Source organism: Coloeus monedula (assembly GCF_965178545.1).
Source record: "Coloeus monedula genome assembly, chromosome: 7".
Lineage (NCBI taxonomy): Eukaryota > Metazoa > Chordata > Aves > Passeriformes > Corvidae > Coloeus > Coloeus monedula.
In genome coordinates this window covers 13,545,790-13,668,305 of record NC_138787.1, presented here as the reverse complement: position 1 = coordinate 13,668,305, position 122,516 = coordinate 13,545,790, and the positions used below count along the sequence as shown (strand labels likewise).

General features: G+C 39.4%; 5 protein-coding genes across 11 annotated transcripts; 2 read left to right on the top strand and 3 right to left on the bottom strand.

Annotated features, from left to right (window-relative positions):
* Nucleotides 1-1,851: 1,851 nt before the first annotated feature.
* On the bottom strand, nt 1,852-48,021 carry INO80D (INO80 complex subunit D). 5 transcript variants are annotated; one of them, XM_082285160.1, is made up of 13 exons: nt 47,411-48,021; nt 46,030-46,099; nt 38,206-38,301; nt 37,852-38,098; nt 31,562-32,310; nt 28,343-28,451; nt 22,236-22,460; nt 20,195-20,304; nt 18,177-18,310; nt 16,503-16,720; nt 15,944-16,101; nt 13,773-14,965; nt 1,852-13,341 (listed from the first exon to the last, which is right to left on the bottom strand). In XM_082285160.1, the coding sequence occupies exons 4-12, from the start codon at nt 38,067-38,069 to the stop codon at nt 13,797-13,799; spliced, it is 3,090 nt and encodes a 1,029-aa protein (XP_082141286.1). In that variant the 5' UTR covers nt 38,070-38,098; nt 38,206-38,301; nt 46,030-46,099; nt 47,411-48,021; the 3' UTR covers nt 1,852-13,341; nt 13,773-13,796. The 5 variants fall into 5 exon arrangements, with proteins under 5 accessions (XP_082141286.1, XP_082141288.1, XP_082141290.1 ...); XM_082285162.1 differs by having other exon boundaries at nt 1,852-4,001; XM_082285164.1 differs by having other exon boundaries at nt 1,852-3,049.
* Nucleotides 48,022-57,416: 9,395 nt separating this feature from the next.
* Nucleotides 57,417-72,732, bottom strand: NDUFS1 (NADH:ubiquinone oxidoreductase core subunit S1). Of its 3 annotated transcripts, none has more exons than XM_082285332.1 (19): nt 72,303-72,732; nt 71,741-71,808; nt 71,420-71,511; nt 69,866-69,973; nt 68,700-68,776; nt 68,526-68,607; nt 68,286-68,416; nt 67,400-67,585; nt 65,616-65,750; nt 65,128-65,242; nt 63,996-64,141; nt 63,390-63,518; nt 62,272-62,401; nt 61,623-61,783; nt 59,913-60,067; nt 59,178-59,353; nt 58,314-58,448; nt 58,052-58,124; nt 57,417-57,770 (listed from the first exon to the last, which is right to left on the bottom strand). In XM_082285332.1, exons 2-19 carry the CDS (start codon nt 71,802-71,804, stop codon nt 57,679-57,681), a joined length of 2,187 nt encoding a protein of 728 aa, XP_082141458.1. In that variant the 5' UTR covers nt 71,805-71,808; nt 72,303-72,732; the 3' UTR covers nt 57,417-57,678. The 3 variants fall into 3 exon arrangements, with proteins under 3 accessions (XP_082141458.1, XP_082141459.1, XP_082141457.1); XM_082285333.1 differs by lacking the exon at nt 72,303-72,732 and adding an exon at nt 72,072-72,145; XM_082285331.1 differs by lacking the exon at nt 72,303-72,732 and adding an exon at nt 71,924-72,065.
* Nucleotides 72,733-72,878: 146 nt separating this feature from the next.
* Nucleotides 72,879-76,509, top strand: EEF1B2 (eukaryotic translation elongation factor 1 beta 2). The gene is made up of 6 exons (XM_082285087.1): nt 72,879-73,010; nt 73,201-73,323; nt 74,425-74,548; nt 74,922-74,988; nt 75,690-75,815; nt 76,318-76,509. The coding sequence occupies exons 1-6, from the start codon at nt 72,931-72,933 to the stop codon at nt 76,470-76,472; spliced, it is 675 nt and encodes a 224-aa protein (XP_082141213.1). The 5' UTR covers nt 72,879-72,930; the 3' UTR covers nt 76,473-76,509.
* Nucleotides 76,510-80,226: 3,717 nt separating this feature from the next.
* Nucleotides 80,227-93,134, bottom strand: CMKLR2 (chemerin chemokine-like receptor 2). The gene is made up of 2 exons (XM_082284966.1): nt 93,016-93,134; nt 80,227-82,101 (listed from the first exon to the last, which is right to left on the bottom strand). The coding sequence occupies exon 2, from the start codon at nt 82,083-82,085 to the stop codon at nt 81,039-81,041; it is 1,047 nt and encodes a 348-aa protein (XP_082141092.1). The 5' UTR covers nt 82,086-82,101; nt 93,016-93,134; the 3' UTR covers nt 80,227-81,038.
* Nucleotides 93,135-104,807: 11,673 nt separating this feature from the next.
* Nucleotides 104,808-120,755, top strand: ZDBF2 (zinc finger DBF-type containing 2). Its single transcript, XM_082285220.1, has 8 exons — nt 104,808-104,932; nt 107,356-107,462; nt 108,062-108,113; nt 108,691-108,742; nt 109,309-109,414; nt 110,277-110,404; nt 113,545-116,351; nt 119,913-120,755. Exons 2-8 carry the CDS (start codon nt 107,361-107,363, stop codon nt 119,933-119,935), a joined length of 3,270 nt encoding a protein of 1,089 aa, XP_082141346.1. The 5' UTR covers nt 104,808-104,932; nt 107,356-107,360; the 3' UTR covers nt 119,936-120,755.
* The last annotated feature ends 1,761 nt before the right edge of the window (nt 120,756-122,516 follow it).

Genomic DNA, 122,516 nt, shown 5'->3' with positions numbered 1-122,516 from the left:
GAGGAGTCTCAACCCATCTCTCATCAAGTCCACGCTGGGGAATGTCCAGCTCAGGACCAGAGTGGACATTTCTGCTTCTGCCAGGGAGTCAACTTACTGTTGCAGTTTTATTAACAGTAAGTTAACAGATTTTAAACAATTATTTTCTCCATAAGAATCAATTCCTCCTCTGGCCATTTTGAGTGCTTCATGAGATGGAGCACTTTGAAGGATCAGCTTTTTAATACCCACATGCACAGCCAGAATTGCATCAGTAACAGCCCAGAACTGTCTCATCACTATTACCCTAGTGTCCAATTGCCTCAGGCCCATAACCTTGAGAATTTCCTAGAAAGGACAAGTTTAGGATAGATTTTCCCAAGCCATATTGCGCTGAACTTACACTGCTGCACTCTCCTTTTGACTTTAAGCATCTGTTCTGTCATCGCTCTGTCTTGATAAAGGTCTGGATGCGACACTTTCAGTGTACTCCCATCTCCCAGGAACACAAGGTATTAAAGCACAATTTCATCTTGGCCACAAAACCTTTGCAGCACATGTTGGCATGAAAGACTACACCACTCACTGACACTACTAACCCCTCGGCCTGAATTACAGCCCGATACTGTGAAATGCTGCCCTAATTACACTGTCTAGAATAGCTGGGCCACTGTTCATTAAAAGAGAAGTCAAGTTACTGAATCTCTCTCTCATCAATCTCTGCTGGTTGTTATTCCAATGACCAGCTCAGCATTGAGACTGCTAATGAAAAACAGAACCTGGGAGATGGTCTCACCAAGGACACAACGGCTCCCTCGCAAGTCACAACCTCAGACACACCAGAGATGGAGACAAGCAAAGCAAACATCAGTGGAAGCACAAAACCCTCATGTCAGAAAGCAGAGGCGAAAGACTTCCCAAAACAAATGGTGAGAGGGAGATGCAGCAGCCATCTACTTACTTTGAAGTGTCTAAGGCGTAGTTCTGTCTAAGGAGAGGACATCCTTCAAGCTACTGTGGAAAAGCCATGCTGGGAGCCGAACCCTGGCACTGGAAGGGCAGGGCCAGCCAAGGCAGTCCTGTTGGCACCAGCTGCAGCAGGGTGGCACAAACAGCAGCTGCGTCCAAACCAGGCAGTGGTGATTCTCAGTGTCTGACCAATGTAGGTCACATCCATGCCTTGGCCTGGCAAGCCTGACCCAAGAGCTGACCAGAGCCACATAGCACCTAAGCAACCATCATTTCTCATCCACGTGCTACTGATCAAAATAACGCCAAACTCCAACTTAACCAGTTTTGTTGATGAAGCAGGTATATATTTTTTAAATCTCAGAAAACATAACAACATACATGAGAAAATTCTATTCTATACCCCTTAAATGATACTTCCTCAAACCAGAAAACAGGATGAAGAGGATCTGGTCTCCAGACCAGTGATCCAGAGCTAGAAAGCACTATAATTAGAATCAGGACTGAGACTGAAGACCCTGGGGTTGTTTGCAAAACTAATTAGCTAATGTCATTAGAAAGCAACAGAGAATAAGCAAGAGCCAACTCAGACTCTACAGCAATCTAAGCTAAGGACAGTTTAATAACTGTACTTACGATATGTTTTAAATGAAAAAAAAAATCACTTTATGGAGTAGATTTCATCCTGGGCAATATCCATACATCTTGAACTTGGCAAAATGGCTTGCAGAAGAGGGTTTCATCATAATAAACACAGCTACTTCACAGCAAGATTTATTAATACATCCAAAAGAAAGAAAGAAAATCATTTTGTCACACTATATACAGATAATACATACAGTGTTTTATACACATATTACATCAGTTTTTACACAAGAAAAATATACATAAAAATGTAAACTTTTGTATACAAAAACCCTTAAACAAATTAAACAAGGACCAGATAACAAAAGGAGACCAATCTATTATCATTTAATTGATTTTTTTTTAAAATGGTAATACAGTACATTCATTGAGAAGTATGAGGAACATGTCAGCCAACCTTTCCTATTTAAAGGGAAAGTACAAACACAAGCTTTCCTCCCCGCCCCTGGAATGCTGTCCGTGAGCCTCCAGCACTAGAAGCAGTGGTGCGAGTTGCCATTGCTGCCAGGGACCCTGAAGGAAGGGACCCTTCTTCTTGGGCACCTCCATGCACCACTCTCCAAAAGTGACACGTCCACAGAAGCAACCTGGGCTGGGCTGTTTGTGCGTATTAGCCAGTCTTCCAGCTAATACCATGAGACGGGACGCGGCAGTGCCCGTTTGTATGTTCCCTTTAAGCAGTCATTAAGTGGATTAGCGTTGCTGGAGGAAGTTGCTTATTTTCCCAATGTATGGTATGCTGAACACATGTGTCAGGGATGAGAGGGAGGAAGGAAGGGGTGTAAGAGACTGCTAATCCTTGCTACCATGCAGTTACTTCAAAATCAGGTACGTTTGCAAGCTACAATTCACTGGTTCAAAATACACTGCCTCACCTTTGCTTTCCCACTGCAACTTGTTTACATTTTAAACTCTAGTGACCGAACAACTGTATGAGGCTCTTTGTTACAAGGCTGTTTCTGATATCAAAGCATGATCAAGCTACCTTTAAAATGACACCAAACACAAACTTCTCGGAGACAGCCTTAAAAAGAGAGAGCATTCCCTCTAAGCACTTCAGATTGTCCATTTGCCACCTTCTTTTATTAAGTCTAGGATAAATATATTTACCCTTAACTGCAAAAAGGATATTGGTTGAGCTTCTGACATCTGTTTTGCTCCACTTGCACATAAACATTTTTGGGAATTGGAGGGAAAAAAGCCCAAAAAACAAATCCACAACAATAAACCTGAATTTTAAAACCTCAGGCATAAAATAAGAAGGGAATTATTTAACATGTTGGTGAAAAAACAATTGCAGAAACTTGAACTTGTTGGAAACAAACAGACGATAGATTCCAATGAAGGCTCCTCACATTAAATAAGTTAGACGGGTTACAGACATCTTCAATAAAAACATCCATCCTCCACAAAGTATGTTAAAATGAAACACAATAGTGATGCACTGGTATTTCTCCTAAAAAGGACAGAAGGACATGAAATCTCCTTAGTGATATCAGTACTATTGAATGTAGGAGGTGAACAATGATTTACGAAAGTAATGAGGGGAAAAAGAAAATCATGAATCATTAATTATAATTGGACAAAAGGGGATGGGGCAGAATGCAATTACTGTATGCCTCAGAAACACCTGAAGGAAATAAATACTTAGAAACTTGTGTTTCCATTTCTTTCACCTAAACAATGGTGGAAATAAGGGCTTGTCTGCTTGCTTTTGTTTTATTGTTTCCTTTTGTTTCTTTTCTTTTTTAAAATAACAACCCTTCTAGTAAAAATTCAAAAGACAATCACAAATGGCTTTAGATAATTAAAAGTCTCCTTTTTAAAATAAAACTTTGATAACACATTTCTCCATTTCTTCTATATAATGCAGCTTCAGTGAAAATAAGTAGTAAGGGACAGCAATTTGCAAAAAAAAGTGTGGAAAAAAATTGCCAACCAAGGTTCGTAACATATACATATGTATATGCAGGACATCTACACTCTATATACATATTTAATATATGTATGCATGAGTATATATCAGGAGATAACCAACAGGTACATTCTCCACATACATAAACTGAAACAGCATAATAGGTGTGTGCATATCAATCTATATGACACACAGGCAGTACACAGACATACCCATACACACGCCCCAACACATGTATCATAGAAATCGTGTGTGATTGCATGAAAGCGCCGATGGAACGGTACACCAGTTACCTTTTTCTAACAGAAATGCAAGGAAGACAAAATTCCATGGCTGAATTGTGGCCAAGAAAAGTTGTGTCATAGCCATATTGAAAACATGGAATCCAGTATGGCTCAATGACAGAACTGGAGCAGCATTCTCCTCTGAAACTGAAGCCTAAGTTACACAGCACTTCAGTGTGACTGAGCAGGTTGCTGACAGCTGCTTTCTGCTAAAAGGATATAGAAGCTCAATTTAGCCAGAAAATAGAAAATAAAACACTTAAGCCCACAATTTACTTGCATAAGCAAGATCACCCAATACACAATTAGATGCAAAGTGCTAGCATGTTAATGATCAATTCTGCACTCCATTTTAAAATCTGTTTTATGGTAAAGTGTAACAAACTGTGTTTCTTTTGATATGTTTGATGACAACCCCATTGCTCAGAACAGAGCACAGGGCTGCGTTCTGCTTACTGCCTGTGTTACGGGAAACACAAACCAAACTTCTTCTCTGTCCCTAGGGTTGAAAATTGGAAGGTAATATTTGGTGGGTGCAATTTTCTCATTTTGACCACTTAAATATGATGCTGGGTTAACCTTTTAATATGCTAGGAAGCTTTGCATCAGGTTCCATGAAAAGTTTGTATTCATCTGCAAATCAGTCACAGTCCTACTGAATCACAATTGAAGCTGGGGAAGTTTGCATAAATTCAAGCAGGTGCTCAGGGCCCAATTCAGCTACCACTCCAGTCACTGAGAGAATTTCCCTAATGCATAAGCAGAGCTGGATTGGGCCATTAAAGCTGATTGCTGCTAGCAAGAGAAACTGCAGAGATGCAGGGACAAGGAGGAGCTGGAATGGAGGCAATGGAGCAGAGAAGCACAAGAAGTTGGCATTGAAAGAGGCCTCAATGAGACTAAATATAAAACAAAAGCAGAGACATAGCAACGAAACTCCACTGTGAGGGCTGAGGTAACAAACCAATGGTGATCAAGCTCAGATCAGTCTCCGAGTCATCCAGACCCCTCAGAAGAATTTAAAACAACTTGTCTGGCACAAGTGCTTACCTGTTACACATATGTTATGTGGACAGTCCCTCTCTAGCTCACACACTTACTCATGTTACAGCTAATGTACAGGTGTGTGATACAAGGTATATTCCATCTATAAATCTGTATGCATGTATATATAGATTTAGATTGATTGTATTCACACATATTTATTGTACATCATGAGGGCAAGTCCACATTCAGCAAAATGCTACCATTATCTCATATACAGATATATCTCTCTGTACAAGTATACATAAAAATGGGTCTATTCTCCTCCATAAAGCCATAAAGATTTATGCTCCTAATTCCCATTACCACCAAATAAGCAGAAGAAAAGGCCTCTGACAACTTCTACCTCCCTACCCTTTTGCCTGTATGCATATGTGCCAGAAACAAATTGTGGAGAGAAGGAAAGGGGGGGGATGCCTGGGGGGAGTATCAACATAATGACATGGAGGGGAATTTAAAAAAAAAAATTGTAAAATAATTTCAAATTTCTGTTCAATACTGGAAGCTCTGTTTTTCTAAAAAGGTTTTTAAAGTCACAAGGATCATCATACTTAAAAGTGATACTGTATGAATAAATAACGATTAGGTTACTTTCTCCAGCCTAAACAGAACAGTCTGAAGAGTGAGCCAATCCACAAGAATGTTTCTGACTTCTCACAATTTCAAGTGAGAGCTCCTGTAAAGAAATCTTCTTTCTCCAATTATGAAAAAAAGGTAAGTGGTCACAATCAAATTCAGAATTTCACAGCCTACGTGAAACTCCCTTGACTGAATGCGTGTTTTGTTCTGCAATCCCACAACAGCAATTTTGCGGCAAAATTGATACACACAAAGATCCTCAGAAAAGAAAAAAAATCTACTTTGAAGACAAGATCCCTTTATGGAATGGAGACCACTCCACAAACAGTACCCCTTACAATCTAATTGGAAAACCCAAGTACACAGATTGACAACATTTTCCAAGTCAGACCATAGGAGATTAGGGTATTAATCTGCAAAGATACAGCAATTCTCATGCCTCTCCATCCCACTGAATGCAAACCCCCCATTCAGTTTCTCCTGAAAAACTCATTTCTTCCATCGCTCCTCCTCCCCGATTTGTTTTATTTAAAGGCTGTCTTTGGGAGCTTGGTATTTTCATGGCATTTTAAACAGGGCTCAAAGCAACTTATTTGAAAAACAGTAAAATTGACATGATATCAGAGTTAGCCTTATAACAGAAGATTATATAGTAGAGAGTTTCAGTTATTTATACAACAGTGAGGACATAACAACCCCCTACTAAATAATCACATTTCTACAATACATTCCATCACCTCTTGACTACTTTTCTCTTTACAAAACTATGACCTACATACAATATACACATTCGTATCACACATACATCCCCCCCCAATGCATATTTTTTGTGTGTATATATAATACATACATGCACACAAGCAGTCTAATTCTATTTATAAGTCACAGTGGGAATTCCTTTGTGAGGAAAGGAGGGGAAAATTCCTGAATAAGACACTGCAGATTCCTAATGTTCCAACTTTTCAAATTCCAACTCACAGAGCTAACTGGAAATAAATACATTTAAAAAAAGAAAAGGTCTTACAAACTTGGTTCACAACTCCCAGCTACAGTAGTTGGATTTTTAAATTTGATCTATTTACCCTGTAACTAAATTTCTAATCATAGGTACAAACCACGGATAAATTATTGCAGAATGTAACACTCAAAATTTAAAAAGAGTTATAGGAACAGTAATATAAGGGTTAAAAAGAGTTCTATACTTGTTGATACAGGATACCATTTTATTTTATTTATATATATATATCTATATATAGATATAGATATCTGCAAGGTAGCAAAGAATAGCTGTACACCTTGACACGGCAAAGATCCAGTGTAAAAAGGTGCTTCACTAGTTTGTTTTTCCAAAAAAGCTTGTATATAATTTTATAGCTATTAAAAACACATATGCAACATAATTCATTACACTCAATACAGCTTTAGTATAAAACTTATAATTTATGAGGTGATGTTAATAGCATAAATTAATATACCATTTCTCTTAAAATCTACAATAAGTATTCTGAAAGCTCATTGGGGAAGGGTATCTTTAAATAAAAAGTTTAAAGCTGAGCGTGATGAAAAAGATTCTGTATGTTGAACTTGAGATGAGAGCCCCGAGAAGAGAAAGAGTCCGTAAGCCAGACACCGTTGACTATAAAACTGAACAAAGATTTCTCCTTCTTGCACTCTCACTTGGGTGACGCTCTACCTTAAATTATTATTTACTTTTAAAACTATTTACTTTTTTCTCTTTTTTTCCTGGTTTTTTTTTCTTTTTTTTTTCTTTTTTTTTCTTTTTTTTTTTTTTGTTAACTGCCCTTATTTCCACAAGGAATCCCTGAGACATACCCAAAACTGTACAGTGAAGTTCATCACTGTTCAGAGAAACTGGTTCAACCCCTTCTGGTAGGATGTAGCTATTTTGCATGAGAATCAAAATGTCCATCACTTCAGAATGAATCTATTTGCACCAGAACCAACTACACTGTTTAAGATGCAGGTTAGAGAGTCATTTCAGGGTAAATCAGTCCACTCCAAGGTAGAAGCCAATGCCATCGCAGTTAGCTACATCAGAGCAATCTGCACCAAAGTTAAAGTTTTCCAGAGGATATCTGGGAACATTACCTATCCAGAGTTCATCTCCGTGGGCACCAGCTGACAACAACAGAAAGCAGGTTAAACATTAGCATTACTGGACCAAGTTCAACATGCCTACGTGCTCGACACACTGGTAACTCTGGACATCTCACTGTGTGTGTGTTTGGGGGACTAGCAAGAGGAAGAGTAGGTAGAATGCATTTTTCTACAGCAAGTTAAGTACAGTTTTATGGGCAAAAGCTGAAGTTTCATCCTACTCACTTCCAGACCAAATTCTATAACCTAGAGTAGACTGAAAAGGTGCCAACACTTACTTCAAGGAAACAGATAAAGAAAGCCTTCTCCAACTACTGCTCTCAACTTACAGCCATGCCCACTTTGTCCTTTCATGCTTCCACTACATCACCTCATTCCACAGTAGCTAGAGAAGGAGCAGAGTAAAACAGGAAAGCAAAGAACCACCTTAAGAAGTACCAGCACAGCAAAGGGAAAATAGTCACTAATTTTTGGGGTTTTTTTTAAAAATAGGCTGAAGTCACGAGTGAGAAAATTGTTTTAAGACGCATCTTTTCTAACTCCTCCTCCCCCAAACTTTTCTTTCCCAACAGTAGTGTTTTTGTCTCGTTTTAAAGACAAGACTGAAACCTTAACTGATTAGTTAACTGATCTCTTATGACCAGACCTCTCCTTAAGTCCCAAGTTTAGTGACCACTAATACAGATTTTTGTCACCAACCCTCCTTACTTTTATTTGGGCTTGAGCATATTAAGAAAGAGTAATTTAGATACTAATTTGTGACTTTCTACTGATACACATCTCAAAAGAAGAGGAACTTCTGAGAAGGTAAATTCTTGCTAAAAATGCCTGTATATTCATTGCTAGCGTGTGCACTCCTGTGATCAATGTTGTACCCTCAGCATCTAGTTCATGACATATTAGCATGCTGTGAAACATCTCCCTACTCACTGATCTGAGAAATACTTTGATCTATTGCACTGTCATTCTAGCATCCAAACTGTATGTTTTGAATTGCAGGAATCTCTCCTCCTTTTCATTTTGCAGTCACATTCGCTCAGAACCACAGAAGACTTACCAGCTGGCATAATTTACATTGGAGAAGTGTCTGAGAATGGGAAAATAGAAGCAAGAAAGATGAAGAATGTAGAGTGGAAGGAAATAAAGGAGGTACAAGATGTAGCCCACAAATCCCCATCATTAAATGTTACCCAAAACATCAGAAAGACCTTGTGACCAGAAGGTGAAAAAGACTTAAAGATCTGGCCAGCGCACTAGCCCCAAACTATTCCTTCAGTTACTATTTCTACCACCACTGGACCTTGCAAGAAGTCTGCCCAGGAGACTCCTTCACATGTAAAAATACAAAAGAAAAAATACACCAGTTCCACCAGGGAAGCTGTCCGGACAGTCACACAAATGTCGCACTGCCGAAGATCACTGCAGGTAACTCTTCTATTGTTTGTCAGCTGAAAGCACCTCCTGCCACCATCCTGCGCCCCGCAACTCTTGAAAGGTTAACTGCAGGTAGATGACTCTTCTAAAATTTTTTCCCTCCTCTCTGCCCAAAGGCTCATACTGTTGGAGAATTCATGAGTGGATTTAGCTCACTGCAGCACAAAGACGGGGAGACCAAATTCTATAACCTAGAGTAGACTGAAAAGGTGCCAACACTTACTTCAAGGAAACAGATAAAGAAAGCCTTCTCCAACTATTGCTCTCAACTTACAGCCATGCCCACTTTGTCCTTTCATGCTTCCACTACATCACCTCATTCCACAGTAGCTAGAGAAGGAGCAGAGTAAGAGGCCCTTGGAGGCCCAACAATGCCTACAGGGAAATGCAGCAGCAAGGAGGCTGCATGAGCTCAGGGAGCAGCCGGAGCTCAGAAGCAGCCTAAGTAGCCACCAAGGCCAGCTTCTCAGGGAAGAAAACTGCCAACCAAGAGGTTTATTGTACACCTCTGAGGGACTCTCCCGGCAAGTAGATTCAATCCCAGACTGTATTTAGATGTGGTTACAGCAAAACAAAGCTTCAAACTGAATTTGGCTACTGGCTTGCAGGTTCAATCCTAGGTCTTTCGTCTTGGCCATGCCCTAAAGCCAGCAGCAGCTCACAACAGAATATCCTAATTTTTCAATACTCATCTTCCTTTTTTAAAAATAATAAAATAAAAAGCCACTTCCCTTGGCTTCTCTTTGCTATTAGGTACAATTCCCCTTTGACAATTTATTTTCTCTGATTTTTGCCTAGCAGGCAATAAGCTTCTCAGGGCTTTCAGTGCTTTCAAAACGAGAACTGCAAATCCCCATTTTCAGTTAGAAATCTAGCTGTTGCCATTTTCTCCACAGTGCCTGAGGCAGACCTGCAACTGTGCTACCTCTCAGCATTACCAATTTAAAGCCTTTATGCTCAACCATAGAGAGAAGCATGCTACTAATGAGAAGGGATCTAAGCAAGAACCTGGAGGAACTGGAAAGCAGGAGGAGACAAAATGATGCGTCTTTTCCTGTATCATGATTATGAAGCCAAAGAACAAATCAACTTTGAGGTATCTAAGTGCATATGGTTCCCCTCAAAGCTGGTGTAAAGTCTTCCTAGGTGAAACGAAACGTCAAAGTGTGTCTTAAAGAATGCCTTACACACCAGGAGAGCATGAAGCTATTCCTGATAAGCCTCTACACTATCAAAATTTATCTTGTGTTAAGTACTTTTGTACAGAGACTGAGGTGCTATTATTGCCAAAATTATGTAGATGATATTCTATTCGATGTCTAATTTTTTTCATTCTTTAAAACTCCAATCTTATGTAAAGAAATTAACTTTTAGGTTCAACTAGCCTTATTCCATTTCTCAACACATAATGGGCACAACAGGTATTGAGCATCTGAAATTGCTACACTGGCTCTTTGGTGAAGGGCTGGTGAAGAGTGCTAATTGCTGTAAGAGCTGATACTCAAAAACATTTGTGAGGGAGCATGGATTCTACTCAGGAACCACATAAATAACAGCCTCAAGGACTACCTTAACCAGGCCAGCAGTATTTCCCAGAGGAAGAGGTGTGATGTTTCTCTGACTACACCCACCTCTCAACTGGATCTCTCGCATCCAGCAGTAAGACACTGATGCACTGAAGTCAACAGGTTGTGTGGGTGTAGAAACCCACCTGGAATGATCTACCTTGTAAAGCTAAGATCAAGACCCGTAACTGCTTGGTAGCCATGTAACCATGAAATTGGTGGCAGTGAAAAAATGAGAGGTGAACCAGGAAAAGGCAAGAGTGGTGGCCCGTTTTAGAACACTGTGGCAGACAGGACAGAGGGATTCCTATTTCAGCTGTATACAAACTGAAGTTTATTTTTGAAAGTGCAGCTTTATTGCAAACTTAGTTTGCTCATTGAAAAATGTTACGCAGTCACTTTTCAGGGAAGAGTCGTCAAGCGATACAAAAATTGCAACCTAGGTGGGGGAAGGGACTTGATATCCTAAGCTACTTCAAAGGAACGCAGGTACATAAAGGCCATTGATTTCAAATGGGAATCATGGACCTGCATAGCTCTGACAGCTTTTGAAATTCCCTGTCTAAATCAATGCACAGATTAGGAGCTGGATTCTGTTCTGAGTTAGACCAGTACAAACTCACCGTGACCTTAGACCGGAAAGCTCCTCTGTAATTTATACCAACGCAACCAAGCAGAACTTGGCTCTCAGTTCCTATCCTCTCTTCCCCCCCAGCATTTGCCAAGAAAGAGAAATATGATGTGGGGCAAATATACTCTGCACTAGCTGCAGCTTCATTAGAAGTTTGATGGGCACAAGAAGCATTTCAAGACCAAAGCCCTGAAACCAATACACAGAAATTAACACCCTCTAAAATTACATGAATACACAAGCAGATTAAAGAATTAACCATTTGGTATACTAGTTCTCCACTCTTTTTCAGTCAGACATCCCAGCACATCGAAGAAGGTATATGAACACAATGAAAATCATCTGCAAATCAAACAGTTGTCTCCTCAACAAAGTATGGGTAACATAATACAAAAATAAATAAAAGCCTTGTCAGATTTGCCTCATTCACAATATCACTGGGCATTCCTCAATCAGCAGGACAATCACAAGCAGGATTTCATAGGCTTCAATTAAACTTTTTATGTGATTTAAAAACATTTAAGTGTTACAAACATATTTAAATCACCACTTAAAAATATTCGGCTTATATTATTAAGATCTATTTTACCATGTATGAAATAATGACTTCATAACAACAGAAGCATGAAAATAATTTTTGTTTCTTCCACCCACATACACTTGCAATTTCAGAAAAGGACATATGCATTATCCATACTCCTTTATATTTAAAGAGGACAGATCAGTCAAGAAAAGAGGAATAGTGTGATTGCTACAATAGTAAAAAGACACAAGACCTATCCCATTTAAACTCTGTTTCTTAGGAAGATGGAAGGAGAGGATTGGTGTGTGCCTGACTGCTAACGAAATGAATTTCTATAGCAACTAAATTCCATTCAGTGATCCTTTGCTCATAAAGTTTATTAGGCCTCCCTATTACATGTGCTTGGTTCTCTTAAATTCCTGAAATAGACCAGAATACACGCAGGTAGGACTTTTTACTGTAAGGTAGAATAAAATCCATCATCTACAGTACAAGACTGAAATGTAGAATTTTCTATTTTCTCTCATCTGCATCTCTGAAACAAACCAAGAAGAGTAGAGACTTATATTAAACAGGAGCTACTTTTACAGTCAAAGTCAGAGTACAGTAGCAAGTGTGAGCCCTATAGAGTCATAAGCAAATTCCTTCTTGATAAGGAGATGCAAGTAGACACCTCAGAATTTCTGCTGCTATAACCTCTTGGTTTAAAAAACAAATTATTAAAAAGTAATAATTATTTTTAAAAATCTAAAACCTAGCTGACTCCTTTCTTTAGGAACTGGAATTACTACCAAAGAGTGAATACTATCGTTAGCAGGTGATCAGTACAAACAAAACCATCCTGCAGACAGAAGGAATTCTCACCCATTTTGCTTTAGTGATTTCTCTTTTGGCTAGCCATGACTGCTGATAGGTACCTGCTAGTTCCTTACATACATTCCACTTCCCAAACAGAGCATCAAACCCTACAAGTGTTGAAAAAACTATATGGCTCCCAGGGAATTAAAAACTATCCAAGAAAGTCTCATTAGTTAAACATATTGTGAGAAATGCATCCATTTGAAACTTACAATGGATCTGACCTAGACTTGTGTGGATGGGCAGAAAACCAACCTAATTCTTCCTGTTTCAGCTGGGAAATTCCTGTCAGTCTGTCAGGCAAAGAGTTCTGGACAAAGACACACTTGAAAAGGCAAATCATCAATGCTACAAGGCCACAGTAATTCAGCAAGGAAGGGAATTTCTCACAGGAATCTTCACTAATCCATGATCTATATTTCAATCCTTCTGTTTATCTTTCTTTTTTTTTTTTCCTGGGCTAACTTCATATCAGTCTTCAAATCTATGGGCAACCAGACAACTGATCCCTTTGCTACTCAATGAATTAAAAATCATGATAATAAAAAAACCCAAAAATCAGCATGCAGTAAGAACAGTGACCAGTTCTGGAAGGGGACAACTCCCACTTCTTCACCAAAAGAAGAAAAGGAATTGCTGCTCCCTGCACCCCAAACGGACACACGCACACAGAGGAGGTCAAGAGACTATTTCAAGAAACTGCCAAACTCATCCTTGAATCATGATCTTGATTTAGGACTTCAGTGCACCATTCTCAAATCAATGTGTGCAGCCAAGTTTTCCATGCCAGATGCTACCTTTGGAAAAAGAGTAAATTAAAAAAAAAAAAAATAATAAATCAAGAGACTTCTGCCCACTGGAAAACTTTCTACCAGATGCTAATGGGATGGCAAGCACTGATCCAAACCCTAGGGAACAGTAACATGCATCAATGATCTGAGGTATCTTCCCATTTCTAGGTCTTACTGCTAAGATCAATTACATCCAGTAACTGTGCTGTATCCTTAAGGAATTATTGGGGAACAGTGAACCTGCCTGCAATAAATGAGCACCGGTGCGTAACAAGCACATGTGAATGCTACAGCAAGGTTCACAGAGGGCTAACCCTGGTCAGTACTGAAGCGGGGGTTTTCTTCTCAACCCCCTCTTAAAAAAAAGGGAAGAGAAGACAGACAAAATAAAGAGAAAGGAAAAAAGGAAAGATAGAAAACACAGGTCCCCCATCTACCTGCAGGGAGCCAGGCAGACAAGCTCAGTTGGAGGTGGTGAAGGGCGCGGATGCGTTATTGGTACTGGTAGCGGTGGCACCGGTCACTGCGAAGCCCGTGGGAGGAGCTATGGAGCTGTGGCTGGGCTGCAGGTCCTTGGGAATGCCACTGTGAGAGCTCAGCTGGTGCCCAAAGGCTGCGCTGAACTGAGGGAGCTGTTGTTTAGGGGAGGTGGAGCCCATGAGTTCAGCGGAGGCAGGACCCATGCCACTGAAACTGGTCTGCGGTAACCCCGGAAGCACACTGGAGCTGTTGGGGGTCACAGTGGCGAAGGCAGGCTGTGTGGTCTCTGAGTGCGAGGTGGTAGGTGGTGTGGACAGGGAGGTGGACAGGAGGTGTCCATCTGCACCAAGAAGGTTGCTAAACGGAGAGGGGTCCCCAAGATTGACAGGAAGATTTCCCCAGTGAGTTCTGGGGTTGACCACCCCGCTAAGTGGCACATCCAGCTGAGTTGGGAGCAAGTGCTGTGCCATCATGGGCATCTCTGCTGAGAAGGTAGCTGCCAGGTTATCACCAGAAAAGGATGTGGTGTGAGGGGATGTGATATGGTCACTGTAGGGAGACGGCACATGCTCACTATCATAATGGCTTCCATGGGGTGAGGAGTGTGAATGGTCACTGCTGTATTGCTGTCGTGAGGTGATCAGGTCATCTGCCTTGCTCAGCAGCTGGGCAGGGTGGGGCCTCTGGGAGGCATGGCTGCCATCATGAAGTCCATGAAACTGTCCCGGGAAGGCTCTCTCCCCAAGGCCACTCTGGCTTATCAGAGTGGCAGAAGTAAGGCCAACGTTGGCTGGGGCTGAGAACTGCCCCTGGATCTGCCCTGCCAGGGGCGTAGGTGGGTTGGACAAGGTAGCAGAACGGAGCAAGTTCTCATCCAGCTCCAGACCGGAGAAATTATCATGTACTATACGCCCATTCAACAGCTCCCCCAGATCCGTGTTAACCTCTCGACTCAAGGACTGCATTCCCGGAGCTCCAGCACCTGTAGAGAACACCCCTATCGCTCTATCTGACAGCTCCTGAACTGGCACACCATCTGTCTGTGTAAGTACTCCAATGGTACTCAGGCACTCAAGAGAAGTTACAGCCTGTAGGGCCCGTTCCAGTTCTTCAGCCTCTTCTGTGGTCGGAAGAAGATCTCCATTTTTACCTGCAGAAACAGGGACACCAGCAGTTAGTGCGCTGCTCTCAGGTGAGCCTGGCCCCAGCACTCAAAGGTTGCAGATGTACAAACAGTTCAGTACAGAGCTGCATTGTATGGTAGCCTTCCAGCACGGCTTGCAGTACACAGAATATCATTCATCAGTGTTTACTAGGTACACAAGGTAAGAAAACTGTGAAATTACACCTTCTTCTTCAATGGAAATCCCCCTCTCCCCCTTCTCTTCCACATACTACAATAGGAGATGCCTCTTAAACTTCCTAGAATTAAAGTAAAAATGCTTATGCAAGATCTTCTTCAATACTGCAATAATAAATAGTTTCACAACCCCTCTTTCTACTTACCACATTACAGCCTGGACCTAAAATTTCCACAGACAGTATAATTTAGGTTAATTTCAATTCAAACACAGTCCAATGTCATGTTATATCAGAAAATGACCAAAGAAATCACGTACCCAGCTCCAGGCTGTTCTAATTTCTTTGTTATATGTGATAGGTACTGAGCTTTAGAATGCAGAAATTCAAGTACATTTCTCACCAAAAGGTAGTTTCAAAAATGTATTTAAAGATATTATTTTCACTGTCTTCTCTTTTTATCAACGGCCAACATTGACTGTGATTCCAGCCCCACTCGATGGCAGAAAGATGCCATTACTGAGAATACTCTTGATTAAATTGTAACACTGACAGGCAGTAAAAATGTAAAATGAATTATTAAAATACTAAACCAATTATGATTTTCAGAGCAGTAATTATATGAGCAAACAGAAAACTATGCACACAGCCATCATAAAGCCTGCTTTACTTCAGAGCTCGCAAACAATAGAGCAAATGCACACTTCCTTCTCTAGAATTTATTACCTCTGTAGGAAAGCAAGCAAGCAATTCCACAAAATGCAGTTTAGAAACACTCACTTCTTCAGTTCACCGGTTGTGTTCATGCTAGCATAAAATAAAATGGTACCTTCAAAGAAATCAAAATCTTGCAAGTCATCGGGCAGCCGCGGCAGGACATCAGAGAAGTCCTCCTGATTCAATTCCAAGTCATGTGGAATGTCTGTGATTTCATTGGCGATATCATCAGGCAGCTCATCGGCACTGAGCTCGGGTGTGGAGGGGCTCCTGAACAGAAAGGAACATTAGTCCCTGGTGTTCAATTCTGCTTCTTCCAAAGGACAACTATCAGTGCATAGCCATCTACAATGGATGCTTCCCCACACATTTTTTCCCCCATTATCTAGGAAGAAAATGCTTTTAGGAAGTTTCTTTAGGAAGCTTACACTTTGGCTACTCATTAATTATGTCAGAGGCAACATCAGGAGCCAGATATTATACCCATCAAACCCAATCATTGCTCAAATCCAAAATGACCCACCCAAAAGGTTTTTTTCAACAGTCACATGGAGATGCGATTTTTAGCCCTGCTCCAGATACTGCTTGGCACAAGAAAGTCACGGCTTTGTACAGTGGTCATTGGCAACGCTCAGGCCAGCAGTGGGAAACTGGGCAGGAACAGCACTGACCGTATGTGGGGTATCTCTACTGGCAGTGAGACACTGGCAGGCATGGTGAGGTTCCCTTGGGGCACTGCAGGAGGAATGGGTTTCTGGGGCCGGCGTGGGCCTCGCCTTCTCTTCTTCTTGTGTTTTTTGGTAAGTGCAGGCGGCTTTGTTTTTTTCCTGGGTTTCCTCTGCTGCTGGTGCTGAACTTTACGGGAGCTGTCCCCTCTCAAGAAATTATCCTTTGGGAGTGAAACAATACCAATGGGAGCATATTAAGAACAAGTATTACTTTCCTTGCTTTTTTCACCCTGGCCATTCCACAGACACATGGAATGGAATGTAAGAGGGATTGTTAACTTACACCCAGGCACAGTTTCAAAAACTGAGCTGTTTCCTTCCTCATTGACCCCCATGGCAAAAATAACACAGACCAAATTATGAGGTATGGTAAATAGGAGATTGTGCAGTGTCACCTTAAAAACGATCATAGCAAGCCCTAACTGAACAGTGCAAAACTGTAATCTTTAGCAGCACTCCTGTAAGTATTAAAGACAAAACGCCATTGTGAGGTGCTGTTAATCTGGATAATGTGCAGCAGCTGAAGCCAGAATCCTCAAGTGCCCATTGACACAACAGAGGGACAGCAGTGAGGAGGCAAAATTAATACTGCTCGACTAGGGTAAGGATGTGGGTAAAGAATTATGGCCTCATTGCTTCTGAACAGTAGTCACTGACCCATTAAAAAATAAATCAAACCATCATCAGTCTTCAGTTGCCATCACACTGGGAATGGCAGAGGATTGTATTTGCTACAGAAGTAAACCTTGAGAGACATACTGAAAATTGCCTAGAAGAGAGGGAAACCCCATACAGATGTGTAGCACGAACCCTCACATTTTAATCCAAAAAACTCCAAAATACACAATTATTGGAGAGGCTGGACAAAAAGAGTAACAAAAAACTTTCAGTAACCCAACAAAACAAAACAGGCAGTTTTACACCCAATTGAAGGTAGGACAAGAAGCATTGAAAGAGGGGCAGGACAGAAGTGGGTTTGTGAATTATCCTAAAGGTTTTGTTCTGGAAGATTGGTGTCATAAAAGGAGAGCAGAGGACATCAACTTCATTTCTCCATTCTCTCAACTTGAGGTAGGCTACTGCTTTTTCTCTGGGATCCACAGATCCCTGAAGGAGGTTAAAGATAAATTCTAATAGTTACTAAAAGATAAATAAAGTAGCAAAACCATTACTTGCATCATTGTATCTACATTTCCTTTAGAAAATACTTTGGGCCCTGTATACTGAGACTCCTTAAGATGCAGTGCTCTAATACCACACTCATATTATATTCAGATCCAAGGACCAGGAGTGAGCCCAAATAAAATGACCGCAGGATCCCCCACAATGATCTTCTATTTCCCAATTCAAGACAATAATCAAATTTCCTCCAGTGAATAATATTCTCATGTACAGTTTTTTATATCCTCAAAACTGTGTAAAAGATTTTCACAACATACTTTATACTAATTGGGAATGTTTGGCAAATTTTACCCTTTTAAGAATAATAATAGCAAAAAACAAGCTCTTGTGTTCATAAACTTGCTAGTTGTCAAGGAAGAGTTCATAGGAAGACTGGGGTTAAAACTCCTGATCATCTCAATACACAAATCAATACAATTACGGCTTTGTACTTACCATTTTTTTGGCATGTTCTTCGCACAGAGGTGTCTGATGTGTAATGTCAAAAACTGGCACAGAGCACTGTTGACCATCTGCAAACTTGGCTGTGCAACTCGAGAAGAGCTGCTGAGAACGGTTCAATAAGATATCTGTGTGTTTCTGCATCAGGAATAACACCAGACAACGGTGGAGGAACGCCCTTTGATTTATCAATCTGATAAAGATCAGAGCCTTCAACTATATCTGTCCATAGACACTATTTTTAATGAGTACCTTAAGATTGCTATTCAAGTTCAAAGCTAGGTAAGGCTCAAACCCAACTTTCAAAGTGAAAAAACTGCATTCATGCAGAATCTCTAATGATTTTATTATATACTGAGATAGTTTTATAAAAGCAGCCATTTCACTAATGAGTTCTTAGCAAAAAGAAGCCTTTTCCTGGAGTCTAAATCAATAGATCAATAGTAGCAGTTGGAACAGTGTAGTCAACAGGACTATTTCCTTACAGACTAATGACAATCCATACTGAAACATTAAAGAAAGAGTATTTCTTAATTCAATCTTTTAAGGTACATTCCTGGCATTTATCTTTAGAGCACAGACAAAGAAGTTTCAAGATCCTTCCTGCTCCTCTGAAAAAAAGATGTGAAAGCAGACAGAAAGGTCAAGTAAATCCAAATGTAAGCTTGCTGAATTTCCTTCAGAAAAATCCCTAGCAGGAGAAAAATGTTTCCAGACTTACAGCAAATCAAACAGATATTTCATTGTGTCTTTTTTCAAGCAACATTAGAAGCACTCCTTCCATCTTGAACAGTTGTCAGACCTCAACATCACTATGTATGTTCATAAAATGTTAAAACAAAACAAAACAAAAGGACAAAGAAAATGAAAAACCTGCAGAACAATCCAGATAGCAGGATAGCAGACTTGGATGGATGGGTCAGAATCAAGAACCTGTTCATTTTAGAGAAGAAAATGCAGAAAGAAAAAATGGGCATACATGCAAAATCACTACTCTAGACTACCCTGCTCTACACACACCAACAAACAAGACCACTTAAAATTTAAAAAACACCCCAACAAAAAAATCAGAATCATGAGGCAAATCCCAAACACAGCTGCACACCACGGTGCTCTCTCATAGAGGTTTTGAACTGCTCTGCAAACTGCTTTTAAGTGGCCTGCAAAAAATCAACCAACAAAAACAAGGCATCTGCAAAACAAAAAGATTGAAAAGGTGCTGCAGCCTGGTAGTAGCTGAACATATCAGCACTAGTCACTTTTAATATCAAAACCAAAAGCTCCAGCAAAAGGAGTCACCCCAACAAAGGTACCAACAATTCTTCAGGTAAAAACAAAAAAGACAAAGTCTGTAGAATTTTTAAGTATTACAGGTCATAAGTCTGCCTTTTTACAGCCTTCAGAACCAAAACTCACATCTAATGTGCTCTCTCCTTTCTGCGATCTTCGGCCATTGACTTTTAACATCCTTTCCAGGCTTTGCTTGAAATTCCAAGCACAGAGAACCCTTTCACATCAAGACTATGAGGTTCTGTGACTCCTTCTATTCTGCTTCTTTGAACAACACAAAATATGATTTCCATCTTTCTAGTCAGTGTAAGCCATCTTTTTATACTATGTATAAAAACCTTTTTCCATAAAACTGTCAGCGGAAGGTGGTCTAGTGGAACCTACAAATAGCTGCATGAAAGCCAAGAGGCTGAAAGCCACATGGTTTGTACCAAGTCATTGTGAAGGATGATCATTTTGTAAAGGTTTCTTGCACACACTAAATACAGCTTACAAAGTAAAATGATGTTCCTATTACAGATACCAGTAGCAAACTACTTATCTTCACTGTCTACAGACCCAAATCACACAGCCAAATTAAAAGCAAATTGACAACACACTAACAATAGGTATTTCTGTGTAAAAACTTATTTGTCAATGCAAAAATCTAACAAACAAAAAACCCCCAAAACAGAACAGCTTCCACGCCTGAATGCAACTCCCTAACAGAGTTAAGAGGATACGCTGAAAACAGTGCCTGGTGAATGGAAGGGCCTTGTTAGTGCACTGCTCTCCCTTCGAAGTTCCACTGCAGATTGTTGGTTCTGCATCTCTCTGCCTTGCTTGGCTTGTGCTGAAAAGAAAGCATAAAAGAGTTTAGAGACAAACCCCCAGTCTTGGGTGGTTACTTAACATAATTATTATACTGAATGTGGCGCAGTAGGATGAAAAATTGTAACACACGTGTGTGTGTCATGATCCAGATGGGTGCACACTACTACCAGGCTCTACACAGGGACACAGAATAGATGTCAATGACAGGTGAAGGTGTGACTGTAGTAACAAGATTATTGCTTATTTCACAGGGCCTTGATTGTAATGAGAGGTGCTATGTGCTACTACCATGTAAATATTACAACACCTTGCAACAGAGCCAAGGGCAGCAGTACGTGAGTGTCAACACAGGTGACCCTCAAAATGAGGTCGATCTTTAGAATTCAATGTATTGGGTATGCCTAGATGGGAGTCAAGTGCACTTCCAAGCCTGTTCATAAATCAAAAACATGCCGAGCATCCCCAGAGCTTACATGCAAGCATGTGCTCAGACAAACTTAGACTGAGCTCTGGAGTGGCAGAGCCTGAGCGTGCTCAACATGGATAAAAGCTCTCCTTCATCAAGGTGCTACAGCCCAATCCACCAGCAGGTGCCCGGAGCTGGGCGTTTCCCCAGCACAACCTCTATGCTTTGAGCCTGAGCTGCAAGCAGGCGACCAGACAGCAGTGTGGACGAGCACTCAAGCATTACACAGCTCGCTTGGGGTTAGCCTGCTCTCCAGGCATGTGTCACCTTCATGGAGATAAAGCTGGCGATTCCAGGGCTGACTTGCACCTCTGTACACGTTGTTTTCTAGGTTGACAAAAAGCTGTCTGTAGCCTGACTGTTTTCCTTCAGCCATTTCTGTCATCAACTGCATTTTGACTGAGCAAAGTTAGCAGTATTATTCCTGTGAAAAATTTTGTATCTGAAAAGACTCTGTGGTTACTTAAATTGACCAGAGCAGTGATGACAGGCATACCTGGCTTTGCTGGTCTACCCAAAACAATGGAAACTTTTTTTGCTTAATAAAGGGCAAAAAAATAGGGAAAAAACCAGCAAGAGCTTGTCAGTTCAGGTGAAGTTTTGCTGTAGTTTAAGTTTGGAGAAATTTATACACAACTTTGTAAACCAGTAATGGACTTCTATGTTACACCTCAGAGCAGCTCTTCAGCATCAGTCCACCTCCCCAACAACAAACCCTCCAACTCTCATGAACCACATCCCACTGTCAAGGAACAAAAACATCCCATTAAAAAGAATATACTCTCCGTACCTAGCTCCAATCTGCATCTCATCTATCCACTACACCCCACAGTCACACATCCTGTAAAGCAAAACCACAACAGCAAAAGGATGCTTCTGATACCCCAAATGTAACATCAGGGTTCAGACTTAGTCTATTCCTGCACGAATATGAATCAACCAACTCTCCATATGCTGAGAGCTGGAGGGATATTGACATTATCTAGAAAGAATTCCCACAGAAGGTAACCTTCAAAGTTGTTAGAAGTTATGTATTTTGTTGCCAAGTTTTATTTAATGTTAGATTGAGTTAAATCTAACAAAAAGCATGAGCTTAAATTTGTCTGCTGGGAAGATAATTAAGAGGAGATACAGACTTTTCAAAAAAAGCTGTCTGAAAAATGAAATCTGAATTTAAGCAGTGAACTGCAGACCAGACTACACACCTTCTACTGGCATAGTAAAGTACCAGATATTTGGGCCCAGGTACTGCTGAACAAACTATCCACATTTTAAAACATAAAGCTGGAGAAGGCCTGTCTTCATGGAAAACTCTGTATGCCCCATTTATTTCACTCCACTGACAGGCATTTATGTGTCATGGATTTTCTGCCTTGTGCATGACTACCAGTTTCAGAGCTCATCATTTCAGCTGCTGGATGCTCAGCCCATCTCCACCCTGGCCCAGCCCCAGGTTCCTGCAGTCACAGTCCTGCAAGTCTAACCTGGTACAAGCACATGTAGCTCTCCGGAGTTCTTGCATGAGCTGCCCTGCGCGCTCCGGCTCTCTGCTGGCCGCCTGCAGCAAGGCTTTCCGGAGCGTGTGCCGGCATTTCTTCTGGCGAGATTCTGCCCGCTCCAGGCGGCAGAGGTGCTTGTATTTCTGCTGAAAGTAAGTGCAAAGTCTGGTCACCCTGGAACTCCTGTCATCTGCATTGTCATCATCAGACCTGAGGAAGGGAAAATAAAAACAAATATGCTTTAAGATACTGCTGGGTTTTTTTCCCACTAAGCTAATTTATCATTTTAATAGAATTGTTAAGTTGGCATCCATCTTCTAGCCACGCAAACATCCAAACACTGAAATCAGGCAGGGATGCTTGAGAAATAGTAAGAGGAGGATCCCTTTTAAATTCTAAAGGTATTTGCCTTTCTTAGTATGTCATTATTAGAGGTTACATTAATTTATCATCAAGTCTGACACATGTAAATGTCTAGAGCCTGCTGTTCAAAAAGAAATCTATACTGTTAACCTTTATTTACTGTAAATGTCTCAGCAAATGAGACCAATGCTTAAATCAAAGTGCAATTAATGGAGAGGACAAGGGTGGGGAGTTGTGTAGCAGGAATTTATCGAGGAAAGATCATGCTGGAGAAGATGGTCAAATTCTAACAAGTACCAAAACTGCTGACTTTTTCCAATTCCTTTTTTTCTGCCAGGTGGTGTATTAATTTTTAAACCAAAACACAGATTAACACAGCTAACAGCTGATACTGATTTCCCTGTGTTGCAGAGTTGCAGCTGAGTTACAGTACAATAAGCAGAGAAGAAATTCACATTTAACTCCAAAGATACTGAGGGAAAGATCAGACCAGGGCTAAGCAATGACCAGATCAAGGACTAATCCAACTCTTTGTTTGCTTAAGAAAGCCCTTCTCCATTTATCTTGGCTCTCTGAATGTCCAGGCACATATCAACAAGACCATCAAATCACATCAACACGTTCAGTCAAATGAAGTAAAAGGCATGAAACCGAAAATCATCACTGGAACTTGTTAAAACAACAAGGTCCATGAAGCTACCCAGAAGTTCTCCACAACAAACACTAGTTTGCAGAATGAGGTTTTTGTTCATGGAGTGACAAAATACACATGCTGAATCTAAGCACACTCTTTGTTCAGTTTTTCCTTTAAGTTTTTTCTTTAAGAACAGAGAAACTTTTTGCCAACTTTCCTATCTGTAACACAAAGAAAGGGCAGAGGAAAGAAGAGAAATCCAAGCAAATGAAGCAAATGAAAAGCTCGCAATGTTCAGAGCCCGTGGGACTGCATGAGCTGACACCCAAACCTGTGCAGAGCAAAGGAGGCCACCACTGAGATGCAAGAGATGTGGAATACCAGGCATGATATTTACTAAATAAAGTAAGATCCAGAAATGCAGACAGCAGATCTGTCCCCAAAAGGCAATATACTGAAGACCTACTTCATCTCCTGGAAACTCTGACTCTATTTACACAAACGCCAAATGGAAGAGACTGCAGCCATCTCCACTACGGCTTTCCTCGAAAACTCCACAGCAGCAAACACTGCCTCTGGCACAAATGCACGTTTTTATGAAGTTTTATGTAAAGTCAACCATACTGTGTATTTTGTCTGTTAAAATAGATTACAGCTTATTTTCAAGAAGCATAAATTAAAAGTAATTAACCTCTGCAATTACATGCTTAGCAGCAGATATAACCTGTTAAAAATATTTAACATATGTAATGTTTAGAATATTTTTACATTGAAAATTAAAAGAAAATACACTTTTAAGATCTCTTAGGAAAGAATGCTTACTGGGGAAAACTACCTGTTTATAAAAAATTAACTGTGGGCTATTCAATTTAGATTTTCCTTTTTCCAATGTATTAATAAAAGAGGAATACATGGATATTTATAGGTAGGTTTAAAATGTTAGGTATTTCATTACTGCTCTAGGCCAAGACTTAAAAACAAAGCTACTGATTTAATTTTAGATATGGTTAAAAATTAATAGTAACAGGAGTATTCCTTAGGGGAAATAAGTTTCTTTTGGGTGGAAAGTGTTTTTTAATGTACATTTCTCTATATTTGAGACTTTTTACTTCTCTCACATTGAAAGAGCCAGAAAAAATGTCATTTTTTGCTAAAATATTTTTGATCTTCAGTTTATGAGATCTTTTTTAGAAAGTGGATGAAGACATATATCAAAGGTATAGAAAGAAATCATGCCTGCAGTGGGCAAGGGCTTATTTTGAGCCAAACAGTTTCTAAAAGCCTGTTCAGAACTTTGTTCCCAGGCCAGTAAGATTAGCCAAAACATTTATATGTTCAAAGAAACATAAAAATATCAAAATAAAACCTCCCTTTTTTTTTCAATAGGCAAGTCATGAAAATGAAAGATACTTTTATTGTTGTTCTTTCATAAACAAGTTTGCCAAATTCTATTTATTCTCCTAAGCTGCATAAGGAACTTCTGAAGTTCAACTTAATGTGTGGCATTTCATTTTTACAAAGATTTCTGAAAGTGCACACGAGCCATTTGATAATCCAAAATGTTTTTTCCCAACCCTTCCCTTTCAGACTGTCATGTGGAAACATCAGGGGGATTATTGCTGAGTGTTCATGAAGAAAACAAAGACAGCACGAAGCAGCAGAAAGGAAGAGCAAAAGGGTAGCACAAGCAGCCAGGCACCACCAGGGAACAAGGAGAACATGCTCTCTATTCTGAGACACCCCAGTAACTACACTTTAAATCCCTCCTTACAGAGCGTTTTGAAGAACCTTCCCTTCTTTCTTTTAGTTATTCTACTTATTGGGAGTTATTAAATCCAACTTTTGACAACACAGCGTTGGTATTTGATCCTTTGAGCGTGCTGGTATGAGGAGGGACTCGCACTCCCTTTTCAAACTTGCTACTTAAAATGTTTGCTTTATCTATATTTCAGTGTAGGAAGTGAAAAAACACTTTGTTAAAAAGTAATTTGTTTTCCAGTACTTTCTAAGATACCAGACTCAGTAATCAAATAATCTAGGGGGAAGCTTCAGTATTCTGCAGCAGGGAACAGCCCCTGCTTTCTCTCCAAATTGCTGCTCCCACAAGGGATTCCTCCCACCCCAGCAACCTTCTCTGCCAGCACCCAGCCTGCACTGTGCCCACTGCCAACTCCTATGATATTTGAACTCAAACATTTGTGCCTGCCTCGAAGCACTGCATCCCGAAATCCTGGGAGCATAGGAACACAATTTTTCAAAATTAAAGCACAGAATAATAAAAGCAAACATTTGGCCTGCGTTTCCACAGATGATTGCAACAATGTGAATTTTGCAGATTAAAAGGCCAGAAGGCAAGTGAACCAAAAAATATATTACTGTAGTCATGGTTTAACCCCATCCAGCAACTAAGTACCACAGTGCTGCATGCTCCCTCTCCCAGCATGCCCACTTCTCCCTGTTCCCACCAATGGGATGGGGAGGGGAATCAGAAAAAAAACACCTCATGGCTTGAGCTAAGAACAGCTTATTAGTGAAAACAAAGGAAAATATAATACTACTATGTACTGTAATGAAAAAAAAAAAACAAACCAAGAAACACAAGTGATGCGACTGATGTTCAGCCTGACCACTGAGTAGTGATTGGCCTCTCCCAGCCAGCTCCCCCCAGTTTATGTACCGGCCATGCTGTTCTAGGCTGTGGAGTATCCCCTTGGCCAGCTGGGGTCAGCTGTCCCAGCTGTGCTCCCTCATGGCTTCTGGTGCACCCCCTCTCTGGCAGAGCACAGGGAACTGAAGTGTCCTTGACTTAGGGTAAGCACTACTTAGCAACAACCAAACCATCAGAGCGTTATAACATTGTTCTTGTACTGAACCCAAAACACAGCACTGTGCCAGCTACTAAGAAGAAAATGAGCACTATCCCAGCCAAAACCAGGACACTGTTAAGACATTAATTTTAAACAAATCTGGTGAATTTTTGAGAGTTTAAGAGCAGCTAGAGTATCACACGAGAAGTTCAATAGAGGTTTCCCCCACAATCACACAAGCAGAAATGCTGAGAACCTGCTGTCCAGTAAAGCAGAAATTAACTGTTCACTTTCTTTCAATAGTCTATTCTGAGAAGCATTCCTTCCACTGTCTTCCATGGAGTCAAAAGGAAAAGGACAGAATGGAGTTAGCTGGTGGGGACCACAAGCTCAGACACAAATGAACAGAGAAAAAAGAGCTTTAATTTTACTATGAAAACCAGCAATTAAATCCCGTAAGTTTAAGTATGTGACTTTAGGAGTCACCAGTCTGCACTGCCAGATCAGCAAGACAGAGTCACTTTGACAAATCAAATCTCCCCAGAAACAGCCTGAACTAATTCATCTTCAGCAGCAGACACACCACACTGCAGAAGTGTCAAAGTGAAACATTTCAGGTAATAAAAACCTCTACAGAAGTTTTCAGAATAGGAGCTAAAGTTTTAGAAGGCTGACATTAAGTGAATGCTTATCGATAATCAAAATTAGTACAAGTTGTTGAAGAGCTAACACTGGGCAGGCTGATGGAAGTCCAAAAGCAGCCAATTGCATACAAAAATGTATCTATCATGCATAGTTAAGATAGTATTTAACTGAGGCATACAAAGTGCTAGAATGGAACAGAAAATGTCAAGACAAGGTATTATTTTCTCTCAGTATGTGAAAAGAGTAGGAAGAATCCAGAGGAAGTTAAGACAAACAGAAGACAAAACACACAGAGACGACCTTTATAAGTTGACAAAAAAAATAGGGATCTATGGAAGAATCAAATCAAATGTCAAAGAAAGAAGAACGCAAGGAAAGTTATTTAATAGATATATCTGCTGTGAAAAATTATGTTTGATATAAAAGTCTGAAAGTCTGTTCATGTTTTCCCAAAACACTTTATTTAAAAGTTGCCTTTTAAGTTAAAAGTAATGTTTGTGAGAGCTCACTCTGTAACTGCTGATGCCCTAAAAAATGACGGTCACTCATAACAAAAGAAGACCCTTTTATTTTAAAAAAAGTGGACTCTACACACTCCTTAATAGCTTTGATGCGCTGAAGATTCTCAAGATTTAGCATCCTGGTGTGTGTCCTGACAACAGAGATACAGCTTTGTTGTTCACCTTGAGGACAATCTTCAGAGATGTCAGGAAATTCTAGTAAGTTTCAGAATTTGTAACAACATCATAACAACAAAATAAGGTTTCATTAACATCATTATTCTAAGTGTTAGTGGTAGTTAAAAATTTAAAATATAGGGAAAAGTAGTAGTATCAAAAAGCCCAGTTGCATAGCGAATGAGAGTCATGTTACAGAAACAAATTCTACTGAGACTCCCATTTCTTTGTTAACAACATATGACAGTTTTGTTATAATACTATACTTGGGATGCTTTAACTGTGCACCTTTAAATTTACATTAATAGACATATATTATCATATCCTGTTGTAAGTTTAGATTTGTGACATAGCAGTATATGGAGAACATCAAAGGCCTTTCTGCACCAGCAGCTAATTCCTGCTTCTGCTTATCCTTTTGATCCCATAACTTCCTTTCAATGCTCACAAGTATTGACAGAGGTTTATTCAACACTTAATTACGAAAAGAAATACCACGGCCTTTAAAAAAGCACATTAAAACAATAGCCTACATAATTATCATAAGAATTACTGAGTAAAATGTAGCAAGTTTGCTAACAAAGTTATTCACAAACAGTAGGAAAGACAAGAAACCAACAGCAACCCCATTTGATTCTAATTCAGGACCTCCAATCATCAAGGCACACAAGTTCATGAATAAATCCCACTAAACTCAATTAAATTTAGGCTAACAAGCTTAAATCCTTTCCTGATGCATCCTTCTGATAGCAGACTGCACAAAGGTCTCTAAGTTAGCTGGAAACTGGGACAGAAGGTGACAAGCTGTTCCATAGCTCTTACAAACAAATGAGTTCAAACAATCCTTTGTTTCAGCAAAACACTTGAACAAGTGCTTAGGTTCCACTGACTCCACTTGAAGTGAAACTCACATTTACATGATTTATTCCATCAAGGCCAGCATGAATACTAAAGAATCATACTCACTCAGGTCTCTCATAGCCGAGGCTTTCTCGGATAGACCACGCAACCTGGTACGGGGAGGTTTGCTCTGAATCCTCCAACTCTTCTCCACTGTCTTCAGACCAATCCAGCCCTAAGGGAATTGAAAACATGGAAGTTGGATGAAAAGAGCATCTCCCTTATATAAGCCTCTGAGCAACCTAAGGCACAAAAGATGAATGTATAGCATAGTTGCAAGCATAATTACGTTTGATTAAATCATGCAGTATTCTCAATTACACAGGAAAAGCTACAGTAACAGCTCTGTTCTAAGTGTGGTAGTGTGCAAACAGCATGCACTGATTTTTGTCATAACTGAGTTTTCTTTTTAAAATCCTTACTGGCTTCTTTATCCATAAACAGTGGAAGAAAAATCACCAGCTTTCTTACCCACAGAGAAATACTGCAGTCTTCATAAAAGTATGAGGTAAGAGAGAAGTCCCTGTCATGAAGAACTGACTACTTGGTAAATTTTAATACTATATGATCTAAATAGGCCAATTTCATTTCTGTTTATATTCTGCCCCCTTCTCTGTGCCCCTTCTTCTTCATAGAAGAATATGAAAACTGTAAGACACAGCAGAACAGACAGAGATAGATACACAGCTACCCAGGATGTTCCTCTGCTCAGTCTCTGTAATTGCCTGCCAAATGCACATATTAGCATGAAGAAAGAGATAAAGGGAGAGATACAAACACTCTTGCACTTTCACCAAGCAGCATGTTTTCACTTAATGATGATGCAGTATGATCAACTTAAGGTGTGCTCCAGCAGCCTCAGTTAGTCAATCTACACACAGCTGTTGAACAGGACAGCCAGAAAGAGGCCAGTAAGTTCTCAGGTGGAACATTTTATCTGGAACTTCATCTTTTGTAGCTTTTCCTACTCTCTCTCCCACATCCAGTGACATTCTTGCCACTTTCTTGCAGCAGATGGGATAAAATCCCATTGCTGCATTTACAAGCCAGCATTTTTCTTTTCCATTTTCTTGTGTGCTCCTTGAAAATGGACAGAGTTAAGGAGCATTTCATTTTTGCTAAAACTAAACAACTATATCTGAGATGATTCTGAAGCCAGATGCTTTGAATTTGGGAAATGCATCAATCAGTACTTGGTCACATACTTTTGGAGTTAGACACACACACACATATGCTTGGAATACATCTTCATCATATAGAACCAGCACTTAAACATGAACCACACATACAAGAAACCCAAATTTTCAGGAACTTCAGCATCCTACCAAATTTATTTTTTGCGCTTATTTTTAAGACATACATTTGAACTAAATTAAGATACCTTAAGATACTTGATAAAATGTCAGAATTATACTTTCAACTTGAATGTTTCTTTTTCCTGTTGTCCCTTCCATATGGGAATGAAAAAACAATTTAATCATTCCATAAAGATGTCCCCAATTGACAACCACACAACAAATTGTTTACCCAAAGTTTAAAAACAAAATCAGAAATTGTGTTGTTTTGCTTCTCCTGGGCACTGCAGAAAGCAAGGAATAAAATCTAATCCAGATTCGGCTATACTGACACTGAAGACTGCAGTTACATTAATATCCAGTTACATGGCTCTGATGTTGGTACACATAAAACTGGCTTAATCTTTTGAAAGATTCTGTGCAGTCATCTCTAGTACTGCTCAAATATAGAGAAGAAATCCTGAAATTCCCTGAACCAGCATGACTAGTTTTTAATATTAAGGCTTATAATGAAGAAATAACAAATAAATTTTCCACTCTCACGTAATTAATATGTAAATTCCTTTACTTTGCCAAATATAAACTGTTCTAAATGCATCCATGTACTGTTATGCACCTGCCTAACTGTATGTGTATAGGTCTAACTGTTTCTTATTTTTACTGTGCCTCGTTTTTAGGAAAACGTATTCTCCTCACAACTTGAGAATGTAAAACATTAAGCACAGAAAGGGATCTTTCTACAGTCTTTTGAAATACAGGTCATTTTCTAAGCTATTGAGGTCTGTGACACTCAGAAATGCCTCTGGAGTTGCCATTCCTCTAAAGATCTGCACTGTATATAGGACCATCAAAGCTGTCTTCTGAAGAACAATTTCCTTTGGAGACATTCTATGGGATGCTAATTATCTTCTGAACAAACAGTCAAACTATCCCATGAGTGCTAAAGGGCAGATTTTAACAGCAAATTAAGAAAAAGTTAATTGAAATAGCAAAAATTACCGATGCTTGCAATTAAATAAGACATTATCTAGGGAATGTCCAGATTTATTTGAAGTCTTTTTTTATTTTAAACATCATAAATGGTGTTCCTCCTTATATCACACAGACTCCTATTTACTTTTCCCTGCCAGTATTTTACTTGTTAGAAATGTACAATCTAAAACTAAGCAGAAAAGTAACTTTGGAGGGTGAGGAAGATAAAAAGGACAGATAGGTGTGCCTAGGTCTATATTCACAATCAGACAAATCAGCCACAAGGTCAGTGGCCTTTTCAAAGTTTTCTAGAGCACTACTACCATAACACCAATTTGGTTATATTTGCTTACATTTTCACAAGCAGCTATTGATTATGATATGTAAGGGGAAGACTATTTCTGCACTGGTATGCAGACAAGACTGCATTCTTCCAACCACCTTCTGTAGCAGTGCTGCTCCCCTGCAGTGGTCTTTTCCTTTTGTTCATCTATATTCTATACATAAATAGGGCCCAGTCAAGAAAAATTCTCATGTGTTCCTATTTTCCAGTCAAGTCAACTGGAAATTTGAATTTGCAGAGACTGATGGGCCAAATCGCCAAACTTTTCCTTATGTTCATTTTGTCACATGGACTTGTCACACACCTAACGTTCAATCTAACTTTGTCCACTCATGTAGGTACCACCAGTGTCACCTTTACTACTTGAGCTGCAAACCTTCTATACGAGGTCTCTATAATCCAAACGATGTTTTCTACACCTCAGTTTGATTTCTCAAATGGTTAACAGAATATTAAGAAGGATAAACAACTAAAATGCCATAAACCTCCTGTGATGGGTCCAGGCATTCCCTTCATAGACAACAGAGCTAAAGAAAATGCCAAGAGATTACGTAGCTCAGAGTTATTTTGTAAGGGCCACACAGGAATGCCAGACAGGGCTAGGAAGACATTCCCCTTTAGTCTTTCGGTTTCAGGTTAAAAAATAGAGCTGCAGTGCATCTATTACCTACTCACCTAAATGAGGAAACAGATCAGTGTCCAGCTGCTGTTTTCGAGTGCACAGTTTCACCAGTCTCTGTAGCCGGCTCATGCAGGACGAGTGCGGAGAGAAGGCTGTGGCTTTCATGAGGACCCGGTCAGTCCTTGGCGGGTCCGTGACAGGAGCCCTGGCGGGTGGCAGGAGAGGCAGAGGTCTCTTGTTAGACAACTGCCGCGCTTGTGCTATAGTGTGTGTGGTGGGTGCCACTCCCTGCATTGGTAGGCTGGTGTTCAGAGGTTGAGGTGACTTGCAGACTATGCCCTGCGGTAGCCCTGTCGGCTTTAACGAAGCTGATGAAGGTGGCAGATGGGAGTGCTGCTGCTGCAGAGGCTGCTGCTGCAAAGGTGCAGGAATGGGGCTAAAGTGCTCTTGGCGAACTTTTAAAATCTCTGTCTCTCTCTGGCGCTGCCGGTTTTGAGCCAACTTGCTCTGCAACTTTTTCTTCACTGTTGCCCCTTTCTTTAGGTCATCATCCTCCTCATTGAAAGCAAAGGGGTCTTCTAATTCTGCCTCCAGGTAGTGGAGAGGAAGCCTTGCCCCTGGAGGGGAGAGGGACATCCCATCCAGTCCATTGGGCATCTTCAAGGCCAGGGTGGGCACTGTCAGACTGAAGGCCATAGCATCCATCTGATGCCTGACCTTTACCTCCTCTATGGGATCATTCTTTTTCTTCCTCTCCTTTTTCGGTATAAAGCCAAGTACCTGCAGGTGGCTGTTGCAGTACCTTTCAAAAATAAAAGCAGTCAATTATTAACTAAACTCCCATAAGTAAAATCTGAAGACAAGACATCATTTAACAGAAACCCACACACACATCTCAAGCAAACATAAATTGAAACACAAGAGGTTTTATAAGAAGTGTACATAACTGCTTCTAATACAACGGGTAACTGTGGTTCTCCCAAACCAGCAGAAAAAAAACTTATAAGAGTGACTATTTCTAATCTTAAGATGTAAGATTCTTCATTCACTATTCATAGGAGAATCACCCATGATCATTCAAAATCTTAACTCTCTAATAGGGTAAATAGTCAAAAACCAAAGTGAACAAAACAAATGGACAGTCTGATACATAAAGCAGCAAGAACGCAAGCCATTAACTGATGATTTCAAAAGCTCCTAAGAAAAAGTACATTGAAGACTACTTCCTTTCATTTGCCTGTTCTTTCAGTGGAAGTAGTTAACATTTTCATCAATGCACACATCATTATTATTATGAATTCCACTGTAGTAGGGAGCAGTTTCTGATAAGGACAATCTCAATAGATATCTGCTGTGAAGGATCACTATTTCCACTTACTGAACAAGTAGCATAAATACTTAAATTCTGTTTTAGTAGTTTAATATGAAGAATTTTGATGCCAGAGGATTAGCCGAATGTTCTTCAAATAAAAATCTAGTTTAAAACAAATTCTCTGCTGCCAGAAAGCATTTACACAATGCCAGGAATACGTATACATACAATCCACAAACACGGATTTTAAGTTCCTCTAATATGAAAAACTTTCAAAGTCATTATATTAAAAAAAAAAGAAAAGCAAAAAAGTCTTTGAAAATTTGTCATGAAAGCTAAAATAATTATAATTTATGCCACACATAACATACTAAAAAGTAAGCAATTCAATTTTGTCTGATTGGAACCAGCATGTGACAGAAATTCAGGAACCATGATGTGATCCTTTTCCTGTATGCCACAGGCAGGCACTCCTGCCTCTGTAGAACCCACCAGCAATCAGATCAGAACTTGCCTTTGAAGAATCCCATCTATAACTTACAGCTTATAGATGACCAAAGATACAAGGAAAGAGTGATGTCTGCATCCAGGTAATTACGGACGAGATAGTAAAATACCCATGAAGGTATTCATTAAAATCTGATCAGTATGAATCTGAGAACTGTAAGTTTTGTTGAACAAATAGGTTAAAATTATATTATTTCTGGTCTTCATGGAGAAAAAAAATTGGCAGAAAAGCCCAAAACAACCCCCCAAAAAAGGTTTTAGCACTTTCATTTAGTCACTTTCAACTTGTCGACCCATTTCTAAAGAAACAATGTGTGAACAGCTTTAAAGGGTCCTTAAAAGGGAAAAAAGAGAAAGCAACTTCATATATGCTCTTTAATGGTCTCCATATATGTAGCTTCTTGAGAGACCCACATTCCTAAGGTTTCACAAATCAGAAAAGGCTGAAAATTACTGCTATTTATTATTGCCTAAATAATTTCTTCATTACATTATGTTTTAAGTAATAAATAAACCTAGATGAGGCAAGCTAAAAGCCAACAACTTGTGCAGTCCTTATTAGAACACACTGCAATACTGTAAATTCATACTGAGAGATGCACTTCTAAAAATAAAATTATATAATGAGGGCTCAATAAAGCTTCCCTTAAAGTCAACAAGCACTGTTTCCATATTTAAAATTAAGCCCTTTTAAAATATTTTGTTTGAACAGTTACAACAGCACTTTTAGCATGACAGAAGAAAAAAAAACAATAAACAGACAAAACAAACACAACGGAATTCTTTTCCCTCTTATGCCAATATAAAGTGTGTTTTGCTCAATGGCAATGCTTCCCTTATATTGTTCAGAATTTAAATTACTGTCATCCTGTGCTTGTGCTGATGTGAGGAGGTAGAACTGGATAGTCTGTTTTCATTACAAAAACAGTAAGAAAAAAAAATAAAAAAGGTGAATAAGTCTATGGAAAGGTAATAAGCTTGCTAAAATTCTCAGAGTTTTAGGCTGTTAAGGGTTTGGCTTGTTCATTTAACTCTAACAGAATCATTTTTATACAGCAGAGGATAAAGCTTTGGCTCTTAGAGCTGACCATACTGCATCACTAAGAGCCAACTGGCTCCTCTGGACACAAACCCACGGATGCCAGGCTACAACATTCAGACTCCAGTACACCCTGACTTGGCTCTGTGCTTTAGGCTCTGTCAACTCCCCATCTTCCAGAATAACCAAGGCTGTTACACACTTGGACTAAGAGGAGTAAGAAGTAACCAGGAAGAGTTCAGTCTTCTCTGGGTAAAGAAGACTGCACACAAGCAGTTTTGGCCAGGCGTAGCTCCCACTAGCACCAACTCAGCCTTAACCCCGTCAGGCTCTCGCTAGCCCTGCGCACAGCCAGGGGGGCATGCACACACATTTCCCCATCCTGCACGTTCCAGGATGGCTTTTTAGTTGGCCCTGGCCTAAACTGGCTCTGACTTCACACAGTGCTGCAGAGTCTGCATTAGTAGTTCAAGCTCCATGGAAGTCAGATTACTGGGAAGACAGGAATAGAACCCACAAGTAGCACACGGCTTTTCATATAGCTCTAAGCATGCAACCCATTAGGGTCAAGCTGGCCCTACAAGAGCCATTCCTGATGTCCCTGACTTAGAGGCTCAGCTTGTCACTTCTATAACCTGTCTGTGAGTTATGCTCAGCTGACAGTATCACAGTAAGTATCTAATACAGTTTATTTTCCCCTTCCTCATTCAATGCCAAAGGCACTTATTCTGTGCAGGTAAGGTCAAATTAAGTCCACACATATGGTGGGTTGATAACCATTAAAATTATCATAACATGAGGCACACAAAATGTGATGGGCTCTGAAGGCTTCAGCTGGACAGTTTCCCACATCCACTGGGAAGGCAAGAATTCAGACAGAGGTTTTTTACCTACAACTGTATACTGCTTCTTAGTACACCCCAGTTTGGTATCAAAATTTCTAACACTTACTTAAAAGACGATTCAAATAAACTGGGGAGCAGCTTGTATATTAACAAATTATTTAAAGATTCTCTTGAGTGAGGAGAATTAGAGACAAAACAGTGTTTAACCCAAGTAAATTGTAGTAACCCTATATTTAAAAATCAAGTTGTATTTCATTATCTTTGTGTGTATCTGGCTAAGAAAGAAGTAGGAGATGTATTCAGAGAAAACAGAGATATAAAACCCATGTGTGTATCATCCCACATATATATATATTCTTTAAAAAAACAAGATAATAGAAAAATCGGACTTTAAATGAGGCAATGAAGTCACGCACTATTAATAGATTTAATTTGTAGAACTTCAATGGTTAATAAGAAATCTAATAATATGGCACCATATTAACCATCTTTGTGGCTGGTAGCATCTCATTTGTTTGGGGTCAAGTGGTAATTCTTTTCAATTATCTGTGGACAGACTATGAAGCTATTGGCATATAATGTATGCATCTTCTTGAAACACTTTTTTTTAACAATCTCTGAAAGTATAAAAGAAGATAGCTGTCAGAGCATCATACAGCCTGCTTCTGATCATGTACAGTTACATGTCTAAAACTGACAGAATGACCATCTGACAGTAATTCTGTATACAGAAAATGAAAAGCTATGAGTGAAGAACTCAGACACTGCAAACATCTTTATATTGAACAGAGTGTGAAAAAAGTCTCCTAAGAAACAGATACAGGTTTGCTTGCCAAAAAAAAAGAAGTTTAGAACAGCCACAGTCTTATCACTAGCATTCATTAAATGTTATTGTTAAAATTAAACTCTGCCCCAAGAAACAGTCTTTTAAAATATTCTTTCAAACTATCACATCCTCTCATTTGAAATTAAAAGTTTATTTTCTCTTTCAGACACCTGCTGTCCTCTTCAAGTACTATAATGTGACACTCGACATGCAATTGAATTATTCTAATATAACATACACCAGATGTCATGACCACACTTCAATTTAAGTTGAGAAAAATCAAAAAGAACAAAGTGTGAACTCAATTCAAGGTGTAAAGAAAAATCACAAATTCCATGGGAACATATGAGACGTAAAAAAGTGTCATTGAGTACTATTACTTCTATTGTTTTTCAGTATGACCCCTGGTAAACAGGAACTCTGGCTCAGTCAGCTCTTGCATCTGAAATTACAGTGTACCATTTGTGCTAACAATTTCTATGACCATTTCTGTGAGCTTATTTCCAAAGAGCCTCAATTGTACAGTAGCAAAGAAACACTCACCGACTGTCAAATTACAGCTTAAAGTTATTCATCTTGTGCCATTTGAGCATTTGCCCTACAGCTTTTGACAAACATTCATGTTTTTTTCTCACTTCATCAGTCTCCTCAGCTGAAATGGCAGGTGAAGTGCAAGTTAATTTAGAGCACAGTCCAACTGTTGTTTCAGACAAGAGAGGGAGCTGTGAGCTGAGAAGGAAGTTATATGTAGGGCACAGTGGGAACACTGCTAATAACGCAAAAGGTTAGTGAATGGCAGCTAATAATGTGAAAGGTCAGTGAATAGTGGTTTGATTTTTTTTGGCATATTTTGTTCATATTTCATGTTTAAAAAAGCATTTCTATGAGAACGAGCCTCAGATAGTTAACACACACATTAATTAAACACTGTGTTACTGGCAAAACCTGCAGTGACAGCTCTGAAAAATAAAGTCATATATCGACAGCAGACAAGATTAGACAAATTCTGCTATTTCAGCCCAAGCAGCACCAATGAGACTGGTGTTCAGGAAGTCTTAAAGAGCAAGGAAGAATGCCCTTGTGGTTACAGTATGGGCTGTAGTTAAGGAAATCTGCTTTTAATTCCCAGCTCTCAACAATTTCAAGGACTATCTTTTGCAAGGAATTTAATACCTGGGCACTCTGGGCATCTTCATTTGGGCAGGGAGGGGGACAAAAATAAGGGAAGCAAAGAAGAAAGGGAGCATGTGGCACCTCCCTGGCTGGCTCATCCATTATCAAGTAATATTTATTTTATTTCAGTAAAACAACACTACAGATCAGTACCAAATCACCAACAATTAATTGTAATTCTGGATTTGTCCCTATGTGTCACTGCTCCCCGTATCCAGAAGATAAGCATCTTCAACTGCTTGTCCTGAAAAAAGCAGATGGAAGTGTGCTTTTGGCACTGCTGGCTAAACAAGAAGGCCTTTCTAAGAGCATGGACTGTGAGTGACAAAGCAAATGAGTTAGAACAGCTGATATTGTGTAGCAGGTTTGATCCACAGTTTATAGTGAATTTGAGAAAAGAAGTGAACTCTCCCATAAACTTCCTTGGGATTAAGTTACTGCCCTCTCTCCGAGTACTTGACTCCCACAGAAAATAAAATAAAGTTTACTGGTCTTAAAACAAAATCCTCAAAGGAACATCCTGGAATACAATTCACACAAGCCAGTTCCTCCCTCATCCTGAAACCAGGCAGCAACTTAAATAAAGCTCAAGCCTCTGTCCCAGCCACTTCCCCCTTTGCAGATAGGAAACCACAACTCACCTACGGTCCTCAGACTTGGGGATGGGGTTGGTGCAGCGTTGGCTGTTATACTTGGCCACATATTCACATTGCTTGAAGGGGGCAGTCTTGTCCTCCAGAACGTGTCTGATACAGAAGGCGTAGCCGTTAAGTCGCCTCTGCTTGCACAGTTTGGGGCTATATGAGCACAAGGGCTTATTGTCAACCTCAGAGAAGTGTATGTGTTTGCCTTCATACATCACGTGACTCTATTCCTTGTGAACATCAGCTGAAAGAACCAAAATATTGAGACAAATCACAGAAGGGAAGAAAAACTGCATTCAGTTCTAGATTGTGTGTTTCATTTTAGCCGGAAAGAAGGACCCAAAACAATACCTGATTTTAAATCTTCTGTACCATGTCAATGTTAAGAGAGAGCCCCAAGGACACCACTATCCTGGAATGATGATGAACCAAGATGAAGCAGATTGTCTAAGGAAAATACCAAAAGGGTCAATGTCAGTCAGAATAAAACAGATATTACTACAGTAAGTAAACAGGCACATGTAGTCACCGAGCCTGTGGTTCAGCTAGCATCCAATAAAACAAATCCATAGCACAACAGTTTTCAATCAGTAGTCATGGATCTTTGGAAAACGTGAAAGAAATTACTGGGGGAAGGAAAATTCTACTGCCACCACACTTAAATCACTTAAACATAACTTCACTCATCTACCAGAAGGTGATTAGAAGCTACAAGTTGAAAAAGGTTAAGTGTCAGATTAGATCACTTGCTTTCAGAAATCAAGCTGAAAGATGATTAACTCGTTTGATTGCAGAGGGTTTACTTCAAATATTTTTGCTTACAAAACCACCAGAGACTGTCTTTGCTCTGCAAAATTATTTTGTCAGTCAGTGCAACAAAGCTTTTTTTTTTAAGAAAAGCTTTCTTTACCACACCTGATGAACAGTCTTCAGATCTTATAGCGGCTTACAATTTCTGCAAGCATCCATATGCAGTCCTTCCTGAGGTCATCATGGTTCATCTCCATTTATCCTACCTCATTGTACTTATTTTAGCGAAATGCAGGCATTAATATACGTCAAATTAATCCCATCAATGCCAGGAGGGCTGAAATGTCAATTCAGCAAGAGGCTGGTGAGTTTTCCCCCTAAAGTAGATTCCTACAATGCAAATCCATGCAGCTATAAGGTACTTTTTCAGTTCCCAACATTATGAAGGTCTTTGGCAATCATCTTTTTAAAAAAACAAACAAAACCCCCAAACCATCCCAAAGTAGTTTCAAATAATATTAACGGTACATACATTCTGCAGCTACTCTGATGCACTAAACTTAACCTGCAAAAGGTAACTTTTATTCAGAAACGTCATCCTGAAGCACTGCAATGAACTCTTTTAAACACTGTGTATTCATTCAGTACTTAGTTCAGTTTCATATGTTTTATACAGCAAGGAAAGGAATGTTCACAGAGGTGATAATCAGAAAATATGTAATAAATTAGAGGCATGTAACAATTGTACAGATTACCACCTCAATGAACTTACTTGTTCCCAAGGCCCAAAATGGCAAGAGTAGAATTGCAAGGAAGAAGCCTATACAGACTTTGCAGGAAAGATGCACTTTCCTCACATAAAGGTAAAAGCCTCCACTTTCTGCTGTAAAAGAGTACCATGAGAAAATGACAAAGCACTATGGCACTAGGGGATCTAGAAAAGCAATTTTAAGTCACTAGGGAAAAACAAACCACCCTATCCCACAGAGTAAACGGCATAAATCTGGCCTTCATTAGCATATATCTAGCAGTAGAAGCAGAAAGACAGAAGGGTACTAAAAAATTTTAAAACACACTTAAAATTCTTGGAACAGCTTCACGTGCACATGTACAGCATACAGAGCATATAGAACGGAGACAGGTGCTACAGAATGTAACTACTGCAAGCGACCTGAACAGTCATTTGACAATAATGATAACTTTGTATTTCTTCTTGATACACATTTTCCCCTTCCATGCACACATGCAAGCAGGCACCCCCAGAGGCAGGGGCCTTGCTCTTTGCTTACACCAGACAGTCACAACATAAGCACAGACGCCTAGTCCAGTTCCAATAGCTTTCCCAACTTTTCTCAAGGCATAGAAGCACATACACTATATATATATTTGAAACCAATCACTGGAGTATGACTTTCCACATCACATCAGTCTTAGAAAGTTCATTGTTGACTGTGCCCTTCAAAAACACAGAATAGGAAGAGGGAACAATCTCTTCTTTAGCATGTTAAGGACCAAATAATCCTTTCAGCCACCTTGGCTCAGGCAGATACTGACATACCCTTCAGTATTATTGAGCAACAATATGAATGAAAAACATAAATCCCATGGGAACATGACCCATACAGGAGTTGTGGTCAGTGCTTCCATCCCACACGTTTGAGAGACGGACTCATCTATTACTATGGCAGCAAAAGTAATCAAGTGGGTCTTTACTTGCATCTCACACACACAATGCTGACAGAAAGCCTTTTGCTGAGGAGTCTGCTTCTCTCAATAGGTTATCAAAGCTTGTATTAGGTGGCATACTGGACCAGACATAAAACTTGAAAGACCAAGTGTATCTTGCAACTGGGGTGACCTACATTTTGCTCTCTATTTTCTTCTGGTTTATCACCTTCTTTGAAACTTCTACTATCATGCTCTGCAGAGTTTCTGATGTATCACTAACCTTCTCCTCTTTTGTACAACTCAGCTGTTATTTCTTTTCTGAAGGTTATCAAGCAACAGACCGAAGGGAAAGAGTTCCTCAAGATGGTTCCCAAGTAAACAGTGAGAAATGCATAGCTTGTGTGCCTCCATTAAGCTTCTGTAAAGAAACTGCTCCACAATTCCCAGCCACTATAATCCTAGACTTATTCTTGTGGTCACAGTTTTATTTTTGGATTTAACTCATAATTAAGTCTTATTTTTTCATTTAACTTGACTGTGTCAAGGCAGGCATAGTATTTCACTTCTCACTTGTCTGAGAGATACGGGGCACAAGTACAATGCTATATGAAACATTCACACAAAAATACTGACAATAATCCCCAGGGAAACCAGTGAGCATGAACATGAATTTTTGGGTCTATATATACACTAAGAGAAGCTCATGCAAATATAACCATGTTAAAAATCCTGACAGGAATCAATTAGTGTAACTACAGTGCAAGGAACAAGAAAGCTAATAAACATAGTAGCCAACCAATAGTACATCAAAAAAAAAAAACCAACACAGCAATTTTCTCAAACTTGCAATTATATCTTTATTGATAGATTCTTAAACAGACTCCCCAAAAGACATGAAGACATGTCACTATGTGGATACACTGCCAGGATCAGAGACTGAAGCTGGACTTAATCTAAAAAGAGCTTTTTCTTTTTACTTCCATAGCATACCACATAAGAGTTCATATGTGTGTGTGTGTGTATAAATATATATATAAAAGTAACAAAGACACTTAAATAGCTTCATTCTGATTTCATCTGATGCAGTGTTTTATTTTTAACAATTTACAGGAGTTCTTAACAGAGCTTTTTGCTGCTACGTAAAAAGTAGCACAAGCATGGAATAGGCACGTGTCACTTAACTGAAGAGAACTGAAACTACACTTAGCTAAATAGTGGGTGGGGGAGAAATTATTTTTGTCCCACAGGATTCAGTAAGAGATGACGGAAACATGGACTTCCCCTGGAAAAAGCAAATGCTTAAGCAGATGTACTTCACTATAAAAATATCAGAATACAAAACTTTCTGGAAGCTGTTTTCGGTTTTGCATTTACACTCTGCATTGAAGATGTAGAAGGTTCAACAGAAAAAAAAAATGTATGCCTGCACGTGCTCAAACGAACTTTAGCCACAACCTGTGAATGAGAAACCAGAAGCTGCTTCTTGAGGAACCCAGATTTTCCTTACACAACTGCTTCTAAATAAAAGATTTTGAGCTAGTCAGAAACAACAGGGCAAAGAACAGAAGGGAATCCAAAAATGCGTGCCCTTGCCAAATGATGTAAAACATGACTGAGGTTTAAAAAATCATGGTAGGAAACAAGGTAAATACAGAGCAGTCATATACCAGATCACACAATATAAGAACTAGGAGTACCTGATGAAGCTAGTAAGAGATTGACTCAAAACATATCAAAGAAGTATTTCTTTGCTTTTACTACTCACAGGTAGCGAACTGCTGGAACTTGCTGTCACATGAGACCCATGGAAGCAGACAGTATTATCAGGTTCAAAAAAGCAATAGAGAAGTTTACAGACAATGGGGACATAAGCGATGTACCCGCCACCATGACCAATTCAACAAACATGGGTGATGGAGGAGTAAGAGAAGAAAACACAAAAAAAGTGTCTGGGCTTTCATGCTCTTCCTAAATAGCATCACTTTTTCCTACTGCCCAATTCAGAACATTAGGTTGGATCCAAGCTGATCTGACCCGGCAGGGTACTTTTCACGTTCTTATGAGGTTACCACTAATATTTGTAACTTCATAACACATTAATTTCTCCCCTTGTCCCATTTTTTATTCTTGAACAGCTGACTGGAAAAAGATCTTCTCCCTCTGGCTAAAGTCCTATCTGGACATGTGAAGAAGAGTAACAAACCTAGCACCCCAGCAAGGCTTTATAGCAAGGACAGGCAGGAGACAGAGCAAAGTCACACTCTGAGACATCAGCACTTAAGAGCAGAGCAATTTGTCCTGCTGAGTGCAGCCACTGGAGTCTGTAAGACAACTGAAGGTGGTTTGCACAATGACTGCAAAAAGAGAAATGAAAGATTTCAATACACACAGGAATACACCTGTCCAATTGCCAGTACCTGCTATCACCCTCTGGAAGCAGCCAGCTCCCAACTGCTTTTGGTACCGGCTTTTCAGTACCGGCATTATCAGCTCCCTTGCAGAGCACATCAGCTCTAAAGACAACAAAGGTGTAGCACTGCACTCCACACACCCTCCTCCAAAAGAGTTAAACAGCCCTTCAGAGAGGCTGGAAAACAGTGTAGCAGCAAACTTTGGAAGACAATCTTCACTCTAACCACACCCAAGTACAAGCATTATGCTACACAGAGACCTGGTACCTGACATAATCTGCAGTCTACAGGAAAGTTAATGGCTTACTCACTAATAGAAAGCCCAAAGCGCTATAGCCTCAAAATTCAGATCGGCAATTTTGAGCAAATGCTGCGCTGAAAATATTAGAGTGTTTTAAATCATGTGGGTTGGTACATTCTTAAACATATGCTCAGAACTTGACATTCAATGTACGTAAGACCCTTTTAGGCAATGGAATCCCCAAATGCATTGTAAATTGCAAGGCAATTATATGCTGGTGGTTAAAAGATGTATAATTAAGAGGACTGAGCTCAGAGCATCACACACTGCATCCAAACAAAATCCACAACTACAGACGTCTTTACTGTGTTGTTTTGCATTTGCTAATAGTAGCCCAAATTTCCTGTTAAATTGCTTGGTGTGTTCATGACATCTCACAGACAAGGTATGACATCTCCATATGTTTCCAAAACCATCAGCTTGGGGCCAGAAGTAGAACACTGACCTGCAAGAACCTCAGCTTCTCCACAAACACAAATAACATAAATAGTAGTTTTGTCAATTCCTCTGCACCAGGAAAGAACAAGTACCTGCCACTGTCAGATCCATTTCCTGGAACTAAGCAAACACACAGAGTGCGAGATGTTTGGCAACATGGAATTTCATCCACTCCAAAATGAACAGAAGCCATAAAATTCATGACAAAAAGACATGTGTTTAAAGCTACTTTATAGCAAACTTTTCAAACAGTATTAGTAAAAAGCATACTTTTAAGGAGAAAACATTCATTTTTTATATTTCATAGTAAAAAATACCTCTCTTTTAAATGTTATGTTCTATCAAGAGAAGCTGTACCAAATCTAATTGCGATCAACATCAACAGCACAAGTTATAACTTCTGTCCCTATTGTGTGATCTAACCAAAAGTTTGGCTTAGTTCTAGTCTTTTAACAGCTCAATTCTCTACTACACTCAGCTACCAAACCAAGAATGCTGTAATTGTGGAAACAAGAGTCTTTTTGTCAGTAAAAGCATTCAAACTGAGACAGAGAACACTGGGAAGCAACCAAAGTCAACTATGAGAGTTCCTGTACAGAACACTTTTATTAACTAGAGTGCAGTCCTTGCTCAGGAAGGCCTCTGAAGTGTGGGTACTGCAACACACATGCAAGCACCCTGACAGATCAAGGCATTCAACATGTTAAGATTTTACAAGATATTTTTAGTTACTACCTGGAATAGTATTTTGGACTACTTTTTTCATATGTTAAGATCTACCTAGGAAGAAAGAAGCAATATTGCCCTCATTCTGCCTTTTTAGAAAGCTTATTACTTCAGCTCTAGAAAAAGGCAGTTTATGTTGCATAAGGATGTCCAATATATTAACAGGAAAGCACCAGAATATTGTAGGCAACACCAGTAAAACAGATTATGTTTTAGAATATAACACAATAAATACAGAATTAAACTTAAGCATTATTCCTAATAATAGTAACAGCTAGAGAACTCACAGGACTTGTAACTAATTACAATCAAGAGCAGAAAACATAACTATGATGAGGGAAAAAACCTCTTTGCTCACAAACTGAACAGGTTTTTTTTGTTTTCTTAGACCAAATGAACTTAAGCGAGAATTTTTATTTCAGCTGATTCACTCATCTGTACCTCAAAGTACCTTAGAGAAAACCTGACAAAGATACCTCAAACCCTAAAAAACAACAAACATTTAAGACTAAGAATTTTAGAAACTTCAGAGGATTTCTAAAGAAAAAAGATCTAAGATACAAAAATTCATAACTACTGCCAAGAGTACATTCCTATAGATTTCAAAAAAGTAACTTCCTAAACATGGCTATTCCTGACCTAAGGTTCAAGATGGGCTCTGTATCTTGAAAGTCTTTTGAAGAAGGATTTCTCTATTTGAGCAGGTCTCAGGCCCCAGTCCTGCTACCACATCCTCACAGGGAGGTTCTCATGCATGCTTATTTCAATGTAGTTATAAACAGGCCTGGGTTTTGCCAGAATGAGCAGGGCTGCAGAGAGGTAGCCTTCAGATATAGCAACAAATGGACCCTTTAGGACATTGAACATAGCAGAAATGTACTTTAAAAACATTATCTCAAAATACTGAAATCACGATCCTGAGATAAAGTAGAGATTAAACATACCACAACACACCTTGCATCTGTAATTGGGGGGGGGGGGGGGAGGGAGAAAGTCCAAGTCTTTTATTTATTCAAATAACAGATAACCTGCCCTTCCATATGAGGTTAAACAAAATACCTTTGTCTCATTTTTAGTCCCAATACTACAAAGACAAATAAGCTTACTTTCACACAATACAATATCATTCTTGCTTCAGTAGGAATACTCAATAAATAAACCAATAGAGCTCCTCACAGAGGAGCCTTTCAGCAGGTATAAGCTATTGGAGTTTCGGTGTGGTCTTAAATTAAATTTGTACCTCCTGATCATTTACATGGTATATGCAGTTCTGTAGGACCAGGCCCTACACAGAAATTCATTCACTCATCACAAAAATACTGAACATGAAAATAACCCCCAGTACGTAAAGTATGGCTTGCTTTCTGTAGATAATTTAGCTTTACATTTAATAAAACTTGTGTGATCTTTGTATATATTACAAACAGTTCATGCAAAAGGCTGAATGTCACCAGGCTGTAAGTGACAGCTTCATACAAAACACAAGTGCTCCAGTTCAGCCATCAGCAGTGGTACCTGGTGGGTATGGCCTGAGCATGAAACACTGCCAGTACAGGTGAGCCCATACCGGAGGGCACCTGTCTAGAACAATGCATTGCCCTAATTTTGTCAATTTTATATTTAAGTCTCCCAATCCTCAAAAACTGAAAGGCCTTAAAATAAACCTGCATTGCATGTTGTTGAGTAAGAAAGTCAGAACTAACTCTATGTATTTTAATCAGATGGTATAATATAAGGCTTTAAGGTGAGCATCACTGTCACTTCCAAAATTCATTTGAGGTTACTTGTAGAAAGCCATTATAATTTTGACCTAAAAGACACATTAAGGAATATTTGGCCAAAACGCGCCACCTCCCGCATTAGAAACCGGAGCTATTTCACCTGTGCGGGGTGAAGCGCGTTGGTGGGTCTTCCAGTGCACTCACTTCACAACTACCAGACGTTCTTTTCCCTGAAAAAAACGATCCTTTCATTTTCAGTCCTGGGGGGCAGCAGCACCTCACACAGACCCCCAACCACAGCGGGACCCCAGCCCACAGGGACAGTTAGGGTGTCCAGTGGGGACAGGAGAGGGGCCAGACATAGCCCTTGCTCTGTAGGGGCTACTGAGGCGATCCCTTCCCTGGCTGAGGTGCCAGTGGGCTGCTGCTCCTGTCCCGCTAACGGGTCCTGGGACAGTGGGGCGGCTGAGGGACCCCAGCCCGGCCCCGGCAGGGTTCAGGCAGCCGCCGGCCCCGGCATGTGCCGGGGAGCGAAGGTGCAGCCAGGGCAGCCCCTCGCCCCTGCCCCTCGTTCCCTGCTCCTGGGACCGGCCCGGGGCCCCACGTGCCGGCAGTTTAGGGGGCGGGGGGGGGCACTCCGAGGGCCTCCTCGCACCCCCAAAAACACCCTCCACTCCCTCCCAAAAAGTTGTGCGGGGAATCCACCCGCCGCCGGCCCGGCCGAAGGGGGTCACCGACGGGGGGAAAAGGGGGGACGGGACGGGCGGGGGGCGAACCTGCGGCCGCATTCCGGGGTCCCCCCGCCCCGCCGGCACCGTCCCCACGGCCGCGGGCGGGGGGTGGGTGGCGGCGGCGGTAGGGGAGTAAAGCACCCCAAAAACGCCGCGAAACTTTCCAGGCCGCGGCCGGCGCAGCCCCGCGGGACCGGCACCGCCTCCGCCGCGGCGGCCCCGCACCGGGCTGGGGGAGGGGGCGCCCCCCCCCCACCCCACCCCCGCTCATTAAAAGTCATTTCGGCAAATTAATGCCGCCCCCGTCCCCCCGTCCCGTGGCCCCTTCGCCCCGCGCGGGGAGCGGGGGGTTGGGGGGGGGGGGGAAGAGCGGCCACGGCCACGGTGCCCCCACGGCCTCCCCCCAGCCGCCCGGCCCCGGTGGCTGCGGGGCTCGGCCCGCTCTGGGCCCGGGGCCCGGCGCGGGGGGCCCGGCGGGGCGGGGAGCGGAACGGAACGGCCGGGCCGCGCCGCGCCGAGGCCTAGCGCCCCCCCGCCCCCGTTCTCCCCCGCCGCCCTTCACCTCCCGGGCAAAGGCGCCGCGCCCCGACCCTCCCGCTGGGCCCCGGCGGCCGTCTCACCCGCCTCCGGCGCTCTTCCCGGCGCTCGAAAGCTTCAAAAACCCCCCTGGCTCCCCGCACCCCCTACTGCGGCCTACGCCGCCCCGGCCGATCCCCGGCCTCGCGTAGCCCGCCTCCCCGCCCGCCCTGCACCCTCCGCACCGCCTGCCGCGCTACGCGAGCCCGGGGATGCAGGCCGGGCCTGGCTTACCTTTCCAGCTGCTTTTTTTTCCCTCCTCTCTCTCCTCTCCCCCCTTTCCCTCTGTTGGGCTGACAGATCAGAGTTTCCTCCCCAGCAGAGGGACTGGGAATGTGCTCGGGCTCTGTGCTGAGGAGCTGCTGCCCCCCTGTCTCTGAGAAGATCCTGCTTTTTGTGGGGAGGAAGCTTTGGGGGCTCTTTTATTATTTTAAAACTACAAAGTGCTCAGAGGGTAGGTGATTATTAAGGGGAATCCCTGAATATATTCTCCAGCAAAGAAGGCAGGGCTGCTGGGGCTGCTCAAGAAGAGAGCCAGCAGCCTCCTATAGCACCACTACAGGCACCGAGAGGACATAACATCAGAGAGCGGCTCCTCTGCCCTCCAAAACAACAACTTTCCTACCATCTTGGAGGTAGTAGAGAGGGAGAGAGGGAGGGGGAAAAAAAGTACAGAAGGTTTTTATAAAGTGTCAATTTGGAGGAGGGAGCCAAATGGCCAAAACAAAATATTTTAACATTTGTGTGACTTTTTATTTTAAATAAAAATAAAATACAAAGGCTTGTGGCTGAAGAAATATTTTTTTTAATAACCTGTAAAGATCAACTCTCGGGAAAAAAATTTAAAGGAGGTATGGTAAAATATATATTTTTTGTAACTTTGTTGTTCTTAAAACCATGTAATTTTTTTCTGTATTTATAAAGTTGATAACTTTTTTGTCATTGTGTGATGGTTCTAAAAATTAGTGTGTAATTGTGAAAGTTGGTGTAACTTTTTTTTTTGGTATTCGTAATCTTAGTAAACAGCTGAGATTTATGTCGGATAGTTTGGTGTAACTCTACCATAACGTCTTTATTTCTCTCAAGGCATTGTAAATAAAATTGAATGTACAGATAGGGGAAAAAAAACCCTTTTTTTTTTTTTTTTTACTTTTTTATTTCTTTCTAGAGTAGGCTATTTAGAGAAACTATGGGGGATTTAATGTGAGAGGAACCTGTGATAGATATCTGAGAAATTGTGCTGTCATAAATTTAGCATTGTCTACCGTTCAGGATGGGATGTGAAAAAAACAGAACTCATAGCAAGAAATTTGGGGGCAATAGTTGAGTTTTGGTTTTAATGTTTTCAAAACACTTTGCAGCCTTCTAAAAATCTGTTTTGGTTCTTTTAATGTTTTGATTTGGGGACTTTGTTCTTGATATTTATGAATATTATCCCTGACTTACTTACAGAGTTGAGAAATGCTATAAATTTATACTACAGTGTCTTGTAATATAAATTAATAGTATTTTTCTTTGTTGCAGATTCTTTTATTAGATTGTAAAAGATATATTAAATGCTGTCAAAACAATGTGAGATGCTGTGGTGTATCTATAGGTGAAGATACTGATCACTGTATTCAGCAGATCTGTGGTAATGTTTCTTGAGGTAGTATTATGTACAGCCCTATTCAGAGATGAGCTGCAAAGATGCCTTTTTATTTGTCCCGAAGGAAGAGGAAATAATTAGGAAACTAATGAGCTATACGTTATGTTTTTTCCATTGTAAAAATTGTTCAGGTGGTATAAAGTAATTCAACTGCAGTCAGACTAAGGTCATATGGATGAAGGTACTGAATTGCTTAGTATGTTATCAACCTCTTCCTCTCCCCTCCCAAATCTGAAATATATTGGTTTAGTTGAGTTCTTGTAATCTTAAAAAAAAAAAAAAAAATCCTGTCCTTTAGGTACATCCACATTTCAGAACGTACTTTGAGTTTGCCCAGCCTGCATGGTGAGCGTAGTTCGTGTGTTCATAGTGGGTTTTTCATTTAGATAAATAGATTTTAGTTAAAGTATGATTAAAAGTCAGCTGGTCTTTGTGTCAAACTGTTTATTTTTTGTTTAGCAGGGTTTTTTTTAGATTATGGTTAGTCTACCTAGCTCATTTTAGTAATCCAGAGTGTTGCATTCAATGGAATTACTGCATGGGAGGTGTTTTTCTGTTATTCAATTTTTTTTTTTTCTGTTTTTCAGTTATTAATCCATTAAATGCATAATTCTGCTAATTTTAGAAAACAACAAAAAAATCCCAAATATGTTGCTCCTCTATTGTATTTCAAAAGAGTTTGTGCTTTGTATAGAAGTAATGCAATAATTAGGGTCCTTCATAATTTTATCATTCGTTATTGTGTGCTCTGGAGCATGAAATGTGATGATTATTTTTGTAAGCTATTTCAACAAAAACTACTTTTATATCCTATACCTAAAATTCATTACAGGAATGACAGGGATTACAAATGTTGGTCAGGTATGGGATGACTGAAAAACCGCAAGCCCTTTGAAATATTGCAAATAAATTATCTCAATTGATTTAGTAATTCAACAAATGTGGCATAAACTAGCATTTATTTTTCTTTTATTCTAAATAGATAGATAAAGGGACAAATTCTCAGACCCCAGTTTTGCAAATGCCTGCAGACCTTGCTAGCACTTACTAATTCAAGTGTTTGAAGGATCACTCTATAATTCCTTGCATAAAACTCTTACCAAGTCAGTAGGATTTTGCTGGAGTACCAAATTGAAGTTTCTGTACAAAGTGATTTCTTGTATCAACCATTGTGTTAAACAAGAGAATTGCTGCTTTCAACTGTAATTCAATAGTTCAGTATAATTCAACTACAGTTCAAGTTCTCTTCATTGGGCTATTAAGATGTGGTTTGTGTTTTAGGAAGAGAGGCACACCATGAACAACTAATCTATGCTGCATCTCTCTGTGGTACTCTTGAGAATATCTGTACAGCACACTTAGTATCTTGGAATTGTATTTTTTTAATGGGATGCAGATGATACAACATTTTAGAGAAATGGCTCTCAATGCACTTGAGAACCTGTGCACTGAACCATTATTAAACCTTTTCTTTGGCTTATGTGTTTGACTTTGCAGATGCTGACTTTAATCGGATTACTTGCATGCCTAAATTTAAACATGCATCATAGTAGCATTACACATTTTGGTGACATTCTGAGATCTATTTGATGTGTGTTAATTGTGAAGCCAGAAGCTTAATGCCAAGCAAAAGGAGAAACATTTTGAATCTAGTTTGGAATAGGAAAAGTTGAAATGGGATACTTTTAGTATCTTGTACAAAAAAAAAAATAAAATTCAATCTTTTTAAGGAGGAGAAAGTAAAGACGAAAAATTTGCCAGATCTTAGTTACGTGGACTGTTGTGTAATCATTCAACAGAGAAATTAAAATTTGTACTTTATGGATAGAGAAATTTATTTAACAAAACTGTATTTACCTGAGAACAATTTGTTTTTCACTAAGTTATTAAGAGATGCAGGTATTATTTTGATTGTTTTGCTGAAAATAAAATGTTACATGGTAACAACCTAAAGGAGCAATCTGCTAGCTTTAGTAATGTAGAATGAAATGATTTTTTAAAAAAAGATTTGCTTATCTTTATGGACAAGACTCTTAAGTTGGGACATACATTATTTTGATGGGTAGAGCAGTACTCTGAAATTACACTGGAGAACAAATTGGACTCTGAAACTTCTGTACAAGGACAACATGTAAACCCGAAGCATAAAAGGTCCCCTGTACAACATTCAGAATTGTATTCTGAAGCTACCGTTTCTTCAGAATGGGTCTGTCTGCCTCGATTTAAATCGGCCTCATCCCTGAACCAACAGCTCCATCCAGTAAACTTATTGTACACTTGAGCACGGAGTGGTCAGCGAACGTTAATGTTCTGTAAATCACAGGTTTGTGGCTAATGAGGCATTCTGTGCTGATGTGTCTCACTTGCATTAGTAGTGAGACAGAGGGCAGTGACGCAGTGAATAAGCTTTGTGAGTCTAATAAAGCAATGAAATAGGTGCTTTAGGTTGTACACCAGTTACTGGAGGAGGCTGCATCAAGAAATGAACCTTGACTCTCTCCCAAGGTCGTACGTACCCCGAGTGCAGACCTCGAGAATTTCTGAAGCATGACTTAGACTCTGTGCATGTGATGAAGAGTCTCAGGTTCTCCGCAAAATAGTGTTATAATGTCAGCATCTTGGTATTATTTCTTGAAAGACACACACTGAGGAAACAGTTCCAATGTCTTCAAATGCTTTTGAAAGGGATTAGCAATTTATCTAAAATGCAGGTAAATGTTGTGAAGGGGAGGAACAATTCTTAATGTATAGATGTTAATTCGAGATATTCATATCCGAAGAGCCGTGTTTGTATAGAGGATCTTGTCTTTAGGCGTTTGAAGACTGAAAAAGGTGAGAAATCAAATAAAACCCAAAGTTATGAGACATTCTTCAAAGCAATATCTTGAGCAGCTGTTATGTGGTGTTAGTTTATTTAATAGTGACAAGTTCAGGGGTAAAGCTAACCATTAAATCCCAGAATATTAGTATTATGGGAAAATGCTTAGTCTTATTTTTCAACAATTCTTTAACACGGAAATTTTATAGCAATGGTTGTCTCGCATATCTGGGTTTCAGTTACTCTGTCTGCTGCAGTTGTGTGTATTTGCATGCTTTTTGCCCCTTTTCCAAACCGCAGAGTCCTTATGTTAAAAACACTGTCTGCACTCTGAGGATTCTTCTCTAGGAAATACACCCAAGTTATGGCATAAATTGAGCTTCTTAATTCATCTGCTAAACTCCTTCACACCCGTGCTCCTGTATGGCAGATAGCACAGCTGAAAGTATAGGAGGAGCCATATGTGCAACAGAGTAACTTTGCTTTACTTCGTTTAAAGCCCTGAATGCTAGCAAAGCAACACGAAGTACAGATGACTAGTCTTGTTTTCCTGAGTCTTAGGGGCTTCATTAAAGCTTTTTTCAGCAATGGGAATTTTGCTGCAGGTTTCAGTAGGAGTATAGCTGCAGAAGTATTTAACCAATTGGGAGCAGATGTATGCTAGCTATTACATGATAATATAATTAATTGAGAGTGAACTGTACTGAAAATAGTAATTAACTAAGACTTCACTAATCTGTTCTTCATTATCAATGTGTATTTTAATCTACATTAAATAAATGGTATTGTCTTCCTAAAGCTCAGCAAAGACAAAACAGTAAGACTGTTAATTGTGGGAAGGTTGTCCAGAGTACATTGGGTATCTGTGGAGACCTCTTTAAATAGAGGACAGATGAATGGAATAAGCTGTCCCAGCAGAATGCTCTAATACCATCCCATTTTACTGGGAAGGCCTCTGTTAATTCAAAGTATACTATCGTATTTTTACTATCTGCTTCTGTCTATTGATATTTCATTAACTGTAATTGTAGTGTTTAAGAAGCTATACACTTTAGTCCTTGTCTCTGCTATTAGTCCAGTTACTCATTTACATTTGGGTTGCAGAGGGTCTTGGTCACCACTGCAAGTTGGAAAGATGTGAATTCCCACTCTGGGCCAAATCAACAGTCTCTTAAATCTTCTGAGAGTAGCTTCCAACAAAGGTGTGGAATATCCTGTGATGGATAATTGAGAAATAAAAAGCATCAAGGACAGGATTTTTCAAAAACAGTTGGAGCTGAACTAACATCAAAGCATAAGGCTTAATTAGTGTCTAGGGTCATGGGATTCCAGTGGCTTTTGAAAGTTATTTGTTACACATGAAGTTTTTTGCTCTTAGTATGTTTTTTTTTGATACATGGTTCTCATCTCTGATCCATTTCAAACATAAACACAGGTGTACAGATGACAAAAAGAAAACAATTTCTTTGAAATATTAGTTAATTATATTCAAAATTCAGTATTGGCTGAGTGAGGAGATGTCTCTACTCCCTCTTATGCCTCTAAATCTCAATAGGCTTCTCAGCATTAGGCACTGTGAATAGATGTGTACATGTAGGTGGAGGAAAACATAATAATTATTAAGTGTTTAGCATAGCAGGCTTTGCTGATCATGGAATCACTCATTTTGTTTCAATCACAAAGCTTTATATGTGTTATTTATGTCTCTGCCATTTTTCTGTGGTGCTGAGCTATGGAGAGTTGGAGTAATCTGGGTACTTGGGGACACTGCTGACATCATTCCATCAACTAATACGTGTTACTGTAAAGTGTCTTTTGGATAAAACATTACACAACAGAAAGGACCATGACTTGTGTAAGTCCACACACACAGTGAAGGATTTGGTGTTCATTTCTGAACTACGTTTTCCTTGTGACTCTCTGTGAACTTAAGTGTTTTGTTCGCAAAGGTTCTTGTGCCCATTTGGCATTTTATGAATAATAATCATCTGTTAACATCTATTAAGAAATTGAAAATGGTGTGTTGTGTTTGGCTTTGTTTTGTATTTTGTTGTTTTTAAATAGGAAGTTAAAAACTTCTTGAGCCATGCAACTTCTCAATTCTGGGAGAACTTAGGCATTTTAATGTTTTGTGGGGTTCTCGTACTCCGTCTAAAAAGCTTACTGCAGTTGTCAGTCAAGTCCTTAACTTTGAGCTGTTCTCCAGAATTCCCCGTTTATTTAGTACTTTTTTTCCATGTTGGTAGTCAGCATGAAGTCCTCTTCTATCTGTTTGCTTCTCAGCACTTTCTCTGTTTGTCCTGTCAGTGCCTTGAAAGAGTCATCTTCCAACCCTTCATCACTAAAGGTGATTTCATCTTACTGCATGTTCGAAGGACAACAAATCATTATTAGGAGACTGTCTTGTTTTGGGAGAGGATGTTTTGGCTTAGCCATTGTTTGGAGTATTTTATGAGGAGCAGGGGTGTGGGGACAGAGATGAAGTTATATTACCTTTCCCCTTTGGATTAAGGCTGATGCCAGTCTGCCACTCTGCTTTTCCTTTAGAGCTATGAGCCTTTTCCTTTAGACCTGCTTTTTTGTTGGTTTCAACATTAAAATACAGCACATCCCCCAATCAAGCATGTAGCAGACAGTCTTGCAAAAATTTTATCAGCCTCAGAAGAGGCACTGATCCAACATCTTGTACTTCTTGGGGAAATGCTACAGACGCTCTCTTTTCTGCCTTGAGCTATGCTTCAAAATACATTAAAAAATAAGTCAGTTGCAACTATTTTTATGAATGGCCTAATTATGCTGGACATTTCAGAGTCTTGCTGAGGACATACCTGTTTGACTTGAATTCCGTTATGTTTTTTTTTACCGAAGCAGCTCACTACACTGCCCAGGGTTTTAAGCACTCGCCCTTTGGAACTACAGGGATGCACCCATGAGATGCTGCTGCTTTCAGTAAGGTGGCTATTGAACAGGGTTTGGGGTCTTTGTTTTGGTTTTGTTTAGTTGGTTTGGGGTTTTTTTGTTTGATTTTTTTGTTGTTATTTGGTTTGAAACCACAGTTTTAGACTTAGATGCTTAAATCTGCCTGCAGATATAGTTGCTCTTTAATCTGAAGTTTCTCTTTAATCTGACTGCACCTGGCCTATACTTGCTTGAAAATGTAACTGCATAGTATGGTTTTACCTTGAATTAACACACCCTTTGCCTTCTCTACTCCCCACAACCACCTGCTGAAGATAAGGCTACAAAAAGGCAAGGTTTAATCTTAGTCATGTTCGGGGTTAATAGTTTGCACACAAGAGCCGTGTTTACACAGGGCTGTGTTCAGAGAGAAGGATACTTAATGACTAACCCCATCCATCTCTCCCCAGACACATTCCTGTTCCTTGGCAGGCTGTACAGGCAGGAGGGCACAGGAGCAGGCGAGATGAAGGTTACTGCACCTGAAGGTAACTGGCGGTGCACCCGCTGAGAAGTTCTGCCAGTTGGCCACCAGGTGGAACCAGGGCTGCACTCGGGGATTTGCAGGAATTGCATCTCCTCCGGGGCTGGGCTCAGCTCCAAAACAAAGCCTGACAAAGCCCCTGCCCACTCCAGCACAGATAAAGGCACCCACCGGCCTTACACGTGGAGTGAGCTGCATCAGCACACTGACGGCTCAGGCAGCGTGATCACCTGACTGGTCAGCCCTTACCTTAACCACCAAGAACAATACTCAGAGCGTGTTTATCTCCCACCATCCCAGCTCTTCATGCTGCTTTTTCATAATTCTCTAATCTGAGGTTGCAGCTTCAGAACAGGCAAATAGGAGCACTAACTGTAAACTTTTTCTCTTAAATAAACAGAAGTAAGTTGCGTGAATAGCACTGGTTTTGGAATTTTTGTTCCAATATTTTGCCCAACCTATGCCACTTCCCTGCCTTTGCAGACCCCTATTATCCTTTTGTCTCTAGCTGGGTGAAAGCCTTCATGTGTACCAGCTGTCCAGCCACCAGAGCAAACAGAAGAGATAAGGGAAGGGCTACACTCTAAACTCAGTGGATAAGAATGCTAATTTAGATTTCTCTTTACTATCTAGTTTCCAACTGTCAAATTTATAGAGCCTTGTTGCTATTACCAAGTTTGGCTGAGTAAGTCTGTACTTGGTGACTAGTTAGGTGGGAAATAGAGTAGAAACAGGACAGAGCACCACATGTACTTCTTTCTCTTCTTGCCTTTCTTGCTAAAGGCTGGACAGTTTTTGAATAGAAACAAGAATCTACTATATATACTAATTGAAGGACATAGAGCTTTCACAAAAACCAAAAAGCATTCCAAAGCTCCCAGAGGAATGCTACAATATTTAAGGGGAAAAAAAATCTAAAGCTTTTGAACCATTAAAAGTTCTGAAGTGATAACTGACTTGTTGCACAGCTGAAGTTACTCCTCTATGTTTGTACACCATGGGGACAAAGGGGTTGAAAAATGGTTTTCATCTTAGGAGCCTGAGAACCAAATGTTTTTCTGAATACAGGATTCAGCTACACCCTTTCTTCTTAAACATTCTGGCATATGTCATACACATTTTTCTTCTGCTATGTGCCAATAAACCCGTTCCTCCTAAAGAAGTAACATTCCACAAGGACAGTTGGAAGGTTTCATGCTGTACTTGGTCCTGTGAACTGCCCCATTAAAACCAGACTGCAGTCTCTCTTGCTGCCTCACTAACATGCATGGCAGTATCTGAAGAAAATGAACAGTTGCCCTTTTCTGTACCACCACGAGAACTGACCCCATCCCTGTTGGTAACTGGAGTTGGAAGGCTGAGTAAAGCCATGCCCAACGTTTAAGACCTAGCTCATATAAGGACACCGTCATACACCAGGATAACCAGGAAGAGTTTTCTTCCTGGGCCAAAGGAAAACAATTTTTTAAAAAGTTACTTGTTTGTCACTGAAAAATTCTAAGCATGGAAGAAAAAAGGAATTTTATAAAACTAAGACTTCTACAGCAGCACCCCCATGCATTCAGTATTACTCTATGGTAAAAAGTGTAGATTGTCCTCATGAAAAATTAACACCTTTTTTTTTTTTTTTTTATAATAGAATTGGAAGTGATGGCTTTATGATACTGTTCTCATTTTCACAACTCTTGGAAGAATTACACTGAACTTTAGTAGCCAGTTGAAGAGGAAGTTATCCTTCTTCCAAACTTATATTAACCAGCATAACACAGAGGGAGAAAGTCACTGGTCTGAAGTTACTCTAAGGCATAAAAAAACCCCCCAACCACCCAATCAAAAAGTACCACACACAACCCCTTCCCCCACTTTGTTATATAAAGATCAATGCACAAAGAAACTGAGATTTTTTTTCTGTATTTGAACTGGTATAAAGGCTTTTTGTCTTTCTGCTAATTTTTAAAGCAGTTCAGTATGAGGAAGCTGTGTGAAGACTGCTTTTTTTCCCCACAACATCAAAATTATTTGTATTTCCTCCAAGAGTCTCAATTGAAAGTAAATGAAGAAACATACAAATATCCAGAGCAGAGATAGGCCTGAACATTGGCATAAACCAGGTATGAGGGACAACTTCCTTTGAAAGTGCATTACAAAAATAGCACGTTCACATTCTGACCAGGGTTTAAAATTAAGATACCTGGATACCCTAGAAGAAAGTTACTATCTAGTATTTTTGTCATGTACACTCCTTCCTAGAAAACCAAGATTTACTGAGTCTGAGTTGCTTACTGAATTCTTTTCATGGAAGAAGCACAAGCTACATGAATTACACAGGTAATAGGTGGCTTTGTATTATAATTTATTTGTATACAATCATAATGTACCCTGCCTCTGGGTACAGTAAGTTGAGTGCTGCATGTTCCCTCAGACACAGAAATAGTCCTGTAGTATGATGGGGCTATTTGAAGTGATGAAAATGTGAATGAAGGAAGGAAAAAAAATACAACAGCCTGTCAAATAGATTTTGAAAAAAAAGTATCAGTCACAGCAGTTAACTGCAACAAAAACTTAGATGGAGGTGGTGGCAGTCTGATTAGTCTCTAGCAGATGGAGGGCTCTTCTACTGCATGAGCACCTTCAACAACAGCTTTCACACACTTGGCCATTGTCTGTGATGCTCTACTGATGGAATCTGTAAAAAAAGAAATCCAAACATGTCAGTGCACAGACACAATACAAAATAAATTTAGTACAAGACTGGATACAAAGAGGATAAATAAAATCACTTAGTTGAAAATACAGTCTGTGCTTTATGTAAATTCCAAATAATTTTACTGAAAAATTTTGTTTCTTCCAAAGACTCAAATCCTGTGTATCTTAGCAGAAAGCTTTAAATTAATCGTAAGAACCTTACTGTAAAGCTAAGTAAAATGTTCTGCTGATTTCAGAAAGGAAAGCCCACACTATACATACCTGTCATATAAAAGTCTTTTATTGTGAGCTGAGGTGGAACAAGAGGATCAGCAAGAAGCTGTTGCTTTGCTAACTGTGGTAAGAAAGGAAAAGAAAGTCACCTTTATGATAGGAACTTGTTACCAAAGCATTTGTTTAGTGAATTCTGCATTCAGTGTGTGTCAAAAATGCTTCTCATACTACATATGAAGATTTTTTTAAAAAAGCATTATGCTATATATAACAGCACTAAATCATGCCAAGATGCTTCAGTTTTGCTTACCTTTGCCAATTCATTTGCCTGGATGAAGTAGTTAGCTTCTTCCACATCATCATATCGAACCAGATTGGGTGATACTTCTTCCAAACGCTTCCGTATTTGATCAAGGTTCTCATAAGGCAAGGTCAAACCAGCCAACTAAGAGATTCACAGAAAGAAATGCCATCAAGTCTAGGGATTTAATTTACAGTGGTTTAGATTACCAATCCATTAACATCCCTAAGGTAAAGTGAGGAAAAGTCTACACTCCTGAAAACACAGGCAGTTAGAATGCACAAACTGAAGCAAAGTCACAGTGTTCTGTTGCACTTCTGATGCCTACATAGTCAACACTTCCCCATGTTAAAAACCAGGCTGTCCTGTTTGCTATACACAGGATAAAAAGAAAAGAAGTACTTTTCTCCTTCCATACTTGCATTTTCCTTAGTTTACCACCAAAGGTGATAAAAGTTGATGCAATTATCAATGCATCTTGTTCCCTGTGAGTAGTGAGCACGTATCTGACCTCATCTAATGACACCAGATCCTGGCCTCAAGAGTCTATGCTGTTTTCTTTCTAAAAAACAAGAAACTGCATGCTCCCACCAGCTTCCTCTAAAGCATTTCACAAAGACCTGCAAAATTTGCAGAGCTTTCCCATTATGCATTCCAACAACATACAGCAGCCACAATAATAGAGCAATCCTCAAAAGGGAAACAATATGATTTAACTCACAGAATTAACACAGGATTCAATACAAAACATTACTTCTTAAAACTGTGTTTCCCTGAAAATCTACCTTTTTTTTACATTGGAAAGTGTTTAGCAAAAGGAACTTAACCTCTCAGTGTATTTTTATTAGAAGCAACTTAAAACAGCAACAGTACCTCAGAGACAGCCCTAATAATTTTCCAGTCTTCCCTCGCCATCCCGGGAGGTGTTACTGCTACTCTGGTCTGCTGGGCCCGACCTTCAGTATTTACATATGTGGCTGCCTTCTCTGTGTATGCTGCTCCCGGGAGAATAACATCAGCCATGGGAGCTCCCACATCCCCATGGTGCCCTAAATACATGGGAAGAAGAAACAGTACACAACCACATGAGACGTAAGTAAGTCAAAATAAAAAGAAATGCTTTACTAACACAGAATTTCCGTGTTCCCAGAAAAAAAGGATTTTCTAAGTTTTGCTCAGCCAGTAATCTGAAGACTGTTAGGCTGACTGCTCTGAGGTCTTACTTGCCTAACACATTGGGGAGAATGAATGGACTACAAGGAGGAGTAAATGGTACTTCAGTCTCTATAGTCACTCAGATTTGGGAGGTTCTTGGAACAAGTATTGTTAGATTAAGGTCATGTTTTGGTATGATAGAACAGCTGGAAACTAAAGCTGTTTTGTCTGCCAGGTCTGAAGCTATGTTTCTGAAGACCTATACTGGTTTATATTCCCTTATTACTCATCAACTGTCTCCCATCTTTACCTAAGAAATAGGTAACCAGTATCTCAGTTATGTGTTAGAAGTTCCGCTTCTTGGCGGAAAACAAAGGCTGAAATTCCTCAAAGGGTTTTATGCCACTGTTTATGCTTTTCTCCAACACTTCTTAATTTACATGTACTAATTACCTTGATAGATGATAAAACAGTCCTTTGGCAAGTCTTGACGTGTTATACAACCCGAATCTGCTCCCAAGAGATACAATACTTTGGGAGGATTTTTCCTAATTGCCTCAACTCCTGGTTTGAAACCCAGGTCCAAAGCAGCTACTTGACTTGCAACCCTGTAGGAACAAATACATCATGACTTAAGTTATGTCAGAATTCTCCCTCTCCCATCAGAACAGACCTAACTTCTTTTTCTGACTAAATATTTTGAAGGGATGTAAAGAGGTTCCTAGCAGTAACAAGACAAACATGAAGCTTAAAGGCAGCTGAAATTTTTGACAGAGTATCAAGTTAGTTCTGCATTTTGACAACCTGACACCATTTAAAGTTTTCACAGGCAATGTCACCTATTTAAGATGGGAGAGCAAGAATAAAGGTGCACATTGAAAGTCAGGACCTAGCAGCAGGCAGCTTACTGGTGAAGCTTGATGCTCCAGATGACATTTGAGCTATGAATGGAACTCATCAGGCCTTTAATTCAGGGCACTCACATGGAAGATGAAAGACCAACCCTTGGGCCATCACTACTCAAAATCATCAAAGACTTAAGACCACTATTTCATCACTATTCATTTATTCACACATAAAAATACTTTTAAAAGAATGAAATAATCATTCTCATTTTCTGGCAGTCTTCCTTTTCCAAAGCAACAGTTTTGCATAATCGTCCATAATCAGGTGCCAGTCTTATTTAAAAGAAAAAAGATTCTCTCTAGAGTACAGTCTTCCAATGTAACTCATTTTGTCTGACACAGACACAGGTTTCAATAAGTTAAGTTGCTTTTTACACTTAAGGTAGAACGGATGGTGCACCATAAGTACAGAAGTCAATATGAAAGACTGCCAAACCACACTCGTATCATGAGTGTTCTTTAACTCATCAGTGTTTTGGTACTAAATATTTCAGTTTCAGCAGCAGAATGTTATATTTAAGTTTCCTTCAGAGGACCAAGCCCTGCTCTAACTATACTAGTTTTACATCAATGAAGCCACTTTTGGCAGAAGAAATTTGTTGAGTCTCCGGAACCGAGTGCCATTACATTTGTTGAAATAATTTTTCCTTTACAGAGATGGTCAATTTGACAGTCAGAATTTTAGAAAGGGAGTGGTGGAGGATTGTCCAAGAGACGCTTGTCTATTTAAAGGAGTAATAACCTGATAAACTGAATAGCTAAGATTAAAAACCCTCAGATGAAAATCTTTGAAGCTTTTCTATTAACTATTCAGTTGAGAAGCTGTACAGTAAAAGGAATGTTAAAAAAACAAACAAACCATATTATTTAAATATGCTTGCCATTTTGTTTTTCTTCCTCTAGATAAAATGCAGTCATTTAGCAAGTGACACTGGTCTGCTGTGCATCCTACTGAGCACTGTGGTAGATGTTTTTAAACTCTCTTGTAATCTATGCCTAAATCGAAACCTTAAATTCTACATTTGAATATAATAAATTAACAAAATCTCATGGAGAGCCTGAAAAGTTTGCCAGGTCAAGGAATCCATTTCTATTAAGAAGATTTTGCTAGCTTGTACTTCAGGTTTGTATATTCCCTACAGGTTTTAACCCAATAAGTTGCTTGTGTGTATACAAAGCAATCTGTACACATACATTGTGGTAACCCGTGCAGTCCAACGTGCAAGCAAGCTACTCCCAAAAAAATTTTAAAGCAAACCTGTGTAGGATGTTCATGACTTTCCAATCAGCATCAGCACCACTCTTGGCCCTGGCATTCTGTGCAATGGTGGAAACAGCAGCATGGATGGCAGCTCCGTCACTGCGCTGCAGGGCTGCGCTTCCCACCACCACCATCGGCTTTTTGGCATGGTCGAGGACCTATGCAAGTCAAGAACCAGAAATTCATTCCACAGCTATGAAGACAATTCTTGATACAGAAAATGTAATAAATCCCAAAATTTCTCCATAACTCTTCCATGCAAATCTACAGTTCCAAAATGGTCATTGTTTCATTTAGAGATAAAGCCAAGAGAAACTGCTGTAAAGCAGAAAACTACCTTGTAAACACAGAACTGTGCACTCGATAACCACACATTTAAGTGGAAACAGCAAGGCCTGAAACAGCCTGTTTTATGTCAAGAACTATTCCAGGAGTTTCCTGCACTGCACAGTTTTGCACACCTGAATATATTACACAGTTTATACATATTTGGTGCACACTAATCATTACCTCATCTCTGCATTTGATTAAAAGCACATAACCTCATCTACAACATGGTACTTTTCTTCAAATCTGTCTCTGGGGAATTCAGATTATTACTCAATATCTGTGGAATTTAACAGTCACATTCTTAAGTTCTGTGTACCTTGGAGAAGGCATGTTTGCCAGAAGCAATGTCCTGAAGTATCTGTGGGGAGTCTCCTAGATGTTCATAAGTGTAGGTCAAATTCACAGGAGAGCCGACAAGGGCCACTTGCAAGTCATTGTGAAGCCAGCTGAAAAGACAGCAAACATTTTATAAAAATTTTAAAAATACAGAGTTTTACCCAACCAAAGCCACTAATTATAACTTCAGCAGTAACTTAAAATAGGATTGCAAAGGAATTTAAATGGCATTCACTGTTTTCTTAACATGCAGTTTAGCTTTATTCTGACTTAAGCAAACCTAAAGGTTTTTTAGGATTATTTCTCTAGATATGTTCCAGAAACAGCACAGCAACACACCTTACAACAACTTCACAACTCAATTCCCTCCTCCCCTCAAACTTCTGCCAATTCAGTTTTAGAAATCCACTTATTTCTTAGATAAACACAGAAAAATTTAGCTAGCTGATTAGCCATTTTTTCTTTTCTGCAGCTTCTCATGGCACAGACTTATAAAAATACATGAAACATATACATTCAAAAGCCTCACTGCATTTTCTCCTCTCAAAATTTCAACATCATTACTGTTTAAAATTACATTATCCTAGCATGAAGAAGGACAGGGCTTTTACAGACCTCACTTGCCTCATACTGACATATGTTATTAAAATTGAATTAGCTATGTTCAAAAGTTTGGGAAAGCCACACTACTTGGCAAAGAAAATGTTAAACTTGAATGACTGCTTCTAAACTCAGCACATCTGATTTGTTACAATACAAGAAGCAGTAAACCAATGCTGAAAATAAATCTGCAAGGAATATGCTTCAACAGACTTCTATAAAACAGAGAATCTGAGGTGTCTGTGTAATGTAACAAAGGAATAATGTCTGAGTAGATGAACTTAATGTAAAATGTCAAAGTGAGAATGAACTAGCTCTACACTATAGGGTACTACCCTTTTTCCACACATAAATAACCATTCCCATTACTAAAAGGTGAACTAAATCCAATGATCCCATCTGAATGAATGCTCTCAAGTTACTGCCTGCAGCTCCAACCAAGCATTCTATCAAATCCAGATGGATTCACATGCTTATTTGCCACCAAGGAATACAAACCTCTTTCGAATTCTAGCATTAAAAAGCGGTGCCTCAAAGCGTGGATTGGTGCCAACCAGAAGGAGGACATCTGCCTCCTCCACCCCAGCAATCTTAGTATTCAGCAGGTAGTTAGAGCGTAAATCCGTGCTATAACAAAAAGACGTAAGAAAGAGGATGAAAATTCAGTAGAGGGAAGGAATGGTAAAGATTGTAGATGCTCAAAATACTTTTTCATCTTGGGGAAAGAAAGAGAAAGAAGAGATTTCTCAATCCAAATTACTAATCATAACTGTACTAAAGTTTTCACACCACAAATAGAAATAGACCAACTTATCCAGCTCACAAGAGAGTAACTGGCTTTCAGTAACTCACTGGTAAACTGCAGCAGCCATACATACAGTACAACATGGGGGTAAAGCATGCAACCCTTGCTGGAGTAGAGATCAACTATGCATCAACTTACAATCCATAAATACTCTCTATATGTGAGTATTGTAAATTCAAATAAACACTGCATCAGCAATTGTTATCCCTGCTAATTTCAGAATATTGCCTTGAGATGATCTGCAGACTGGAAAGTTTATTAACATACTAATTACAGACAGACACTGCCTGTCCTCTTACCCAGCTCCAGCAGTAGGGAAGATCTCTTCAGTGCAGAGTGTATCACAATTCACTCTATTCAGTAGGTCTTTCAGAGCTATTAGTGCTTCTGCATCCACCAGCCCTCCTACAACTGCTGCTACTTCCTTACCGTCAACTGCCTGGAGCTGGAGAGAAAGGAAGCATAAACACAAACAAAAGAAACCACTGAAATAAATTCTCATTTGGCCCAGGTAAATACTTGTCATATTAAGGTGTGCCAAAGCCAGCAGTGCAACCACTGGCCTGGAGTAGCACAAATGGATCAGTGGTGTCTGATTCCTGCCAGGCAGCAACTCCAGCCCCTTCAGAACTCACGATAAGGAAAGAAGAGCTCTCTGTATTCTATGCAGGTCTCTCCTACTTAAGTCATCACTCAGATGTAGCTAATTCTCATTTGGTATGGTGAGAGAGGAAGGTTGGTGAATGCTTTTATTTTAACAAAGCCACAGTGCAGACAGAATACAAACTTCCCTAACACAAGCTCTGGTAGTAAACTTAAGTCAAAGGCATTATCTGAGAAGCAAGAGTTTTTGTAACAAACCCTGCTACTGTAGTATGGGCAAAAACATCCTTGAGGAAAGTTCAATTACAGTTATTCAATTCTACTTCACCCACATAAAATTTTTAATCAAAATCCAGAGCAGTCATGCAGCACTTCATTTGAGCTGCAGAATCAATCACCACACAGAGAAAGCACTGAGGAAAGCACAATTCAGATATAAGTAATACAGATTTAATGTCTTTGATGGCAAAAGTGGTGATAGCACAGTTTAAATAAATTTAAAGATGTCTTCAGATAGATCAGAGTATTCGGGAAAATTGCTTCCTCCTAAATTTCTGAAGAAACAGTTTACTCTCCTATTTAAATAAAAGTAATTTCTCTCCCAATGCTCCAAATGAAAGCAAAGGTTCTTTAAAAGGTCCAATCCATGAAACAGGAAGTATTAGTAAAAATGAGAGATTTATGAGGAAACACAATGGATTAGCAAATGTTCCCCTCTAACCTTAAAGAGAAAAGCTTTTTTGATATAACCCATTTGATATTAATATTCGTAATACATCCAGCTTTAGAAATTAATTTTAGACTACTTCTATTGAAAACCGTTCTTACCACACCAGCAACACGAGCTAAAACATCCTCCCATGAGGCATAAACAAACACTCCTTTCTCATTTTTGATCATTGGCTGAGTAAGTCTCTGACGCTTCAGACCATCATAAGCAAACCTAAATGAACAACAAGAATATTATAAAAGAACAAAGATAAAGATAACTGTGTATAATTCAGTGAGTTTTCTAATTGCAAGCTTTTAGAAAAGAGAAATATTTCCCCTGAAAGTTTTTCTTCTCAAAAACACACAAAGCAACCAGTAATACAAATAAGTTACTGTGAAAATAAGGTACAAAAATCAGAACATTAGAAAACTCAGCAACTTCAATTATAGAATTAAAAAACACTTTACCAATTATTTTTTTTCACTGTAGCTTTACAATACTAAGAGTTGAATCCCAAAGTCAGTGCTACTGTGCACATTTCTCGTTCTGCAAAGTGTGCCTTTAATGCATGTATAAAGACGTGGGTACAACCACATCCACACACCTTGTTTTGTCAGATATCCATTCCTCATTGATATCTTCATGCAGCCTTGGCAAAATTCTCATCACTTCTCCAGTTCTTGTGCTCACTACGATGTTGCTTCCAACTGCATCAAGCACATCAATTGACTCTACCTTCCTGTTTAGAAGAACAAATGAACCATTTGCAGTCTTTCATATCTAAGTAGCAACAGTGTCTTATTTTTGGCCTGAATAGAGTTAATTTTCTTCCTAGTAACTGGTATAGTGCTGTATTTTGGATTTAGGGTGAGAATAGTGTGATAACACAGGGATGTTCTAGTTGTTGCTAAGCAACATTTACACCACATTAAGGACTTCTCAGCTTCTCACCCAGTCCCACCAGCAAGGAGGCTGGGGGGCACAAGAATCTGGGGGAACACAGGCAGGACAGCTGACCCCAACGGGCCAAAGGGATGTTCTGCAGCACACAGCAGCAAGCTCAGCATATGAATGAGGGGGAAAGCTGGCTGGGGGCTGCTGCTCCAGGACTGGCTGGGCAGTTGCAGTGTGCATCACTTGCTTTGCATATACTAATTCTTTTATCATTATTATAATTTTCTTTTTCTGTCTACTAAACTGTGTTTATTTCAGCCCACAGATTTTATCTTTTTCCTCCCCAATTTTCTCTCCCATTCTCCAGGGGGACTGAAGTGAGCAAGTGGCTATGTGGTGTTTAGCTGCCTGCTGAATTAAATCACAACGATTTAAGCAGTCCTTTTAAGCACCCAGTGGGGGCATGAAGAGTTGAGATAACAACAGATCTGACCAGAGTGTGTGAAAACGACTTTGTTACAAGTATTCATTGTATTAGTTTAACGGGCGGTAGTCTCGGAGTTGCTGCACACGTTCTCAGAGCTGTGTTATGTAACAGCTTGCTGGCTGGATACATTCCCTGTTTGCTGTTTACCATCTCTGGAAGGTGGGTTAAGGATGTCATTCTGTCATAGTGTGCTACACTGGTTTATGACAGGACAGAACTGCTGGTCCAGAGTCTGATCCGGTGCTTGCGCTCAGCATCGCTGCCGGCTCCGAGCTTCGGGAGCCCTCCAGCGGACACTGTTGGTAATTACACCCTCCACCTTCTCGGAGAGCCGATCTGTGGGGAGACACCTTCCTCCCTCCGCCTTCCCCTGCTCCTTCAGACTCATTGCAATAGCTTCTGAGGATTTGGAATGTCCTTGGGATGCTCAAACCAGCATGCCCCTATGTTCGAGGCCAGGCTGGATAAAGTCGTGAGCAACCTGGTCTAGTGGGAGGTGTCCCTGTGCATGGCAGGGGTAGTTGGGACTCCGTAATTTTCAAGGTCCATTCCAACCCTTAACATTCTGTGATTCTGTCTCCTGAATGTGTTTCAGGTCTTGTTTAGGGTTAAACAGCTACTTAAGAAAATTGCACGGAGATCTGCTCTGAGGCTGGACAGCTTAGTTTCACAAGATAGTTTAAATAGTATCTTCAACAATTACTCAGTTAATGAATTTGTATTTTCCTTTATACACATCTTTTACTAAGCCATCAGCACAACCTACAAGTCAAAAAACATTTAAGGGTAAAAATAAGGGAAGAGCAGTCTAGAAGCTATAACATTCTTCCTTTTCTTAAGCTGTAAGTAACAGAACTTGTGTTAGATTCAGTCTATGGAAAAGTCTACCACAAAAATGCAGAAAACAAAAATCAGAGAAAACCCTTGGTATCACAGATGGACATATTTTAAGATAAGGTGTAAGACACAGAGAAAGCTGTGTCTTCAGTATGAGTTAAGACACCTACCTTGTCTCCCATGGGCGTGCAGTAAAAGCATATGGCTTGGAGGTAAGAGCACCAACTGGGCAGATGTCAATAATATTTCCTGATAACTCAGACATAAACATTTTTTCAACGTAAGTACCAACTTGCATATCATTTCCTCTTCCGGTTGTTCCCAAGTCATCTACCCCTGCAACCTCACTGGCAAACCTGGTAGATGCACAAAGAAGGAGAAACATTGGAATGTACAACTGCAACACAGAACATTTTTCAGCCCTCATCTCATTTTCTTAAGATAAAACATTAGTTCATACACCTGAAAGAAGAAAACAATTGTTTAGATGCATTAGTCAGTGCCATCACATGCAGGAGCATCTGCAGAATTTCATTCAGAAAGGGCTACAAAAACTAGGGGGAGTTATATCAAAAAACAGAACAGTTCCGTACTCACTGTATAACACAAACTGAGTCCAAGATTAGTCCTAACTAACAAGTTCTTTCTAGAACTAGTTGGGCACATTGTATTCTTTTCCATCTGGCTCAAGTTGGCTGCTACTGCATCTCAGGACTACAGAACAGCACAAATATAGCTACCAGAGGCTATCAAAAATAAACAGATCTTACAACTGTGGCTGAGGAAGTCACATATCCATTCTGGCACCAACACCATGGGACCAGTTCTGCCCTGCAGAACTCTGATTTCACTTTCATGTATTGGCCATCTCTCTATTTCCTGTCTGGTAGCTCCAGGAAACCAGCTATCAGTCACTAACAGAAATAAAAATTTTAAGTACAATCAGAAAAGAAAGTTTTTAAAAACTGACTACCCCTCATGGGGTTGCTTTCACTAGTAACAAACTGACACAAATATGCCTGCTCAGTACTCTCCTCAGTGAAAAGTAAACGTTACCTGATGCATCGAGTGCACTGTATACACCGAGTCATGATGGTTTTGACTAACGGGCCAATGTTCTTGTCCTCCACAGCACGTTTGCCCTCTCTAAATCTGCTCCTGTCACTGCCAAACATCATTGATTGGTCCTAGAACAGACAACAGAACACACACATATCCAGGCTGCTGGATATGCACAATTTCATCTAAGACAAAAGTATTATACATAAGTCTACACAATTTAATTGGATGTTGTACCTGTAGATCACATTCTCCACCCTGATCACAGATAGGACAGTCCAATGGGTGATTTGCCAGCAGAAACTCCATTACACCCTCTCTGTTAGGTTGAGAGAATGAAGTTAATGTCAACTTAACACCATTTAGCAGATAGTACAACTAATCAGCCAAAGGAGGCTAAAAGAAAGGTACCTTGCTTTCCTGGACTTCTCAGAGTTTGTCAGTATATTCCAGCCTTTCATAACTGGCATGGCACAAGCAGCAACTGGCTGCAATCACCATAAAAAGCAAGCATGAATACAATATATTTCTTCTCAGCATGGGCACAAACCCCCACTCCCTCCCCCATAATTCTAACGTAGGTATCCGTTATAAATAAATAGAAATAAAGAGGTCTGCAAGGGAAAAAAATATCTAACTGATAAAGTCTCTAGAAGCCATATTTAGTAATAATCTGCTATATAAAAAGGTTAAATTAGTTATGATTTATTTAACGTTAAAAATTCTACCATTTCCGGTCCCAATTCAAGCAGTTACAGCATTAAGAATGTCAGTTGTAACAGGTACAAGGCAAATCAAAGAGCTTCAGCAGACATCTGGAAAACCTCTAGAGCTGAAGTTCAGAGTGTGAATAATTTACAAGACATTTATTTGCACAAAGCCTGTATAAAGTCTTGGAATAAAATTCTTTTCGAGATTACTGCAAGATGAACAAGAATGCCTGCTCAGTAAGCAAATCCCTCTTACTTTTCAATCCCATTGTGACTTCCACCTTTAGTGATAACCCAACATTTCCAGAGACCCAAAGCTCAAACTATGGAATTGAAGTTGGGGTGACCTAAAGAATTTTAGGTGTGAGTATAAACGTGTAATCCAAGACTGAACTTCAAAAGAAAGTGCATAGATTTCTTAGTACTGTTGAAGACAGTATTCACTCCTGAAATCAACTATTTCCCAAGAGATATCAATGCATTAAAATAGAAACTACTAACTGCAATCTTTACTTAGAACGCAGATGGTTATCCTACAGCTGAATTCATACAGTATCTGAAGTTTATTATTTATGTAGTATCAGCTGAAAATGCATGGCTGAAGCTTGAACTACAAAGCATAAAATGCATCTAACTGCAAACACACAGCTATCAAATGCTCATATCCAACAGCAAGATAATCCATAATAACCTGAGAACTGACTCTGACCCATAGGCAATCCCTGCTGTCCAGCAGGGAGATGAGAAAAAAAATGCTTTGAGCAGCTAAATGACAACAATTATTTACAATATTTAAACTAGGACCAAGCACAGAAAAAAATTCCTACTGAATTCCATATTGCAGTTCCTACGAAACACAAACAATACCTTTGGAGCTTTCTCTATTTCCACAAGACACATCCTACAGTTCCCAGCAACAGAGAGACGATCATGGTAACAAAAACGAGGTATCTGAACTCCAGCCTTTTCACAGGCCTATAAAAAAATAAGAAACAAAGGAGAATTAAATCTTAGTTAGACTTTCCAGCTCCACCTCAGAAAACACTAAGCAGCTTTTCAAAGAATAATACTGTCAGTGCTCAAGAATAGAGTGCATTGACCTTTCATCTTAAGAAGTGACCATAAATAAAAAATTGTGACAAAGCAAAAAAATGCCAAGATATCAATTACAAATACCGTTTCTCTAACCTTTGTAAATGATTGAGGAAATGAGAACTGACCCCTCTTTCATTCTTTCCTCCAATAATAGAGACAGTTCTCTGTAACAGGGCACTAACAATATAAATAACTTTTTTAAGAACACAAACACTCTTTAAAGAAAAGTGCATCAAAGCAAAAACTGAAAAACATAAAGAGAGCAACAACAGGCATAATGATTTCAGATAATTCAGCAACACCAACACTCTGTATAAAGGTACTCCAGCACAGTCGATCTTCAACTTCAGCAGACCCCAAACTCAATGACAACATGACAGAAGAGGAGACAGGAGGACAGAGCCAACAAACTTGCAGAGAACAGATGAAGACAGCCTTTCCTGCATAAAACCCCCACAGCTGATGGGGCTTTACAGGATCTATGCTACAGCATAACAGCTATGCCTGCCAGAAGAAATACCACCAAATTTAATTAAAAAAACCCTCTAACAAGATCTAATTTTTCTGACAACTTCTACCAAAAGCAAAAAGAACCATGTCAGCAAACCTGAAAAGCTAATTTGAAAAAATAGCACTTAAGAAAAATTTATACTAGGTTCCTGCTGGGGGCATTCTAATGCCTAAATAAATTAGGAACTTGTATCCAAAGAACAAAGGCTACATATTGAAATAAATTATGTACTTTAATATTCTAACTCACTATACACATCCCCATTTAATGGCTCCTTAAAAAGAAGCTTTACTTGACACTTAAGCCTGAAAGGCAACAATGCTCAGTACAGGCTGGGAGATCCAGATTCCCTTTCTTCCCACACTAAGAATAATAAAAGCAACTAAGGATGAGCACTCTGAATTGTAACAGCTAATAACTAAAAGGAGACAATCCCTCATTTAACCAAGACACGCTGTAACAAGACTTTACAAAATTTACGGGTTCTGAAAGACTACGAGGTCACTTATTGTTCAGAGACAGAAGTTCAACCAGAATTTATCAAAGTCTGTTATTGCATTGCATAAATTTTTGTAGCTGGGATTGATGCTGCATGCATCTTCTTTCAGGCAACCATAGTGTATTTTTCTTTTTCATACACTGAATTCCTCCACGGATTTCTGTCACATGAAGTTGCATCACAGTCAGTTAAAACAGCCCTAAAGAATTGCAAGAAACAATGTAAAGGTGGGTAGGTTTCTGCTGTGTGGAATAGAACATGCTGCCAAGAAGTGAGATGGGAAGTCCCAGAAAATTCAGAATGCCATTCCCCACACCTGCAGTACTGTGGTTCCCGGGTTCACCAATACAGGATGGCCATCCACAAACACCTCTATTTGGTTGCTGGCTGCTGTTGCAGTTGTACGTCCTGAAGGACACGGAAAAAGAAAACAAAACCAACTTGCACTTACTGCTAGATGCAAACCATCAGACCCCACACTCCTGATTTTAGTTATACAGTGCTGATAGAACCCCAGTTCTACAAACAGTGCAACACAGAATCCCTTAGCCTGCAAACCAAGCATGCACACGTGCCCTTCAATAAATAAACTGCACCTAAGTTTATCACCACAGACCCAGGTATAAACTACACTTACCACATACTCTGGAGGACTGGGTGACCCCAGCTAAGGTCCTGGGGACAGCAAGCAGTCGAAGCATGGTGCTTTAGTAAAGAGAGAAAACGGCACTGTTGTTATTAGTTTGAATGTCTGCTGACAAGTTTTAAACAGGCAGAGTAAAAACTTCTACAGCAGTTGGAAAGGAGCACGTATATACACCTGTATGTACGCTTATGGGAGACTGAGTTACCGCCTTCAGACGCCAAGATATGATTCTTTAGCAATTTATACACACGCATAGGAACGTCACCGAGCGGCCTCTCCGCCTGCAGCGGAGCGCCGGCCCCTACCCCGCTCCCTCACGGACCCGACGGCGCAGCTCGGCGGCGGCGGGCCCGGTGCTGCCGTCCCCGCGGCCGAGGGCACGACCGGCAACAGCGCTACACGACGTACGGGTCACCTTGGAGGCGCCGCTGCCCGCTGGGCAGCCCCCGGCCCGTCAAGGACACCGGGAGCGGCGGCGGCGGGCGGCGGCGCCCGGAGCAGCGGCAGCGGCACCGCGCCCACCGAGCCCGCGCCGCAGCGGCACCGCCGTTACCTGGCGCAGGACGGGCGGCGGCGCCGCGGGACGGCTGCGCTCCGCCTCGGCCTTTATGGCGGCGGCCTCGGGCCTTTCCGCCGCTGCCCTCAGCCACCTTCGGCTATCTCCGGAGCCTTCTTCGGCAATCTCCGGAGCGAACCGCTTCGGGTATTTCCGGCAAGTAGTCGGCGAACGATGGCAGGAGCAATTTCCGCCACTAGCCCACAGCCTTTTCGGCCACCGTCACACGCACTGCCCTTCTCTCGGCAATTTCCGTCCCTTTCCGCTTCTTTCTTCGCCTAACTCCGGCAATTTCCGCTGTTGCCAGCGGGGCGGGGTGTGGCAACAGCACAATGTTACAGAACCCTGTAACGCCGCAAACCTTCCTAAGGTTTATAGTCAGCCTCGTTTTTACTACTCCGATGCTTCCCCGCACCTCTGGTGGCCCGCCCGCTAAACGCCCTGCACTGCAGCAGCCGAGCCGTGAGGAGCTACCTCGCGGCTCGCTCTCGCGGAAGGATATGCTTGCGCGCAGTCTCGCGGAGGGATACCGGCGCTATATAATGCCGGCGCAGGCGCGGCGAGGCCCTTTCCCGCGGCGGTGGCGGTCGGGGCGGGCGCTGCGTGTGGGCCGCGCGCCGCCGCCATGGGCTTCGGGGACCTGAAGTCCGCCGCGGGCCTCCGCGTCCTCAACGACTTCCTGGCCGACAAGAGCTACATCGAGGGGTGAGAGGCGGCGGGGGGGTTCTGGGGTGCGGGGAAGGTGAGACGGGCCTGGCGGGGACAAGCGGTGGGGACGCGGAAGGGCCCTGAGTCACCCTGGCAGCTGCACGGGTGGCACTGCTCGGCGGCCACCGCTGCTCCACGTGTTCCTGCGTGCCCTGAGCAGGGGGTTAATTTGCCATGTTCTCCGCAGGTACGTCCCTTCGCAGGCTGACATAGCAGTTTTCGAAGCGATCGCTGCCCCGCCGCCTGCAGACTTGTTCCATGCTCTCCGGTGGTACAATCATATTAAGTCGTATGAAAAGCAAAAGGCGAGGTATGGTTAAACTGCGAAGCTGCAATATCTCCGCAAACTAGCCTACAAATTGTTGGGTTTGTTCGAGTTGGAACAGAACTGGTTTCCGGTAGTACCACGTGGCATTTTGTGTTGTTGGAACACAGACAGTTCCAGAAGTAGGGCAGATCTCTTCTATGGAAGACAAAATTAATGATTTTTAGTACAGAAGGACATGGAAAGAAGGGGAAATATAAAAGGAAATACTATGTCTATTTTTTTTAGTGATTTTAAGTGTTCGTGAAAGGTGCTGCATTGACATCCATGGAGACTGCAGGCCTCTCTAAAAAGGTAGGGTCATGGATACGAATAGGTAGGGTCAGTATTGCTACACTGCTTTTTCTGAGCCTCAGTCCTCTTCAGAGGAAACTCTTGCAGAGATGGTTGGCTCAGTCTCCAGTCCGCTTCCGAAGCTTTTGTAATGCTGAAGGCGACTGAGGTTCTAAAGTGGTTTCACAAAGTCCGCTCTAGAAACCACTTACGGTTCCTGAAATCAAAAGCCAGTTTTATGGCTCCAGTAACAGCAGTTCATATTAGCAATACAACTATGAGCTTATTCTAAGATACTAGGACTATGTGAGCTACAGAAGGTAAATTCAGGGAGTTCTGGTCCCTTGCCCTGTTGAGAGTGAGGGTTTAGGGTAAAATGTTCACTGAAAGATAGGAAAGTAGCAGTTACCTTTCAGTAATGTGTTTTCAGTCACTTGCTAGTTCTTAAACAAGTGAAAGTAGTTGTAGAGCAAGAAGTCGGTAATTCCTTCTAGACAGAATGTAGTGCAGGTAGAGGATTCCAGTAAGAAAGCTTTTCGTATCCATGTGCTACGTTGGAGTAGCAGTGTTGGGCAGGATCGTACCAGCTTTGACGAGCTACAGCAAATCCCATATTCACAGATTACTCATCTGGCATGTCAGGAGCATTGGGGGCTGTCTTTCAGGAGGTTCTGATTTCAAGTAGCACAACTGGATTTTTACTCTTTTTAGTACAAGGTTTTCATTACAAATGCGTTTGTAGATGCACTGATGAACTGGCAGTGATTGTACTGACATTTTAGTAGGTTCCTAATATTTGTATTTTTCTTTCAGCTTACCAGGAGTAAAGAAGGCTTTGGGAAAATACGGTCCTGCTGATGTTGAGGATACAACAGGTGTGGCCACAGATAGCAAAGATGATGATGACATTGACCTTTTTGGATCTGATGATGAGGAGGTACTTATGACCTTTTTGTATTATTTTTATTGCTTTTTACAAATAAATGCAGGTATGCAGATTTTCACCTCGACCTAGTTACTTACACTTCTGACTTTGATAACAGATCCTTCTTGGAATTCTCAAGTGTATCTTATCTTTGCAGAATAGGAAGCTTGGAAGGTAAACCCTCAAAATTTAGAAAATAATATGTTGGAATGGGTGACCTATCCAACTTTGACTGGTTACATGATGAGTAAAACAAAAAATCACCATCTTTCGGCTGACAGTTGTGATGATTTGTTTTTATCTGAGTAGATGCCGGTCAATTCGGTAGGGCTTTGGAGATGGGGGGGGTTTGGTGCTTTACTGTAACTGCAGATTTCTCCTTCAGGAAAGTGAAGAAGCAAAGAAACTGAGGGAAGAACGTCTGGCCCAGTATGAATCAAAGAAGTCCAAAAGTATGTATGCATGCCAAGAACTTCCTAATCTTTTATGCTTGAGTTAATTTTCATGCATTTGAACAGGATGGCTGGAAACACTAATTAACTGTAATAATAGATCAGCTTGACTGAATGAGACAGGAGTAATTGGCTTCACTTGAATTGCCTGTGAACTCAGCCTTCCCACAGCAAATGGGAATGTTAGCGGGCCTTTTGCTGTGCTTTGTACACTCCTGCTGCTTGTTCTTTCCAGAGACTGAGCTTCCTACATAAATCGAAATAACTTGAGGATTTCCTGTGAAAGTTTAGAGAAACTGCTGCAATGCACAAGTTACTCCACAGCTACTGGTCTGGAACTGTTCAGAACTGTAGCAGTTGCAGTATTCCCTCTGTGGAAAATAAACTGTTACACAGCGTTAAGCTCCTTCTCAGATCTTCTGAGAAGGACTTCCTATGTAACAAACACTGTCAGCTACTTAAATCTGTGTTCTTTTACGGGCCTGTTCCTCAAGAACGTAGTGTATCTATGTATTGAAAGTTGGGATGTACACAGCTGCAGTACTTCAGAAATGTACATTGGTTCCAGAGGCCTGTTACAGCTATGTGAGCAGCTTCTTGTTCATGAAATTGGATAAGTTGCTCTTGTTAAACTAGTTTGCAAGTATATCAGTGAGTTTTTGAAAGATTCCTTCCTTTTCATGGTGATTTCCTTCCCCCAGAACCAGCTGTTGTTGCCAAGTCATCAATCTTGCTTGATGTGAAACCTTGGGATGATGAGACAGACATGGCCAAACTAGAGGAGTGTGTTCGAAGCATTCAAGCAGATGGCTTGGTCTGGGGATCTTGTAAGTATGGGGAAATACCAGAGCAGGGAGAGGGAGAGAGTGCAGTCCCTTGGGATAGTGTATGACTAGTTGGACTTGCAGTCACTGCTTGCTGATCTCTGAAAGGCAGGTAGCTAAAACGGGGGAACTGCAATACTGCAGTACTTCAGTGTCTTCATATGGTCAGAAAAGGTGTATTAGTGCAGCGTCCTGGTTAAGATTTGAATACAGGTTTTGAAAGCTGTAAAACTTCAGCTCTGCTATCCTGCATCTCCCTGTACAACTGTGGATGCAGCAAACAAACTCCCATACCACCCACATCACTGGTTTTCTGTCCACAGAAAGAAACCCTTCTTCAGTCCATTGTAATGAATGCTGGGTTGTTAATTAGATGGTCCATAGTGTGGAACAAAGGCTGTTTTTATGTATTCCTGCAAATGGCTTTGGTCAGTTCAATCTTAGATTGGTGTTTTTAAGAGATTCCACTAATAAAAGAGTACTAAATGCCTTTTTTATTTTGCAGCCAAGCTAGTACCTGTTGGCTATGGTATCAAAAAGCTTCAGATCCAGTGCGTTGTTGAAGATGATAAAGTTGGAACAGATATGCTGGAAGAGAGAATAACAGCTTTTGAAGATTATGTACAATCAATGGATGTAGCTGCTTTCAATAAGATTTAAGTCTTGATATATCTAGAATAAATGTTGTTGCAAAAAATGTGCAGTGTCTGTGCTTAATTCAAAATCTTAGAGTAACCCAGCTCACAAATGTAATGTTTTCTGAATGGGTAAAGTAGAAGCTGGAACTGAGTTTTAAGGTTGCTCTGACACCTCACTGTAGTACCCAAGAACATGAGTGGAGAAAACAGAAAATTTACATTTACCATCACTTCAGAGTTAACATGGCTTTAAAACACTGAAATGCTGTTTGCTCCATCTGTGGAGAAATTGTTTCTTTGGAAATGTTTGTAATTTCTCTGGATGGATGGTTTTGAGGGAAGAGCAGTGCTCAGTCAAAGGGCAAGTAATGTTTTAGTGGGTAAACGAATTCCTTTTCTTCCGTGAGGGTGGTGACTAACCAAATACATCATGGCCTTTGCTGACAATTAAAACTCCAGTGAGAGGGAGATGAAGCTACATCCAAAATGACTGCAATGCTCTAAAGATGAGGCCTGACACTACCCTGGTACTTTCTCACCTGTTCTGTGATGTAGAGGGGTTGTTTGTTTGTTTGGGTTTTTTTCTTGGTTGGGGTTTTTTTGCGGTTTGGAAACATTTGCAATGAAATTCGTCGAGTTGTGTGTCTTTCTTAAATAGCAGTTAATGTTGAGGAGGAGCCGCTTCCATGCGGGGTGCGGGCGGTGCCTCTGGGGGGCGCTGCGAGCCCAGCGCTGCCCGCGGTGCGGCGCCTGCCCCGGGCAGGGATCGGGAATGATCCGCGGGCTGCAGCCCCTGCAGCTGTCTGACTCGCTTACGTGATAGGCTTGACCCGTGACCATGACTGAAACAATAAAAAAATAGATGAAAATGCAAATACATAAAGGATATAAAAAGTAGCAAAATTAACATCAGTTTGAGCTGTTTGCTCCAGATTGGTTTCTAGATTGATTTTGCCTTTTTTTGTAACGATTGAAGAACCTATCAGGAATAAATTGTTTCCCAAAATCTATCCATAGGAATGATAAAAAGTTAAAAAGCTGTTGAAGTTGTGGAGCTTCTAGACAAATTCACAATTCTAGGCCTTGCATTGGACTGACAGGATTTATTGTGAGCGTGAACTGGAGGCCTTTTATGTGCCACACTGGTCTCTGAGATGAACATGCCCAGTGTCAAAGCCTGACAGCAGCAGCTTAAGTAACTCCTTTTGTTGTTTTTCTCACAGAGCATCTGTGTGGTTATCTGGCACAGCAGCTCCTCTTTCTCCTTGTTTAAAAGTTTGCCAACTTCACACTATGTAGGAGCTTTGTTTATAATTTGTCTCAGAAAAAAAAATCTGCCTGCTAGAGGTTTAAAGCACGGTTAAAGATCTGAAAGTGAATATTGTTACAGGCTCACTTGCCATCTTCCATAAACCTAGCTCTTAAACAGTACCCTTTCTGTGGTAATTCTCCAGCTGTTGCTTCTGCTAAATCATGTAGCTTAGTTTTACCAATTCTGTCATGGTGCTGTTACAAGCAGGAAATTGGTAGATGCCATATTCAGAAAAACAAATTTATTAAAAATTCTGCCTCAAAAATGCAGGTTTTATTATTTCGGCCATCACTGTTTCTGACCTCCCATTCAATGTGCTACTTACCTTGATACTCTTTTCTTGGCCTTCAAATTAAAGCCCGAAGTGGATAAAACGTTTGATTTATATATGGTAACTTTGTCAAAATACAACACTAAGTTATCCATGTGACCTGCCAGACCGGATTTGTGTGTTACATTTATGCTAAGCATGCTCTACAAACTCTTTGGTTCTTGAGATTTCTTTTGTGTCTTGGGTTTTGGCAAGGTTTTTTTGCCCCGATGTTAAAAGGAAAGTTGCTGCACAGGAACAAAACACAAAAAAGCCTAGAGAACTCAGTCTTCCCATGGAGAAAATAGGTAGGCATGTGGGCAAGAGAATTCCACTCAATCCACATATATCTATGTTAGATGTTTTTGTGTAGTGCTTGGGTATGTGCTGCTATATTACTGTGTTGTTGTGCCTATGAGAACTCAATAGCCTGGAGTAAATGAGGCAAGACTCCCAAGTGCACCCCGTAACTGAAAGATCAGAAGAAAATTCCGTAACTTCGATATGTGATACATGGGAATACTGGGGAAAGAGTTTTAACAAAAACTAATCTACATAAAAATCTTCAGAAACACAAACTGTCTGGGAAGAAGATAAAACTAACTAGAACCTGTCTATTATGAAATGTGTCAATAGCTATTTCTATAATATCTCTTTACATGATAGCACAGATTCCTTCTTCTCGTCCTTTTTTTCCATTGTGGTGAGTTGAATGAGCATTCCTCAGTCCAAGCAGCATAGAATTGTTGGTATTGTTTTGGAGACTCTTTGGAAACAAAAACTTAGAGCATTATCTGTTTTGTTTAGATACCTTTCATTACTCTTGAAGAAATGATTTCGATAATTCTGTAACTGATCTTGGTGTGAATGGTAGTAGTTACATTGCTCAATTGTTAATCCACTTAATGCCATAGATCAAGGCTGATTTTGGCCTTACTCAGTTCTATCCTCTCTCTTTCTCCTGTCTGCTTCAGGCTACACTTTCTGATCATTTATGCAAGATGGGACATAGGTGCTCCCTCATGTGAAAATCAGTCTCTCTGCTGTGTATAGGAACATGTGTGTGCACACAGCTGAAGAAAGCTGACATGGACCTTAAATCCCATAGTAGAAAGGGCCAAGGCTTGATTTCACCTTCCAAAATCTTTGGGAAGGAGCTGTTAGAAGAAAAGACAGTCACCACACATTGCTGCTAAGAAAAGCAAATGAACATGCTTCTTTGGAAACAACAAAATTTTATTACTTCACTTGGACTACAGTCAGGAGAGTACACCATTCTTGGAAAGATGTCAGGGAACATGTGAAGAAAAACTGCAAAATATTTGATTTAGGCACATTCAGCAGCACAGTGCCAAAATATTATGATGAGCAACTATGTACCAGGCAGCAAATGACTCAAAGGAAGAATGCTGCTTACCAGCTTCCCAGCCCAAAGGGAAATACACTGAAACTCCACTGATCCTACCTGACTCTCTCAGACTCTGAAACCAGAGTCCAAAGAAATAGTTACAGACCACAGTCAGACTGTTTCTATTTGTGCAGCTACCAATACTGGATGTGCTCATGCATACATATATATATTTTATAGAAAAGCAAATCTATTTACATATAAGGCCTCAATTACAGCATGAATGCTACTAATGTGTTGGCAGGCCATATAAACTAGATAAATTATCTGAAAGGTAGTTTTATTCTAGATGCATAGGCCAATAACTAAGAAAAAACAGTTCAAATTTACCCAAAGCTCTATGCTTTTACTTTCAGTGGAGTTTTGTCCCACATTCAACTTTTTAATTAAGTGGTATTGCATCAGAAATCGGTTCACTCCACATAGCATATATATATATATGTATATGTATATATATATATATATACATACACACATTTGCATTGGTGCATGTGTGATTCTGCAGCAAGCAACAAGTTGGAAGAGAATACAGCAGAACTGGGACTAATTCATCTTTCTTATGGGAGTGAACTCCATTTCCTGGATGAACTGTCTTGCCTCTTATTTGGAAAAGAAGTCTGAATTTGGCTACAGACTTGTAACAGAATACTGATGAATTCACTCCACCCATTTTTTTAAGCTTGACATTAAGGCAAACAAAATGTTATATTATTTCCGTATCTTTGCTTGAAAGAGCAATAAAGAGCAATAGTTTTAAACCTCTGTAGGACTAAAATTTTAAACATAGAAAAGAATGTGGCACAGAAGCTGTAAGAAATATTTTCACTAATTCTTTGCACATTTTGAATGAGCCTAATACCTTCTATGAAACATCTGCTCAGTATTTCACACTCAGCTGGTGATAAAAATACAAGTGACCAGGAAACACAGGGTCTCCTGTCTTAGTTTTGAGTATAAGATAAAACTTGTCTTCTCCCAATGCTCTTTATTTCCATATTTTTCTTTTTTGACAATAGAAGGCAGCAATTCAGTGTTCCCTGTTGTGGCAGTCTTCTCCAGATGAAGAGTGGAGCCACTGATAGCTTCACTTAGGTGGGATATAGCCAGGGGATTCCTCCTTGAGGCAGTAGTAGACAATCAGGAGACTCATGACCCAGTGATGTCCGGCCACAACCTCTTGGATGCGAGTGCCTCAATTAAGAGGGGTATTGGCAATGGCAAGGAGGAATATTTTTACTATGTGTTCTTTTGATATCGATGAGGTGTGGAACCACAGCAAAACAACAGGATTATAACAACATTCCTCATCAAAAGCCCCGTTAGAGTAATTCCACCTATGCTGATAACTTTCAGTTCAGGCTGTATGTGCATTGCAAGGACACACATCCAAATCACGTGTCCCCTAAAAACCTTTCCATTAAAGCAGCAAGTGCAATTAAGCCAGCTGTTTACAGAAAACTGCATATGCAAAGATGCACATCTGACTGGCAGATGTGAAGTCAAGAACACCTCCAAATCTCCTGTCAGCTCTTTTGGAGAGAGCTGGTGACAAGAGCAGTCACTGGGCAGTTTCACAATAGTGCACACGCGCATTGTCTGAGCTCCACAGCTGCTCGCTGACCGTTCCCGAGCGGCTCACCTCCCACAGGGCCAGCTTCAGCACCTCAGAGACTGTGGTCTTGACCTGGGCTTGGAACTTTTTGCTAATCAGAACATAGAGGATTGGGTTGAGGCAACTGTTGATGAAACCAAGGCCAGTGGAGAGTGGAATGCCATCCTGTAGTAAGTCATGCAAGTTTTCATCATGGTGAGCAGACAGCTCCACAATGCTGAATATATGATATGGTGTCCAGCAGACAAAAAAAGCTACAACTACAGCAATGATGGTCCAGAAAAGCCTGCTAGAAGTCAATACAGTTCTCCTCTTCACTTTGACAATCAGCAGTGAGTAGCAAATAACCATGGTCACTAAAGGAAAGAGGTAACCAAATGCAAGCCTCACCCAAATGAGAATGTGATGTGTCAGCAAAATAAGTTCTCTGTCATGCACATGGAAGTTGTTGTAGCAAATGGTGACATTGTTGAGAACCGTAGCTGTGTCTCTAAAGTATAAGGCAGGGCCACCAATAATTGCAGCTGACATCCAAATGATCCCACTCAGAACGAGGGTGTTCTTTACAGTCCTGTATTTGTAGGAAAAGACTGGGTGGACAAGGCGGATGTAGCGGTCAAGGCTGATGAATGTCAGGAAGAAAACACTGGCAAACATATTAAGTAGTGCAATGAATGAGTTCATTTTGCACAGCCACTTCCCAAAAGGCCAGTGGAAGCCCATTGCCACATATGTAATATAGAGGGGCAGGAAGAGAACAAAAATGAAATCTGCAACGGCCAGATTCAGGAACCAGAGTGTGGAAACAGATTTATCCCACTTAAAGCCCATAAACCAGATGACAATGGCATTACCTGGGACTCCCAGCAGAAATGCCACACTGTAAAAGAAAAGGGAAATGATATGGGCAACGCTGAGGGAGGACTGGGGTGACTCATCTTCCTCAGACAGATCGTAGAAATAAGAGTAGTTCTCAAAATCTTCAAATGTCATGTTGCAGAGTGGCTTTCTGGGGGAGAAAAGAAATGAAATGGTCAAAGGAGAAATGTTTTACTGCACTGTAAATAGTAAACTGCAATTCTTTCAAGTTCTTGGTCATAAACCACAAACATTGACTTAGTTTGGCATATCTATCACCTTTTATCTATCAGCTGCTAGCACAAAGCTCATGAAGAATTTTGGTCACAGGCATTTCAAGAAATGTTCCAATCAAAACAGTGCTGAAATCTCCAAGAACTGTTTTCCTTACATTAACTTCTTAACAGACAGCACAGAGCACAGTACCACTAATAAATTTCTAGGAGACTAGATTTTTGCTGAAGTATGATTTTGATATTCTTTTGTGGTCAGGTTTCATACTGTACTGCTCTGTTCCTATGTAAAGCAAGTTTTATGGGTTACATCTGCCTAAAATCAGAGGAGCATCAGACATCTATGTAGGGAAAAAAGTTCACTAAAAATGCCAGGAAGCCATCTTTTATAGAATTACACTCACCACCCCTTCCTCAAATTATAGTTAACAAAACAACAGACAGCAATTTCTCCAGCAGCTAAAAGTTCATGGGTTTATTCATCTCTTTCATGTATGTCTTTGTATAAAGAAATAATAATTTTCAGGCACATTTAAAGTATTGGATTTCCTTAACACAGCAAAGGATGTAGAGAAGAAAACATACAGAACATATTGCAGGGATAATACAACTATGGTATTCTTCCACTAGTGAGCTGAGAAAAAGGTAATAGATGAAAGAAAATAAAGCTTCCCATGAACATAAAACACACTGTAAGGGCATAAATGAAACTATTTGTGGGTCTTTTTTTTTTTTAAGACAGAATTACAGAATTTTCTTAGTTTTCTTCTCTCGCAAAAGCTCCTGGAACTTACAACATGATTTTTCACATAGAAATTTTTTCTGTGGGTGGGAGGGAAGGGGAGGGGGAGGGGAAAGTGGAATATAAACCAAAACTGAGGGAAGAAAAATTAATGGGAAAACAGACAGGAAACAGAGTTTGAACAACAGAAAGAAAAGCAGTCAGAAGTAATTTCACAGTATTATTTCACAGCGTTTATTTCGCAGTATAGACAAAGCTGCAGCACATCACAGGTGGCCACAATCAGACAAAAGTATCTGCAATGATCAAAACAATTATTCTGCTAAACTCTGTTATCATTTAAAGCTGAATTGTTTGGCTGGACTCAGCTGCACTGAAGACCTGTGCCTGAGAGCAGTCAATTAGCTGTACTATGAATTATCTTACCGCTAAACTTCGGAGTGCTATCTCCATTCCGAAACCAAAATTCAGCCCGCGCTTTTGGAGCTCGGCCCTGCATTCCTGTAATTCCATTAATTATAGCATGCTAAGGACAACAGGAGAGCAGCCTCCAGAGCACACTGCCTGCAGAACCACATCTGCAAACCTGTGCTCATGTACTTACTTACCTCTCCTCCAAAAAGTAGTTCGCTCAGTTTGAAAGGATTACTCGCACCAGTGAAGCTACGCATGTGCACACGCATTAACAGGATTAGACTTCTCATTTGTAGATGGATAGACAAGGAAGGAAAAAAAGGTTGTGTAACTTTATATCTCTTGATTAAAAAAATGTGTATTAAGAGTCAGCACAGCCTGTTCTGTCAAGAGGCTGTGATAGCATTTGTGATTTACATCAGGCTGAAGGAATGTTATTTGGTTTGCTGTCCTGATAAATGATACTTATTGGCCTGCATTTATGTAATTACATGCCCCTTGGGGGTGGATTCTGCATCAAATACCGCTGCCACCCATCTGAGTAATTTTTTCAAACAGCTTAACAGCTGCTGAGAGAAGAGTATAAACATGAAGCAGTCCCACTAACATCTGGAACATTACATTTGGACAGTCAGGTTAATAACTGGATCTTTAAGGTTTGCCCATACAAAAAACTATCCCTTCAAATCAAATTTATGCAACTAAACAAAAAAATTTCCAACTATAATGACAATGATAAAGATTTGCCTACTGTCCAACAACGTTAATTTTATATTTAACATTTCAAAGATGACGTATAGCAGGAGAAAAAACACATACCTAAATAAATGCCAAATATTTCCCAAGCCTCCTGTAGTTTAAAACTCCATTGAAAGAGCACACCTTTAGAATGCAATTATTTTTCCAAGCTTATATTTTTCCTCATCTCTAACTCTAGTCTTCAATGCCATGACTCTTTAGCAGTGGGAGTAAAAAAGCAGGAGGAACATTGCTTACCACTGCTCAAAGTGCACAGATGCTGAAATTAGATTCTATGGCAAGGGCTCAGCAAAGACTGCCAATTACATTTGCAAAGCCCAGAAACTCTTACTTCTGACATTGACATATAGGAAGCACTTCTATAGAAGGACTCACGGTGTTAAGCCCTGTCCTGAAAAAAGATAAGCAGTAAGAGATTGTCAGTGGAGTTACACCAGTTTACATCAATGAGGACACAGATTTTCTCCATTAACCATAATTCATCCGAGATGTTTCTCTGTGGTCTTGAAACACACTGTCTCTTCATACATGGCTCTGGAATTAATAAATTTGCAGAGTCAGAACTGTCTTGCAGTTCAAGACTGACTTACCAGGATATGCAGCCCAATAAGTATCATTTATCAGGACAGCAAACCAAAGGTCTTGTGAAGAAATCTAATTGTATTCATTACTCTGACATTAATTTCCTGTGTGATCTTTGACAAATGGCTTACTTTCCAAGCTGGAGAAATTCTCATTAACTTGTTTGCAGACTGAGGCTCAGTAGAAAAAACAATACTTTCAGACAGCAGTTTCTGCTTGGCTTTTAGGCAACTGCTAGAAAGGGTAAGGGAGGTTTGGGACAGTTCATTGGCTCAGCGTCTGCTGGTCTGGGGAGCCAGTGCGTAGAAAACATTTTTCAATAAACAGGAAAGTGTGGTTAGAGGCCTGCCAATAAGCCTTGGTAGCAGCCACAGGTTAAAGAACAGTGTTCTATTGCTTATGGATTAATATAACTAAGTTTAGACTTCATCCTGTCCTTTTTTTAAAGTTTTATTTTAAATAGTAAACACTCTGTGCAAAGTGTATGCTCAGCATTTGCTTGAGGAGTCCATTCCTGTTCTCTGAGCCACAAGCAGCTCTGAAAACTGAGACTCCTTGATTCAGTTGCTTAATTATGAAAATAATTGACCAGGAGGTTTCATTTCCTGTCCTCTTCTGTAAAACAGAAGTTAATTACTAAATGACTTTATAGGAATATCACACGATGGTACTTGGTGCTTTTAGATCCTGGGACAGAAAGCAGAATTGTCAAGAAATACAGATCATCAGGAAATATTTCTAAAATACAAAGCCACAGAACTGCTAGGAAGAGACTTCACAACGTGTTGAATAAACTGTCTTTCTCTGAATTTCAGCAGGGAATTACAGACTTGGATCTCAGCTGACATATTCATAGCTTTCTACTAAAAGTACCTAGAGTTTGTATCCTCTGCCACTATTATAGTTAAGCTATAATGACAACTTGGGCAAACTATTGCATCTGCCTAAAATAGAACAGCTCTTGCAACACTAAGAATGGCCTTACAGTTGTGACATGGGACCAGTACTTTGGAATCTATTCATGGCTATGCCACATACATCCTGCTTGACCAGGGGAAGTCGTTCACCCTCTCCACACCTCAGCCCTGAGGTCAGCGGAACAGCTTTGGAATTAAATTACATTGGGTTTTCAGTCTAAAATAGAAGAAAACAAAAAAAAAAGGTACAATTTCCGCCCCCACTTCACTTGAAGCAAAATCCTCCTGGGGGTTCAAAGTTCCCTGGGCACCACACAAGTTAGGACCTAACTGAATTACACTGGCGGTCTATACCACATATTCAGGCTCAGCCCACACAACCCCTCTCTCTCACATTTGGTCCTTACTACTTTTGAATTTTACAGAAAGGTCAAAGGGAAGAGTTTATTCATTGTCTATGTTAGTTAAAAGTTAACACAAGTATTTGAGTGGTAGTCCCCAAAACTATTTTTTCAGTGTGATAAATAGTGTTTAGAGCCTCTGGCCAGCTAAATTGGTTTCAGAGGTCACAGTAGTGGGTCCTGACTTAACAGGAAAATCATGGTTTGGAGAGTTGGCTGTCTCAACTGTTCACTTCATAGAGGGAAGATATTACAAAAACCCTCTTATCAATGTCTTTTTGAACAACTGTGAGCACATCATATTCCATGCATATTATCTGTGGCTAATGGAAAGCTTATTTGATTGCATCACTTCAACTTCTGTCATTTGCAAGAGTCAAAAGTTGGAGAACAACTAGTTTCACAAAAGGTCACCTAAAGCCTCCTTGTCATACTGTGTGTCAGCAAGTTTGTCCAGGTATTGAATTCAGTCGAAAGACCTCATAATTTTTTCTTGGAACTTTTGAGCTGACAAATTTCGAATATATCTATCTTCAAAAACATGAACATGAAATTCACCTGGCAGTTTATCTGTAAAGTTCAAAACTTAGAAGGCTGAGCAAATTTGCTAGAGGTACATATGTATTTCTGGCAAGCGTTTTACAAAGACATAGGATAGATTCTAAACCACACAAGGAATACTGATGAAATTACAGACTGTCACGGACTCATATTTCTCCCTCAAAAGGACAAAGCCAAGATAACCACTTGGCCCAAAGCAGAAACATTCCTATAGCAGGAGGTGCCTGATACACTCATACTACAAAATGAAATCCTAGCTATGCTACAGTTTAAGCCTAACGTTGGCCCTGCAGGCAAAGCTACTAGGCAACAAGCATTTTAAGCTATAATACACAAAGGCAGAATCAAGGCTTGTGTCTATGTTTTCTCTTTCACAGACATGCACACAAACAACTGTCTTTTGACTATCCTTTTAATGGTCATTAGATATATGGTAACCTAATTACTTCATATGTCATCCTGAATTCAGCAACTGGAACAGGTCACAACAGATAAGACATGAGACTGGAAACCTTTTCAAGCCACAATATAGATGTATTTGTTCTAGCAGATAAGAAAGGAATGCAAATAACAATCATTCTCCATCATGTCTCTCAGTGAAGCAGTGTTAGAAATGTGTTTGCAAGGTACTGGCTAGACATCTCCGAAAACTGAGGCCAAAACCAACTTTCTTCGAGCAAGGCCAAACATGACCCTGTTAGTCATAACACACCGCCTCATCTGCGGTATTGAAGTCATTTGACCAGATAATAGCCTGGTAACATTTTACAGTGTGAGTGTTACAGCAGGATTAACAAACCCATATAGCACAGACTCAGTCAATATCGGTAAAGCTGTGATTTCAGACCACCAGTTTTGCTGACACAGAAATGTGAAACAAAAAATGGAAAATCCAACTCTATATCTAAATAAGGCTGCTGTAGTAGGAAAAGTATCACAGTAGTTCTGGCCTGAATATAAAATATCTTCTAGACAACAGCTGCAATGGAGCAGTGTACCATTTCCACAGTCAGGTACCTGATAAATGTCTGCAACCAGCAGCTGCATACCACCAAAGCTGATTTATTTTCTTGCTGATCCCAAGCACCAAGTCTTCCATTCCCAAAGACGACAAAGAAACTCAGATGTCCCAGAATATGCACTGGGGAAGGGGAGGGGGCACTTGGTAACTCCATAGTTAGCACTTGTTTCTGCTCTTATTCCCTTCTGTTAATACAGCTAAAAATAAAAAAATATTTTTTAATATTCCTTTGGAACATAAAGTGTTGCTGTAGCCACTGCAAATCACGTAACCACAAAAATTGTCCATCAGAGTCAGAAAAATAACTGGTCATATCTGTGAAACACTTAAAAGTAGCACCATTTTTAGAGAAAAAATTCTAATATTCTTAAAAAAAAAAAAAAAAAAAGACATTTAGCTAAACATTGCCACTTGAGACTCAAAAATTGTCTTATGCACTGTATGTGTCAGCACTGCCAAAGTATTTACATAACCAGTCATAATGCTTCAGTATTCATAACCCTTACTGAAATGAGGTTCAAGTGAGAAGTATCATCAGTCTGGTTTACAGACGAGAATGCTGAGAGTGACCTACAGGAAGTCTCTGATCAAACCAAGTGCTAAATCTGGAGTCCCTGCCTAGTGGTTCAACCACAGTCCTATCCTCCTTTCTTAACTTAGCACTGTCCCTTCTCTCATGGTGAAGAAACCGCGGCTTCACCTCTGGGAGACCTTCCCCTTCCTGAAGGGAGGCTCCCTTCTGTGCCAGGATATCCATTGTGGTGAAGGAAGACAGAGCTTACCTGAGCAGCCCTTAGGGCTTCCGATCTGTTTTCTCTGCACGGAAGAGAAAAGCAACCTGGATTTCCACCATTTGCTTGTCATAGCAACTGCCCTGTGTCTGCAGTCCCCGGACATACCTCAGAGCCATTAAGCATGGCTCTCAGATGACAGAGCCCAGCAGGTACACCATATATCCTATTGGCTGTGAGGTAACACACTCATCAAGTATTGTTCTGTGGAAGCTTCACGTGTTTTCTATTCCTCCTCAAAGGCCAGCAGTATTTTCTTTGGCTACAAGCCACCATGATAACTACATACCTAGAGCAACGGAGATACCCGATTAAAAAAATTTAAGTGCCTCAGCTTCGCAGTGACTGGATTGATGGGATAATGAATGTTTGCGTTTCTAATTAATTACAGCGTTTTCAGGTTTTCATGCAAAAATTACTTGGAATTTTTACTTTGCAACTGTTTCATATATTTGTGATGAAAGAATATTTTGACTAGGATTCATGTGATCATTACATGATAATGCAGCTCTGAGCATGTTCTTTCAAATGGTTGTACTGCTTCAACAAACAAATGCTTTAATCACAACTCCCTCCTAACAAAAAGTAGCAAAGTGAGAGCAGAGGATACAGAGTAAATGCAGATTTTTTTCTGCAGTTGCCTCAGCAGACTAAGGCCAACTAAACATAAGTTAGACAACAGCCATTCTAAAGGTATTGCAAGGCAACACCAGGTCATTACAGAAAAAATTCGAAGTAACACTCTCTCCAGCAAGATACAAAATACCTATCGAATAACAGATAAAAAATAGATTACAATCTGCTATATTTACACTCCTTTTAACAAGAAGAGTTAAGAAATAACGGCAGAGAAAACTAGCACCACAACTCATTCCTCTACTATGCCTTCTTACACCCTATTCAATTTCACAGATTAATTTCCTAGTCACTTATTACTGTATGCTTGGTTGTGTACTGCCCTCTAAATTGATCTCTGTTTTCCTAGGTTTATTCTACTCCTCATTAGTACACACCAGCAGCTTCTTCTAGCATAAATGTAATATTGCTATGCTTATATTACTCTTGACACATACTCTTGCATGGGTATATCAGAAGATGCAATTCCAAAATACTTCTAGTACATATTTTATCAGCTGGAATGTTTCAGATAGCATACTTTAGTATGTCCTCACAGTTAATATACTAGGATCACTGTGTACAGTAGATTAAGGGCGTCAACTTCTGTATCAGTGTTATTCTAATATTCCTACTCATACAAAGGTAACTATTTTTTAATGTTAAGATCAAGTCTATACTAAGTACTGCCTTTTTTCCTGCAAAACTGAAAAATTCAAATTGTTAAACAGTTTCAGAAGGACTGGATATTCATCTAGCTCCCTAACACGGTATGGGGAACACTCCCTAGTGCTGAGAGGAGTAGATGGCATCTATGATTAAGGTGTTAAATTAGGAGCTTGGAAATACTGGTTTTACAGGCTTCCCATATTACCTTTGCAAATCACTTCTCTCTTGACTCTGCCAGATATGGTGTAACACCATCAGTTAACATTACTCAGGTTTCTTAAAAGGGCAATTGTTCTTAACATTTCCAAAATATCTCATTAAAAGGATGTGGGGCTGAAGCTCATTAAAAGGGCATCACTAGAAAGAAGAGATGGGAGTTTAGAAAGTGGAATTACATCGACTGTACAGGACTTACTACTCCTTACTACTGACATCACTTTCCTTCTCTCCTCTAGAAGGCCTCAGAAGGGAATGAAAATTGTGTGCCAGGCTCACACTTGCTGAAAGAAGCAAGTATCTTATGTTGGGAAAGTACCCACAGGCCCTAGTCTTTGAGATCAAAACCTCACTAGATCTAGGCACTATAAGCACATAATGAAAGACAGTTCCTGCCTTGTTTATAATTAAACAGAATAAAGAGATATAAGAAGAGTAGGGAAAGGAAGAGACATTTCTTGCCCAAAGCCAAACAGTAAATTTGAAGGGAGAGTTGAAAGCAGAATTCAGAACTTGCCAAAAGAATAAACAGGCAAGTATCTTCTGTGGGTAGAGGGAGAAGATGCTGGTTCTTAGTACTTGTGCCTTGTGATTCTTGAAATACATTCTTCAAGGAGTATCAAAAAGGGACAAGAGAGCCTGGGTAGAAGAAGAGAAGTAGGAGAATGCTACAAACTTTTTGCCTGCTAATGTCCCTGGCAAGAACTGAAGACTTCTACAGTGCTGCCCTTTGCAGATAACCCTTGCAAGCAAACCTAACTTGCAGCAATGGGTTTTGTCAGCTTCCCTCTGAACCCAGTAATGAAAAATTATTGTATCTGTAGCAGGTTTGTTCAGCTCCTCTGAAGAATCATAGCAAAATGGTGGGCCAGGTATAAGAGAGCTGCAACAATTCAGCAGAAATTCCCTTTGGAAAAAAGCTGCCATGGGCTAATACACTCCTGCTTTAAGGTCCTCAACCTCTGGAACACACTGAAGATACAAAGAGCACAGAAGCAGCTGAACTCCCCCAGAAGTATTATATGCCACCTCTGAGGACACAACTTCTTTTTTTTGCCTCAGGAGCCTCAAGCACACCATAAAAGCAAAAGCAAGTGTGAGAGAGCTCACCTCCGCATGATGGCATCTCCCCTTCTAGAACCAATGTCTCTTGGACACTGCCTACCCCAGCCACAGCAATCCCTTTCTTCTACTAAGAGGCCATGTGAAACTGTTCCTTACAGTCGACTCTCTTGAGCAAAGGCAGCCACAACAGAGCCCTGCACTGTTGTGAAACTGCTAGCTTTAGACTGAATGAACACAAATTAAACCATTATCAGAAACAATGAGTGCAAATTAGCCAGACAACCAGCCACCACAGTAAGAGAGACAGCTGAACTGCTGGCACTTTCCATGAGACAAAATAAATAAATAAGCAAATAATAAGACCATTCAATAGATTACAATCCCCATGAAACCTAGCTGCTGCTTAGTGCTTGGAACAGCAGAGTTACTAATACAATATTAATATCTAATAACAAATGACAAAGTTCAAGTGTCTCTTAAAAAACACAAGGAGAAGAAAATTCCTTAAGGCAACTGGCTTTATTAGGAAACAGATATAATTTTTCCTCTTGAATCAATTTATCAGAAATAAACACAAATCTAAGCATTTCAGAAGTTGTTCATTAGGTTGTCAGCAGAAAAAGAAATTCTTAAAAGAAAGAATGTATAATGTACAGTACACAGAAATTGCATTATTTTGATCAACACTTTTCCTCTGCCCTCACCCATGCAGTAAAAATGTGTAATCAGATCCTGCATAGGAATCCTTTTACAGATCTTCCCTGACTTATGATCCTTTTCCACAAAAGCAATTAGAGAATCCAAACCAGAGTCAAATAACTTCCACTGTGCCACACTCAAAGAGATTCTCAGTTCAACAGAAGTGGACTCCAGTGTCACTCATAGCACATAAAAAATCCCTAGGGTTGAAGTAAACTTGACAGGACCTCTACCCTGTCTGCCTGGCAAAAGTTGCTGATAGTGTTTTAAATTTGGCCAGAAGTTGCAGTGACATTAAACAAAAGTAAATTGGGTTGTCAAAATATTTGCATTCCCCAGTTCAGCTGTGGCAGAACAATAATATGATAACAGTGAAAGATGATAATGAAAGTAAGCTATCATAAGTAAATTAATCTTGAAATCAGTTTCTACATCTGCTCTGACAAACTACTTTACCTTGACATACCCTTACTCAATCTCTTGTCCTTAACTAAGAATTAGTAAGCATTTTATATTATTCAGTGATACAATTTTATTCAGCTGTGTTTTAACTCACAGACAACGTTCAATGCATATATGTCCTGTAAGTCCACAAAACCAGGTCTGGGATATTGTTTGGCTTGCAAGATCACATTTAGAAAGACAACAGATGACAATGACACTGTTATCACTAAGTGGGAATAGGAGGTGGAATCTATTCCTGTCTCATTGTGTGGTAGTACACAAGGCTTCAAATCTTATTGTCACTTCTAGGAAACACGTTCCAATACACTTAATGAAAGGCAGATCCATATCCTACCTTATTCCACAACAGTTAGGGAAAACACACACACTTTCCAGCTGAGATCACAGAAACCTTATTTAATTCTGCGGAACTGTAATTCTTCAGAACTACTTTGTTGATCTGCTATGTAAGTTGAAATGATTTCCAGTTTCTGTTCTAGAATCTGTTCAGATCAGAACTGATGTATTTTTAACTAATAATACTGGAAATTGCTATAGCTATAGAAGACACACTATCCCTAAGCAAATAAAAAAAATAAAACCAACACATAGGGGACACGGAAGGGCGAGAGAGATTTAAGCCAAGGTCACTTACCATTCTTTGACAGGATACAACTCCCTGAAGTGTGTGTTAACATACTCAAATGTAATTAAAAATTAAATTAATGCACACTTTCATATCTTTTCTTGGTGCTGGGTTGATTCAAAGTAATCTGTAAAATGAGTATTGCATTCTTTCTTCCAATAAACTCTTTTAGCCAGTATATGCTATAGCACCCTACAGCATCTGCCTGCAAGTGTTGTTGCAGCTGTAGAGACACATTATTTAGAAGGTAAGGGAGAGAAAGATTTTAAGTATAAGAGAGTTTGACCTACCTTGCTTAGTTCTTTGAAACAAAAGGCACTGTAAATCAGGGATGTGAGCTCTGTAGCAGAAGGAAGAATGAAATGATCTGCAGAGTTCAGAGTGACTTCAGTGTGATTCCAGCTGCTTCACTTGGCTACTGCCTTCCTTCTAATAAAGCTGCAGAATGATATAACACCGTGTTTGTTTTCAGCTGAGGAAGTTGTTTCCAACTTCCCTTGGTTTTCTAGACCCATTTTTGAAATATTGCCATGCTGTATAATCCCAGTATTTCACCAAAAATAAATGTTAGACATGTGAATGAATCCTTTTGGTCAGTGTCCAAGCAAGCAACAGATGTGGTGGCTGATGAATGGAAAGAGACCTTACAGTTGTGGGCTGCTTTTTGTTCTGCAGAGAAGAGGTTGAACAGTATTTCTTTGTAAGCACTCTGGTTTATAGAAAATAATGTTGAATGAGCTGAAAGATGTTTAAAAAGTCACACTGAAAGCATCATTCTGTAACTTGTACAGTGTGATACATTCATTCGGTATTTAGGAATAGTAGATTAATCTCCTTTTGTGTGTAAAAGTGAAGTAAGCTCCTCAAAACACTAATTAGTGACTCTGTCAGAGTGTATAAAATTGGTCAGTGATTTGAACTGGATTTTAGGTGACTGGGCCCAATTCCCAGTTCTGTAAAGAGCCTGATGAGTTTTTGTGGCCAGGCCTCACGATCTCCATGTTGCTCAATTTCTCAGTCAGTAAAATGTAAATATTATTCCACTAGTATCTACCTTCCATAGCTTACCTGACTCTAATGGTACCACACTCATCATATAATTTAAAATCAATTAAGCATCTGTCAGTCTACCTTGCCAGTGGAAGCAATAATCTAACAGTGGTACTCCTCTGCCACTAATGCAAAACACGGAACGTTCCACACTGATTGAATCTAGTCAAGACCAAATTTTCCAGATATCAAATGTATTGATTCCAGTGAAAAATTAGAAAGAAGAAACTCCAACAAACCATTCAACCATCAAAAAAACAAAAAAAACCCAAAAAAAACCCCAAAAAAACCCCACAGAAAAGTGAAGTGCTTAGGGATTTCAGCATTTGGTTAGCAAGGCTATCAGCTCTTAAGCAAATCGGTTTAGGTTCACAGACCACAGATCTCTTGAGAGGAACCAAAAACTCCTTCTAGCAAAACTAGTCTTCTTTATCTTTCCTCCATGACAGTTCTTGTTCTGCCAATATAACCTCAAACACTGAAAGTGTTTAAAGTTATACATGTACATTGTACATGAGTGGGAAAGCCTCTAATTCCATGAAAGGAGGATGGGGATTAAGCACAGACCCCCTGGACCACGATGAAAGGACAGGGGAGCAGGATTTCTGTGAATATACGGAGACAAAGTGGGTTGCCTGAGGAAAGCACCTCACTTGTTTATTTCTTACATTTTAAAGATTACCTGTTTTCTCTAGGTAACTGATTGGTGAATCTTCACTAATAAAAGCTCTTAACAGTAGTTATCTTCTTTTGTAAGATAACTGTAACCCCTTTTGCTGAGGGTTTTTTTTTTGCCTATAATGGCACGTGAGTCTGTCTCTCTAGGTACTTTGCTAAATCTAGTTATTGTAAGGCAGTTAATTTAAAGGTTTGCGCAGTACTATTTCAGCAGGACAAAAGAGGAAATTACTGGGTAGATAACTCCCAGACATGATCCACAAAGAAAGGTAAAAACCCCAGCAAACAGTCACAATTTGCCAAATGCTCTTCACTTTCTCGGTGAGCATTCTGGAGAGTGCAAAGGATTCTTGCAGTTTGGGGTAGTGAGGAAGTGTCCTTAAGGAGCTGTTTCCTTCACCATTAACTAAAACAGATTTCTGACTACTTTAACATATACTGGAGTTGATACCTCAGCTCTTCCATCCTTCAGAACCAAGGGAGGATTAAACCCCACAAAGCAATTTTCCTCACCCTTCCTAACCACTGCACCAAATATAAAATAAAAATGCTAAGGGCCCAGAAGTCATTTTGCAGAGGAAAGTTTTCATAGGAAATGATACTTTCCTTTCAAGAATAGCAGATTTAAAATAATTTTCTACCTCTCTGTCCTACCTACATTTGCTCCTTTTCCCTTGAAAAGGACTTTTGCTTTGATGAGCAATTACCCAATTTGCACAGTATAACCAGCATAGTAACATACCTGAGGGGGGGAAAAAAGAGAACAGAATTTTACAGACAAAATCGCATTCCGTCTGAAAGGATTCACTTCTACTTGTTTTCTGTTTAGATCTAAATACAGCATTTAAATCACATGTAGTTTTGATTAACCACAGTGGAAATCTTAAATCCCTGAAAAATGTAAGTTTAGGCTCTAAATCTTTCACTGTTTTAGTTCTTTCTATGCTCAGACATAGTGAAACTGGAATGGTGAGTCATAAATTACATGGCTTTTTAATACACACTTTTGTGCAACCCATTAACCATTGACATAATTTGAGTGTGATCTTTTCAGGTAATTTTGTGAAAGTTACATGCTTGGAAGAAAATTAGTGAGTAAAAAAATACCTTGTTTACTTTCATGTCTTCTCCTTCCTCTATCTGGAAGTTATATTTTATTTTGCCATGTTATTTGTGCTTTTTCAACAGGGTAAGTAATCAAAGTCTTGGAATTTTTACTCTACATTAAGTATGGCAATATGCCAGACAGCTCTAAAGAGGGACATGTGTTCATGAACATACAGTACACGTGGAGCTTGCAAAGCAGAGAAATACTACTTTAAACCTGATGGAAAAAGAACAAAAGGGAGGATTTACATACAGATAATAGACATTGGGTCATCCAGTAGCGAATAAACTGGATCTATTGAAAAGCAAGATAACTTTAAAAAGCACTTCTGATTCTTTGGGGACTTTTTAACCCTATAAAACAAAACAAAAGCAGAGGATGTATGGAAAAAAATACACAGGGGAAAAATTTTCAGAAATGCTTTACTAGTATTAACCAAAGCACAAATTACAAAGCAATAAAAAAGCCAAAAGTAACTTTTAATATATCTGGATTGCCAATTGCCTGATTGTTCTGACAATTATACCCACCGGATCTTATAAAGTTGCCTATTAGTATGTGCAGATAATCTCAGCACTAATCAACATCCCATCAATGTTCACTAATTCAGTTAAATTGTATAAAACACGAATTTGCAAATTAGGTCAAACAAAAGACATTAAGTTTTTCTCAGGGTTAATTTAAGCTGAACAACGCAAGAAAGCAACTACTTGCTGTTGTTTACAGTTCAGTCTTTTTTTTTAGAAAAGTAATTCTTCACTGTTCCTTTGTCCTCACTGTTTGAATACCTCATCGACTAAAATCCACTCTGGAAATACGGAGTTTAACTACCTGACAATCAGGAAAAGGGTAATTTCCTCCCTTGCTGTGAAACTAATGGCTATTCATGCCTATCCTTTAGGTAAAGCTGTAATGTTTACTTGTGGCTTAACTACCCACTGTATACCAGAGTCAGCAACTATGACAAAATTCTCCAGCGACACATTTGAACAAACCACCCAATGAAGGAAGGTTTGGCTCATTTAGGAAGGTCCACACCTCCTTCTATGCTGGTATTAACAATCTGAAAGATTTTCATGTATAACACATTGAAGAAATTCAGCAATTCTGCGGAAGGTAAAATCCTTCCCCCATTACTTTAGTTGGGTCAAAACACACAAGCATATAAGTGAATTGCTATGCATGTATATATGGATGGTATATACATACCAGTTCAAGCTTCAGCACTTCATGTAACTCCTGCAAACACAGTCAGCAGTGTTACATTCTATGAAATAATGAACATTAGAGAATAATTTATTATAGTATATATTTATCATGTGATGTATGTATTATATATTATTATATAATGTATATAATGTATTATTATATAATGTATTTTTACGTGATACCTGGGAAAAAATAGTATTAGAAATACTCTTTGTCCTCCATAGATTTTGGTTTTATATGTGCATTTTTTCTCATTTTCCACAAATAAGTACTATTTTCTACATAATTTTCAGACCACAGGTATTCAAATTCTATATTCCTATGACAATAAAATAAGAGATTATACCTGCCACTCACATAACACTTGAAATCCATGGAATCTTCAGAGGGTGTCTTGACAACCAAATTTCTGATATATGTCATTGAGTACTAAAGACTATATTAATTGAATAGCTAACCAGCCAACTTGACAACAGTATTTTTCCATTTTAGCCAAAATGCTGTCTCCTCCCATGGAAAGGAATGTCAGTGTTTGGAAAAATGATTTCAGAGAGATCTACAGAGATTAGAGACACAAAAATGAGGCTATGCAAACTATAGTTGTTTCACTATGTATTTCACAAAATATTTTCATATCTTCAGTACTGTATACAGATTAACCAACTTGCATTTTTCACCTCACATAAATTACCTGGAACTACAGAGTTACCTAGACAGGTCTGAGGGGTGAAGCCAGAATTTCCTGCACCTTGGACTGAGTCAGATATCTCAAAATCTGCCCAAAGCCTAGCCAGTCTAGGTTCAAAGAAACCCACAGCAGACAGATGAACCTTAGCCACACTTCTTCAGGATTTAGGCTGCCTCCACCCACTCAGGATGCAAGTCACAGTGTAATTGCTTACACCCATTCTTACAACAAACAGAGATCTTATTTTCCACTTAAAGTGCAAAGACTGAAGATTCAGTTATCCATCTTTTATATAATATGCCTTTGCATTAAACCCCGAAATCCATTGTTCAAATAGGATTACATTATGATGCTACCATGGGCAAAACTCCTGACCCAAAAGGTGCTTAAATTTCACAGGTGCTTAAATTTCAGAGGTGCTTAAATTTCTGCAGTCAGCTATTAACAATTCACAGCCAAGTTGTTCAAGACTGTTATGATGAATAACAATGCATAAATCAAGCAGATTTGCATGAAGGAGACAATCACCAGTTCCACTCCCTCACTATTCTACAGCCTTGGCTACCATGTTCACTGAGACACAGCTGGTCTTAAACACAAACAAAATGGAGACAGGGAGACTGAAAAGGATTCCAATTCCCTGCAAAAGACACAGAGCAAAATTGAGTGTTGATACAAAATTTGGGACAGTTCCCTGAAAATACATGCTAATAGTCAGGGTGCCTATACAGGACTCACATGTGATCAAGCAAGGTTGTTGCTTTGCATCATAAATACTCAAAATCTTAACTAAGAGAAACACCTGTGCATGTGTGGAATTGTAGAGCCTGCTGGTTACTCTTTACAATACTTGATCAGCCATTGATATTCCTTAGGAATTATGAACATGCTAAGCTTTTAAATTGGACAGTAGTTCCCTGCAAGAGGAATGGTTCCTGAACACCAAGTGCAAAGCTGATGCAAATCAAATCTAAATCAAACTCCATCACCTACAGATGTTCTGAGCATGTTCTGAGGTGTTCTGGTTTTGGTGGTTTCAGTACATACTAACTTGTATTTTTAAAGTTGCTTTTTATAGTCACCTACATTTGTCAGACGATTTTTCTGTTAGTGGATGTAAACATGTTTTGTGAAACAGGTGACCTTGATGCCACAAGGATTTAAGTTCTTCATCCATAGAAATGAATGTGAGACAGGGAGAACCAGTGCAAGTTTCTGCCTACTGCTCTGTATTTGTCCTCTCTGATAACAAAGTTTTACTTCTAAATCCTACCCAGCTCTCAGCCTCTAATGAGTTGGGAGCTGATAAATCTCTATAAACCTGCTACTTGTGATAGAGACAAAGCAAATCATTTGATGCTCTGAAAAACACTTTGCTAGTTAAGGGCTCAGTGCATAAGTCAACCTTAACTCTTTCATCACCTTCAATACAAGCAAAACTAGCATCACCTCTAATAAATCAGCAATGGGCTCAATGGATGAGACATAGGAAAGCAGTCGGAACACAGAGACAACTAAAAGGCCCAATATTTATTTGTCCATTCTAGTTCTAATCCTTAAGCTCTGTCAAGACATGCAAAGGTTAATTTTAAATCCTCCTTGCTTTGCAATCTATTTTTTAAGAAGACTATGTCACCCAAATTAAGCACTCAGCATGAACTTCTGCATAGAATTTACATGAATATAGAGATTAGATTTAGCATTTTATGTAAAGGATACTTAAGTTGCTATTTGTCTTTTCAAGACAAATAGGCTCCCTTCTTTAAGAGAAGAGCAGTTTGTGGAGAAGGGAACAGTCACTCCCCCATTTCAGGTTGAGAGACTAGGCAAAGGGAAATTACATTAATTGTATGTACCAGGGATGCAAACCAGAAATTGAACTCCAATTACTTCAGTATTAAAAACAGACAATCTAACAACATAGAATAAATCAGAAAAAGAGAGAGGCTAAACTCTGATCCAAAGTAATAGTATGTGAAATGCTGAAGAAACACAAATCAAATGAAAGGCTTTTTGTTTAAATGTTCTTTTTCTCCCTTTTAAATTTTTTCTATGAAAAACTGTTTTCAAACTGTAACAAAAAGAGACTTCTTTCAAAGGATGATGTTTTTGCTTATCAGCATTCCTAGCCTAAAATTAAGTTTTGTCTTTGGGAAGGACCCAGAACTTTTCTTGTTTAACTTCCTGCCTGCTTCCTGAATAGGATAAAGAAATCTGTCTTGAAATTATTCCCATGGTAAAGTAAAGGAGAGAGTCCGCTTGTTCTCAGATGTAAGAAAATATCTTATGTGGTTTATTGTGGGAACATAAAAAAAATTTTACATGATTTAGAACAGCCAGAGCAGAGAAAAATAACACTTACTTAACTGCTTTGGGAATACATTTTGACCCCACCTTAAACTGACTGCAGAACATCCAGTGACTCAACATAATAGTATATATATTTGGAACTACCCAATTCCTATAAATTACACTACAGACAAGAAAGCTGCAGAAGCATTTTACATTCTGGATTATCTTAAATTCATATCCATCTATTTAAAATCAGGACAGTTCCATTAAAATGGATGTAAATAAACATTTTATTCAGAATATTACAAGGGGTAAAAGCCAGTTTGAAACTTCTGGGAGCTTAGAAAATTCTTGATAAACAGAATAAACAACCTTCCAAGAAGCTTTGAGAAAATTATCTCTTTGTATCAGAAAGACATTATTCCCTGCTTGAGTAATGGGAACTAATATTTACTTATGCAAAAATGCTTTGAGTTCCTACTATGACAGATTGTGAGGCAGGCTATAAGGGCATATTAGTCATCTACTATACTTATTTAAAATATTTCAACATATTTCAATCAATTGGCATCTGATTAAAAAGCCACATCAGTTTCATACCTTATCTATTAATAAAAAGAAGGATGGTTTAAAACAGGCTAGAGAAATCATTATGCCCTGCAGATGAGACTGATTCTGTTCTGAGTGTATTTCAGCCCTGTTATCTGGCTGTGGTTAATACAAGAACCTATTGGTCTTTCCATTCCCTTTATAGCTGAAGGCTCTCAGGCTGCAGAGTTCCCTTCAGCATGGGGGAAATGGAGTCATTTTACGACTTTCCATTGCATCTTCCAGCACAAACATGTCAGAAATTATTGTATATTTCCAAGTAATTTGGTAATCAACAATTATACTTGAAAATCTTGCAATTCTCCAGGGTCATTGCAATTCTCCAGGGTCATTCTGACTATATCAATCAGACAATTTTAAAATTGGCATTATTTTTGAAAGTAAATATGAAACAATGGCAAAATAGAATAGAGAAATTCCAAGGAACTGCTATTTTTGAAGCCACAAAAAAACTCCATGCACAACATGAAGGTCAAAGAATATCCTGCAATTCATGAGCAGTCACCTACAGGCAATCCCAAGCCTAATTACTGACCTAGTCCCTTTCTTTATGTCACTTCCCTAAAAAAACAGGAAGAGTTATTTCAGAGAAATGATCTGACTGAACAATCATTAACTGAAAACAGAAATGACTGTGACTGTAACAGTAAACTATTCAGCATTTTATGATAAAAAATGTGTTTTCTGAAAGCAGAATGCTCTTTAGCATACAAACTTCTCAACTGCTGATTTAATTTCTTTGTGTTTTCTTTTAGAACAGAACATCCTAAAAACATTTTAATTCAAGGTAATGGAGAGATTCAAAACAATTGCAGCAAAGCTAGGTTATGGATTTGAAATCTAATGTAAGATGGTTAGAAGCCCATTGTGCAAACACTTTCTGAAAACACTGGGTTTGGATACATTTTGTAGCCATACTGTTTAAAGTGATCCATTCAGATTTGTCTCCTTGCTGTTCCTTCTGGACAACCTGCCAGCAAATGAACAGCAACAGCAGCTCTAACAGCAATAATAAAACCCTCTGGGATCAGTGCATCCCAGAATTTTTCTCAGCACTATAATAATACAAATCTCTGTATTCTGTACATGTATACAGAAATAAAATATAGAGAGCAAGTTTAGTGGAAAAAATGCATAGAGCACAAACTCTGACAACGTAAGCCTGTGAAAGCAGCATCATGGCCTCCAAGTAACAATAAAAAATAAACTAGGAGAGGATTTTCTTCTAATAAGATATTGGAAAAAGAGTCAAACTGTGTAGTACTTCAAGCCACCTTTTAAAAATGTAAGACCTGATTACAAGAAAGTAAAATAATATTTTTAGGAGACAATTCTCAGCCCATGCATTTCAAAAGTGGTTTTTTTAAGTCCTCTCAGTGCTAAATGATATTTCAAACTTTTTTCTTGGTCATTACCCAATCATGTTTCAATTATAACGCAACTGCCAAGCTTTTTGGTTGATAAAATGGTTAAGCAAATAAAAAGAAAATTTAACTTTCAAATTTTTGATCTTAAGAAGGTTGTTCTGGCAAGAAAATGAAAAATAGAAACAACAGCCTTTATAGTATCTTTAAAGTTTTGGGGTTAAGCTAATGTCCTGCATATTGAAGATGTTTGTATTACCAGCACAGATAAAGCTCTTATTAGAAAATTAAAATAACTTTGAATACAAAACAAAAAGCAAAGGTCAGTTTTAGATAATGAGAAAGCAAGCAGAATGCCCACAATAAATTTGCCTCTTTGAAATAAAAAAGGTTTCATTTAATTTCAGTGCCATATTAAAGTAAATAAAAGACCATTATTATTTTTTAAGAACATATATATTTTTCATTCAAAAATGAGAAAAATGCTTAAAATAAAGAATCAATGTGTAATAGTAATCTGTGAAACCCAGCAAACCCTTGAGTAAAGCAGAGCAAAGAAAACAAGGTCTGTTTTGTAAAGAGATTATCTTTTCCTTTTACACTTGTGAGGAATTATTTTCTTTTACTTTGAAAAACCTTATTAAATATCACACAATTCATACTAAAGGGGAAAACAGAAATATCATAAAGGATCAAATAGCTGTTCCATAAATCTCATACCTGATATCGGCCAGCGGCCATCATCAGATTTTTCAGAGAAACACAACAATTACTTCTTAGGAATTAAAGGTTTTAATACAGTGCCAGGCACTGTATTACAGCCATTCTACTGTAAAGTTGGAAAGATACTTCTTCCCCAAGGTTACTCTGAATGTGAAGTTCTCTAAAATCTACACATGTAGTCACATTGCCTTGTTAGAATCCAGGCTAAAACCAGCAACCCATCTTTGGGAACACTTGGCAAAAGTAATCTCTGCATGGCTCAAGCCCCAGACCTTCAGCTGCTATCAGTCAGTCAACACTTAGCTCAGATCCTTTGAAGAACTTCACCAAAACAACAATTTAAGGATAAATTAGGCTTATAACATCAGCATCTATAAAGAACATATGCAACAAACTAAAAATCTAGCCAAGAGTTTCCTGCCAGCTAGATTTACCAACCTTGATTTTCTTTCATCACATTCTCTCTTTTCCAATCTGAACACAGCTGTTGGAAGAAATTTGAGACTCTTTAGGAAAGAGGCTGTCTGTCTTTGTTAATTTGTCTTAATGTTTTCATAGATACAACTTTGACTCACATTTGGGTAACAGAAGTGAAAACCATAACAAATCAAAGTAAAAGTAGAAAGCAAAGCAGTGAAAGGTGTATGGGGCAGTTTTTAAAATCTGAATAGATGAGTAAAGATACCAGCAAAGAGAAAAAAAGGTCTGATGCTAGGTCAGGAGAAAGTATAATTTTTTAAGGGGAAAGGAAGTTTGTCAGCCCTACTCAATTGTCATGCACATATGTGAGGAGTAGTTTCCTAGGGGGGAAGAGGAGACTGAAGGAAAGTAACTTCTCTCAATACCTTACCTGAATTTGAATCAAGGTGCAACCTCAAGCTCATAAAGAAAGAGTTGAAAGCCAAGAAATACGTGGCAACCCAAGCCTAAGTTCTGCTATCTTTGAGTGACAGTCCAAGAAACAGAATGTTACATTCTATCTTGCAAAAATATTCAGGAATATTCTGAGGACAAGTTGTATGGCATTATAAGACAGACTGTATAGGTTACTCATTGCTAAAAAGGGCTTCTGTTTCACATGAGCCATTCTGGAAAAGAAACTTCAGTGCCTGAGCTATGTAACCAAGCTACCTTTGTTTCAACAAGCTATGGAGTTAGCCAAGCCACAGTAACTCGCTAATCCTGCTATAAACCACCATAAAAGTAAACTATTTTAGCCTAAGATAACATGTCTATATATGCGTTTGCCACATGTTTAAATAATGAAGCTCTGCTGATGTGCAATAATTTGGGCACATGCCTGAGCCTTCCATGTGTGCAAATGCTCTCGGACTGAAAGTTCCACTTTTCCCAAGTTGTGTATTATACTAGGCAACAAAATATCATCAGGCAACTTTTGTTTTGTAACAAGTATTTATTTTTCACCAAGAATGAAATATTCATAGGTATGCATGTACCTAAAGAATCCAGCAGCAACTAAATTCAGCCCTCCTAAAGAGAAGCCTTCTCCTACTCTTCTGTCATCTGAGATTTGTGTTGAATTACTTGCTCAGCGTGGGTGGACGTTTCTGAGCTATGGTTTCATAATAACACAGCCACACAGCAGTGCCTTTTCACAGCAACGTCTTTCAATTTTCCATATTACAGTGCATTCAAGATTGTTTTCCCTCCATTGCATAATCCAAGCCTGTATCTGCACCTGTCTTCACACATAAGGGTGTTGTGTTGACTTTGTGTCTGCCTAGATGGCTTAAAATACCCTGCTGCTTCAGCATAATGAGAGAAATATGCAACGGCTCGTTTCCCACAGCAGACGAGACAAACGTTCAAAACCCTACAGCTGAAAATAAGAGAACCTGAGGTAAGGTCACATTCTAAAGCCCACTTAGAAGCAGATCTAGCATGAACTCTGATAAAGTCAGACTTCAACGTTCTGATAAAACGTACTTGAACAAGCCACACCATGTAAAGCAAGCTACTTTTAATGGCCGAAAATTAAAAATTAAAAACCAAAAGAAGGGTAAAACTTATAGCCTGCTCTCAAGTACACGAAGTAATGTGTTTTGAAGGAGAAAACTGCTATTACAGTTGTTGAAACGAAACGCAGCGAAGAGGTTACTTCTCTGTAACCAGAAACATCCCGGCCGGGGCTGACAAACAGACGCCACCCCGAGGTGTTCTGGAGCAGTATTCCAGCGCCTGGGCTGGAGGAAGGGAGGCTTTGGGGGCTCCGTGCGAGTCGCGCGAAGACAGCTCCCGACAGCTCGGCCTGCATGGCGGCTGCGGGACGGGACCCCGGGCGGGCGGAGCGCGGCGCTGAGGGAAGGAGACGCCCGAGCCGAGCCGGGCCGGCAGCGGCGGCTCGAGAAACCGCAGCTCCCGCCATTCCCTTCGCGGGGCGCGGCCCGCCGACCCGGAGCAGGAAGCAGAGGATGGCGTCCCTTGACCCCAGCGCGGCACTGAGGAGCGAACGGGGAATGATGGAGGTGAGACGGTGGCCGGAGCGGGGAACCGGGAGTGGGCGGGTGAGCGCGCGGCCGCCTCAGCGTCCCCTCAGCGCTCGGCAGCGGGTGCCGCGTCCCGGCGGGACGGGCGGAGCTCCCGAGGGCACAGCCGGCCCTGATCCCTCGGCTGCCGGCCGGCCCTGCGGGTCCTGCGGCTCCGCCCCGGGCGGCGGGGCCCGGCGTGAGACGGGACGGGACGAGGCGAGGCGAGGCCAGGCGAGGCGAGGCGGGGCGGGCACCGCGGGCACCGCGGGCGCGGCGCTGCCGGGACGGGGCCTGCGCCGGTGCGGTGAGGCCGCGGGGCAGAGGCCGTTCCTGAAAGGAGCCGCCGCCTCCCTGTTTGTGGTAGTGCTGTGGGAAGGCAAGCCCCTCTGTTTAGGGGAGAGTTTCCCCCTTGTTCTCCCTCTGCCTGCCCAGTACAGTTGCGCTCAGGTGAAGGGGTGGTAGAGGTTTTCATGAGGTGTATTTCGAGGAACAGTTTTTATTGCCTTTTAACTCTTATTTTACTTGTTGCAGTGCAAGAGTGACACTGTCTGGAGAGTTTATCTGATGCCTTTGACACCCAGTTACTATAAGAATGCACCACTGATTATTACTACTTTTAAAATTGTTATTTAAATTTTTTTTAATGTGTATGTTTCATGGCTTTTGGTTGCCTTGTTAAATATGATTGAAATTTTTATTCTCTACCTGCTGTACACAGAGTAATTCAATGAAACTAAAACGAAGCATTGATTTTAGAGACAGCTGCTAAAATAGCTTGGTTAGAATTTTATAAAATCAAATATTTCTGTATGTAACTGGTTGTTTTTACATTTGTTACAATTTAAAGGATTTTTTGGTTGTAAAATGTTTAAACTTAATTTTGAACAGGTATTATTTACTCTTTAATCCAACAGTTTAAGATACTTCCCACTGTAAATATCTTAACTAAGGTAGAATTATGCAGTCTTTCCTTTCATCTGAAAAATCCTTTGTGGATTTATAGCTATAGTCTCTTTGTTTAAAAGGTAAGGATCTCAGGCCATCCAGATTTTGGCAACATAAATAAGGCATCTGCATAGCAGATTTCCTAATATTATTAGCTTGTGATTTAAGCTTGACTTCAGATGATAAGCAAGCTGTATATAGCTTGAGGTCAGACTTATGTCTTTGTCCTGTACATTAGTGGTCTTATAAAACACTGGTATAAAGAGATTGTTTTTCCTCGAAGATGTTTTTCTGTTAGCTACTAAGCAATAGCTGGACTTTTTCCACTTTTACCTATCACACCTTTCCTCCAGTGAGAAAATCTGGCCCATTGAGTTTCCTTGAATTGTAAAAAGATAACAAGGAGATCCAGACAGGTGTCATTCAGTATAGTTATTTTCCTAGTTCTGGCCTGTTTACAGTTACTTTGCACCTAACTCAATTTAAATGGGATTGTACTTGCAGCTGAGTGAACTCCCAGTAGCACCTCACCATTGAAATTAGTCCTTGAAATAAAGAAGCAACAAACCATCCTCTAACATGTTGCTGTTGCCACTGCTTGGCATTTTTGAGATGGAATGAAACATTGTTGTGTCGAGGTGCTTTAATCTCCTTTTGGGGCACTGGAGAGGGATGAATGGTTGTGGTGTCCCCTGCTGGCTGTGGAACTGCTGTCTGACTGCCTCGTCCGTGGGGTAGCTTCCTCTGTGGTTGCTACACTCTTGCCATACTTTTAGCTTTATCGTAAGATTGTTTGTATACAGTGAGACTTAAAATAGCAGTAAATTGACTTCCAGCACGTGGAACGAGTTATTTTACATAAAGCAACACTCATGAAGGATAGTCTTCTGTGTTTTTCCATCACTGTCTTTTGGGTCCTGGCTGTGTATAGGAAATAGAACAGGATGACTGAGAACAGCTGATCTATCAAAAAAGCTTTTCTCAGCTGCCAGATGAAAAGGTTTATAAGAACAGCTGGGGTTTCTTGTTTATTTGGTTTTTTAATGTTATTATGTAAGTTACAACACAATGGGAAGTAGGATGAGTTTGGTGTTTTGGTGGATTGTTTTGTTTTGGGGGACGGGGGTGTGTTTAAAGTTGAGGTATTAAGATATTCCTTCTGACCATAAATGCTACAACATCCCAGGTATTTTATTGTGGGCAGTGCATAGTCTGGGAAATGACAACAATGTATAGTACACAGGGCCCATGAGGAAGAAAGAAGAAACAAAGGTATTCCAGAAGGAATGGTTAACATTTATATAGGAAAGACTGTCAAAATTACTTCCATATTAAAAAAGATGTGCTGCAGACTTCAAAAAGATTTATCCATTTGTTCAACTGTTTGCAAAATGGTACAGAAAAATTTACATGCCTTCGGGCGTGGGAAACATGCATTATTGATGTTATTTTAAAAGGCTCTTCCTTGTTGCCAGATGGGATGAGAGAAGTGTCCTGCACTGCAAATGGCCTCCTGTTCGACATTTATTGTCTGCTAGTCTGGAGTCAGCTTTGGTGGATGAGGAAGGTCGGTGACTCTAAGGTAGGTACTAGAAAGCTGATTTAACACTTGGGTTCCACAGCGTAAAAGGCTTATGTGACACTTGGAAGTCCTTTGTGTTTGGATGCCCTAAAGAATGTAACTGCTTGTTGCTGCAGTCATATTTTTATTAAAAATTGTGAGATTAAAAATTGATTTGCAGATCTTTTGAGTAATAAGGATTACTTTTCCAGCCTAGGTAATTCCTTTGTGTGGTGTAGGTCTCATATGGGTTTTCTTACATATATATCTCATCTCAATTGTTAAGGTGACTTAGGAAATTAAGTAATTACATTAATTTGATACGGTTATTGCTTAATAACCTAACAGAGTCTAGGCTGTGCTCGTAAGTATAGTATTTGATTTCATTAATTAGAAGTTAGCCCCTTTTATCAAAGCTAAAATATATTGTTAAATATAATACTAGGGTAACCTAGTAAAGCAGAAGTTTCTCTTTAGAATTGCAGCTTCATTTAAGTCAAATATTGGTCTATAGCTGAAACAGTATAGAGCTTCTGAAGAGCTTGTAGCGTGGACTGAAGGAGGAGCTTCAGGATATGGTATGAGGATGGATTGACTTTTAAAAAATTTTTTACTTACAGATGTTTGAGAGAATCAAACGATCTGATGAAGCTGCTGCTTCTTCAGCACAAGGTAAGAAGTTCAAAAAGTTGAAAGTAGTTTTCGTTGCAGTTACATTTAAATACATAATAATTATCAGTAGAAGCATTAGTTCACCTTGTAGTTCAATTACATACTTGGATTTCTTAAATTTCATTATGGAGCTTAGGTGGAAAGAGTGACTTCTGAATATTCCACAAAATTTCCATGTAGGTGTTAAGTTTCTTGTCCTGTGGTAAGCTGATTGAGACATTTTACATTTTCTCTCAGTGATCATGGATGTCACAGTAGCAATGTAGATTGCCTAGTCTTGAACCCAGACAAGTCAGTAGAAAAATTCTCATTCGCCTCAGCCATGAAAGAGTAAAGCTTATTTTATGAAGTTCTTGGATGAACTTTGCTGACAAAAGGATCTCTTAATGCTTTTTTGAACTTACTAAACCTTTTATCTTCCTTTAAAATAGTAGTTTTGACAAATGCAGTGTAAGAGAAGTAGCTAGCTACAGGTAAAACTCTCCATCTCCGCGATACTCTGTTGGTTTTTATGTTTTGTACATGTGTTTGCTTGGGGTTTTTTTATTTTTTGGTGGTTGTTTTTGTTTTTCTGTAGGAATCCAAAGACATGGTGTTGAGGGCTCTCCACAGCAGGACAGCAGTAGCAGGTAAGTTAGGTGATGATCTGACTGGCATCCAGCTTACTGCTTACCGAAGTAAAATGGGAAAAATCTGCTTTTCAGCCTTATCTGTTACCTTGTGTAATGGATGACAGTGATACAATATGGATTAAGTGTATGATGGAGATCCTTTGTGTCTTATACCCATGTACTGTTAAAAACTGTGGGGAAGGCACATTGTAGTGCCCAAAACTACTGTGTCAGTGTCAGGTGTCCTTGGTCTTTTTTTCTTTTATTTCAAAATACTGACAAAAAGACGAATGAAAATATGACTCTGCCTTTTTCTTTAGAGGTAATTATTTTCAGATTTCAGCTAACTGTGCCTTCAAGCTGTTATTCTTTGTTCTGCATTTAAGGAAAAATTTCTTTAGTGAAATTTGCTTGAGAATACTTTAAAATACATAGTACCACTTACCATTACAATTCTAAAATAGAAACATTTATGTTGCAAGTTTTTCCCATCTTTGTAGTAAGATAGATATTTAGAATTTCTGTGCTAAGGACATGGATTAAACAACCCAACATGTCTTGATAATATTACCTGCTTCTTTCAGTTTACGCAGAAGTGGACAAGAACGTCCTCGGCCTGGAGCATCCACTGTGCAAAATAGACAAGGATACTGCAACTGTTGCCATGTACACTACAGTAATCTGGAACAGGTGAGACAGCCTCTGCATAACTTGGCAGCAGATAGCAAGGACTACCTAAAGGCTTTATCAGCTTATAAAATACCGGTTTCTGCGCTGAACAACCAGTACTGAGTGAAAAATAAGCACTTTGTGAATTGCACAATATGTGCACTGAGTAAGACACCTTGCTTCTTTGTTACCTGTTATAAAAGATGCTGGTGGGAGTGGCATGGCTGCTGCAGTCTGCTTTTCCAAAGTGGCACTTGGCTGTGCATTGCATTCATTATGTTTTTTTCTGTGTCTTTAATCTTGAGATCTGTATGTATTGTAAAGTGTTAGGGTTACAGTAATATGTTTTATATCAAGGGTGGAGATGTTTGATCAACTATTTTCAGTTCTTTAGCTCTGTCAGTCTCCTGTCTTTTAGACTTTTTAAATTAGAAAGTAGAGGCCTATTTAATCATCTACACTTAAGAAAAATCTTGTTAATTAGAGTGAATTACAGGATGTTTGCTCATACGAAGTTCAAGAATATTATAAGTCATTTATAGATAAATTTAGAGTATTTGTTCTGGTTAAGAGACCTGTGAGCAGCTATGAGATTTGTGAGAGTATTTGTACTAGTTAGAAGAGATTTGTCAGCAGCTACCAGAACCACTAATTTAAGTTCCAACTCAAAAAGATGTTTTGATACATTTTAGCATTGAGACTGCCTAAGCGTACTTAAAAATTTCAATCAAGGCTTTAAAATAGAAAAAGCTGAATATTTTTCTTTTTATTTAAGTATTTTTATAGCAATGGTGTAAATATTTAAGCTGGGAAGAAATTTTTAGGAATAGGCCTGTGTGCTAGCAGTAGTATTAGACTAATCATCTGTTTTATCTTTCACCAGCATATTTTCAGCTCCCAGCACAGACATTTTACAACATACTGTAGGAATCGTATGGGTACCAGTAGCTTAATGGAGCGTTTCCTGCAAGATGTTTTACAGCATCATCCCCACAGGTACCATGACAGCAGGTATAATACAGAAGGCTTTTTTTTTTCTTAATACGTGGTAGTGGAATGCATGTGTTATGAATTCCTATTTCTGTTCTACTGTTGAGCAGTAAATTTGGCCCATTCAAGGTGAAATTTGCTCAATGAAGACTATTTAGAAAGACATGTATTTATATAAACAGCATGCAAATATATTGCTTTTGTGTTGTCTCTGCACTTTTAAACTCCTTTTCACTGCTAATGGATTTGAAACAACACCAGATAGTGTTTAAATGTGAAGACCTGAAAAAGGAGGAGTATATAGGTCAGTACTTACAATAACAGACTGTACGATCTCACATGTGTTTACAAAGTCTTCAAATTTGAGCTTTATATATTTTATTCTAAATTTTATAATTCTGGGCTTTATATATATTTAGCAGCATATTTTATGGTATGTTTTGAAAGAGTTCATAATTTTGGTTTGTTGATTATGTCAGGTAAGTATTTACATGTTTATTTTTTCATTATCCTTGCAGTTCACATGTTCAGTTAATACTTGAATTACATTAACTGGCCAATTCATTAATACTCAGATTTTGAAAAGTATTCTCTTTATTTATCATGTGCATGTTTCAAGAGTGGTAAGAGGATCAGTGTATTAAATTTTTCTCTGTAGGTGAAGGAAAATCAATTAAATCTCATTCCTCATTTGTTATGTTTTGAAAGTCAGACAAAAGTCCCAGTTTGATCCCAGTACAGTGTTTCTCAATATACAACTCTGCTATATGTCTGACAAGCAGAAGGGTATTTTGTCTGAAAGCACTCATTGATGTGCTTTCAGACAAAAGGTGTGGCAGAATAAGCTAATATGCATGTCTATACCACACTAGTCCAGGGCATGATGTACACATCACTACAAGTAAATAAATTGTCCTCCCATCTTAAATAAATAGATTTAATTGCACTGTCTTGAGAAGATTCACCATTTTTTTGCCATGGAGAAAATACAGGATTCATTTTAAAGCAACATCCAAATGAAAAAAGCCCTTTCTTGAGGTGTCATTAATAAAAGATTGTTCCCTTGGTGAATGAAACCTGCTAACAAGGAAAAACAAACTACCATGTTCCTCTAAGTTATTGGAAGAAGGAATAGAAAAATTAGAAAAATAATGCACAAAATCTAGATTAAGTTGGAGGAAGAAGGCGGAAGAGTTAACCCCAAATCTAGACAGAGTTTGGAGGAAGAAAAGCAAAAATGGAAAACAAACTGTGAATAGATTTATTTTGTGGTCCTGCTCTGAAAAGAAAGTTATGGTCTTAATTGACACCTGAGGTAAGATTTTGATTCTCTTCTTTCTCATGTTAAAACGCTTGGATTTATACACAGTTTCACTCAGTGCTTTAAATACCTGTTTTTACTATTTATCTGAATTCACACAAGGGATCTTTATGTGCCATTTTAAAAGGTTATGGAAATATTTGTAAAAACTGATTTGTTTTACAGAACCAGTATACCTAGTAGTTATGTGGAAAAAAGAAAAATTCATCAGAGCTTTGCCTTATACTGAATTTCAAAGCATATTGTTGTTCTCCCCCAGTAAAAAAAACAAAACAAAACCAAACACCCACAAACCACCAAATCATTCCTTCCTCCAAACTCTTGTATGTAAGTTTATTACCTAAAGAAATAATATTGAGCATTTTAGAAAGTAAATCTTTGTTCTACTTAGGGGGGTAATTTGTAGCAAAACTGTCAAAAGTTCCTAACTATATAAAACTGTAGTTCTGTTCTCTTCTCCCCCCAGAGACATTTGCTTAAAAGTAATTTTTGAAAAGTACTTGTAGGCTGTTAACTGAGCTAGAGACTCAGCAGTTTGCCATAGTTTCTCCATATGAAAATCTATTTAGTTTTATATTTAGTCTTTCAGCAATGTCCAGATGCCAGGACACAAAGATGTTTCATGTAAAGATGGAAGAACTCTGAAGTTAGGAAGTAAAAAGATTATTTCTGCTGCATTTGGCCTTCCCTTTAGGCCTTTCAGAACTTAGGTGACCAAGAATCCATGTAAGGGCAAAGCAGCAGTTCAGCTGACAGGCATTGTTTGATTATCTGATCTATTTGGTTACTTTGCAATCATATAGTAATAGAATAGTCCTCTTCTTTTTTAATGTTTCATTATATGAGGTTTCTCTTGCTTCATCAGTCTTACTTCCCTTAGCTTGATGTACTCTTAGTTATATTACCAAGGAATTACTATAAAAGGAAAGTACTATCAAATTTGTTCACAATGCTTCTGTTAGCTGATGTCTGCCATATCAGACGTCAAAAGTAAGCATCCATTTGGGTCTCACAAGGTCTGGTCATAATTTTCGAGTGAAACACAATATTCTTTACTTCAGTTATATTTACATATTTTAAAAATTGTTTTCATTGGATTTGCCCAGCTGTTACATGTTGAAGCCTTGTGGGTTCCTGTGTTGCAAATAGTCCACGTCTGTCAGCTGTGTTAAATCTGCAAGACACAAACCCTTGTGTTTGAGGCAATCCAAAAGACAGAACTGCCAGTTACAGAATATATGAAAATCTGTTGTCACAGCAAGGCTGAACAATCCTGACTGGAGTGAGTCAGAAGCTGTGGTATGTCTGTGAGAAACAGTAAGCATGGAATTCCTTGGCCACATGTGCAGAGTTCCTATCAGGCAGCCATGTTTTGTAGAGTAAAGGGCATTTATTCTCAATGATGGTTTTATACTACTATTATGTTCCATTTCTCTTCAAAAGCTCAATTTTAAGTAATGATAGTATGACCAGTGAAATAACCTCTTCATAGGCTTACCACTTCAAATAAAAGAAATATCTTTACTTTTCCTGCTTTGCTGTATTTATAAAATTATTATAATCTATGTTTGGCCATTCTTAATTGATGGTTGCATGAAGAGAGTGATAACCATCTGGAGATTAGTCTTATCTTTCGCTTTATGGAGCATTTCCCCGTCCATAGTTTTAAAAAATTTAGTGTCTCTGCTAAAGTAGCAGAAACAGTAATTTTAGTCTGTTCATTATAAGTGATGCAGTCTAGGTAATTACTCTTAAAAAACCCCCACACTGCTATTGCTTGATAAATTTAAGTGTATTTACAGTATTTATATAAGCTGGTTTTTTCTCCCCTGCCCTTTAGACCAACCTATGATGACATGCCATCCCCTGTCACTCTGGAGGCTCCTAGGATTTCTTGCCTGTCTTCAGAAGAGATGCAGAAAAAGAGGAGCAGTGAGAAACAGGAGATTTCCAGCAAAGACCAGGAGTCCATTCATGAAATAGGCTCTTCTGTTCCATGCCTGTCTCAGGAGGGCACAAAGAAAACTTTTGTAACACAAGCAGGTTTTCAAAAACTTCACGGAGGCCAGGAACGTGTTCCAGGAATATCCCAGCAGTCTATCGGCATTTGTAGCGATAAGAAATGGGTAACTCTGAAAAATGCTCGAATTGCGAATCATAGCCATGAAGGCCAGTTTACAGCTGTGAGCCCTGTACCTCAGCAATTTTCTCTCAGTCCTACCAGCCACAGTTCCTCTGTTAATCCTAAAACAGGAAAAAATGTTAGGGATTTGGCAGGATCAAATCTGTTTCTGTGTAGCAGATGTGATGAAAGAGCAGTGGAGGTCTGCAGCAGTGATGTGTTGTTGAACCCGCGCTTAAATCCTGCTCCAGCACTGGTTCACCCAAAACACCCTTCAGATTCTCATCAGAATCCTACACGCAGCCACAGCAATTCTTGCTTTATTACCTCAGGTCAATCTCTCTCAAAGCGAGATAGTTTACGAACTCAGGATGAAACTCTGGTGTCTGATCTCCATCTCAGGGATACTGTGGGTATCAGCAGCTCCCTAGACCTTGGGACATCCCCACAACTAGCACGATGCAAAAACATGAAGACAAACAGAGGTGATGAAAGTTCAGTGGATGAAACTATTGAAGATGTAATTTTGAAATACTGCCATGAAACTACATCTGAAGAAATTTATTTCAAAGAAGAGAATAATCCCTGTGTACCTTTTTCCTCACTTCTGGACTGTACTAATTTAGAGGGCTCTGAAATGAGTTTTGACTGTGATGCATCAATACAGGTAGGAACAGACTTACCCAAGGCAGCTATAAAAGACATAGAATTCCTAAAAGAGGTCCGAGTATGTTTGCAAGATAAAGACTATGGAACACAGCTCTCTTCTGTTTTAAAAACTGAATCATTAGAGAAAATAGAAGCAGTGAAAAAGGATGTTGTAGTTCATACCGAAGAACCAGTTCTTCCAGCCCTGCCTCACGTGCCTCCTTCTTTTGTGGGAAAGACTTGGTCTCAAATAATGTATGAAGATGATATAAAAATTGAAGAACTTGTGCGGGATTTCAGGGAAGGTCGTTTTCGCTGTTATTTTAACAGCGAATCCTCAGCCAATTGTACAGGGAAGAGAATGAAGAAAAAAAAGCAAAAGGATGAAAAAAGGATCAATATTATTGAGGGTAATAGAACGGAAAGTGCACCAGTTAAAGCATTGCCAGAATTTAATGATGCTTTAAGTGGTGGCTCTGATTTTGATAACCCATCTTTAGCCTCAGATACACTATGCAACCCACAAATTGTAAAAATGCCTAGGAAAAGGACGTGGCGCCTGGCTTCAAGATGTCAGGTGGTTAAAGTCAGCCATGGCACCCAGACAAGTCTGCTGAACTACCCTGTAGCAAAAAGGAAAATGTCTAGAAGAGAATCTGATCCAGCTGATCAGAAAGCAAGCATCGCGTGGCTGGAGAATGAAAAAACTCCAAACATGAAAACTAGACTCTGTGCTCTTAAACTTCCAGAGTCCTATAGCAAGATCATGAGTCCTGTTCAGCCCAAAACAGTAGTGTATGTACTCTCGTGTCCAGAGGTAAAACAGGGTAAAGGTAAACCTATAGATATTCCCAAAATGAGGAAAAATCATAACTCCACAGATAGCAAGGACTCTGTAAGGTATAAATACAAACAGTGTTCTCTCAAATATTATGACCCACTGACAAATCGAATTCTGAAAACACCTCCAAAGAGTACAGTTGGAGAAAAGGCCAAAAAGCCCTCTCATGTTCGCCAGCTTTTCAAAAGTCTCAGCATTGATGCAAACAAGAAGAAACTAGCTGATGCTCAGAGAGAAAGCACACCATCAAAGTCACTCAGTTGGTCAGACTTCTATGGTTCTTCTTCAGCATCTTTCCTGCCAGATCCAGATAAAGGGAATGATGCAGCCTCAAGTCAAAAGGCAGATGGACCTTCTGTTTCCACAGAAAGAACAGATTGTCTCGTATCTGAGAACTCTTTTAAACACCTAATCATTTCACCTTTGAACTCTGTGATAGAAGGAGATTATAGATTAATTCCATTTAATAGAATTACCAAAACTCCTCTGACCTCTATCAGGAGTGAGTGGTTAGAGAGGGAGACTCCAAAAGCAATATGGAAGAGAAAAGAAGGCACTAAAAAAGAACCAGTTTTTTCCAGGAAGGCTGCAGGATCTAAGTCTGTCAGATGTACTGTGGGGAGGAGAGGAAACAGAATAACCACAGGCAAACAAACATCCAGGACTAAAAAACAGCAGAAAGAGGGGATGAGAAGACAACTTCAACCTTGTGCCCAGAAATCTGCTTTCTCCATCCACAGGTGCCAGACCAGGAAAACTACAGTGGGAAAGCACCCTAAGAAAGAAAAGCCTGATGCTAAAAAATTAAAGGTGAGGAGGAAACCAAAAAGGGCCTTTCTGAACTCAACAGTTGTAACAGGGATTCCTGAAAAAAGGCAGAAAGTCACATCAGAATCTTTTCCCAAGAAGCCAGAGCAAGCTTCCTCCAAAGTCAGGAGCTGGGAAGTAAGTGGAGATCGGGGTCATCCTAGCACTGTGAACAGGCCCTCCAGAAGAACTGCTGTACCATTACTTCGAAACTGTCTTGTTCTGCCAGGTGAGAGCTAGCTACCAAAAGAAGTTCTTTTTTCTTTTTTTATAGCCAGCACCTGGAAGAAGGGAGGGGAAAAAAAGGAGGTCATAGACAATGCAGTTGAATTGCTAGAGCTCCAGAAAGTGCAAAGCCAGTCTAATGTGAAACAAACAGAACTGTAAACTCAGCTCTTGTTCCTGGAATATGGGGACATAATATATTGCACTGTTCTACTGTGTAAAGCTGCAGAAGTTGTGGATTTGAGTTAAAAGCACTTAGAATTATATTTACTAGTCTTCACCTGTACATCAGCAAAATGACCTTGAATGGTATCATATTGTTATTATGGTATTATCAGTGCTAACAGTGCACTATAATAAGATAATTTAGAAGCTATGTTAATTAACTGTGCCTATTTTAATTTTTTCACATAATTCTAAAATGCAGAAGATGACTCAGTTGCTATGCTAGAAATTTAATGAAGATACTTCAATCGGGGCTGAATTCTGTGTACGTATTTTGTGTTTGTGTATATGTGCACCTTCTTCAACACATAATATATACTTGCCTGTGGAAAGGCATTAAAATTAATACAGTATGATACAATTCAGATCAAGTCAGTGCTTTCTTGAAATGAAACACAATTTTACACAGTTTTGTATTGACTTTTTTGTTCCTGAAATCATGTCCAAAGCATTTTTCTTTTGGACTAAAAGTCACTGTGGGCTCTCATCAAGCAATAATGGACCATGCTGGTAGGGAAATATGTCTCTTTAGGGGACTGTTCAAATGGTGGTGGCTGAAGTGAAATCTCGAATCCTAAAAGAAATATAGGGTTGGGTTTGGGGGTTTTTCGTTTGTTTTTAATAGCTTATTGATTAAGATTGTAGGTGAATTTCACATTCCTTAGTGAGGGGGATGGAAAAATTACAATGCAAACAAACAGCAGTGAGTTGTTTTAGAATGTCAGCCTTGAGTTTGGGGTTCTGTGCTTTTCTGGCTTTATTGGGTGTAGTCTTGGTTAAATTTTTATGGACTAGAAGTCGAACTTTCTTTCTAAACTGTCAGTAAAATATTTAAATAAACCTAGCACAGCATCCATCTAAATGTATTAGAGTTCAAATATTTGTTGAAAAAGCCTGATTGAATTAAAATTACATTCTATAGAGATTCACGTTTGGCCACTGATGTTCCACCTGCTATAGTTTTATGGCAAAGAAACCCAAACCCATGGTGTTTTGGCTTAGTTTTCTTTCTTTTTTTAATAGTTGTTATGATGACAGTTTATTTAATGTGGCTAGGAGACATAAAGCCAGACTTGCGGATGTTTCTGTGCTTTAAAACCCAAGATTAATGGTTCATTTATAGTAAATTAAGCACATAGTTAAACATCATAATAATCTGGGCTTCAATTTGATATATGATATAATCTCTTTTACCTTAAAGGTCTTCATAAATTCTCTAGTGGTACATTTTTCAGAACACGAGAAAAACATGGAAAAGACCCTACTATCTCTGGCATTGAACACATCTGTGCATTTTCTCCTCAGAAAACAAAACCATTCTTGAGTCTTCATTCATTTCTTTCTGAAGTGTCAGGGGTCACGAACTTGGACAGAGATAAAGGTGGACTTAGAAATGGTTTATTTTAATATACAGTATCTGAAGGAAATATAAAAGCTGTCATCATAAACCACATGTTCAGAGAATATTTTGGGGATCTTTTTAGTGTATATGCATATTCCCCAAGATAAATAAAAGATGTCCATGTGTCAGCTGGAAAGTAAGTTCATTTACAAGTGAAATATGGTCTGACAGATTTTGTTATTTGTTTTGTTTTAATTTATTTTATTTTTTATATAAAAGTTGATTTCTATGGATGAATTTTTTTATGGTTGTCAGTAGACACAGAATCTTATGACTGTATTGCAAGTCACTGGAAAATTAAGGGCTATAATATAAGTTCTTATAGCCCTCTTAACTAATTGTGCCTGTATAATTTAATATTTTGTCTAATATAAAACTGATGTTTTTAAAGCAAAGTTTTAAAGGAATGGTTTTTATAGAAAGGCTAATTTTTAGATAAAGCAAAAGAAGATTTTTAAATAAAGTTTGTTTTAAAGCAAAGCTTTAACTCTATAGATAAGACCCATTCTAACATATTTTTATGATACAAGAATGTTTTCCTATCTAACTTCTTCCATCTTACTTTTCACAGTATTTTACACGTGAAGAGCATGAATTAGTTTGTGTGTGAATAAGTTTTAATGCACATTGTACTTTAAGAACACTAGTGTATATTTGTTCTCCATACTCATTCATTGTACATTTGTCTTACTGAGTGCACAACTTTTCCTTGAAATCTTGAGTAATAAAAATGTGTTGAGGACTATAGAATGACTAATATTTTTAGACTGTAATGTCTTTTTTTTTTTTTTTTTAATAATAGACCCTCTTATCAGGATGGGGTTTTTAGAAGAAAAATGTTATATTTAAATAGAAGTGTAACTAGCTATATATTTTCCTTTAAAAAAAAAGCAAAACAAAAAAAATGAAATGTAAGAATTTATTAGAAGAATAAGACTTGGGGTGCAAGTCTGGAAACATTTCTGTGGCTGACATTGTCAAAATAAGGTTTACTGTAGGCTTGGATGTTAATCTGTGCCTCACTTCTCAGTGTTCAGAGAAACCTCTTCTGTGCATGCTCAATAACTACTAGGATAAAGCAGAAAGACTGGGATGTGAGAAGTAAATGCAGAAACTGCTTTGGAAAGAGAATTGATGAACATACTTGCAAAACAAAAGATAGCAAAGACATTCAATATCGTGCAAAAAGGAGAAAAAGTATTTTGGAGTCTTGAGAAACAGGGAAGCACTTCCCCGTTAGATATATAATACAGTTTCTGCCCGTATGGAATAGAACATTGTTTCATTAGCATCATGGCTGAAACTTCAAAACATGATTATGGAGCCTACACAAATGTCAAACTTGAGAACTGAAATACTTTCTCTCTGAAATTGATATGCTGGTTGGTTGGTTTTGGGTGATGCTTCTATTTTTGTTTGGGTTTCCTTTTTTCTTTTGTGTTTTTTGAGGGGGGAGAGGTTTCTTTTAATGTTAGTGGACAAAGATGTTTTGTCAGTACATTTGCATGTCTTAACATGGAGAAGCAAGAAAAGAGCTGGATTAGAGAGGAATAATGTCATGCTTTTTGAATTAAATTGACAGCAGTTAGAACCAGGACCTTTTATAATAGTTGAGAAAAATGTTATCGTGTCTTCTTCAATGCATATGCAATTTTGACCTGTAAGTTCATTGTTTTTATTATACATTTCATAATTTTTAAAAGCCTCTCCCCACATAAAGTACTCATTCAGCCTTTCAAAACAACCTTAATTCTAAGCAGATAAATTTTTGTTATTCACTAGTATGGTTAACCATGAGTGTGACCCAGTCATATTTTGCCAGGTGCTAACCAAACAAAATAGCAATCCCCCAAAACTTTAGGTACCTGACACTTGCACCTCGCAGTTCTTCAGTTAATCTGCTGATAGGGTTTTTTGCTCTCTTGTTCTTTCTGACAGGTTTGCATCCAATGTTCTTGTAACTGCGTTATGAAAGTATCCCTCCCTGGCACTCAGATAAATGAGATATTTCTGTTTAATAATGGGACTATGGCTTCATCTGAAGTTGTGCTCAAGTTTCATACTAAATTTGTGCCCAAATGAGAATGTGTTTTTGTGGTTTTCATGTTCTTGTTATTGATAATGTATTTTGCAATAATTGCTTGATGTTGTAATTTTTTATCTGCTTCTCTATATCTCCTGTCTGTGGTCATTTGACACAATGTGGTTTTGTAAAGATACAGGGATTCTACACACTCATCCAGTGCTGTTACTGGATGTTCTTTCTCTGTATCTTCTCCTCATTTTATTTCAGATTAATTGTTCCATTGTTTTTCTCAGTCATGTATTTGGATTTCTTTTTTTATGTTGTAAAGAGCTAAATTACAGGGCAGTATGTTCTGTTTGGAAGTAAATCAGTGTCAGGTAACAGAAGAGGATGTTGTCCTGGTCTGAAGCGTAGAGGGCAGGTTGGTACAGGTGCTCCTGTGCTTGGGAGTCTGCTTTACTTCACTGAATAGTGTGAAACAGGAGTGGGATGATGATTCTTGATTCCTTTGCTGGTCTTCCTTTCTTTTTCCCTTGGGGTCACTCTGCCTGAGAACAAAGTAATCTGAACTCATACTGGAAATAAAGGCTTTTCAGCTTTTGGTGTTTTGGGGACAGATAGGAAAAGTAAAATGTATCTCTCTCACTAATGTAACTAAAATCACTGAATTTTTTCCTTTAATGTTTTATCTGCTGAATCACAGAATTCCTGGTAATATTTTTCAGAAAAATTTGTAATAGCATAGTTCTGAGCATGCCCAGAAGCAAAGGTTTTGTTCCTTGTTTGTTTGTTTTGCAGCTATACATTAATTCATTCCTTCAGCAGAACAGATCTTGCTTTAATAAAATAAAGAATGAATATGTACTTTTGGAGTTTCTTTATTCTTGAAGTGGCATTTAACTTGAAGCTGTTTGCTATAATTTGTTGTGGAAAGAACACTACAGAATGCCATGGAATAAGCTACTAGTCTGAAGGCAGACAGTCATAATTTAAACAACTGTTCACAATGGTGTGATATCTTGACTCAGTGAAGCCAAGATTCGTCCTGTTCTGTGCCCGCTGAAGGATGACACTCTAGGATGGCACTGAAAAGATGACATACATTTAAAATGTCTAACTTCATTTTGGCAGCATGAAACCAAGAAGCCCCAACCACATGGCAAGCCAGATTCCTGCAGAGCTTACTCATTAAGAGTTTTTTGAGAATGTGCACTTACTATATGAGGGCAGGGGCTGGAAGTATCATAATCTTAAGCACCTTTCTACTTTATGCAAAATGGTTTGGCATCTGTAGTCATAGAACAAATTAATGCAGGCAGAACTCTCTTCAAAACTTAAAAGTGTGCAACCACACTTTTAGGAGTATCTGGTAAGCAGATTACTAGAATGCCTTGAACAGTGTAATACCTTGTTCTATAAATTGGTAGTCATTTGCTATTTGCAGCAGTGCCTGTTTAAACCAGTGTGATCTTTCGCAGGAGCAACGCACACAGATGTGTCAGATCAGTAAATGTTTGAGAGGCAGAGGCATATGGTTTCCTGAGGCTTTAGTAAGTCATAAAATTTCAGGACATGCTTTGCAGTTTTCAGCCCATAGTTGAAAATAGCCATGTATTACATAGTTGGCTGAATGAAGTTAATACTGTGCTGTCAGGTAATGATTAACTAAAGAAATAATTGTTCAACCATCTCAACATGGAGTTACAGACATGATACTATAAGCAAATTTTAAGTCAGGTGATTGCTCTTTCACGGAAAATAAAAACAATTATCAATATGCTTATAGAGTGTGTAAGGGAGATCCAGTCCAAATTGGTATATTTGACAGTTATGATGGAATTAATAGCGTAGTTTTAGTTGGCTCTGGATTCACTGGAGTAATTAGTGCTATAATTACTGTGTTTTGATGGTTTTGGAAGTCATAATTATTTTCTTGGAGTGTAGAAGCATTTCTTATGAAACATAGGAACACATCATTATTACAGTTTGTGATTTAACAATGTCAGCATTTCTAAACTTTGTTTCTTTTTTTGTCAGTGTTCCACCCTTAAGGAAAACTGAAAAACAGTTTTTCCCAAAAACTGGGATTCATAAACAGGTTTTTCAGTATCACACATCCTCAAATATAAATGTACTTTAATGTATTAAAGCTGGTCAGCTTTTCGTATTTGCTGTGTCATACTGCATTAATGTTGGCACTGGTGCCTCTGAAAATGTTGGTTATAGCTTACTTAGTTATGATTGATATTGTGCAAACAAGTTGCAGAATCAAAATACAGCCTTGCTAGCTCATGCAGAGAGCTTAAATACTGTACTGGCCTGGCGATTCTGCTATGATAATTAACAGAGAATCTGAAGGCAGAGTCTCTTGTGTATGACTTGCTTTTCATTACACTGAAATTTTAAGATGAAGAGGGAGGTAGAAGTGAGGTGTAAGACTTACATATTTTAAGTTAAAAAGGTTTTATTTGCTTAATGCAAATAATAATGCTTCTCTTTACTGCTGCTTGTTTTAT

Excerpts from the sequence above, each read along its gene's own strand:
- INO80D (XM_082285160.1), bottom strand. The coding sequence starts at position 38,069 with ATGTATGAAGGCAAACACATACACTTCTCTGAGGTTGACAATAAGCCC. Across the intron at positions 16,102-16,502 it reads GTAGAGATACCCCACATACG|GAGCCCCTCCACACCCGAGC; the intron begins GTCAGTGCTGTT and ends CTTTCTGTTCAG. Across the intron at positions 14,966-15,943 it reads AGATTTTGATTTCTTTGAAG|GTAAAAATGGAGATCTTCTT; the intron begins GTACCATTTTAT and ends CTGTTTCTGCAG.
- NDUFS1 (XM_082285331.1), bottom strand. The coding sequence starts at position 72,003 with ATGCGTGTGTATAAATTGCTAAAGAATCATATCTTGGCGTCTGAAGGC. Across the intron at positions 69,974-71,419 it reads CGGGAACCACAGTACTGCAG|GCCTGTGAAAAGGCTGGAGT; the intron begins GTGTGGGGAATG and ends ATTTTTTTATAG. Across the intron at positions 59,354-59,912 it reads CTGTTTTATCATCTATCAAG|GGCACCATGGGGATGTGGGA; the intron begins GTAATTAGTACA and ends CCATGTATTTAG.
- EEF1B2 (XM_082285087.1), top strand. The coding sequence starts at position 72,931 with ATGGGCTTCGGGGACCTGAAGTCCGCCGCGGGCCTCCGCGTCCTCAAC. Across the intron at positions 73,011-73,200 it reads GACAAGAGCTACATCGAGGG|GTACGTCCCTTCGCAGGCTG; the intron begins GTGAGAGGCGGC and ends TGTTCTCCGCAG. Across the intron at positions 73,324-74,424 it reads TATGAAAAGCAAAAGGCGAG|CTTACCAGGAGTAAAGAAGG; the intron begins GTATGGTTAAAC and ends TTTTTCTTTCAG.
- CMKLR2 (XM_082284966.1), bottom strand. The coding sequence starts at position 82,085 with ATGACATTTGAAGATTTTGAGAACTACTCTTATTTCTACGATCTGTCT.
- ZDBF2 (XM_082285220.1), top strand. The coding sequence starts at position 107,361 with ATGAGAGAAGTGTCCTGCACTGCAAATGGCCTCCTGTTCGACATTTAT. Across the intron at positions 108,743-109,308 it reads CAGCAGGACAGCAGTAGCAG|TTTACGCAGAAGTGGACAAG; the intron begins GTAAGTTAGGTG and ends TGCTTCTTTCAG. Across the intron at positions 110,405-113,544 it reads CACAGGTACCATGACAGCAG|ACCAACCTATGATGACATGC; the intron begins GTATAATACAGA and ends CCTGCCCTTTAG.